We start from the raw sequence: 111,074 nt of genomic DNA, 5'->3' as shown, positions 1-111,074 counted from the left end.
GAGAAGCAGATGGGCACTTCTCCTGTGTGCCCTGGCTGGGAATCGAACCTGGGACTCCCGCACGTCAGGCCGACGCTCTACCACTGAGCCAACCGGCCAGGGCCTCAAAAAAAATTTTTTTAAACTAAGTGGGACAATAAGTTTATGCTTCATTCCCTTCACTCCCCTCTTTTACTCTGCCCTTCCCCTCTCTCTCCCAAATCAATTAAAAAAAGAAAGAAAGAAAGAAAGAAAGAAAGAAAGAAAGAAAGAAAGAAAGAAAGAAAGAAAGAAAGAAAGAAAGAAATCAAGCCTGCCAGGCGGTGGCACAGTGTACAGAGCATCAGCCTGGGACGCAGAGGACCCAGCTTCAAAACCTCAAGGTTACTGGCTTGAGTGCGGGCTCACCAGCTTCAGCATGGAGTTGCTGGCTTGAGCTTGGGATCATGGCTATGACCCCATGGTCGCTGGCTTGAGCAATGGGGTCACTCGGTCTGCTGGAGCCCCCTGGGTCAAGGTACATATGAAAAGCAATCAATGAACAACTAAGGTGCCACAACGAAGAACTGATGTTCCCTTCCTGTCTTTCTGTCCCTGTCTGTCCTTCTCTCTGACTCTGTCTTTGTCTCTCTCACGGAAAAAAAACAAACAGTAGTCTGTTTTCTCCTGCATCTGCAACCTGGGCAGGGCATAGAAGGGAAGGTTTGTGTCTGTTTCACCTAGTGCCCTCTGGGGTGGTTTGACTGACAGCTAGCAAACCCATGTCCAAGAAGGCTCACTCACGTGGGTGGCAGGTTGGTGCCGGCTGTTGGCTGGGAGCTCAGTCGGAGTTGAGGGCCCAGGACCTTGGTTTCTTTCCACATGAGCCCCTCCCTGTAACTGGGTTCCTCACAGTATGGTGGCTCCAAGGGCAAGTGGCCTGAGAGTCACAGGACCAAGAGGAGGTTTTAGCTCCTTTTATGACCTTGCCTTGACAGTCACACAGCATATTACCTCCACACTTTATTTGTTGAGGTGGTCACAAAGGCCTACCAGATTCAAAATGAAGGGACATAGATTCTGTCAGCTCTTGATGGGGCGTGGCAAATCACATTGTGAGAGAGCCCCATGAGATTGGAGACATTGTTAAGTCATCTTTGGAAAATGCAATCAGCTATAGGTGTTTACACAGGTGCAAGTTTTTTAGCTTTCTTATTGAGACTTGTGTCCTTTACTATATGCAAGTTATACTTCAATAGAGAAGTAGATGAAATGTGAAAAACTTGGAAAAGAATATTTAGAGATAAATGTAGAAAGTAGACTGACAATTCTTGCCCTTCTTTCCTGTTATAAGCACTCCACAGGAGTCACCACAATTATGTTTGGTATGAATACTTTTAAACTTTTCCCTGTGTATTTAAGGATATTATGCTGGCCTGTGGTGGTGCAGGGGATAAAGCATCGACCTAGAACACTGAGGTCGCCAGCCCAAAGCCCTGGGCTTGCCCAGTCTAGGCACATGCGAAAAGCAACTATGAGTTGATACTGTTCACTCCTCCCTCTGCTTTTCTCTCTTTCTTCTCTCTAAAACAACAAATAAACATTTAATTTAAAAAGAATATTATCTATCTATCTATCTATCTATCTATCTATCTATACAAATATGCCCCTAAATACAATTTAAAAAATAAAAATGGTATATAGTACACAAATTTTTCTGAAATGTCTCTTTTTTTCTGCTTAATATATTGTGGAAATCCTTCCATGTCAAGCAGTTTGGGAGTGGACTGCCTTCAAGCGTTCAAAGAATACATGCTAAATAAATTATTGAGAGTTTGATGATGAACTTTTAAATTTATATCATGCAGTTGGCTTAATTCTGATAGCAAAACCTAAGACAGTTCACAGAAAGGAAACTATCAGCCAATCAATTACAGGATGCATAAATAAACACCTTTTGAAGAATGCTTATTGATACAAGACAGTATCGGTAACGCTGAGTGAAAGAGCATGATACAGAGAACAAGACGTGTAGCTTACCATTTTGTCCTATGGGCTCAGAATACCCATTTTGTTTCAAATATCTATATTAAATATATAAAAGGCTAAAAGTTTATAACCACTGTTGTTAATCTAGTATATTACAAGGTAATGGGATAGTGAGTGATGCTTCCCACTTTATATTACTTTTCTTATTTGAGGGTAAGAGAAGGGATTGTTGGGCTTTTAAAGTAAAAATGCTGTGAGATTTGACTGTATACAAATTTTGAAATAGCTGTTGGCTCAGCGGTAGAGCGTCGGCCTGGCGTGCGGGGGACCCCAGTTCGATTCCCAGCCAGGGCACATAGGAGAAGTGCCCATTTGCTTCTCCACCCCCCCCCTTCCTCTCTGTCTCTCTCTTCCTCTCCTGCAGCAAGGCTCCATTGGAGCAAAGATGGCCCCGGGTGCTGGGGATGGCTCCTTGGCCTCTGCCCCAGGCGCTAGAGTGGCTCTGGTCATGGCAGAGCGATGCCCCGGAGGGGCAGAGCATCGCCCCCTGGTGGGCAGAACGTAGCCCCTGGTGGGCGAGTCGGGTGGATCCCGGTCGGGCGCATGCGGGAGTCTGCCTGACTGTCTCTCCCCGTTTCCAGCTTCAGAAAAATACCAAAAAAAAAAAAAAATAAATAAATAAATAATAGAAATAGCTAACTGGTGAGCAGTAGCAAGGACACCAGCATGTCTCTACCATAAAATGCAGTTTATTTCTTTGATTTCCGAAACGCTCTTAGGTAACACCTCTCATTTTACTAAATGCAATTGATTTGAGCTGAACACCTTCATCCATACTACATGCAGGGCACTAGGGGTGAGATTACAAAGATGGCTAGAACACATTACTTGACCCAAAGAAATCAATATGGAAGGGGAAACCCATGATGACCTGTGTAGCTAGAAATAAAATTTTGGGGATTAAAAAAAAATGCAGCAGCCACAGCAATCTGCAGTACCCGAGCTCGCTTTTGGGGCCCCCCTTTCTTTGCTTCTTGTTGCTTCTTGGAATTCAGCCTAGGAAAGTCATATATGTCACCATGTATACTAGTTTATGATTAGAACAAATGTGAGGACTTATAAGAAACAGACCTATTGGCAAAAAAAAAAAAAAGAAAGAAAGAAAGAAAAAGTAAGTAAGAAGAGGCAGTTAGGAAAAAGATGGAGGAAGAGCACTACTTTTTAATTAATGCCAAAGGAAGAGAAGACATTTAAAATAGATAGAAGGCAATTATTTTGTCCTTAGGATTTTTATATTTCAGCAGTGCATGGAAATGTAGCTGCTATTGGGTTACCCTCTGTTTGAAAGGATGAGTATTGTAGGTATAAATAGAAGCTAAGGTCAAGAAGCTAAAGGCAGAAAATGACTCACGTGTCCAGCAGAGACGATAAGCATGTGAAATAATACCCTCTCCTTAGATGGCTGCAAATATGCCCGTGATGGGAGGTTGGACAGAAATGAAGTGAAAGTCAGGAGGAACCAAGATTTCCCTTCTTGCAAATCTTAAACCAGTCCAAGCCTGTCACCAAACTCCCCTGCGGTTACACTAACACACAACAGTCTTATCTCTAAGATCTCTGAGCGCAGAGGGTGTTTTTTAATTCTCAAATTTGACCTGTTTCCAACAAAGCATTAACACTCTTCAGAAAGATGTGATTGACCTAAGCCCTAAAAACCAACATCCTCCACCCTCGGTAAGGTCAATAGTGTCTGAGAATCCTTCCCTAGAGGCACGGCTCCAGAAATTAAGTAACAAACAGGGAGAGGGTCACCACTCATCTAAAGAAGTTGGAAAACTGCCGGTAACAGTAATAGTTAAGAGCAGGATTTTGTAATCAGTCTATCTGGTTTTAAATCACAGCTTGGCCATTTACTCTCTTCATGACCTTGGGCAATTTTCTTATCTGTGCTGTGCCCTAGTTTCCTTATTTGGAAAATGGAGATGATAATAGTGACTCAATCTACTTACCTACTTCAAAGGGTTAAATGAAGATTGGGTAAATGCACATAATAACAGTCATTGATCTGGAGTAAATGCTCAAAAAAAATGTGCTCAGTTATTCAAAGAACTGAATCAATTTACATATTCCCTGGCCATTCCGTATGACAATTTTTCTAATGTCTACCCTGCACAGATTTAATAATTTGACTTTGGATTATTTCATAGGTGACATCTCATTTTTCAAATTTACATTTCTGTAATTACTATGGAGGCTAAACAACAGTTTTCTTTTCTTTTCTTTCTTTTTTTTTTTTTTTTTTTTTTTTTAGGAGAGAGGAAGGGAAGATAGTGAGGCAGACTCCCACATGCGCCCTGACTGGATATACCTGGCAACCCGTCTGGGGCCGATGCTTGAATATCAAATTATTTTTAGCACCTGAGCCTGATGCGCTTCAGTGGATCTATCCTCAGTGCCCAGGGCCACACTCAAACCAACGGAGCCACTGTCTGTGGCAGGGGAAAAAGGAAAGAAGTCGGGGGAAGAGCAGATGGTTGCTTCTCCTGTACACCCTGACCAGGAATTGAACCTGGGACATCCACACACTGGGCTGATGTCCTACCCACTGAACCTCTGGCCAGGGCCATAGTTCCAGCTTTTTGTCACAGTTGTGATTTTTCTTTTTTAATCTATTTTAACTATCTAGTTGTACTTTTACTATTGGCCATCTCACTTACTATTTTGATGCAATCGGGCATAAGATAAAGAGCTATAAATAGTCTAGTTTACCTCACATTATCAAGGCAGTTGCCGTGTTCATCACAATCTTACTAGGTTTCCAGGGACATTAAAGAGTGGAATTATCTGTCCCACATGTCCTGAATCTTTGAAATAAGCCATGGAGGCCATCCATGCACAGTTGCTGTGATATAAATATGACCTTCCACGAAAAAGCATGTCATGGCCAGAAATGAAATTCAAAGCAGCAGGTTGGATTTCAGAGTCCCATCACTAGAATATACTGCCACTCTGGTGACAGAGAAGTAAATATAGACCAGGCTGACTACATGAACACATTTCATTTCATTTTGTTGGTCGCTGCTCCATTTCCCAGAAACAGAAACTACACCAACCCAGTTATAAGTCGGTTGGTTTGCTCCTCTCCCACCTCAGAAAATCCCCTCCTTTTCAAGGCTAATTTTTCCACATTTGCTCTTCAGTTCATTCCCTTACGGTTTTACTGGACCCTCTCTCTCTATTTTTCTGATGATTTCAACTTCTCCATTTCCGTTGGTACCTTTCTTGGTGCTCACAAGTATATAATTATTTCACCTAATTGAAAAAAAAAATCCTTGCCTGACTTATGGTGGCGCAGTGGATAGAGTATCGACCTGGAACGCTGAGATCGCCAGTTTGAGACCCTGGGCTTGCCGAGTCAAGGCACATACAAGAAGCAAAAGAAGCAACTACTGTGAGTTGATGCTTCTCACTCCTCCCTCATCCTCATTTCTCTCTCTAAAAATCAATAAAAATTAAAAAAAGAAAAAAATATTCTTGACCCTGTGTCAGCTGGCAAGTGTCCCCCTTTCCTCTTCCATCCTGTCACAGTATCTTCACTCCTCCTCCTTATCTCCTGCCACCCCTCAAGCAGCAGTAGTCTGGCTTTGGCCATCACTCCACTGACACCTTGAAGGCTGCTGGCTAGTGATCTCCTAACTGCCTCTTTCTGTCATTTTATTTGACCGCATTGGACGTGATGGCTGACTGCTCACTCTTTGACGCTCTTTTTGCTTGGGTTTTGTAATGCAGTTTTGTCAGTTTTCATCCTTCTCTGTCCTTTCTTTTTTAGTTTTTTACATGGCATGTCCTTATCTGTCCCCACCTTTCAGCTCTGGTATCCCTCATGGTCCCATTCTCTTTTTTTTTTTTTTTTTTTTTTTGTATTTTTCTGAAGCTGGAAACAGGGAGAAACAGTCAGACAGACTCCCGCATGCGCCGGACCGGGATCCACCCAGCACGCCCACCAAGGGCGAAGCTCTGCCCACCAGGGGGGGATGCTCTGCCCCTCCGGAGCGTTGCTCTGCCGAGACCAGAGCCACTCTAGCGCCTGGGGCAGAGGCCAAGGAGCCATCCCCAGCGCCCGGGCCATCTCTGCTCCAATGGAGCCTTGGCTGCGGGAGGGGAAGAGAGAGAGACAGAGAGGAAGGAGGGAGGGTGGGGGTGGAGAAGCAAACGGGCGCGTCTCCTATGTGCCCTGGCTGGGAATCGAACCCGGGTCCCCCGCACGCCAGGCCGATGCTCTACCGCTGAGCCAACCAGCCAGGGCCATCATGGTCCCATTCTTGGCTTCCTTCTTCCCTGCCCTCAGCCCATTCTCTGCATGAACTCCTCTATTTCACGATTTCAGCAAATGCCAGTGATCCGCAAATCTCTCTCAGCCCTGATCATTCTTCTTAGCGCAATACTTGTTTTGGAGATCCACATGTCTACTTGGAACCCTCCGCAGTCCCACAAATACATCAAACTGAGCTTACCACATCTTCCCTAAAACTTCCTTCAACTCCTTAAGAAACTGCTGCTACCTGGAAAACAAAAACAAAACAAACAAATAAAGAAACCCTGCTGGTGTCTTCCTTGGAAAAAGTGTTGGTTTCAGGTTTAAATTTCCTCTGCCCTTTCTCTGTCACTGCTTTCTATTTTTCTATTGTCCCCTGCTGCATAAAAAGCCACCTAAGACTTTAAAGCCTCAAAAATGTGTCATTTTTCATGATACTGTGGGTTGACCAGTTGTTCCTTTGCTTTTTGTGGTGCTGATGTTGGAATGGCTGGGAGGTCAACTAGCTTTCTGCCATCTTGATGCTGGTTCCTGGCTGGGATATCAACTCAGGCTGTCAGCCAGGGGCCTTGGTTCTTTTCTGAGTTGGCCTCTCCACATGGCTGGTTAAGCCTCCTAACAGCATGCATGGTAGCTGGGGTCACAAAATAAGAGTATCATGAGAAGACCAATTCTAATGTAAAAGCTCTCATAAACCTCTGTTTACATTATACATTTTATTTATTTATTTATTTATTTATTTATGTATTTACTTATTTATTTATTTACTGAGACAGAGAGAGAGGGACAGATAGGAACAGACAGACAGGAAGGGAGAGAGATGAGAAGCATCAATTCTTCGTTGCGGCACCTTGGTTGTTCATTGATTGATTTCTCATATGTGCTTTGACCTGGGCGGGGGACTACAGCAGACCGAGTGACCCCTTGCTCAAGCCAGTGACGTTGGGTTCAAGCTGGTGAGCCTTGCTCAAACCAGATGAGCCCACACTCAAGCTGGTGACCTTGGGGTTTCAAACCTGGGTCCTCCACGTCCCAGTCCAACTCTCTATCCACTGCGCCACCGCCTGGTCAGGCACATTACACATTTTAATGTTCCATTGGCCAAACCAGCCAAGTCTGGAGTTGGTGTGGTAGAAGCCAATGTGGTTCATGGCGCCACCAAAGTAACAGCTACCAGAGCCTGACTTGTGGTGGTACAGTGGGTAGAACGTTGACCTTGAATGCAAAGGTCACCAGTTCGAAACCACGGGGTCACCTGCTTAAACATGTGGTTCCCTGTTTGAGCACAAGATTGCTGGCTTGAGTGTAACATCATGGATACAATTCCAAGGTCATCGGCTTGAGCCCAAAAATCACTGACTTGAAGCCCAAGGTTGCTGAGGTCTGACCCCTTGTCAAGGTACCTATAAGACTACAAGTTGATGCTTCTCACTCCCCCCCCTCAAAAATAAATAAATAAATAAATAAATAAACAAACAAATAAATAAATGAGTAACAGCTGCCAGAGTCTTCTATGTGTCCTTCAAATTCCTGGTCTGGCCTGACCTGTGGTGGCGCAGTGGATAAAGCGTCGACCTGGAAATGCTGAGGTCGCTGGTTCGAAACCCTGGGCTTGCCTGGTCAAGGCACATATGGGAGTTGATGCTTCCAGCTCCTCCCCCACTTCTCTCTCTCTGTCTCTCCCTCTCCTCTTTAAAATGAATTTAAAAAAAATTCCTGGTCTGCCAGGAGTAAGTACTCTTTCATGCTTCAAGCACTATGCTACTTTTTTAAATACATTTTTTCAAGATTTTATTTTATTGATTTTAGAGGGAAAAGAGAGAAAGGTGGTAGAGGAGGAGCGGGAAGCATCAACTCATAGTTGTTGCTTTTTGTATGTGCCTAAATTGGGCAAGCCAGGGGTTTTGAACGTGTGATGTCAGAGTTCCAGGTTGACACTTTATCCACTGCACCACCACCAGTCAAGCTTAAATACATTTTAAAAAATACATATATATATATATATTTCTTGGCCAATTAATTACGCTTTCTTTTTTTTCTTTTGACAGAGACAGACAGAAAGAGAGACAGATAGGGACAGACAGACAGGAAGGGAAAGAAATGAGAAGCATCAATTCTTTGTTGCTGCTCCTTAGTTGTTCATGGATTGCTTTTCATATGTGCCTTGACCTGGGGGGCTCCAGCCCAACCAATGACCTTTGGGCTCAAGCCAGCGACCTTTGGACTCAAACCAGCGACGATGGCGTCACATCTATGATCCCACATTCAAGCCGGATGAGCCCGCGCTCAAGCCAGCTACCTCAGGGTTCGAACCTGGTTCCTCTGCATTCCAGTCAGGCACTCTCTATCCACTGCGCCACAGCCTGGTCAGGCCTATGCTAGCTATTCTTGTGTTAACCCTTGAATCAAAGGTTGAACAGCATCTACAGAGGGGAAGTGTCAAGGAAGCCCCTCAGTCTCCCCTCCAATCAGTTCAGTCTAACCCAAACCCTAACATAAAAGGTTTTTCTGATTAACCTCAGGGGTAGGCTGAACTGCAGCAACCTTGGGTTTGAATATAGTCCTTGTCCCAGTGCTCAGGCTTTTCATGCAAGAATGTCAACTTACCCTCCATTTGTTTTCCTGCCACACCATAATATTCTGTCCTTATCAACATAGAATACCTGTTGGCCACTATAATTTCAAACTTCCTCTTGCCTCATTTGTATTAAAACATTATTATATAAAATGATATTCATTGAGCATTGACTGAAGGATATTGATCAATATGCTCTGATCAGAGCAGGCAGTTAGGTTCCAGCTGGCATGTGAGAAGAAGCCTATTGGCGAGGCCCATGGGGAAGGTCTCTGAGGTGATGTCCAATCTCTACGGGAGATAGTTCAGTGGTCACTGGGGATGTCCGTCCAGGGCTTGGACTGGAAGAAGTGCTGGTGTGCTCACCAGAAGGGTATTTTCCACTCCTGCCCCCAGATATTGTAACTTTTATCTCTGAGCCAAGCTAAAGCTGCAGAAATTCATTGTGAAGATCATTTGTGTGCAATTCTTTTGACTTTGTGAGTGTGCTGAGGGGCTCTGGGCACTAAGCCAGTCCCTTGCATTGAGGTTGTACTGAGACAACTGTTCAGAATCAGGCTCTATATTTATTGCAGGAAACGTTGCTGCATACTATATGACATCGTGTTCCCTTTGAGAGGATCCATGGGAGAGTTCTGAACATCTGATCTGTTTTTATCTTATGGGCACTGTGAACGTGATCACTGATTTTGTTTCCCTTCTTGTTTTGGTTGCTAGGAAACCCAGGACAATGGACAGACCTCATCTAGCAACTGCACAAGACATCTTGGCAAACGTTTTGCATACTAACTTCATCTCTTCCATCATTTTCTTATCACTTTCTTGCAGACTTCCTCCCTCTCCCTCTTTCTACTTCCCTCCGTTCTTTCTACCCTGCTGTCCTTGCTTCCTCTCTTTTTTTTTCTCTTCAGTTAATTGAGCCTGTGCCCTATTCTTGGCATTGTGTTAAATGCTGGGCATGCAGCCATCACCACCCAAAAATATCCATGTTAATAACTGCAGCCCTAGTCAGGGTGCTCATGGTTACAGAAGAGAAACCTAGTGTTTAATGTAACGTAGTGTTTATGGTCCCTTAGTGTTTCTTTGAGAACACTGGTCAGTCTGTGATCCCTTCTCTGGGCAGGATCTTAGTGATCTACCCACCAAGGCACACCATCCTTGCCCTGGTCATTCTCAAGTCATTTGTTCTACAGACTATATAGCCCTCAGATCAATCAGTTTGATTGCCCCTTGCACATTCATCTAGTGTGTGCAGACTTTGATAAGAACACAAGCACAACTTTTGTCAGAAGGATTAAAAAGCAGGACATGAGCGTGTGAAGAGAGGAAGAGAAAGGCCCTGGCTGGTTGACTCAGTGGATAGAGCATCAGCCCAGTGTATGGATGTCCCGAGTTCTATTACGGGTCAGGTCACAAAAGACCATCTTCTTTTCTCCCCCTCTGTCTGCTTCTCTCCTCCTCCCTCTTTCCCTTCTCTTTCTCTTTCCCTCCCACAGCCAGTGGCTCTATTGGTTTGAGCATCGGCCCTGGGCACTGAGGATAGCTCAGTTGATTTGAGAATTAGCCCCAGATTGGGGTTGCCGGGTGGATCCCAGTCAGGGTGCATATGGGAGTCTGTCTGTCTCCCCTCCTCTCACTCAAGAGAGAGAGAGAAGGAGAGAGAGAAGAGGAAAGCCATGGGAAGGGGTGAGGTAGGAGTGGTAATGGTGGTGGAGAAGAACGTTGCTATGTGCTCCTACTCTGCCTGGTGGCTTTCATTCTTTTTGTTGTTGTTGTATTTTTCCGAAGTGAGAAGTGAAAGGGGGCTGGGGGGATGGGGGGATGGGGGACACAGACAGACAGACTCCCACATGCGCCTGATCAGGATCCACCTCGCATGCCCACCAGGGGGCAATGCTTGGCCCCTCTGGGGTGTTGCTCCGCTGCAATTGGAGCCATTCTAGTGCCTGAGGCGGAGGCCATGGAGCCATCCTTAGTGCCTTGGCCAGCTTTGCTCAATGGAGCCTTGGCTGCAGGAATGGAAGAGAGAGATAGAGAGAAAGGAGAGGGAGAAGAGTGGAGAAGCAGATGGGCGCCTCTCCTGTGTGCTCTGGCTGGGAATCGAACCTGGGACTTCCACTCGCTGGGCCAATGCTCTACTGCTGAGCCAACCAGCCAGGGCCAGCTTTCATTCTTAGTTCCTATTTCCTTGTGACAAGTTCCCCGTTCCCCATAGTTCTACTTTCACTTCCTCTCCATGGCAGAAACAGGCATGGCGATGGGCCCTTCTATTTAATTTCTAATAAGTCGATTATTTTTTAATTGACATGACAAAGAACTGTGTCTTTCTCTTCAGGGAATGTGCAGTGTGTGGACCTCCATGTTCCTATTCTTGCTTCCAGAAACCTTGGAGTCAAATTTCACAGCTATAATATTAGCCTTCATGGCTTGAAAGATTGATGCTCTTGGAAAAAAAACAAAAATCAAACAACCACTTTACTGTCTGAGTGTCTTCTATTTTAAATCATATCCAACCCTTTTTCAAACGAGTGGGAACTTAATAAATACTGATCTGCATTGAGAAGAACTCCAAGGAGACTTTAGCCTCCTGGGCAATGAATGAGTCAACTGGCCAAATCTGTAGTGTGTCCATTCACCATTTCTTTCTTTTTTTATTTATTGATTGATTTTAGCGAGAGAGGAAGCGGGGTGAGGTATGAGAGAGAGAGAGAGAGACAGGAACATCAATCTGTTCCTGTATGTGCCCTGACTGGGAATCAAACAACCAGCAACCTCTGCACTTCCAGACAATGCTTTAAACCAGGGGTAGTCAACCTTTTTATACCTACCGCCCACTTCTGTATCTCTGTTAGTAGTAAAATTTTCTAACCGCTCACCGGTTCCACAGTAATGGTGATTTATAAAGTAGGGAAGTAACTTTACTTTATAAAATTATAAAGCAGAGTTACAGCAAGTTAAAGCATATAATAATAATTACTTACCAAGTACTTTATGTCAGATTTTTGCTAAGTTTGGCAGCATAAATCTTTATAAAACAACTTACTATAGTTAAATCTATCTTTTTTTTAAAAAAACCTTAGTCATCCATTCTTTTTTTAAAAATATTTTATTTTTAACTTTATTCAGTTTTGGGGTTTTTTGTTTTTTTTTTTTTTTTAGAGAGAGAGAGAGAGAGAGAGAGAGAGAGAAGGGAGAGGAGCAGAAAGCATCAACTCTCATATGTACCTTGGCCAGGCAAGCCAGGGTTTTGAACCAGTGACCTCAGCATTCCCAGGTCGACACTTTATCCACTGCGCCACCACAGGTCAAGCCTAAATCTATCTTTTTATTTATACTTTGGTTGCTCCGCTACCACCCACCATGAAAGCTGGAACGCCCACTAGTGGGCGGTGGGGACCAGGTTGACTACCACTGCAACCAACGGAGCTATCCACCAGGGCACCATCTACCAATTCTAAGGTGTCCAATGCGGTGCTTTGCTGATGGTTGGCTGTGGCATTAGAGATATAGTGACTTATAGTCAGAAAACCTGAATTCAGATTTACCCTCTCTCTCTTTAGTTATTTTACCTGGGGCAAGTTGTCTTGCCTCTTTGAGCCCAGGTCTTCACCCACACATGTCTCTATATTCTTCAGTGAGCTGCTTGAGGACAAAAGGAGACAATGTTGGTCGAATGACTTTATAATCTAGTGTTGCAGAATGGGATTAGATTCACTGGGTTTGTGACCTCCCCCAGAAACCTGAGCAGTTGAGAGTCTTCCCAACTACAAAGTACTCTGACCACTCATATTTTTAGCATTAAGAGAAACTGTTAACAAAAACCATATAACCCCCGACGTGTATATCACAGCACACCAAAACTTTGCTGTGGCCCTTGGGTCCCTTGCAGACACTGAGGGAGAAGCTTTCAGGGTTGGGATGTTGGATGCTTCTACCATTAGGGTCACATGCCCACGGTGCTCTCAGATAGCATCCCATCCCCATTCTCTTTGATTTTACCCTCTTCCTGAAACATCGAATTAATTTATTTGACTTTAAACCACATCTCTAGGCTGATGATCCTAAAACCTGTATCTTCAGCTCGTGCCTGTCTTGGTGCCATAGACTAGCACCCCCAATTGCCTATGAGACAGCTCCCACTGGGAGCCCTGGGGGAACTAGAAACCCAACAGATTCAAAACCAAACTCACCTTCAGCCACCTCCTCCCAGCTTTCTTCCCTTACAATCCTTCCCCAGATCTTTCACATCTGCCTTCTCCCCTTCCCTCTCATCGCCATCACTTTGGTTTGGGTCCTCATTATCTCTTGCCGGGACAATTGTTGTAGCCTCCTAATTGGTCTTCCCACCTCAGATCTCTCCTCTGGTCCACACCAGCTGATAGGTGGGGCGTTAAAGGCGCTACTCTGATCAAATCAGCCGCTCCTCTGGCTTGGAAGTCTTCAATGCTCTCTGCACACGAGGTTCTTGGAGATGGAGCCCCTGGTCCTCTCTCCATCTTCACTTCTTGCCAGCTCCCAGCATGAATGATATCGCAGCATTTCCAATCAGAGTAAATGACTTGAAGTTTATCAAGTGACATGCTCTCTGACGTGTTTCTGCCTTCAGCAGATGCTGTCTCTGTTGCCTGGAAAGCCCAGCGGATTCCTCCAATAAGCACCGGGATTCAGGATTAGAGAGCTGGCTTTAGAAAGGCTAGGCGACTCTGGAGCACACTGTGAGCCTCTTTTCAGCTCACTCCTCATAGTCTCCTCAGCTCACTGGCAGTTTTAGGGACACGAAGTACACGTGTATCTCCCTCCGTTGTTTGAGCTGTTTGTTCGTATCTGAAACTCATTTCCCTTCCCTTTCCCAGCCAGTGGACCAATCTAGGCTGTCCAAGGGGACTTTCTGAGACCTCCTCCCCCAAAATGGTGGAGCAGCCAGGGGAACACTTGGTTGGCATTCGCTATCTCTACAACCAGTAGGCATCTGTCTGGAAATGTTCTGTGAGCAGAGCCTTGTCTTCGGGTCCTGTACCCTGCAGGGTCTGGTGTGAAGGTTGCCTGGGATAGACATGAATGGTGCTCTAGTCTCTTAATTCATGGTATTCATCTGAGTGTCAGTTTCAATCCAAAAAATGGGAATTGCAGGTGACAGTAGTATATAGTGAGTGGTACCAGGTAAGCACTTTGTGCACACCACCTCAGTGACTCCACAATCACACTGACGTGGGTCATCCTCATTTAATAGCGGCTGGAAAAGACACAGAGACGTTAAACAGCTTGTGAGTGCGCACTCAAGTTTTAAAAAGGGATTCGGACTCCATGAAGGGTATTGTGCTTGGTGCCCGCTGATGGCTTACTCCATCGACAGGTTCCTAGGTTTCTAGTCATCTGTCCCTTTCCAACTCTGGCCAAGGATTCCCCACGTGGATGCTCTCACGGACCTTTCCCGCTCAGACATCCCACCCCCTCACCAGGTCTGGCTCCACCCTCCTCTGGCTCGGCTAGCACCTCAACCAGGATCCTCCCCAGGTCTTCCACGATAAGCTCTGGGCTGTGCTGCCACCTTCCCGCAGAGCTGCCGTGCCGCTGGGGCACCTGTCCCCTGGCAGGGGGCTGTCACCGTCCCTTGGCGTGCCCCGCGCGCGCGCGTCTGAGCCCTGGCGCCCCTGGGCTGGAGGACCGCGAGAGAGCCCCCCACCCGGGTCTGCACAGTGGCCCTGCATACCCCGCGGCTGCGCGCCGGCGGAGGGGGCGCTGTGACCCCGCGGGGGGCGCGCGGGGCGGGGCGCGGGGCGCTCAGCGGGCTCAGTCGAGGGGCACCGGCGCTGCCGGAAGCAGGGGCGGGGCGCCCGCGCGGGATGCGGTGAAGGGCAAGCGGCGCGTCGGCGGCGATGAGTGCCTCTGCGGCCACCGGGGTCTTCGTTCTGTCTCTCTCGGCCATCCCGGTTACCTATGTCTTCAACCACCTGGCGGCCCAGCACCAGTGAGTGGGCGCACGAGGGGTACGGGAGTGGTGGGTGGCGCCAAGGGGCAACAGGATCCCCGGCAACTTTTCAGATGGGGCTGAGCCGCTACCGCAGGGCCGTGGGTCGCTGGCCTCCGGGACTCCGTGGCCGGCAGGAGGGGTGGAGGGCAGGGGAGGGCAGAAGAGGCGCTCGAGGTCGCACCGGCATGGGTCCCCGCTCAGGCGCAATTCTGGGCCAAGTGCTGGGTCCCGATCGGTGCCAGCACTGAGCCAGGCACCCGGGGCGCAGAGGTCAGTAAGGCAATGCCCCTGCCCTTGAGGAGCTCACACCTCTGCTCTGTGCGGAGCCTGTTCGCTGTGCTCGTCGTGCCTTGCTCGGTTCACGTTGACAGGAATGTTTCCATGTATGGGCACATACATAATTATCATTTCCTATTAATTTTAGAAACTGTTCAGAATGACTAGCAGAAATATCCCTGAACCAGGGACAGAGAGCTGGGTTCTAGGCCTGGCTTGGGCACTGATTGTGTGACCTGGCCTCAGTTTTCTGGTCTGTCCAATGGCCTATGCTTGCATCCTTGTATCAGGATCCTCAGAGACTGGGTGGGATGGGGAGCCGAGAAGGAGGCAGAGCTGTGCCGTCCTGCTAAGGAGATGGGTGGGGCTGAAGGTGGCGCACATGGGCTTGGTTCAGAGCCCTGCCCCTCAGTCCCCAGTGAGGGATCCCTGGCTAAGTAACCCTGAACCAGCAGCTGCAGGCCTGTCCTGGCAGTGGGAAAGGTGCCAGGCTTCGTGCCTGCTGATGTTCCCTGCTATCTGCGGGAGAAGGAAGTAACCTGTTATGTTACCCACCGCAGTTGGTGCTAAGGAAATTGCATCAGACTGTAGGCTGCAAACCCTCTCTAGACCTTCAGGCTGCGGAGATGCATCTGCCCACAGGGCGGTGACTTCCTCCTCTCTTGCTGCTGGGGCACCACTTGCTGCCTCCTTATCCAGATGGCACCCATCCATCCTGAGCGACCCCTCAGCATGGGCAGAGACAGCCCTTGGCCTGACCCCAATCTTGGGGCACCTCTCCTGGAAGATGCAACTCTGGGCAGTGAACGTCACACATCTGTGAATATAGTGCATGGGAGACCCTGCACTTCTAAGTGGGCATTTTGGGCAATTCAACGAATAGTTGTTGAGTACCTACTGTATACTTGCCGCTGTCCTAAGTGTTGGGGATATAGCTGTGAACAAGCCAGAAAGGACTGGGGAGGCGTGTGTTGAGACAGACAGACATCAACAAATGGAATGGGACAAACACAAGAGAGTGACTGGGAATTAAAGACTTCTTGGAAGAGGTGACCCTTGAGCTGCAGGATGTGGTCGCAAGGACATCTTCCAGTTAGGGGAACAGGGAGCAGTGCAGGGACTGGGATGTGGCTGGTGGTGAGGATGTTTTGGAGGGAGAGCAGCACAGCTTACTGACGGACTGCATGGGAAGAATAGGGTCTGAGGATGACCCTGAGTTTTCACCTCAGCCACTGGGAGGATGGTGATGGCATTTACCAAGTATGTGTACTGCTGAGCACACTGCTGATCCCTGCAGTTATGGCTAATTGTTCCATCCATTCTTCCCATTCTCCTACAGGTTAGAATCCCAGTGGTCTTGGATCCCTCCCTCTTCTTTCTCCACTTCCTCCTCCTCACTGTCTCCTTCTCCATAAGTCCTGGGGCTGGGCTACTATATGTTCCTCCTTCCAGTTCCCCTGGCACTGGCTCTCTGAACCAGACCAGGGCAGAGCTGCCCCGTGCCCAGCCCCTCATGCTAGTGCTTCAGCCACATCAGACTCTTCTGTGCCCCTTGGACACTCCCTAGCCATCCTGCCTTCTCTCCTCCATGTCCCTGGCTGTTGGAGCCACACCTGGACTTTATGGCCCAGAGTAAAATACCACCTCTTCCTTTTCCAGACCCTCCTCCAAGCAGATGTGATCTCTCCCTCCTCTGAGTCCCCCACCCCCACCGATTGCACTTCTCCCGCGACCGTTACTTTCCTTGGTCAGAACTTTCCTTCTCAGCCATAGCTTACCTTCTTGTTGTCCTGTCTGGCACTCAGTTAGTTGGAAATAGTTGAAGCTAGTTCCTTTCCATCAGACCTTTTACCAAATCCTGAAAACTAGAAAAAGCAGATTAGGTTGAAGAGTCAGGAAAGGGTTGGGATCTCTGTCTCTCTGTTTCTCTCTGTCTCTCTCTCTGACACACACACACACACACACACACACATACACACACACACACACACACACGGCTCATACTCACCCATACCCAACCCCTCTCAGTTGATGTCTGTTCTCAGAAGGGCATCAGTAACCTCTGCTCATCAACCCCCATTCCAAAACCAACAACTCAACCACTGGGTTTGTCCTAACCCTTCACCATGCTCCATGTCCTTGCTGGACCCATTTTTCCCTGTCCTGGGCAGGTCCTGCACATGGTTGTCACCAGGAGACACAGGTGGCCTGCTGCCCCAGCTCTCTCCTGTCTTTGCTCCTCCTCTAAAAGGGAGAGCAGGAGAGGACTCCATGAACCAGTTTCCACTGCTCTTCATGGTGTAATGATGCTGTCAGTGGAGGTCCTCAGTAGGAACAGGTGTAGGGGTTGTCTTCTTGGCCACTGCCTACATCAGGCTGTGATTAATATGCCAGTCAGCTTACATAGCACACCTGACCATTGCCCTCTTCGTGGGATGCTTCAACTCAGCATCATGTTCCGAACCTACACCAGCTTCCTCTTCCATCCTTGCCTCCATTGGCTTATTCCTATGGGAGGAGCCTGAGGCATCCGCTGATGCGTGCCACTAGAAACTTCCTGTTTCAGTCTCTTACCTGGACACTACAGTCATACTCATCATAACATTGTGTCATCCATCCATCCATCCATTCATCCATTCATCCATCCATGCATCCATGCATCCATGTCCTCCATCCATCCATTATCCATCCATTTACCCACCATCCACCATCTATCATCCACCCATTCATGTGACCGTCTATTCAGCCATTCATCCCCCACCCATTCTCCATCATCTATTACTTACCATCCATCATCCATCCACCCATCATCCATTTATCTATCCATCATCTGTCTATCCATATCTCCTTCCTTACTTCCTCCCTCATCAATCCGTCAACTATTTACACCTTAACAGAGGTCCCCACGCGGACTTCCAGCATCACAGTCTCCCAGGTATCTTGAAAAAATTTGTGTATTCCCATGCTCCAAACCCCTGAAGTATTCTGATTCCACAAGGCTAGGGTACATCTGATACCCAGAGCTCACTCCCCTGTCCTTTGTGTGCTGGGGAGACAGCTTTCCTGCTTATGTGGCCAGCCTCCCTGGGGTCCATCTACCTGCAGATTGGATGGATCACTTCCCTTCTGTGACACTGGGGAGAGATTTCTGACTGGTGCCTGGCATATATCCCAGCTGTGGCACATGGAGTGATCATCAGCATGAGTTTGTTCCTCAGTTATTAGTAGATGTTGGTGGGCTGTGGAGCCTGCAACCGAGGAGGGTATTTCCTAGAAGTCCCAGGGCCATGTGGTGAAGGTTATTCAAAAGCCTCACATTGGTGTGGTATAGAAAGGACTCAGCTGAGCCCTGGCCGGTTGGCTCAGTGGTAGAGCGTCGGCCTGGCGTGCATGAGTCCTGGGTTTGATTCCCGGCCAGGACAGACAGGAGAAGTGCCCATCTGCTTCTCCACCCCTCCCCCTCTCCTTCCTCTCTGTCTCTCTCTTCCCCTCCCTCAGCCAAGGCTCCATTGGAGCAAAGTTGGCCCAGGCACTGAGGATGGCTCTGTGGCCTCTGCCTCAGGCGCTAGAGTGGCTCTGGTCGCAACAAAGCGATGCACCGGATGGGCAGAGCATCACCCCCTGGTGGGTGTGCCAGGTGGATCCCGGTCAGGTGCATGCGGGAGTCTGTCTGACTGACTCCCCGTTTCTGGCTTTGGAAAAATACAAAAAAAAAAAAAAAAAGAAAGGACTCAGCTGAGAAGTGGCACTTCCTGCTACTCTCACAGGCCGTTGAGAAGGCCCTGGTGTGGGGGCCCTCGAAGTGGGGCAGGTTGTTCTTTCTTCACAACAGGAGGCCCTGTTGGTCCTGGAGGTGTGAGAGGAAGAGTGCCGCTGTGGGACCAGAGGTGACCCCCAGGGAGGGAGAGTTCAGAGTCCATTAAAATAGGTCCCCCTATATAGACAGGGACCTCTCCTATTAATCCACAATGCTGGGCACATAGGGATGCAGAATATATTTTTTTCCCTCAATGTATTTTTTTTTTTTTCTGAAGCTGGAAACGGGGAGAGACAGTCAGACAGACTCCCGCATGCGCCTGACCAGGATCCACCCAGCACGCCCACCAGGGGCGATGCTCTGCCCATCAGGGGGCGATGCTCTGCCCCTCCGGGGCGTCGCTCTGCCGCGACCAGCACCACTCTAGCGCCTGGGGCAGAGGCCAAGGAGCCATCCCCAGCGCCCGGGCCATCATTGCTCCAATGGAGCCTTGGCTGCGGGAGAGGAAGAAAGAGACAGAGAGGAAGGAGGGGGGGGGGTGGAGAAGCAAATGGGCGCTTCTCCTATGTGCCCTGGCCGGGAATCGAACCCAGGTCCCACGCATGCCAGGCCGATGCTCTACCACTGAGCCAACCAGCCAGGGCCTCAATGTATTTTTAAATTAATGAATACACAGACTAAAATAAATGCTGTGGCATTCCTAAGGTCACATAGGTCGGCAGTGGCAGAGCAGCTCCTAGAATCAGGTCTCTTGACTGCTAAGTCCACCAAGCCTCATGGCCCCTTGCTGCCCACTGCGGAGGGGCTGCTAGTCCGCTTGATGCCCTACCTCTTCCTAGGAGCAGGTTCAGGGACTGTGCCCAGCCTTGCCACCCCTTGGCTTTCTGGGTGTGGGACTGGATGCTGACCTGCTGGCCCTGGGAGTGGGTGACTGGCTTCCTTCTGGCCTCAGATCTGGCCCAGATTCTTCCCCTCCTTGGACTGGCCTTGTCCTCTGGCCCCTTTCACTATACACATGGCCTGTGGCTCTCCTCCCTCATCCCCCTGGAAGGTGTTTGTAACTGTGACTCCGGCGTGTTTCCTGGAGCTCAGGCTGAGGGTTTCCGCCTGACACTGTGGAAGGCCGGTCAACCCATGGGGAACAGGGTTGGAGGCGCAGAAACATCATTTGTGCAGAGGAGCAGGCTGAGAAGAGAGTCAGGACCCAGTGGCTCTGGTCCCCAAAAAGTCACAGGGGTGGGCCAGAGGGGCTGAATGCTGCAAATAAATACCATTAACTCCACAGTGTTTGGGCTGCAGACTGGGGCAGAGCTGGGAGCGACTGTATTCAACAGCCAGGAAATTCCCGGCACCAATGTGTTGATGTTGATAAATGATCACCTCCCTGTTCCGGCCCTTGCAGCTTCTGGACAATTGTTGGGGCTGCTGCCCTCATCCTGCTCCTGGTTGCCCTGTTGGCTCGGATCCTCGTCAAAAGAAAACCACTCCGGGATCCGCTGTTCTTTGGTACGTCCAGCCCGGTGGCGGGGAACTGCTGGGTCCGCTGAATAGCTCAGCAAGGTGGCCCCCGTCCCTTCTTCGTGGTTGTGAATAAAGTGGCAAGAAGTGGACAGGGGTAGAGTGGCAGGAAATGAAGAGTATTTCAGGATGACAGGGCACTCTCCTCCAAGCAAACACCTCGTTCAGGCTGTGGGCCCCACCCCCGCCCAGCTGGAAACTTAGGAAGGAGCTGGTACTGAGTCCAGGTCGGAGATCAGAGTGTGCTGGGGACATGGAGACAGGGAGGGGAGGAGTGGAGGGTGTCCTTCTGCCAGGATCCCAGCCATGTTGTTGCAAATGGCATTTTTTTAAGGCCTTCATTTTTTTATGGCCAAAAACTATTCTGTTTTCTATACAAAGGTGGGCAAAAATAGGTTTACAGTTGTGAGTATGTGAAACAGACTATTTTTGTATTATTATTTATTATTGTTATTTATTTGTATTACAACTATAAATCTACTTTTGCCTACCCCTGTATATAATATAAACAGACACACACACAGGTACACAGTCCATTCCTCCGTTGATAACATTTAGGTTCTTTCCTTTGCTTGGCTATAAATGTTTACTTTCCATGCTTATGTGTCTGCAGACCAGTTGGGGCCGCTCTGCTTCCGGCTGTGGGTAGACTCAGGGCTGTCCCACCTGTCTCCCTGTTCCTGGATTCTCAGCTCCCCCGGGTGCACCTTGACACCACAAATATAGAGCCTGGCTGGGGCTCGCGGACAAAGAGCGACGTACGTCTCTTAAGGCCTTGGCTTAGAGCTGACCTGTCACTTTCACACACATTCCACTGACCCAGGCAGGTTCTGTGGCTGAGCCCATCATCCGTGACATGGGAATATATTCTCCGCTTGGTAAAGGTGGGAACAGAATTGTAACTAATTTCTCCCGATTTGCGTATACAAAGCACTCAGCTGCAGTCACATCTCTCCTGACTCCTGAGGTTGTGAGCACCCTCGCTCCTACACTCTCAGCCCTCTGTCCTTGTCCCCGTCAGAGCATTGAACACATTGCAGTGTCAGGAACAGGCCCCAGGCCAGACTCCTGCGCACCGGAGGGCAGAGGCTGTCCTTGTCCTCTCTGACCTGGCGTCTGACACTCCTGTTGGTAGAAATGTTGACTGATCATGTGCTGACGCTTCTTTTCTGGGAGACACACGACGGCCGATCACCTAGGATGGCTAATTACTGTCAGTGAGACCCGGGCCAGAGGCCTCCAGGCTTCCTGAGGAGGCAGGGTCCACAGGGCAGCCTGCACGGGCCTTTCGCTGCTTCTGGGGAAGTGTCGCCATGCACTGCCTGCCCCACTCTCTTCCCTTCTCTCTCCATTGGCTTTCTCCACTGTCCATGCCCATCACAGTTCATGTCAACTTGAAAAATACAACTTTATTGATAACCTAACATATGCTAAACTTGATCACTTGCTGTTTAAAAAGTATTTTTCCTTAGTCCTTTGCTGTTGGTAGTTTTAAGCCCATTTAGAAGATTCTGACACCCTGACCTGTGGTGGTGCAGTGGATAAAGCATCGACCTGGAATGCTGAGGTCACTGGTTCCAAACACTGGGCCTGCCTGGTCAAGGCACATATGGGAGTTGATGCTTCCTGCTCCTCCTCCTTCTTTGTCTCCTACTTTCTCTCTCTAAAATGAATAAATAAAGTCTTAAAAACTATGTTAAAAATATGCTGACAACCTTAATAAGATGCTCTAAGATGCTGTGTCTTTCCTTCTTTAATATTCAGTTCCATATTATATCTACTTTTTTAGATCCCTCACCATTCTTCTTAAAGCCATTATCCCTGGAATATCATCCACTGTCTGTCTCTAAGATCTCAAGTGTGGTGTAGGGAAGCATATACTCATTGGGTCTATAATCTTCAAACAACATCAGAGTAGTTAACTCTTTCGCAACCGGCACAAAGTTTCTGGCAGACCGACTCCTGTTGGTACAAGGTTAACTGATTATGTGTTGACGCAGACCAGTGGTGGGGCAAACACACTAGACAGAAACTGAGTTGGCCTGTTTGCTGATCATTGAGATGAATCATCTCTTTTGAGTCATTATTTTAAACCTTGTGGTTGCCTCAATGCTTTGGCTACTGGTTACAGGTTTTGTCCCTGTGGGGTGCAGCTGTAGCCCTGAGCAGCCACTTATAGGGTATGGAGGATGGGACAGAGGTCACGGATGAGTTTGTCATCCTTACCCCCCAGCGGGCTTCCCCTTGGTGAGAGCACGTGGGCAGTGACGTCAGACCCATGGCACGGGCGGTATATGTTCCATTAGTTTGTGTTGACAGCATGTACAGGATCCTCTGGGAAACACGGACAGCAATCCGTGATTACTGGTGAGTGCCAGCCCTTTGCCCCTGTCTCCAGCGCTGAGCTGTAACCGCTGCTCTCCGTCCTAGTGTTCGCGGTGTTTGGATTTACCAGCGTGGTGAACCTCATCATAGGACTGGAGCAGGATGGAATCATTGACGGGTTCATGACACACTACCTGAGAGAGGTATGGCACTGCTTCGCGACTATGAGCTTTAAGCCCATGGGCCAGCCACCTGAGCCACTTTGCCCAGAGATGAAATCCTTTCACTTGGTGTAAGTAAGCAGGTATGATACACGGTACGTCATTCACTGCCATAGACAGGAGTCGTTTATTCACATGGAAAGTGGGGATTAGGGCATGGAGCACGATTCTCTTCAATGTGTAGTCTGAACAACTATCTCCCACCTGACCCACTGCCTTTCTTCTTAATTTATATTTAACATAAGTGAGGTACTTTACATGAATTGAGGATTTGTGTAATATTTTTAAACTATTACTACATCCAAAAGCCCACATCCATCTTATGTTTATAAATTAACAAACGCTGAGGCATTTGATGAAGTTCCCTGGCACCTGAGAGAGCTAGTCCTATTTTCTGATTGTATGGTGTGATGAATCCAGCCCCAGAGAGGTTAAGTAACAAACTCAAGGTCACACAGGAAATAAGGAGCAGAGCTGAAAGCAGAGTCTTCATCTGAATCTCAAATAATGGGGAGCTTTGTATGCATGCTCAGGGAGTTTGTATTTTATCCTATATGTGAGGGAAGGTTTTAATTCAGGGAACAATGCAGGCGGCTCTGGGAAGGAAAGGCTTGAAGGGAAGAGTCCGTGCCAAGAGCTGGGTCCCCAGTCAGGAGGCTGTGAGTGCCTGGATGGAGGACTTGGGGATGAGTTGGGGGTGATGGGGAGTGAGGTCCGAGATGATGTCCTGCTTTGGGAAGGTGCCGGTTATTCAGCTCGAGGGGAGCCCAAGGAAGAATCAGCTCTGCAGATGTTGGTTGAAGTGGACTCTGGGGTCCTACTCCCCTTCCTCCCTCCATGTCTGACATGGCAGGGAGATGGTATTGTGCCAGCGCAGTGACAGAACAGAGACCCACCCTCAGCATGAGGTCCACAGAGGGAGGAGCAGTTGGGGGAGGCCTCATTGTGTTGGTGACACTGCTGCAACCTTTTTCAAATGTGACAAAGACAGTGGACAGTAAGCGTTTTCTAGGGAGGTGCAGGGCCTTTCAAGGAGAAGAACAGTTTGGGCAAAAGCTTTGGAAGTGAGGCACAGCCTGTGTGTCCTGCCTGTGTCCCCTGCTGCCCTGGGGTGCAGGTTTGCCAGGGTGATGCTGAGCTCACCAGACAGGAGGGGTTTCAGGTGGTTGAGGAACATCCTGGCAGATGTCCCAGCTGGCAGGGCTTTGCAAGTGTGAGGAACGTTCCCAGCGCAGAGGGGTGGGGGCATCTGAGCACCGTTAGTACCTCAACATCTGGAAGGAAAGGAGCTTGCCCAGCAGATGGTAGGGGGAGAAAATGGCCGAGGGTTTTGGCAGCTCCAGGGTAGTGATATTTCCACGTTCCCACCAGTTCTGTGATTTTACCAGATGATGACACGCATCCTGTTTGATTTTACTTGCCATGCAGGTCTGCTGTTCTACGTCGGTATCTGAGTTGTATGTAAAGTGGACTGACTTCCTTTTACTGCCTCCCTTAGGGTGAACCGTATCTGAACACGGCGCATGGGCACATGGTCTGCTACTGGGATGGCTCTGCTCATTATCTGATGTATCTGGTGATGGTGGCAGCCATAGCATGGGAGTAAGTCACTGCGCCTGGTGTGTGTGCCTTTGCCACCTTACCAACCGATCAGCGGGCATGTAAGGAAAACACACACGCAAATGCACAGACAGGCACGCATGGACGCGGAGAGCTCGCTGGAGATGAGTTAGACATGGTTGTTGTTTTTTTTCCTGAAGCTGGAAACGGGGAGAGACAGTCAGACAGACTCCTGCAAGTGCCCAACCAGGATCCACCCAGCACGCCCACCAGGAGGCCACGCTCTGCCCACCAGGGGGCGATGCTCCGCCCCTCTGGGGCCTCGCTCTGTTGCAACCAGAGCCACTCCAGCGCCTGGGGCAGAGGCCAAGGAGCCATCCCCAGCGCCCGGGCCATCTCTGCTCCAATGGAGCCTCGCTGCGGGAGGGGAAGAGAGAGACAGAGAGGAAGGAGAGGGGGAGGGGTGGAGGAGTAAATGGGTGCTTCTCCTGTGTGCCCTGGCCGGGACCCGGGACTTCTGCATGCCAGGCCGACGCTCTACCACTGAGCAAACCGGCCAGGGCCTAAACATGGTTTTATTCGCTGGACTCCACTGCCTTTAAACGTGTCCCGCTGGGTTAGCCTCCAACCAAAGTGCCACAGTGACAGATCGGGCAGACCCTTCTCTTTCTTTTTTTTCAAAAATTATTTATTGATTTTAGTGAGGAAGGATGGGGGCAGGCGAGAGAGAGGGAGAGAGAGAGATCTGTTCCTGTACGTGCCCTGACCAGGGATTAAAGCCACAACCTTCAGATTTTGGGACCATCCTCTAACCCAGTGGTCCCCAACCTTTTTTGGGCCACGGACCGGTTTAATGTCAGAAAATATTTTCACGGACTGGCCTTTAGGGTGGGGCGGATAAATGCACAAAATAAAATTATGCAACTGGCGTAAAAACTGTGGTGTTTTAAAATATAATTGTCGAACTTACGATATTTATTGGGCTAAGTTAAAGGAGGAACGAGCATGTCCTCATTATTCAGGCTGTATTTAAATTTGTTATTCTGACAACGTTTCATGTTATTTATTCTTTCTGCGCAGACCGGTACCAAATGGCCCATGGACCGTTACTGGTCCGTGGCCCAGGGGTTGGGGACCACTGCTCTAACCAACCAAACTCTCCGGTTACTGCTGATTACAGTCACTTATGAGAACAGTCTTTTTCAGGAATTTCCGCCCAGCACATTCTAATTCAAACCTTTAACCTCATTTCAGCTGAAAGCTCTCCTTCCCCAATCCAGGTGTAGCCTCGCCCCACGCTCTGGGGCTACACCTTCTCAAGTCACTCTGCATTGGCTTCTCTGGGAATGTGTGTACATGGGGGCCTCAAGCGAGAGGCACAGTCTGAGGTGACATTGGTATCTCCTGTGTGTTGGCCCCCTGCATTATGACACTCTAGGTCTGTGTTGTGGGGCACACCTGTGTTCTCTGGAGACCCTGGCCACAGGAAGGAAGCCCTGCATTGTGCCGAGCTGGCCAGCGAGCACCGTTCTCCTGGCTGAATCGAAGATTTCCCTGCCCATGATGGCACACCCACAGCTTCTGCCTGCTGGTGTCCCTGTAGCCCACGACAGCTCAGGTCCAGGCATCTCCTCAGGCCGGCCCCTGGCTCCAGGCTCGAGGTGTTTCTGAGAATGCCTGGGCTCTGCTTGGATGCAGTCAGGAGTAGGCCAGTTTCTGCGTCTCTGTTAGCACTCACCAGAGAAGAAGACTCCTGCCTGTCCTCCTGCTGACAGTCCCTGTGAATGGGTCTCTAGGAATCGATGGGCTTGGCTTGGGGAGTGGGGAAGGGCAGGCAGCCCTTTATGGAGGTGGATGATGGGGATATCAGTTGAAAGATCTTTTGGTCAACATCATCTATTAAGAAGATTAGGGGTACAAGCCCTGGCCGGTTGGCTCAGTGGTAGAGCATCAGCCCAGTGCATGGATGTCCCGGGTTCAATGCCCTGCCTGGGCACACAGGAGAAGTGCCCATCTGCTTCTCTACCCCTCTCCCTCTCCTTTCTCTCTATCTCTTTCTTCCCCTCCCGCAGCCAAGGCTCCATTGGAGCAAAGTTGGTCGGATGCTGAGGATGGCTCCTGGCCTTCACCTCAGGTGCTAGAATGGCTCTGGTTGCAAAGGAGCAACACTCCAGAGGGGCAAAGCATTGCCCTCTAGTAGGCTTGCCAGGTGGATCTTGGTGGTTGGGCGCATGTGGGAGTCTGTCTCTCTGCCTCCCTGCTTCTCACTTCAGAAAAATACAAACAAAAACAAAAAAGATTAGGGGTAGCTCTGGCCAGGTACCTCAGTTGGTTGGAACTTCATCCTGAAGGGTAGAGGTTGCCACTTCGATCCCTGGTCAGGGCATGTACAGAACAGATCTATGTTCCTGTTTCTCTCCCTTCCTCTCTCTAAAACTGATCAATAATTTTAAAAAAATGTATATATAGGCCCTGGCTGGTTGGCTCAGTGGTAGAGCATTGGCCTGGCATGCGGGGGACCTGGGTTCGATTTCCGGCCAGGGCACATAGGAGAAGCGCTCATTTGCTTCTCCACCCCCCTCCTCCTTCCTTTTTGTCTCTCTCTTCCCCTCCCGCAGCCGAGGCTCCATTGGAGCAAAGATGGCCCGGGCGCTGGGGATGGCTCCTTGGCCTCTGCCCCAGGCGCTAGAGTGGCTCTGGTCGTGGCAGAGCATCGCCCCTGGTGGGCGTGCCGGGTGGATCCCAGTCGGGCGCATGCGGGAGTCTGTCTGACTGTCTCTCCCCGTTTCCAGCTTCAGAAAAAATACAAAAAAATAAAAATAAAAAAAACAAAATAAAAAAATATATATTTAAAGAAGATTAGGGGTGCATGACATCTATCTACATCTTTGGAGCTATGGTCAAAATTCTGTGACACCAGGGAAAAGCCCACTTAACACTCTATTATTCATACTTACAATGATTTAAGATATGAATCCAATTTTCTTTCTTTTTTGAGCCTTCTTTTTTGTGTCATACATAAACATGGGAGTCTTTCACAGCTATGAGCACGTTGTAGTTAACAGGTCAAAGAGCAAGCAAAGTTCCTCTTCAAAAGGACACAGAGGGTTCTATAGTATATCACCCCTGGAAGCAAAATTTGATCACCAGGGTTCCCTGTGTTTGACCTATTACTCTCCAGTGAGGTTTGATTCATGTATTTTACTAGTTAGAATAAAGGTAGTATTGTGAGTAATCATTCGCAAATAATATTCTAAGCCAAGATTCTTTTTTTGTTACAGGGAAAGTTATAGAACCATTGGCCTCTATTGGGTCGGATCTATTATGATGAGCATGACTGTGTTTGTGCCAGGAAACATTGTAGGTAAAGAACTTTCCTTTTCTGAGACAATGGGGATTGTTTTTAAGTAGAGAAGCTATTTTGGTTGTACTAGAACCAAGAAATTCCAAGCTTACCAAAAAGCTGTTTTGCTAAATTATTCTTTTCCTCCTTAATCTTACTTTAAGAAATGCTTTTGAGAAATTCTCAGAAGTGTACATTGAATAACTAGGCAATTTAATATCAGTGATTCCTGACTTTTAGAAGGATCTAGACTGGGTAAGTATTGTGTTTGTGGCTACATTTAGTGTTTAAATACTTCTTACAACTTACATACAGGGTGGGGCAAAAGTAGGTTTACAGTTGTGAGTACACAAAACAGTTCATCTTGTTATTGTTTATTAATATTATATTATTTTCCATACAAATAACTGTAAGCTTACTTTTGCCTCACCTTGTATATAACTTTGACACAGTAAGGGAATTCAGTGAATGTATTTGAAAATTAAGACTGTTTAAAGCTAATGCAAATGAGGTTATTTATGAATTCAAGAAATCGGGATATTACAGTAAATATACTTTAAAAATACTATAGATAGTACTAAACACCTAACAGTTTTGGGTTGACCTGTTTTTTGTTGTTGTTATAAACATTGTCTGGTCCATAGCAAAACTTTAGATAACTACAGATGGGGAGGTATCCTAAATGTTACTCAGGTTTATACGTGCTTTTGGTAAACTTTTGATTTTTTCCTTCTCTTTTTTCAATAGGCAAGTTCGGAACACGCATTTGCCCTGCCTTTTTCTTAAGCATACCATACACTTGCCTTCCTGTCTGGGCTGGTCTCAGAATCTATAATCAGCCACCAGAAAATTACCATTATCCCTCAAAGGTGATTTTGATTTAGTTGAATGTAATCTGTCTTCACATTCACAGGATTTACTCTCACCCACTGGCTACTGAGCTCCATGTGTGGACAGGAGCATTTGGGGCATTGATACGTGTGACTGTTGATTCTGCAGTGTTGGTGCGTGCCTTAGTTCTGGTGGGCAAGACTGGGCGTGAATACGTCTGCTTCCTGTGCTGGTCACCGTGGCGCTTCCCCTCAAATTCCGCTTGTGTGCTGAGTGTGCGGTTTGTCTGGGGCTGTCAAAGGCCTGGAGTTTGAGTGTGTGGGTACCTCTTTCAGAGCAACCATGCATTCATCTCCCCAAAGGGAGGCTGGTAAGATACTGTGTTCAAGTAACACACACAGCCATGGGGTCTAATTACTGAGTTCCAGGCACTTGGAAACCAGCTCCAGATGCCTTTGGGGACCGCTCCCTTCCATTCGCAGCCAGTGGTCAAGGTGAAACAGGACTGGCTGGGCAGGATCTGGTTAAGGTCTTCATTTCTAAGCTAGTGACATCTTCCTAAGTCTCTCTTCCTTTTATAGGTATCAGGTCCTTAAGCAAAACTGATATCTGAACATATGCATTACTAGAGATAATCAGAACATGATTGTTCATTTTATAAAAAGACTTACAATAGGATCCATTAAAATAGATTTTAACTTATAAACATTTCATGTAACATTTCCACTCTTGCTACACAAACGGAAGTTGGTACACAAACAACTGGTACCCCTTTACAGTTACATCCTCTTTTTTTTTTTTTTTTTTACAGAGACAGAGAATCAGAGAGAGGGATACACAGGGACAGACAGACAGGAACGGAGATATAAGAAGCATCAATCATTAGTTTTTCATTGCAAGTTGCAACACCTTAATTGTTCATTGATTGCTTTCTTATACATGCCTTGACCGCGGGCCTTCAGCAGACCGAGCCAGCGACCTTGGGCTCAAGCTGGAGCTTTTTGCTCAAACCAGATGAGCCGTCACTCAAGCTGGCGACCTCTGGGTCTCGAACCTGGGTCTTCCGCATCCCAGTCCGACGCTCTATCTCCTGCGCCACCACCCACCCGGTCAGGCAACAGTTACATCCTTTTGAGGACTAGGTGGTTGTTAAAGAGAAAAAGCAAACACCACAGCCTTGTCCTCATTCTACTGTCTTTGAAGGCTCCGTGTCAATGTGTTAACTGTGTTCATATCATAAGATACAGAACTGTTTATGATGATGATTATTTTAGTGAGAGAAAGAGGAGAGACAGAAAGGGAGAGAGATGAGAAGCATCAATTCTTCATTGCGGCACCTTAGTTATTCATTGATTGCTTTCTCATAAGTGCCTTGACCCACGTGCTCCAGCCAAGCCAGTGACCTTTGGGCTTAAGCCAACGACTGGGGGTCATAGCTATGATTGCATGCTCAAGCTGGCAACTCCATGCTCAAGCTGGTGAACCTGCACTCAGCCTCCCAGGTCAACACTCTACCCAGTGAGCCACCACCTGGTCAGGCTATTATTATTTTTTAATAATAATAATAATATTTAATAATGTTAAAACACAGAGATGACCAGGGAGAAATGGTCATTGTCGAGCAGTGCTGACAGGGACGTAAATTCAGAATTGCTCTGCAAAGCAATTTGGCTACACTCTCAACCTTACCAAACTGAACCCTTTAACCAGTAATCCCACTGCTAGGGCCCTACCCTATGAAAAGCATCAGAGAGATGCTGTCAAAGGTGTATCTTTGGCAGGTGTAACTTAAGGCGAAGTTGCTCACCACCTTAAGTATAACTGAAAATGCTTCAATGTCTAACAGAGGGAGAGGAGCTACATACAATGTGCTGCTTCCACATGATATTACCTTTTCAAAGGATTTTACTGATGTGGGACAGTCCTATAATATAGGTAGATGTTGAGTGTCCAAAGAACAAATACAAATCCATTTATACATTAAGTCCTAAATTTGTGAAAAATAAAGCAGCTATTAGTAGTAGGGTGGTGGGTTTATGGTTTATTTTTATTTTATTTTTTAACTTTTTTTTTTTAATTTTATTTATTCATTTTTAGAGAGGAGAGAGAGAGAGGGAGAGAGAGAGAGAGAGAGGGAGAGAGAGAGAAGGGGGGAGGAGCTGGAAGCATCAACTCCCATATGTGCCTTGACCAGGCAAGCCCAGGGTTTCGAACCGGCGACCTCAGCATTTCCAGGTCGATGCTTTATCCACTGCGCCACCACAGGTCAGGCTATGGTTTATTTTTAAAATAAGTATGTCTTACATTTAGAATCACAAAAATGCCATATGAAGAAAAAGTATGGACTCAGAGCCAGAAGGGCCCTTTGAAATCACATGGCCAATCTACCCATTTCACAGATGAGGAAACTCAGACTGAAGAAGAAAATTGTCCTGAAGTCACATGGCTGGTGATTTATGATATGAACTGTGAATCTTCAGGATTCACTCATCATCCATTGCACTTAGATTTCAGTAAATCTCAGATTCTTCTTTGGCACTTTGGGCCTGCTCACTCGTTACTCTTATTTTAGGTCATTCAAGAAGTGCAAGCGAAGGACCTGCTGAGAAGACCATTTGATTTTGTGTTGGTCATATGTCTCCTCTTGGCAACTGGATTTAGCCTGTTCAGAGGCTTGGTAAGCGTAACAGATCAAAGTTACACATATACTAGACTGCCTTGCACACTGACTGATCTCTCTCCCATTAGATCCTGGATGGTGAACCTGCCCCCTACCCCTCTCCTATGGGATCAACCGCAAACCTCCCCTTTTAAGGGCGTGGAACCATTCTGGGCTGCTTCCTGTGGCCCGCTTCAGGTCCTTATATAAAAGCTTTGTCCCAAAGTATTGTCCCTCCTTTATTTTAGGGCAACTGGAAAATGAGCCATTAGACTGTCATTCTTTTAGTCTCTTTGATGTTTCTGATTTAAATATCTTGGGAAAGGGTGATAACTTAAGATCACACTATAACTTTGGTCTAGTAGGGCTTCCACGCGTCCTTAGGAGTAAGGCAGTAGGGGTGAGAAAGGGCTACCAGAGTAAGGGGTTAGAATCCTTGCCACTTAAGTAGCTGTGTGGCCTTTGAAAAATTTCTTCACCTCTTTGACCCTCAGTTTCTTCCTCTATAAAATAATAGAAGCTAGTTTTATAGTGTTTTGAAGATTAAATAATGAACATCAGACACATGCAGATGTTATTTTTATTGATCAATGATCCTTTATAGTGCCCCAGTGTCATGATTTATTTTATTTTTATTTTTTTAGTGAGAGAGACAGTAAGGGAGAGAGAAGCATCAACTCATAGTTGTGGCATCTTATTCATTGATTGCTTTCTCGTATGTGCCTTGACCAGGGGTCTCCAGCTGAGCCAGTGACCCCTTGCTCAAGCCAGTGACCTTGGGCTTCAAGCCACCGAGCTTTGGGCTCAAGCCAGTGACCATGGGGTCATGTTTATGATCCCATGCTCAAGCCAGTGACCCTACACTCAAGCCAGATGAGCCCACACCCAAGCCAGCGACCTCAGGGTTTTGAACCTGGGTCCTCAGCATCCCAGGCTGATGCTCTATCCACTGCACCACCACCTGGTCAGGCTCATGATTTATTCTTGAGACACTAATTTGAACAGGCAGAATTTGATGGTGAATTATATTCAGCTTCAATGGCAACTATTAACTGTCAAAGCCTGCTGGCATCACACAGCAGTTGGGACACAGACTGGCAGGTGTGAGCTGGTATAGGGGATTCACTGTTTTGGGGTCGGTGGGCTGGGTTCAGGCTGAGACGCTGTCATAAGATGTGGGTGGTTGGATACTCCCTGGGGAGAGCTGGCCAATAGAAAGAAGAGGCTCAGAAAGGGAAGTAAATGGGGAAGCCGGGCCACAGGCTTTGCTCAGAGCACAAGCGGTGCTAGTTTGCTGTAGTGCCATTATAAGAACTGCAGCAAAAACGAGCCCCACCAGCAAGGCTATACCCACTCCCCTGTGCACAGGAGAATGTGTGCACATGATGTATGCGCACTTGGTGGGTGGGGCTTTTAGGTTGGGACCCCTTTTCCCAATTCTGTCACCAGCTTGTGTTCATATGTGTCATCTACGTGGGACATCTATGTCCAAGGACAGGAAGGATGATGCCTAAGGGAGGTGATGGAGAGGGGACCCAGTAATGAGCAAACGAGATGCTTTGTCTCTTCTGTGGCCTCGAGTCTCCTGTGTTGGGACTAAACCTGCTCTGCTCTCAAAGTGGACTCAGGAGGTGGCTTCGCACAAGAAGCCCCTGCTTTCAAATCCTGGTCCTTTACTGCCCCCTAAGGCCACACACTCTGAGAGACACTGGACAGAGGATACTGTTTTTCAATCTTGAAAAGCACAGTAAGATGAACTTGGTAAAGAAATGTGCTCCCCTTCTTGCAGAGATCAGCGGGCTAGCTCCTCCAGGGAGAAGTGCAGTGGGTGTGCTTCGCTAGCAAAACCTCAGTGCTTAACCTGAATCCTTGGGGGGCACCCGAGAACAGGGCATTAGTTCCAGTTCCTGCCCCAGTTAATGTCAGCTTCATCTCCTCAGAGTCAATCTGCAGAAGTACTTCTCTCCTGCTTTTACTGAGGAGCTCCCGCAACATACAGTTGTCACACTGCCAAGCCGCTTTGACTAAACCTGACACGTTCAGCCTCATCAGCAAACAGAAGAACCAGATGCGACCGCATCTTGATAATGAATTCATTTCTATTTTTAGATTGCTTTGGATTGCCCAGCTGAGCTCTGCCGATTTTATACACAATTTCAAGAGCCCTACCTAAAGGATCCTGCTGCTTATCCTAAAATCCAGGTCAAGTAGTTACGAAGCCTAAGGTTTTTCTAAAACTCTTCTTCTCTCTTTAAGAACGGGAAAATGTGGTTCCACGTGGGAAATAGGGATTAACAATTTGATCTTTGACAATGTTAATTTCTGGTGCTTTCCTGCAGGCCAGGCTAACTGCTGATGTGCTGATGTTTCTGTTCAACACAGATGCTGGTATATCTGTTCTATTCTGTCCCTTATTTTCTGATGGCGCTGTATGGATTGGTGGTGCCAGGGTGCTCCTGGATGGTGGATGTGACACTGATCCACGCCGGAGGACTGGCTCAGGTACTAAGAACTTGCTCCACAACCAGTGTTCACTGGGGAGCCGGCTATCATGGTTGAGTATCTATAAAACATCCCTGCTCGGTGTTTTAGGGTAGGAAATTGGACATATCTCATTTTGTTTTATAGTTTTTGGTTTTTTTAAGTGAGAGGAGGGGAGATAGTGAGAGACTCCTGCATGCACCTCAACTGGGATCCACCTGGCAACCTCATCTGGTTCTCAGTGCCCGGGGCTGATGCTCAGACCAACCAAGCCACTGGCTGAGGGAAGGGAAGAGGGAGATAAGGGGAACCAGGGGGAGAGAAGCAGCTGGTCACTTCTCCTGTGTGCGCTGACTGGGGATCGAACCTGGGATGTCTGCATGACAGGCATATGGTCTACCACTGAGCCAACCTGCCAGGGCCTGTTTTATAGTTCTTGAGAAGACATTTCCACATACTCATTTTATTGAAATCTCACAGTAACCACCTGGTAGGTGCTCCATCAATGACACAAATGAGGCCCTGCAAGGTGGCGAAGGCCACCTACCCAGCAGGTGGCACCGCTGCTTTTAGACCATTTCTCTCAACTCCACAGCTACTAAGGAGAATTGAGAGCCATTAACTTTAATTTTAATTTTTTTTTCTTTTGTATTTTTTCTGAAGCTGGAAACGGGGAGAGACAGTCAGAGAGATTCCCGCATGCGCCTGACCGGGATCCACCCGGCACGCCCACCAGGGGGCGATGCTCTGCCCCTCCGGGGCGTTGCTCTGTTGCGACCAGAGCCACTCTAGCACCTACCTGGGGCAGAGGCCAAAGAGCCATCCCCAGCTCCCGGGCCATCCTTGCTCCAATGGAGCCTCGCTGCGGGAGGGGAAGAGAGAGATAGAGAGGAAGGAGAGGGGGAGGGGTGGAGAGGCAGATGGGCGCCCCTCCTGTGTGCCCTGGCCGAGAATCAAACCCGGGACTTCTGCACGCCAGGCCGACGCTCTACCACTGAGCCAACCGGCCAGGGCTGAGAGCCGTTAACTTTAAATGTCTATCTAAATCTAAGACCTAGAATTCCACTATCCTGTGCTAGACAGAACCAGGACTCATTTAAAAAATGTTTTCCTGCGTAGTAGAACCTGTCACTCTGCTTGTCTTTGCTCCTCAGGCCCATCCCTGGCCTTAAATAAGTGTTCAGAGAATGCTTCTACCCTGGTCTGGAAATGAAATTAGCTATGGGATTATTTTATCACACAAAGTACATTTTTTACAGAACAAATACCAAAACAAATTGACCTTATGAACAAGGAATAAAATTAATTCATTTTATCTTTGATTTTCTTACTATATAAGTAAAAAAACCAAATGAACTTTTCTTTTAAAATTACTCTCTTCATCTTGCTCTTCTCAAGTAGGCACAAGAATGAGGTCCACATAGACACTGGGCATATCCGTTCATTATAATCATGGCAGAGTAACTACGATGGCAAAAAGACACTACCATTTACAGGTCTGGGAAAGTTAACGATGCTCACGGGCAGTGGTGGTGTTAAAATAATTTAACAACCGGTTCTCTACTCTAATGACCATTTTAAGTATAAAAAATGATATACTGAAGGTAGTTTATTATTTCATGTAATACATAAATAAGAATGAAAGAGGTATACAAAGCTAGATGATGTTACGAATTTTAAAATATTAACCCTTTGAGTTTTTTGTTAACCCTTTGAGCGAGGACGTACGTGAACGTTCGTACTACTCAAAGGGTTAATGAAAAATATTATATAAATCTTGACAAAAAGCAATACATGTCACTCCCTGGTTGTTTGGCACCTTTTCTCTTTACATTGTATGTTTGTTTACTGAAGTAACAAACGTGAAGGAATTAAAATGTATAATTTTATCAAAGGTATAATGAGGGTTTTTTGTGGTTTTTTTTTGTATTTTTTCTGAAGTTGGTAGCAGGGAGGCAGTCAGACAGACTCCTGCATGTGCCCTACTGGATTCACCCGGCATGCCCACCAGGGGGCGATGCTCGGCCTATCTAGGCCGTTGCTCTTTGCAACCAGAGCCATTCTAGTGCCTGAGGCAGAGGCCACAGAGCCATCCCCAGCACCCAGGCCAACTTTGCTCCAATGGAGCCTTAGCTGCAGGAGGTGAAGAGAGAGAGAAAGGAGAGGGGAAAGGATGGAGAAGCAGATGGGTGCTTCTCCTGTGTGCCCTGGCCGGGAATTGAACCCAGGACTTCCACACACTGGGCAGACGCTCTACTGCTGAGCCAGGGCCAAAGGTATAATGAGTTTTATGAAATGAATAAATATTACAAGCATAGTTCCATCAAATTTTTTTCACCTATGGACAGAATGAACATTACTGCGGGTGCTTAGAATACGCTGTTGTGCAGAACTCTAAAAAAAGAGTAAGGAACGTAAATCTGTGATTTCCACACTGGGTGGCTGCCCAGGCGCCCACCTTAGAGAGAACCCTGATTACAAATGCCATTTTAACAGCCGGTTTGCCAAGCTCAACAAAAAATTGTCCGTTCTGCCCAACTGGTGTGAACCAGCTGCCCCCCACTACTGCTCCTGGGTTGTGTTTGGCTGCATCCTTTCTAAGGTACTTTGTGAAAGTTTGAACTCTTGGTATTCTTTACCCTTCCCGTTCCCTTCCTTCACATCTAGCCCATCACTAGGTCTGATTGGCTGTCTCAGAGCAATTCTCAAATCCATCATCTTCCAGCTCTACTGCTGCTACATGAGTCTGAGCTCTCATTATTTCACTTATGAGGCAAACCATGCTGCGTTTGATTTACCTACTTGTGTAGGATAGGCTATGTGCTCCACCAGAGTAGCAAATACCCAGTGGCTTAACACAATCAAATTTTATTTCTTGTTTGTACAAAGACCATATATGATCTTTTAAGAACCAGGCCTGCCACCGACCCCACTGCAAAGAAAGCTGTTGAACAGGTCCTCCTGTGTGATACACTCAAAGCTTTATCTCAGCAAGTTTTTTAAAAGCCTCACTTGGACATAAGAAAGCTGAGGTTAGGGGCAGTTTACTTGCCTCAGGGTACTAACTTACTTAGCAGAAGACTAGGGATGTGAAATCCTGCCTGACCCCAAGGCCTGCGTTCTTCCCCAGTTACCCCTCTCCTCATGTAGCCAGCCAGCCACGGCACAGCCCCTATGGTGCAGTGTCAACACGGTTACAGGGCATGGGGTTCTGAGAACCTCGGGGGTGGGAGGCAGTGACGTCTGAACTGGGCCGAGTGGGCTTCATTAGACTGAGACCCAACTCCAACCAGGTGGCCCTGGGAAGGGCAGTGTGGGCAGTAGAGCAGGTGGCAGCAGCAGCCTCAGGCAGACCCCAGGCTGTGCAGGAATCCTCAGGCTTGTCCGTCACCCAGTTTGACAAGGGCGCCTGAGCCTGCAGACTAGACCATGTGAAGTCAAAAGGCCATTTCTGCTGCCTGGCACACTGGTGTGATCTGAGAATTCTGTAGCTCTTGGTGGGGCTTTGGTATCTGCCTCTTGGGAATGTTTGGCCTAAAGAAAAGTTACAAATCATGCTGCAGCAAAACTGCACACAAGAATGAACTCCAGTCTTGTGACTTTTCTATTTGGGAAACGCATGTGGCATGGGAGGGTAATTGACACATCATGGAAAGCACTCTCTATATGCTCAACTCACACTTTTAGCTCACTAAAACACCGTTCCTGTTCACAATCCCACAAACTATCAAAACCTGCATTTATTGAAAGATCCGGTAAATTCCTGAGAGCAATGTGATTTAATAAGAAAAAATACTTGAAAAAATTCTAGATCCGTACAAGTTGAAGGAAAACATGTTAAAGTTATTGGATCCCTGATTTCAGTCCATGTAGGAGTCGTAACAAATTTGCTGCTTTCAGAAATCAACAGATCATTCAGAAAGTAAATCCAATCCAACCAGGGCACATTTTACACCCAAGTTCCAATGGGGACTTAAATCATACCCCGAGTGTCTTCTCACGTAAAATCTCCACCATAGTATTACTGTTACAAGTATAATCTGAAAAGTATTACAGGCTCTTTAGATCCACTCGTTGGCATTTTCTGTTAATTGAATATTTTTCTGCTAAAACATCACTGCAAATCAAACGAAAAAACCAATATGGATATAGTAAAAATGGCTAAGAGCTTGAGCCCTGAGGCAGACCAGACCCAATCTCAGGGGTCACCAGTGACCTCAGAGACCTGTTACATCAGCACTCGGGTCCTCAGGTGCCCCCTCCATAGTCAGGATAATAACAGTATCTTTCTCATAGCTCTGCTGTGAGGATTAACTAAGGTAGTATCCACAGGGCTTCCAACAGTGCTGCGCACATAATCAGCCATGAATCTCTTGGCTATCATATTTGTTGTTAGAAGATTCCCAGGAAGAATCCTGAAGGGAAACACATTGTATACCTCAGCAGGTTCACGTATCCATATGTAGCTATGTATATTGTGTGTAATTACCTAAGTCAGGGAAACCACGAGAAAGCTTTGGGACAGCTTCACAGTGGGTTTGGCAGGGAACCTGCCATGCTGTCAACACTCCTGGCTGCAAGAGGACCAGGTCATCAGGCGACGCCCTTTCCATCTACGCCCCAGACTCCCATTTGCTAGGATGTGCAGGTGCCATGGACTTTCTCACAAAAGGGTCTGGAGGCTGCTCTGTGGGTAATCTGGTTGTAAAGACCTGACTCTATTGGAGGTGAATTTTATAAGTTTTTTCCTTCAAGGAAACCTTTAAGAAATACCTGCAAGTGAAGGTTTAGGAAGAACATGGGCAATTGGGACATTAATTGCAAATCGTTTTAATCAAGTATTTCGGTGTGATTCATCACAAAACATCTTTCTTATTCAAAGTAGGCTTTGGTTTTTCTTTTTTTTTTTTCTTTTTTCTGAAGCTAGAAACAGGGAGAGACAGTCAGACAGACTCCCGCATGCGCCCGACTGGGATCCACCCGGCATGCCCACCAGGGGCGATGCTCTGCCCCTCCGGGGCGTCGCCATGTTGCGACCAGAACCACTCTAGCGCCTGAGGCAGAGGCCACAGAGCCATCCCCAGCGCCCAGGCCATCTTTGCTCCAATGGAGCCTTGGCTGCGGGAGGGGAAGAGAGAGACAGAGAGGAAAGCGCGGCAGAGGGGTGGAGAAGCAAATGGGCGCTTCTCCTGTGTGCCCTGGCCGGGAATCGAACCCGGGTCCTCCGCACGCTAGGCCGACGCTCTACCGCTGAGCCAACCGGCCAGGGCAGGCTTTGGGTTTTCATGTCTCTACATGCTTATTATTCTTTAGTGGAGTCTGGAAATTGTCAAAAGGTCGGCAAGGGGAACTAAATACATAGAGCCCTGGTTTTCAACAAAGTCCAGTACAGTTCCTGATCAGGTACTCCGGTTGGGTTTTGTGTCTGTTGGCAGAGCCTCAGGTGTTTGACACAGTCCTAAGCTCTTGATCAACTCATGAAGCCCACATGACAAGCCTAGGAGGCTGGCTCCACTCTTATCTTTTACAGACGAGGAAGCCAAAGTGGTGACATACCAGTGGAGCCAAGATTGGATGCACTCAGTCTGCTTCCAGATTCAGTGTTTATTTATAATTTTTAGCAAGTGCGAGACAGGAAGGGCAACAGATGAGAAGCATCAACTTGTAGTTGCGGCACCTTAGCTGCTCACTGATTGCTTTCTTATATGTGCCTTGATGGGGAGGGGGAGACTCCAGGCAAGCCAGTGAACCCATGCTCAAGCCAGCAACCAAGGGATCATGTCGACGATCCCATGATCAAGCTGGCAACCTTGGAGTTTCAAAGCCAGGACCTCAGCATCCCAGGTTGATGTTCTATTCACTGCACCACCAATAGTCAGGCTATTTTATTAGTATTTTAAACAGACAGAGAAAGGTACAGAGAGAGAGAGAGGGAAGCATTCGTATTCCACTTAATTGGGCATTCATCATTGGTCACTTCCTGTATGTCCTGACTGGGGATCACACCCACAACCTTAGTGTTTTGGGACGATGCTCTAACCAACTACGCTATTCTGCCAGGGCCCAGAGTCAGTGTTCTTAACCATTAGCCTATGCTTCTCAGTAAACCCTATGAAATGGATAACATGATTCTGGATTAGCTACTTATACTGTATCACCCAAACAGTATGGATATTGTCCCAATAATCATGTCCCTTTCTGCCTATATTTATGTGGACACAAAACTTTCAGTTCTCTTTTCTGGAACCAGGAATGTGAGATTTTCAGTCACCCCTTCCCGGTTGTCTCTCTCTGTATAAGAAAACATTATAATTGAACTTTTCTTTGCCTCCTTGCGTTGTCTACCCTAATCATCCATTCTAAAAATAAAAATATCTCAATTAAATTTTAGGTAAAAAATAATTTAGAATTAAGTAGAAGACAAATTAATAGGCACTCAACCTCACATCATTCAAGTTTGGAGAAATGCCTGGGGATCCACAACTTGCACCTATAACCCTGGGCCACATGTCGGTTCATAGCACTGAGTTCACCGATATTCCTGACCCCAGCCTAGAGGTCAGGCTGGGCTCTCTAGGCCTCATCACACGGAGGGAGCATCACCCAGGAGACATACACTGTGCAGCCCCTTTTCAGTTCCATGCTTGGGAAGGAAAGCCTCTTCAGGCAAGACTGAGGTTTTCCTGAAACTTCAGAATGTTGTGCACTAGACTCCAGATGCACTGGGAGGAAGCTATGGTTGGGTGCTCAGCTGAGATGTGGTCACCATAAATATACCATCAAAACTGCGCGGTATTGGCCCTGGCCAGTGGCTCAGTAGATCGAGTGTCAGCCCAGCATATGGAAGTTCCAGGTTGATTTCTGGTCAGGGCACAGAGAAGTGACCATCTACTTCTCTCCACCTCCCTCTCCCCTCTCTAAGCCAGGAGCTTGATTGGTTCAAGCATTGGTCTGAGTGCACTTGCCCCAGGCACTAAAAATAGCTCCATACTATAGCATTGGTCCCAGATGGGGTTGCTGGATGGATCCTGGTGAGGGGTCATGCAGAAGTCTGCCTCATTCTCTCCTCTCCTCTCACCTAAAAACAAACAAAAACTGCACAGTACTGGAAACTGCAGAAAACTGGCCTCAGACTTCTCTCACATCCAGACACCTCTTGATTAGAAATATATTTTTGCCCTGGCTGGATAGCTTGGTTAGAGCATCATCCTCGATTCTGGTTCAATTATTGGTCAGCGCACAAACAGGAACAGCTCAATGTTCCTATCTCTGTCTCTCTCCCTCTTTATAAAATGAATGAATAAATATATTTGTCCCTCATTAAATAATTCTGAAAGGCCTACAAAACATGTATGAACATAAATGTTTTGTGGAAAGTTGATGTATTTTTAGTCATGAGACCATGACTGCAGAATATTTATTGAACTCTAACAATGTGAGAGGCGCCGCACAAAACATTAGACACAGTACTTGCCTGGTGGGCTTACAGTCTAATCTAAGGACGAGCTGTTTTTCCGACTGCTCTGAGTGTGCTGTTGGTGAAAAGGAGGGATCATCAGCTGCAGGACTGGAGCAGGACAAGCCCAGGCATCCCTAGCCAGTAGGCATGACTGCTCACATTACCCACGCTCTCCAAGTGTGGCTGGCATCTCCCCCAACCTGGTGATTTCTGTGATGTATACAGTACATGTGCCTATAAAGATAAAGACACCAAACCCGCATTTCTGAAAATCAGGGTTTGTATCTGGTCTCTAGTACAAAGACAAAATTTGGTTATATATCAGGGGAACACTGTTACTCAAAGTAGGCCCTATAGCAAAATGGGGGTGGGGGGCGCTCTAGTCAGTGCTTCCGGAATGCCCTTAGGCACAGCAACTCAGGGTAGCCTCCTAGTGCCCTTTGGCAGGGTCTTTTGTCTTCACAGCCCCCAGCTGCAATGCGTAACGTTTGCTGGGTTCTGTTTGGGGGAGGGCAGGCATGTTTCCGGCAGAACCCCCTCAGGGCCTCATGGGTCAAGTGCAGAGGTGTCTTTAGCAACAACACAGCATACTAATACAATTTCTAGCTCCAGAGAATAGGAAAATTGTATCAGAGGTCCCCAGGACGTATCAGTAATTTGTGAAAACAAACCATTAAAACATCTGTCACTGATACAAATCCACATACATGCTACTTATGGAAGCTCATCATTTCCTTGTAAATAGTCAAATACTCAGTAACACCTTCATCTGTCAACCACTCAGCAGAATAAACTGATTTCATATAGAAGGAAATGTAAGATAACTTATATGTACTTAAAACAAATTAGTAACAGTTTTCATTACTAAATATGTGCCTTCTTTAGATTAACATAGTTTCGTTTTTTTTCTTCTTTTTTGGATCCTGATGAATAATTCACCACTTATTATATTTAGATTCCTAATTCTTTATTCGCGAATATCTTGAATTTCAGCAATATATGAAAAAGCAGACTCCAGGACTGCATTTTGTACATTACAAGGATCCTGAGGTTATCTTCTCACAGAAGCCTTTTCTAATACAGTTTTTCCGTTCTTGTGATAAGTATCAAAAAAGCCCAACCAGCACATGCTGATGGAAGCTCTGAACAGTGTAGATGTACAAATGGGAAGCTCTTGCCTTTCCTCATTATAAGCTGGCCGGCTGTACTTGAATTTATAATTGGATTTGAAAGGGTTGTCTGCATGGACAGCTGACATTTTATAGAGAGCAACCCTAGCACTGCCCCCCACCCACACTGGTAACAACCTTATCTTACAAAATAACCTGTAGCATCTTTTAAATTGCATAAGAAACAAATACAGGAATCAACGAGCAAACAAAAATATATAATCAAGGGCTTTCAGCTTTTGCTTCAGGGAGTAGGTGCAAGACTGAGAAATGACACCGAGGTCCTCAGCGCCATTTGAAATAGTTTTGCTAAAAATATTTTAGCTTTCTCAATTCCGTACTTTCTTCATTTTTGTAGGAACATAATTTGTGAGCCACAATTGGGTCTCTTTATAGGATCTCCGTAGTGCAAATCAGAAAGAAACTAGGATTTTATTGTTATATTGACCTACTGTTTGGTATGGAGCACTGGATTGGTTATAAAATAGCTGCTAGGATAAAGCCCCTCTAAAGGTATATTTTATTTGAACAATTCTATCAAGACTGCCCTAAATTCAAAGAAATACTGAAGACCATGGATTGTTTGAAAGGACTGGTTTTTCAGGGCATAAGAACATGTTCTGAATGACTCATTCAGAACTCATAACACAGAATTCATGCTGACTTTTTCTTTGTTTTTTAAACACACAGGCTCAGTTTTCTCACATCGGAGCCTCTCTTCATGCTAGAACTGCTTACGTCTACAGAGTCCCTGAAGAAGCAAAAATCCTTTTCCTAGCTTTAAACATAGCATATGGAGTTCTTCCTCAGCTCCTGGCCTATCGCTGTCTCTACAAACCAGAGTTCTTCATAAAAGCAAAAGCAGATGAAAAAGTTGAATGAAAACGTGATACCGTGTTGCTCTTCTCTTAGACTCCTCCTGACTTGTTATCCCAGAACTGATGTTTGTCCCATTCCGCTCCCTTCCCACGCAGGACACTTGAGAACATATAAACTAGTGTTCTGCACTGTGTATGTGAGCTACCCACTGGATTATGTGGGTAAATTGTCTTTTTTTTTTCTGAGGGAAAGCTGAAGTTGTTGAGAAACAGTTTGCTTCAAGATATATATTCAGGATGTTTTGTGAATTAACTTGACCATCTAGCTCAATACTGTTTGCACATATTAAATATCAGTGTGAAAAATTACATTTTAGCTACGACAACAGTGAACATCAACACAAAATTATTCAAAAGTGAATATGGTTTATAAGTATTAAAGTTCAAAATAGTAAATAGAGACTGAAGAAATATTTTTTGCATATAAGATGTATATGATTCATTATCAACATCGATATAAAAGGCAAATGATCAGAGCATTTTAAAATGTTATTTGAAAAATGTTTTCCCAAGGAAAGTATATTTACTTCTGTCTTAAAAACAGCTTTTACTAAAATTTTTTTTTTTTTTTTTCCTGAAGCTGGAAACGGGGAGAGACAGTCAGACAGACTCCCGCATGCGCCCGACCGGGATCCACCCGGCACGCCCACCAGGGGGCGTCACTCTGCCGCGACCAGAGCCACTCGAGCGCCTGGGGCAGAGGCCAAGGAGCCATCCCCAGTGCCAGGGCCATCTTTGCTCCAATGGAGCCTCAGCTGCGGGAGGGGAAGAGAGAGACAGAGAGGAAGGAGAGGGGGAGGGGTGGAGAAGCAGATGGGCGCTTCTCCTGTGTGCCCTGGCCCGGAAACGAACCAGGGACTTCTGCATGCCAGGCCGACGCTCTACCACTGAACCAACCGGCCAGGGCCACTAAAATTTTTTTTTGTTTTAATAGCTAAGGAGGGATTGATAACTATCATTATCCTAAATGGAATACTTGTTTTACTGGTGACTAACAGATATTTCTATTGCATTTCTGTGTATATTTTTAATAAAATTATTTTTGACCTTTTATGATGACAAATTTTATTATATTTGAAACATTTCCCCCCAGAAAGTTTGGTAGTTTATTTTAAAATCTGTCATTTGTATGTTCCAATTCAAAATGTCACCTACATTCTCCTTATGTTTTAGTGTCAGCAATGAAGAGGGTTTTGATGAATTAAATTTTATTTAATTTTAAATTAAAATACTCAAAATTAAAGACCCTTAAAGGAAAAAAAAACTGGGTGTCATTCCTACTATCTTTTGTGTGTGTGTGTGACAGAGAGAGAGAGAGAGCACGAGAAAGAGAGAGAGAGAGAGAGAGAGAGAGAAATAGGGACAGACAGGAAGGGAGAGAGATGAGAAGCATCAATTCTTCATTGCGACACCTTAACTGTTCACTGATTGCTTTCTCATATGTGCCTTGATGGGGGGGGGGGCTAGAGCAGAGTGATTGACCCCTTGCTCAAGTCAGTGGTGACCTTTGGGCTCAAGCCAGCAACCTTGGGGTTTTGAACTTGAGTCCTCTGCATCCCAGTCGTATACTCTATCCACTGTGCCACCGCCTGGTTAGGCTCATCCCTAGTTATCTTTTAATGAACTTTTCACATCTAGGATTGTTGAGTGGCAATAGCATAATAAAGAAAAGTCAGTGTTTGCTAGATGAAAGGAACCAGAGACACAGCCACCCCACGAGCCCGGGAGCGGGGGAACTGGTACCCTCATACCAGCGGCTGCCATCACTGTCACTGTCACTAACGGCCCTAGACATTTAGGGCTTCTCACATTTTGTCTTCATTATTCATTAGCTCCTTACCAAAATAAGAAAACTAAAAGAAAATGGGGTCTGGATCAATACACAGGTAACATCAGCATCTGAACTTAGGGCCCACTGCGTGGAAAGTACCTATGACGTATAACCACAGAGCTGTACCTAACCCGCCCCACAGTTTACAAAAAACTCCTAAAACCCAGCAAGTGTTTAAAAAGAAAAAGAAAACCCTCACCTGGACTGGATTCTATTGTTGACTTGCTGTTAACAAATTTTGCTTTAATATATGAATTACATTAATACCTCACATTACATATATGAAGCCAAGTTACACTAACTGAGTTGTTTACAACCTCAAATCTTACTCCCCAGTACACATTCCAATAAATTTATTCTGTAAAAACAATACATTTTTGTTTTTAATTTTTTTTACAGTAAACTTTTCAACTACAAACCTCGAGTACGCGAAATATGTTCCAAGGACAAGCATAACAGGATTGAGAAAACCCAAACTGACTAAATGTGTTCTCACAATATAAGCTGGCATAAAAATAAATAAAATTCTCTAGTATCACAATAGCAACAAGAATGTACACAGAAGAATGGCCTGTGAGTGGACGGTAACTATTCTAATTCTAGTTCGGAAAGAAAACAAGTTTATTTTAAAAGTCTCTACTTAAAAGTTAATGCTCTGTCTGGTTTCCCATAGGGCTACGGCTGACTTCCGGCTGTGAAAGGTAAAGGCCCCGCCCGGAGTGATGTGTTCAGACTGTGTTGGCAGTGGGAAAAATAAACTTGCCTTTATTTTGGAGTTAACACAAAGAGACTCACTGACTTCACATAGAGAAACTGAGTTTGTGTACATAACAACAGGGTTTCGAGAAGTATAAGCTGTCAACGGGCTATCTAATACAGAATAGATCATTTACAATATGATTAAAACTTTACACATGGCCTCAACAGCGAAGAACAGTCTAATTTCGTCTTCAATATGCCAACATTGTATATCTAGGAATTGGTTCCTGGGTTCTGTCACAGAGAAGAAATATGCATCATGGTGAGTGGTCATTTTTTTTAAAAAAATGCAAATTTATATATTAACTGAGTGTTTGGTGGTGTGGAGTCAAGGCAGGAGCAGTGAGAACACGACTGCCTTGATCAAAGGATCCTAGACATGTGTAAGTTTGTGCAAAAGTCTTGATAATCCTTAGTGGTTAAGGGCAACTTCATGCAACCAAATAACAGAAAATGAAATCAATAACCTTAAAAAAGGCTAAAATGTCTTTTTTTTTCCCGTTCTCTAAACACAAACAGAGAGGAATGTGGATAATGTACATACAAACTGGGATTCTGTCAATGACAACAGGGACCATGTTGGTTCATATCAAATCCAAGAGTGTCAGACAACCAAATGCACGACCATTTGTGGTCTCTCTGAATATGCGACGTTTGTTCCGGTGGTTAGGTCTGCAAAAGAAAGAAAACAAACCTTCAGGTGACTGAGATATCAACAACAGAAGCGATCACACCTATAAGCACGCCACTGGGCCTCCTGCGATTTTCACCAGCTGGCAGCCCTGACTGAGGTTCTGCTTTATACCCATCGGTGCAAAATGCCAAAGGATCTATCGTGGGAATTCTAGTGTCCTATTAAAAAAAAAAAGGAAAACCAAACAATGAACTTTGCTTACTGCCTGGCAGCCCTAAGTGCATGGTGCAGCTCTAGGACATGAAGGCAGTGGGGAAACTGAGGCAGTCCATCTCTATGAGGACAGTGATGCCACAAAGAGCAGGAAGCTGTTTAAAACTTGAAAACAATTTGGCATGTATGCACATCGTTCTGTATAATATTTACAACTCAATTACTGTGATATATGGCTTGTAGAAACACTAGGGTTGACAAAATCAAGACGGACAAAAAGGAAGGAAGCCTAGCTGTCTTTCAGAGTTTAGATGGCATCTGTGTGACAAACATAGAATGTTTCCACTTCCTAAAAGAATGTTTCCATGTGGGTCTCACTTTAAGCTACATCTCTCCATAGGAATGCTATTTTTATTTTCTTCATCATTAACCCAAATACATTCAAGCTCCTAGTAATGCTCTCATGGGATGAGTGAAGGAGGGAACTCAGGCCCCAAATGTTTTTCTGAAACAGCCTGCCTCAGCCCTTCCCTCCCCTAAGCAGATGAGTGCATTTATGAGCACATACAGCTCACTCAGCGTGTCCTCACACATAGACCCAGCACCTACACTGACCTGTCTGCACCCGAATGACTCCAGAGCCTCCAGAGAGGAGAAGCTGCTAAACCTACCATCCCCTCAAGTGGCAGACATACACTTCACTTCTCAGCTCTACCAAAATGAGAAAACTAATCTTAAAAAGAAACAAAAAATCACATTTAACATCTCTAAACTTGCAAAATTCAGTGCCTGGTGACCCCGATTAACCAATGAAAGCACTAGATATAAGATTATAATCACAGCCTGACCAGGTGGTGGCGCAGTGGATACAGCATCAAACTGGGATAGCAAGGACTCAAGTTTGAAATCCTGAGGTCACTGGCTTGAGCACAGGTTCACTCAGCTTATGGTATGAGAAGTAAAATGAATGAATGAATGAATGAATAAAAGATTTATAATTTGCTTTTATAAGCACGTATTTGACAGCGCAGGATCACAGACATGACCCCATGGTTGCTGGCTTGAGCAAGGGGTCACTTGCTCTGCTGTAGCCCCCTGGTCAAGGCACATATGAGAAAGCAATCAATGAACAACTAAGGTGTCACAAGGAAGAACTGATCTCATCTCTCTCCCTTCCAGACTCTCCCTTCCAGACTATCCCTCCCTCCCTCCCACCCTCCCTCCCTCCCTCCCTCTTGCTTAAAAATAAAAAAATTATAATCACAGACTTTGAAGAATTCTCCTCCCTTGTGAAGGAAGATGTCCATTTAAATGATAAAAAACTGTTAATTAACCAAAGAAACTTCTTTAATAATGTCTTTTTACTAAAATTAATGTAAAAGGCAATGAATCCTAAGTCAACACTGGTAGAAAATCCATAGTAACAACTGCTTAATCAATATTGAAGAATATTTTTGGAGCAGATGGTCTTCCAGCAGCCTCAGGAAATTGGAAATTATTATTTCCCCAAAGAAAGTGAAGGTGGCACCAGAATGTGACCACAGCCTGGCCTGTGGTGGCGCAATGGATAAACCTTCGGCCTGGAATGCCAAGGTTGCCAGTTCGAAACCCTGGGCTTCCCTGGTCAAGGCACATACAACAAGCAAGCAATGAACAACTAACATGAAGCAACTATGAGTTGATACTTCCCATTCCATGCTCCCCTTTCTCTCCTGTCTCTGTAAAAACCAATAAATAAAGTATTAAAAAAAAAATGTGACCACAGCTTTAAGGATATGCTTTTTGGGGGAAGGGGGGCAGTCTTTAAACAAGGTGCTGTCAACCTGACTAGGCGATGGCGCAGTGGATAGAGTGTCAGACTGGGACGTGGAGGACCCAGGTTCGAAGCTCCGAGGTTGCTGGCTTAAGGCGGGATCACAGACATAACCCCATGGTAGCTGGCTTTAGCAAAGAAACACTCACTCTGCTGTAGTCCCCCAGTCGAGGCACATATGATAAAGCAATCAATGAACAACTAAGGAGACTAAGGAGCCGCAACAAATACAGTGTTTCCGTAAAGTCATAGTGCACTTTTGACTGGTCACAGGAAAGCAACAAAAGGCAATAGAATTGTGAAATCTGCACCAAATAAAAGGAAAACTCTCCCAGTGTCATACCTATTCAGTGTAGTTCAATGTGGGCTCACGCACAGATTTTTTAGGGCTCCTTAGGTAGTTATCCCGTATAGCCTCTACAGACTCGTCACTGATGGCCTACCAGAACGGGGTTTCTCCACCAAACTGCTGGTTTCCTTCAACTGCTTATCCCACCGAGTAATGTTATTCCTTTGTGGTGGCGCTTCGTTATAAACGCGCCAATATTCACATTGCACTTTGGTCACAGATTCGAATTTAGCGAGTCACAGAACACACTGAACTTTTCTCTGTACCGTCCACATCTCGACTGGCATGGCCGTGGGCTGCTCCGCTATATACACGATGTTACGTCATCATCCACACATGCACACATGCTGCCACATCATCCTACAGAAACTGGGAGGGTTTTCCTTTTATTTGGTGCAGATTTCACATTTCTATCGTCTTTTGTTGCTTTCCTGTTACCGGTCAAAAGTGCACCATGACTTTACGGACACACTGTAATTGATGCTTCTCATCTCTCTCCCATCCTGCCTGTCTGACCCTCTCTGTCTCTGTCACCAAAGGAAATAAAAATAAATTAAGGTGCTGTCAAATGCATGCTTATAAAAGCAAATTATAAATCATTTATTTATTTAACTTCTCATACCATAAATTCTGCTTGCATCTGTGCATCAAAAAAATTATGGTATGTTCTGGCCATGGCGTTCTCAGGGTTTGCAAGACAGGAAGTCTCCTCCAACTGAGCAGCCGGAAGTGCTTCCTCCTGCATGGCTCCCTCCCTGTATGGGACAACGACTGGTCACTCCAGTCAGATCCTCCTGAGGCTTCTGTTGGTGGCGGTTAAGTCGAAGCACACCCAGGACACAGGAAGCAGAAGTTATGACACAGTACAAGTCATAGGATCTTTCATGGTTCACCATTTTCACTTGGAAAAAAAAAATGATGTTAAAACTATGGTTATTGGCCCTGGCTGGTTGGCTCAGTGGTAGAGCATTGGCCTGGTGTGTAGAAGTCCCGGGATCGATTCCCAGCCAGGGCACACAGGAGAAGCGCCCATCTGCTTCTCCACCCCTCCCCCTCTCCTTCCTCTCTGTCTCTCTCTTCCCCCTCCTGCAGCCGAGGCTCCATTGGAGCAAAGATGGCCCGGGCGCTGGGGATGGCCCCTTGGCCTCTGCTCCAGGCGCTAGAGTGGCTCTGGTCGTGGCAGAGCAACGCCCCGGAGGGGCAGAGCATCGCCCCCTGGTGGGCAGAGCATCGCCCCCTGGTGGGCGTGCTGGGTGGATCCCGGTTGGGCGCATGCGGGAGTCTGTCTGTTTCTCCCGGTTTCTAGCTTCAGAAAAATACAAAAAAAACCCCAAAAACTATGGTTATTAAGACTCAGGTATCTGACACTTTGTCAGATATAAATGAAATGAGCCTATTACTTCAAGGAAAGCAATTGGCAGTATTTGTTGCCAATGAGAAATTTTTAGTTTCTAAGTGAAAATCAGAACTCTGAAAAACTTAAATCCTCCATGATTAACAATTTCCCAACAGATTTTTCTGACAAGATAGGGAGTGATATAAAAAATGTGGTTAAAATTATTTTATAATAAAATGGGTATATTTATAGTAAAATATTTGGAAGATATGGTTAACTCAGGGAATCAATATTTTCCAAATGGGTAAAGGATATTCAAAGTGCCAGACAGTCCAACAGAATTCCACATTGCAACTTACCCTGGAGAAACTACCACTTATAGAATTGGTGTAACATCAAACTATGTCTCCACAGTTATCTACAGAGACTATTAAAATACTTGCATTTCCCTTTTCCAACTAACATCTACGTGAGGCCAGGTTTTCTTCAAGTAATTCAACCAAAACAACACACTGCAACAGACCAAATACAGAAGCAGACAGGGAAACCCTGATGCTTCCTATTAAACCAGGCATTAAAGAGATTGTCTCAAAAATTCTTTTTGGAAAATGCAGTTACTTTTTATAAACGTGTTATTTATGTTAAGTAATGGGTTTATTATTATTATTTTTTCTTTCTTTCTTTCTTTTTTTTTTTGTATTTTCTGAAGTTGGAAACGGGGAGGCAGACAGACTCTCGCATGCGCCCGACCAGGATCTACCCGGCATGCTCACCAGGGGGTGATGCTCTGCCCATCTGGGGCATCGCTCTGTTGCAACCAGAGCCATTCTAGTACCTGAGGCAGAGGCCATAGAGCCATCCTCAGCGCCCGGGCCAACTCTGCGCCAATGGAGCTTTGGCTGCAGGAGGGGAAGAGAGAGACAGAAAGGAAGGAGAGGGGGAGGGGTGGAGAAGCAGATGGGCGCTTCTCCTGTGTGCCCTGGCCGGGAATCGAACCCAAGACTCCTGCACGCCAGGCCGATGCTCTACCACTGAGCCAACCGGCCAGGGCTTTATTATTATTATTATTATTATTATTTTTTTTTGCATTTTTCTGAAGCTGGAAACAGGGAGAGACAGTCAGACAGACTCCCGCATGCGCCCGACCGGGATCCACCCGGCACGCCCACCATGGGGCGACGCTCTGCCCACCGGGGGGCGATGCTCTGCCCATCCTGGGCGTCGCCATGTTGTGACCAGAGCCACTCTAGCGCCTGAGGCAGAGGCCACAGAGCCATCCCCAGCGCCCGGGCCATCTTTGCTCCAATGGAGCCTCGGCTTCGGGAGGGGAAGAGAGAGACAGAGAGGAAGGCGCGGCGGAGGGGTGGTGAAGCAAATGGGCGCTTCTCCTGTGTGCCCTGGCCGGGAATCGAACCCGGGTCCTCCGCACGCTAGGTCGACGCTCTACCGCTGAGCCAACCGGCCAGGGCCTTTATTATTATTTTTAAATGAATTGATAAATATCTTTAAGATTTCGTTTCTAAATATTTAAGGAAATACTAATAGCTATACCAAAAGCTCTTTGGGGCCCTCAATAACTTTTGAAATTATTACAGGGATCCTGACACCAAAGAGTTTGAATAAGTAACAATGAGAAACCAAGCTGGAGAGAGAAACTGGGGCTGGAGTGTAAAGACTGAAACACGGTGGGGGGTGTACTGTGGACTTGGTCTCGACGGCAATGGGAGACATGAGGATGCTGCGCTGACAGAGAACACCAGGCCCACAGTCAGAAGAAAAAAGGCAGGGCTACTGTTTAGTGGTTACAGCGAACACAGCGCTGTGTCTGTCCTCCCGACAGTGAGTCTATCCTGTCTCTTCCCAAGGCGGGGGACAGCCTTGTGATTTAGGAACTTGACTCCAGCTCCAGGGCTGGGCAGAACCCAACTGGTCCAAGCCAGTTCTAACTGCAAACCAGTGGTTATTTCAGGAGTGGGCAGTTTTCTGACATGGTTCGCCATGACCCCTGCCTCCTGATATCATACCCTGTGTCATCCCTTCCCCTTGAGGGTGGGTGGACCCTGTGACTTGTTTCTAATGAACACAATGAGGCAAACGCAATGAGATGTCGCTTCCGAGGTTAGATTACAGAAGACAAGACAGACCTCTGTCTTGCCAGCACACTCTCGCTGGTACTTTGTGCTGCTCCGATGAAGCCAGATGCCCTGCTGGAGGTGCCCATGGAAGGACTCACATGGCAAGGCACCAAGTGAGGCTTCTGGCCAAAAGTTAGTGAGGAATGGGGCCTCAGTCTGACAACTGTGAGAAACCAAACCCTGCCAAGAACTTGAATGAGCTTGGAAGAGGACTACCCCTGAGCCTCAAAGTGATCTGAGCTCCTGTTGACACTTTAACTGCAGCTTTGGAGACACTCAGAGACAGAAAACTCAATAAGTGACACCTGTCTGGATTCCTGATCCATAGAAAATGCTAGATAATAATAATAATAAAAAGAACAAAATTGAAAAATATATTATTTAAGCTAATGCTAGTCATGGGCTAAAATTTTGAAAATTAAAGAAAATAATAAATGTAACACCAGTGGTCATCAATGGGGAGGAAGAGGATGGGATGAACATGTATGTTAGATATAAATCATTGTTATGTTTTAGTTTTGGTGTTGAGTGGTAGTGTCACTGATATTCTTGGGAATACTATGTTTATTTCTTTATATTATACATATATTTCTGTAACAAATATATTACTAAAAGCAGGTTAAAAATGGACCCTAGGCTCTTACTAGCTGTGTGATCCTGGGCCAATGCTTTCAGCCTCAGTTTCCCCAGCTCCAGAACAGGGACAACCCTGCGCCCACCCCCCGGGGGCGTGAGGACTCATAGCAGTGCTCACCGGAACAGGCAGTGTGGATCCTGGTAAAAACGTGAGCCCGCGCTACTCAGACCACCACTGTTGCTACTTCTAGTAGGACTATTTTCTGAGGTGCTTTCAAGATATTCAAGTACAAATGATTCCATTAACAGTTAGGAAAATGAATCTGCGCAGGAGACAGAGGGGGATGTCATCAGTGACAGCACAGAGGGGATGAGATGGGGACAGGGGAAGCTTTCAGGGTACAAGTGCACCACGACAGGCTGCAGGGAGAGGCTCCGGAAGGAGACAGCAGGACCTGGGAGGTGGAGTAGACTGGCCACCTGGAGGCCAGGTCAGGAGGAGAAAGGGGTCAATGGCGCGGGATGCTGCAGAGGAAATGAGAAGACCCGGGAGACACTGGAGGCGGCACTGAGAGGGTCCCCAGGGACCTGTGTAAAAGCAGTGCCAGTGAAATGGCTGCAGGAGAAGCAGGGGTGTGGTGGGGGGAAGGCATGAACAGGAGGTGAGGAGGTGGACATGAAGAGAGAACTCTTTTAAACCTTTTTTTTTTTAATACAGAGACAGAGAGTCAGAGAGAAGGGATAGGCAGGGACGGAGAGATGAGAAGCATCAATCATTAGTTTTTCGTTGCGCATTGTGACACCTTAGTTGTTCATTGATTGCTCTCATATGTGCCTTGACCGCGGGCCTTTCAGCAGACCGAGTAACCCCTCGTTTGAGCCAGCGACTTTGGTTCCAAGCTAGTGAGCTTTGCTCAAACCAGATGAGCCCGCGCTCAAGCTGGCGACCTCGTGGTCTCAAACCTGGGTCCTCGGCATCCCAGTCCGACACTCTATCCACTGCACCACCGCCTGGTCAGGCAAGAACTCTTAAGACATTCAGAGTCAAAGGGAAAAGTGAGAAGGGGATAAGTAGTGGAAGGGAGGCATCCCTGAGGTTAACAGAGACCTGACACAGTCTGTGGGCCCAGGGGAAGAAGCTTGTGGGAAGAAGGCAAGGGACAACTGGCGGGGCGTGGCCCTGGAGGACGAGGAGGAGATAGTACTGGGGACCCTGACTCAGGTGCCAATCAGTGCTTCTCACACTTCAGCGTGCACACAAATGACCTGGGACATAGTTCCAACACAGCTGCTGCCACGGCAGGTTTGGGGCTGGGCCTCTGATCGTGCCTTTCTAACAGCTCCCGAGTGAGGCTGATGCTGCCTGTCCACAGACCATGCAGGAGCAGTGCGGTGAGCCCTCCACCTCCTACTCCTCCGTCCCGGGAAGTGCAGCTAGAAACAAACTCAGCAGTGCTGGGATGGAGTGGTGGGAGTTCCGGCTGTGTGCGGACTAGAGCTCTCTGGGAGGGAGGCAGTGGGCAGAACCAAAGGAAATCAAATGTGTCAGGTCCCGGAGTCTGCAGTGAGGCTACAGGCAAAGGTAACGGCACAGGACTCTCTAGTGGAGAGGGGTCCAGAAAAAAATGACAGGCAGGGGACAGGGCAGAGCTGGGCTGGATGAGAGGAACACGGACATCTGGACCTACCAACCCGGGAGCACCTTCGAAAACTGATGGAGGACAGAGCTGAGAGGTCAACGGGACTGACAAACACAGGCAAGGAGGCCCTGGTCGGTTGGCTCAGCGGTAGAGCGTCAGCCTACCGTGCGGAGGACCCGGGTTCGATTCCCGGCCAGGGCACATAGGAGAAGCGCCCATTTGCTTCTCCACCCCTCTGCCGCGCTTTCCTCTCTGTCTCTCTCTTCCCCTCCCGCAGCCAAGGCTCCATTGGAGCAAAGATGGCCCGGGCGCTGGGGATGGCTCTGTGGCCTCTGCCTCAGGCGCTAGAGTGGCTCTGGTCGCAACATGGCGACGCCCAGGATGGGCAGAGCATCGCCCCCTGGTGGGCAGAGCATCGCCCCATGGTGGGCGTGCCGGGTGGATCCCGGTTGGGCGCATGCGGGAGTCTGTCTGACTGTCTCTCCCTGTTTCCAGCTTTAGAAAGAAGAAAAAAAAAAAAAACAAAAAAAAAGAAAAAAAAAACAAACAGGCAAGGACTCAGCTGACAGCAGAATTCAACAGATGAGTAATAGTAATACATTTCAAGGGTTATTGTTTTAAATGATTCACTACTGTTCAATCAGACTCATGGAAAATGACCAGGGGCAAAACTTACCATCACTAACACTTTCATAAGAGGGTTCTTGCCTGTGGCTTTGAAGTTAACAGGCTAACAAAAGTTAACAAGACTCCTTCAGAGACTCCAGAAGGAACTGACCTTGGTGACATTCTCATTTTAGACATCTTAATTTCTTGAATTGTGAGTGAATACATTTCTGTTATGTCAGCCCTAGAAAACTAATACAATTGGGAAAACTTAAAAAAAAAAGTTACCAATACTCATTGTGGACAAGTTTTCCTCTTGATCCTTTAAATGTCAACATTCACATACTGTTTGAATATTTCAATATTTCAAGTCCCCATGGGCACATTAAATCACAACTGCTTCCAGGAAAGAAGCAGTACAAAACACTCAACTTCAAACATACTATTTGTTTGTAACGAAAGAAATGCAACTGTCACAGTTTTAAGTGGCATTTCATAATTTCAACATTTCAACCTTACTTTCACAGGCTCTCAGGTTGCTCAAAAGTTAGTTTAAAAAAGAATAAACTATCCACAGAGTTCCACCCTGATAAGCAGGTGCAGCTCCCACCTGGCTCTCTTGTGTGCAGGTCCTAAGCCCCTGATCCCTTGTTTAGGAACTGTCAGTGGATAGCTATTATCGGGCTGGGAACATTCTCCATTTCCTAAGACAGTGTTACTAACGCTGAGGTATGGATCCTGACTGAAGCAAGTATCTTCTGAATGAATATGAGACAAGAAAAGCGCCCGCATCTCCTTACCCCTTCGCTGGTTTTCTGCAAGTCTGAAGTTGTGTTTCTTGTGTCATTGCCGGCATCTCCACCCTCTGAGCTGCTTTTGTTTTCCTCTTCTTTGCAGTCCTTGTCATCTTCATCTCCTGGGGATTTCCGGGATTGTTTAGAGGATTTCTAAATGTTTAGATAAGTTAAAAATTACAGTCAAACACAGAAACCCAAACACACAAGAATAAGAAATGCAGAAAGAGCCGACCTAGCTGTAACATGCAGGGTGCCAGACTGGGTTAGTGACCTTGGACCTGTCATTTCACCTCATAGGGCCTCAGTTTAAGCAGCTGGAAAGGAAGTAGAGGTGGACTAGATGACTGTTTTGAAAGTTCTGTTCCAGCAGTGAGAGGTTAAAAGTAGACAATAGGGAATCATATACCCAGAACACTGTCAATGATTAAATATAATAGGACGGACGCCACCAGAGGAATGCCACAGAGCTGGAAGGCACTTTAAGGTCAGCATGTCCTGCCTCTTCTTTTTACAGCAGAAACTGAGGTCCAGAGAAGCGAGGTGAATTGTCCACCATAACATGTGGATACTCATGCTGGGCACCTTCTGGAGCTGTCTGGGTGACGGTACACATGGAAATATCTCGACAAAACTTTTACATCACCATGTGATATAAAATAGTTAATTTTTAAAATTATGGATAGTCATATAAGAACCCAAGGCCGGCCCTGGCCGGCTGGCTCAGCGGTAGAGCGTCGGCCTGGCGTGCGGGGGACCAGGGTTCGATTCCCGGCCAGGGCACACAGGAGAAGCGCCCATTTGCTTCTCCACCCCCCCCTCCTTCCTCTCTGTCTCTCTCTTCCCCTCCCGCAGCCAAGGCTCTATTGGAGCAAAGATGGCCCGGGCGCTGGGGATGGCTCCTTGGCCTCTGCCCCAGGCGCTAGAGTGGCTCTGGTCGAGGCAGAGCGACGCCCCAGAGGGGCAGAGCGTCGCCCCTGGTGGGCGTGCCGGGTGGATCCCGGTCGGGCGCATGCGGAAGTCTGTCTGACTGTCTCTCCCCGTTTCCAGCTTCAGAAAAATACAAAAAAAAAAAAAAAAAGAACCCAAGGCCATGCTGGTGAACTAGTGCTTCTGTTTCTTATCATCTTGCATTTGAAATCAAGATGGACTCTGGGGAAGAAAAAAATACGGTGACAGTTCACAGCCAGAGCTGCTTTGCTGAACAGCATCAAAACGACTGAAGGCTAGTCTCACTGGACATACCTTCAAGAAAGTAAGCTGTAGCATTTTACTATCATTTCCTCTTTGAGAAATTTTAAATTTTAAGAGTCCTTTTTAAAAATTTTTATTTACTGATTTTTTTTTTAAGGTGAGGAGGAAAGTATAGTGAGATAGACTCCCCCGCATATGCTTGAACCAGGATCCACCTGGCAACCTCGTCTGGGGCTGATGCTCAGCCCGACCAAGCCATTGGCTGCGAGATAGGAAGAGAGAGAAGGGAGGGAGAGTGGGGGAGAGAAGCAGATGGTCACTTCTCCAGTGTGCTATGACCAGGGAATTGAACCTGGGATATCCATATGCCAGGCCGATGCTCTATCCACTGAACCACTGGCCAGGGCTTTTTTATTTATTGATTTTAAAGAGGGAGAAAAACATCAGTTTACTGTTCTATTTATTTATGCATTCATCGGTTGATTCTTGTATTGCTCTAACAAGGAATCAAACCTGCACACTACCTTGGTGTATTGGGTTGACTTCATAATCAACTGAGCTACCCAGCCAGGGCAAATTGTTTTTTTAAAAATTTTATTTAGAGAGGGGAGAGAGAAAGAGAAGGAGTGGAAAACATCAACTCGTAGTAGTTGCTTTCTATATGTGCCTTGACTAGGCAAGCCCACTGTTTCGAACTGGTGACCTCAGTGTTCCAGGTTGATGCTTTATCCACTGCATCACCACAGGCCAAGCCAGACAAGGGCAATTTTAAGAATCTTTAAGCACATGGCAAATAAGGGCTAAGGCAAAAGTGGTTTAGCCAACGCACTTTTGGTCTTCCAGAAATGAATTAGTAAATGGGAGCTTCCTTGGAAAATCAATATTTTAAAATGCAACTTTCAGAGAGAAAACATCTGCTGGCAATGTGATAGAATACATAACTACACTGCTTCTCATCTTTACTCAACTGAAACTACCAACCCAGTCCAAAACGTGTTTAAAGTGAGATCATTTTGGCCTTGGCTGATTGGCTCAGTGGTAGAGCATCGGCCCAGCATGTGAATGTCCTGGGTTTAATTCCCAGTCAGGGCACACAGAAGTGTCCATCTGCTTCTCCACCCTTCCCCCTCTCACTTCTCTCTCTTCTCCGCTCCTGCAGCCATGGCTCGATTGGAGTAAATTGACCCCGGGCACTTAAGAAGGCTCCATAGCCTCTGCCTCAGGTGCTAAAAATGGCTCCAGTTGTAAAGAAAGAAGAGCCCCAGATGGGCAGAGCATCGCCCCCTAGTGGGCTTGCCGGGTGGATCCCAGTTGTGGCACACACAGGAGTCTATCTAAGAGGTCAATTTTACTTTTTACATGAAGGGATTTAATAATCCCAAGGTACTGAGTGTCTAGAGTAAGGGTTAGGATCAAGTATGACAATACAAAAGTGGAATACTTTTTGTTCCCCTAGGAAATAGGGTATGATTACTGAAACATAGCAACTGCTTTATACAGTAATTCTCAAATAATAGTCTTGACCTACAGTTCCTCTAGATCAGTGGTAGTCAACCTGGTCCCTACCGCCCACTAGTGGGCGTTCGAGCTTTCATGGTGGGCGGTAGCGGAGCAACCAAAGTATAAATAAAAAGATAGATTTAACTATAGTAAGCTGTTTTATAAAGATTTATTCTGCCAAATTTAGCGAAAATCTGACATAAAGTACTTGGTAAGTAATTATTATATGCTTTAACTTGCTGTAACTCTGCTTTATAAATTTTATAAAGTAAAGTTACTTCCCTACTTTATAAATCACCATTACTGTGGAACCGGTGGACGGTTAGAAAATTTTACTACTAACAGATACAAAAGTGGGTGGTAAGTATAAAAAGGTTGACTACCCCTGTTCTAGATAATAATGTACAACTCCCTAAAATTCATAGTGTTTACAAAGGCTACTTATGAGTAACCCTATGAGTGATTTACAGGTATTATAACTGGGTAGACACAGATCAGAATCAAGACAGTAAGAAATCTAGCTGTAGGCCCTGGCCGGTTGACTTAGTGGTAAGGCATTGACCTGGCATGTGGATGTTCCGGGTTTGATTTCCAGTCAGGGAACACAGGAGAAGTTACCATCTGCCTCTCTACCGCCCCCCTTTCCTTTCTTTCTCTTTCTCTCTTCCCCTCCCTCAGCCATGGCTAGACTGGTTCAAGTGCATCGGCCCCAGGAGCTGAGAATAGCTTCACGAAACCTCTGCTTCAGGAGTGAAAAATAGCTTGGTTGCCAGCATGGGCCCCAGATGGGCTGAGCATCTATCCTGGATGGGGGTTGCTGGATGGATCCTAGTCAGGTAACATGTGGGAGTATGTCTCTCTGCCTCCCCTCCTCTCACTTGGAAAAGAAAAAAAGAAATCTGGCTGCCATGCTGTTTGGTAACCTTGCCAAGCTCTTACCGGGCATATTCATTACAGTTCTGAAATTTGGGGAAAGGACCCTTCATCTGTTTCATCCGTGTGGTCTTAGCATCATCATAAGTTTAACTTGTTGTGAAGCCCTCTGAACAGCCCTACTGTAAACAGTAACTAATTTACATGCAAATAATTTTGATCTATGACTTTTCAGTCTCTGTTAAGGCTCAAATATGAATCATCAGTATACTTACTGCTAATATATATATATATATATATATATATATATATATATATATATATATATAAAACCTCCCTCAAATCTGCCTGTGCTATTGCTTTTCATTCTGATTACTGACTGAACTTTGTTTTTTTCACAGAAAGATGGAATTAGGTGGGACCTTTATGCTTATCTAGCTGGGATGCAGTAAAAAAGTTTGCCAATCACTGATTTTTAGTGGCAAAGAAAAATTATTCGACTTTAAGAAATAGGTATAAACCGATGTATGAGCCCTAGTACTTCTGATCTTCATAAGAAACAATGAAATAATGAAATTTAAAAGCCATATAAGCACATTACTAAATGCCTAAGCCACCTAGGATAATTTAGGGTGGTACAATATATGACACACACTTAGCAGGTAATCATAAATTCAATAAGATCAATTCTATTGGGTAGTTAAGTGAAGTCCAAAAATCTAAAATAAATTCAGCTTAAAAAATAACTGGAGGCCGTGGCTAGTTGGCTCTGTAGTAATGTCAGCTTGGCATGTGGATATCTCAGGTTTGATTCTGGCCAGGGCACACAGGAGAAGCACCCATCTGCTTCTCTACCCCTCCCCCTCTTGCTTCTTTCTCTCTCTTGTCTTCTCCCCTTCTGCAGTCAAGGCTTGATTAGAGTGAGTTGGCCCCAAGCACTGAGGATGGCTCCATGGCCTCCGCCCCAGGTGCTATAAAATGGCTCTGGTTGCAATAAAGCAAAGGCCCCAGATGGGCAGAGCATCACCCCCTAGTAGGTTTGCTGGATCCCCATCAGGACACATGTGGGAGTCTGTCTCAGCCTCACCTCCTCTCACTAAATAAATAAATAAATAAATAAATAACTGGAATGATGCCCGACCTGTGGTGGCACAGTGGATAAAGCATTGACCTGGAATGCTGAGGTCACTGGTTTGAAACCCTGGGCTTGTCGGGTCAAGGCACATACAGGAAGCAACTACTATGAGTTGATGCTTCTCATTCCATTCCCCTTCTTCTCTCTCTCCTTTCTCTCTAAAATCAATCAATAAATCTTAAGACAAATAAATAAATAACTGGAATGGAAAATACAGTTTGACATGGAAAATTCTAATTATTTTGTTATTTGCAAATTTTATCCCTATCCAAAGCAAATACCATGGTTTTCATTAGATTCATGGGAAGTCATATGTATTTATACAATCTTACCTGTATGCAAGTTGGGTGGATTTTATAGACCATAAAATAAAATGTTTATAGTCTGATAAATTCCTGGCACTTGATTTTAAGCAGTTTCCTAAGTCTATGCAGCCACAAACTACAGGAATCAAAATGGAAGTAACTTATCCAAGCATTCAATCGTGTGACAGACCAACTGAAGTCAAGCTTGGACCAATCTTTGATCTTCAAAGGCCCACCTATCTTGCTTTCAGTTTCTAAAAAATGAAGTTTTCACAATCTCATGGTTTTGTCAATTATATTTCTGAATTACTATATGAAAAGCCTAAGACTTTCAATGTGTAAATCTGGGATCATGTCACTCCTCTGTTTAAAACCTTCAATAAGTTACTATTATATTGGAATAAAATCCAAAGTCATTAGTGTGACATACATCTCTCCATTACTTAGCCCCTCTTGTCTCTCTCCCTTGATCACGATCTTCCAACCATGCTTGCCTTCTTCCAATTCAGAGCCTGCCAACCCCTCCACCTCAGAGCCCTGCCACCTCCTCTCACTCCCCCTGTGTTCTCAGTGTCAACCTCGCCTTTTCAGAAAGGCCTGGCACTTCGTCTAAAGTAAGTACCCTTTAGTACGGGAACAGTTTCTAAGTTACCTTTGAAGTGTAGGACTTTTTCCGCTTTGAGCCAGCCTTTTCATTCTTCCTTTTGCCTTTTCCATCTTCTTCAACTCGATCACCTTCCTCCTCGCTGCTCGCGTCGGCAGTGTTCCCGCCTTCTCCCTCAGTTTCTGATGAGCTCTGTTGCTGAATTGCCTAAGAAATAATAAAGTATTAGCTAATTACATTTCTGAAACAATAGCAAAGAACACAGACTAAGAATAGAATCATTCTATTTTAATTTGAAAGGGTTTAGCTTACAATTAAGATTTTCAAGGCCCTGGCCAGTTGGCTCAGTGGTAGAGTGTCGCCTGGCACGTGGATGTCTTGGGTTCAATTTCCAGTCAGGGCACATAAGAGAAGCAATCATTTCCTTCTCTTTCCCTCCCCCTCCCCTCTCTCTCACAGCCATGGCTCTATTGGTTTGAGCAAGCTGGTCCCAGGCACTAAAGATGGCTCTATGAAGCCTCTGCCGTAGGAGCTAAAAATAGCTTGGTTCCAAGCAATGGCCCCAGGTGGGCAGCATCCCTCACTTAAAAAAAAAAAAAGATTTTCAAAATAAAGGGCTGTCAACCTCAATATTCCTGTGACTATATGACTTGAACCCTCTTGAATAACATAATTACATTTGATCCAAAATGCTACTAAAGTAAAAAAGAACTCTCGCTCCAAAAGGAGGGAGGATAACTTTTAGAACAAAGGACATATAAAAAAGATCCATAAAAGGAGTTAAAACTGCAGAAATGAGCTATAGCAAGTGATAATGAAGTAAACCATCACCTGGTATCCAGTGAACTTTACTCCTGGGTTATTTTCTATTTCCCACAATCCTTCATTAAATCCTTTTCGTTTGTTTGACTTTCCAAACTTGTCTTTGTATTCCTTATATGGAAAAAGGTCTTTAGGACCTAGAAATGCACTGCAGAGATACATTAGAAATAGAATTGATACTGTGACCTTCAAAAATAAGGTATTTTTAATATCAATATCTACTAAGGTGGCAGAACATACTTCAGTAAACAAATTAAAAATATACAGAAATCCTCTGAGTTAGGCACACAACACAAGATGTTTTACACATGTTTCAAGGCAGAAAAAGTGGATAGCTGGGTGTACAACCACCAGCAACCCTGGACTGTGCTACTTCCTAGCAATTTCTTTATGAAAGAAAACAAAAATTGTATAGTCCACAGTGTCTATTAGATAAAAGCAAAACAAAAGAAAATCAAACTTCCTGAAAGAAACACAACTATTTCTCATGTGCAGACAAGAAAGATACATGTCTTTAAGGGCCGTTCCTTGGCGAGCTCTCTTTCCAGACAAGAATGAGGAAGATGTCAGAATGGCAGAGACAGCAAGCTAAGACACAGCTCATGCCTGGCTCTACTAACACTCAAGCGAACATAGGGGATGACCTTGAATTTGAAGACATTGCAGATTTTGTGATAGCTTTCCCCCTATTTGCAATTCCTATTCCATTTGTATGCATGTAATTAACCATATACATTCTTAGTGTGTCCAACTGCCAACGATCCCCTAGCACCCACTATCTTCTTCCTTTTATTGACGGATCACTCCTCCTAACTGTTGCTCCACTACAGCTGATGTGTTCCTGCCCTCCTTACAGCTAGATGTGGCCCAGGACCAAGTTCTTGCCACTGGAATGAATGCAAGGGGAGGTAATCTGTGCAGCCTGTAAGGTATTTCCCTGTAAGAAGTTACTTGTTATTCACTTCTCCTCCCGCCCTTCCCTGGGAGATGCACAGGTGCTGCTTAGCCAATTTGTTTTAGTATTTTTAAATTAAAACATTTTTTTCCTTAGAAATAAGCAGACAAGGACAACACCCCAGAGAAGGGCAGGACAGGGTGACAGAAGAACCCGGGTCCCTAGAATTCTACTCACCTTGTTCTGCCTATCTCTGGATTAAAAAAAAAAAAAAAAAGAAATAACCTTCTATATTATTTGAATTACCTGTCTTTTCAGGTTCCTTTATGCAACGAGTTAACCTGTACGATTAGAAAACTTTCAGAATTTGTGGTGTGTCTGCATCTGAGTCCGACACATTGAGAGAGCCTGAGAGAATGTAATTTTGTACTGTAAGGTATGAATGGAGAAACTTCGCTACAAGGGAAGTATGGAAGAGCTACAAAAGAAATGACCAGGAGTGGACCAGGGGACCACTGGATGGTTGGAAAGTGTCCAAAAGGGGAAGTCTAAGTGATTCCCAACATTTAAGCAGAAACAAAAATGACATTCAAAAGCACAATAAATGAAAATACATATCTTAAGAAAAATATATTAGGAAGTTTGGTAATTTTATATAATTGATTACAACGATTTTCCCAACATGTCAAGTATTATAGGTCGTCTATTAACAATGTCGTTTAGCAGAGTCAAATTAGAGCTTTTGAAACTATAAGTGGTTCACTGACTTACGTTTCGTGGGTGCCGAAAAAGAAGATGGGGTATTTGTTTGCTGGAGGCTTCACTGCTCCCTCGGGGAGTTCATCAATCTATTACAAAGAAATTTAAGTTACTCAGTATGCAGTTAAATTATGTAAAATACCGTAAACGTGATACAAACATTGTTCTAATAATTTATTGCTAATTTCAAAATAAGATGACTCTATTATCAAAATCCCAATAGATTTTCTTTTCCTGAACCTTACAAAATGATTCCAAAGGGCATATTTTATGGCCCAACACACAGAGACTACACTGTAAATTGACTGTAAGCATCATGGTACATCATCAGGAGCCACAACTCCCCATTTTCTTCCACTTGACAGAATTACTCCTGGGAATCTATCCTAGTGAAGTAATTTTAAAAAAGAATAACAACAAAAAACCCCTAAACATTTACTTTTCGGGAATAACAAATTTATACACACACCCCCCTAGAAATGCAAGCACTGCAAGATAGGAGAATTCTGGAAAATTAACTTGATGAAATACTGGATTACACAGTCATTGAAAGATACCATCTCTTGCCACTGCAAATCTCTCTCCCCACCCATCTCAGCTAGAATTACCATTGAAAATGAACATTTAGCCCTGGCCAGTGGTGCAATGGACAGAGTGTTGGCCAGGAACATCAACGTCGCTGGCTTGAGCCCAGGTCAGGGCATATACGAGAAGCAATCAACAGCACAACTAAGTGAAACAAGTTGATGCTTCTCCTACCCCAAAATAAAAATAAAAAATGAAAGAAAATGCACAGTTGATTCAGCCACTTCCTCACTTCCAATCCTTTTGCAGATTAGAATAGATAAATACTATCTTATTAAGATACTGTTTGAATAGTGTTATTGAAATATTTGAAGTACTTGTAGAATTAAAAATGAGGCATTTGAGTTATAATTCATAGAAAAAAGGTAAATATGAAGAGCTAAATAAGTAAAATCCAACAATGCAATATTTCTAGGAGACCAACCTCACAGGAAATAGAAGGCAAAAATTATCCCCAAACTGAACACAGCATTCCTAGCTCTATGTGCATCTAAAACCTGTGGAGCTCTTTTTTTTCTTTTCTTTTTTTTTTTTACAGAGCCAGAGAGAGGGATAGACAGGGACAGACAGACAGGAATAGAGACATGAGAAGCATCAATCATCAGTTTTTCGTTGCGTATTGCGACACCCTAGTTGTTCATTGATTGCTTTCTCATATGTGCCTTGACCGCGGGCCTTCAGCAGACCAAGAGTAACCCCTTGCTTGAGCCAGAGACCTTAGGTCCAAGCTGGTGAGCTTTTTTGCACAAACCAGATGAGCCCGCACTCAAGCTGGCAACCTTGGAGTCTCGAACCTGGGTCCTTCCGCATCCCAGTCCGACGCTCTATCCACTGCGCCACCGCCTGGTCAGGCAGTGTGGAGCTTTTAAAAACTAAAAATACAGTACTTCAGACTTTCACTAGACCTACCAATTCTTATGTATAGCTGAGGCTGAGAGCCTCGCTAGGTTCAAGTTCAAATTCCTTACAATGTTTTATACAGACACACACACACACATATACACACACACACACACTTAGACTGTTTCAAGAAATAGTCCTTCACTTCCTAATCTCCAGCCTTTCTTTTGGTTTCCAGGTGTGAGATCACAAATACCTACAAACCATTTCTATCTACAGGTCCTCCAAGCAGCTTACACTGGAGGAGAGGCTACAATGGGAGAAGAGGCTCACACGTAGTGTGGAGAGTAAGAAGAGAGCCTGCTAGCTAGGCTCCTGGAGAAATCCACAGGCCTGTTAACTAACACATGGCATCAGCCCGGGTTTACTCACCATCACAAGTGTGTCACTGAGCTGAATAAACCATGTGTCAGAGCAGATGCTCTAGTGCACTGAGAAAACACGGACTCCGAGTCCAGAAATGTGCAGTGAAGTCCTGCTTTGGATTTTTTATTGTGATTTCAAAGGTATCACTTCATCTCTGAGACTTTGACTTTCATGTCTGTAAAATGAGATGGCCACACAAGGCAGCCTCCAGGTTTCCTCCAAGTCCTGGAGTGCCATGGGTTGTCTAAAATAGACCTGACTTTCTTTCAGTCTGTTTTTGTTTCCTATCTTAATTATGCGGAGGGATTTCACCGCTTTCCTCCCAAAACTATTTTTAAAAAAGATAACCATGTAAAACTAAATTCAGACATATTTTTAAAATTTTAATTTAAAGGGGTGACATTGATCAATAAGAGTACATAAGTTTCAGGTAATAAATTCACATATCTGTGAAATGAATTTGTAAGATTTGTGCCAATTTGGGCATCTCTCTTAACTTTTGGTATCAATTTCACTGGGTTTTATGTTGCCAACATAAAATGACACGTAGTATCTGCTTTTCCCCCATAAATTCCATTTGTTTGATATAAAGCACTGCCATCTCTCTGTTTGTTGTACTGAAGTGTGATAAAGAAGTATTTCCAGTTTGGGGGTAATTTTTGCCTTCTATTTCCTGTGAGGTTGGTCTCCTAGAAATATTGCATTGTTGGATTTTACTTATTTAGCTCTTCATATTTACCTTTTTTCTATGAATTATAACTCAAATGCCTCATTTTTAATTCTACAAGTACTTCAAATATTTCAATAACACTATTCAAACAGTAGTATCTTAATAAGACAGTATTTATTCTAATCTGAAACAAAAGATATTTGGTGTTATCTCCCCTCATCTTCCCTTTCCTATTCTTTATTAATCCTTCCCCCTTCTTTTCGCTACTGTGTCTTACTGTTTGGTTTAATAAATTAGTAATCACTGTTCCTGCTACAGTGATTATAGACAACTACCCAGGGCAGATGCCCTCACAGGTGCAGGACAACGATATAGAGCTACTCTCAAGTGTCAGCTTCAGCTGAAGATCCCAGACAGAGATGACACATGCCAAAGCAGGTAACCATGTCATGCCAGTCAGAAACCCTTAGGTTCTGGTCGGTTAGCTAAGTCAGTTAAGAGTGTGGTCCCAAAACAAAACGGCTGCAGACTTGATCCCCAATTAGGGCCCACATGGAAGCAACCAATGAATGCACGACTGAGTGGAACAACAAATGAATGCTTCCCATCCCCCCTCCCCTCTCTCTGTCTATAAATTTAAGTCTTTAAGTAAAAAGAAAAAAAAAGAAAGAAAAAGCCCTGCCAGACAGCTCAGTTGGTTGGAGCATCGTCCTAAAGTGAAGAGGTGCTGGTTCAATCCCTGGTCAGGGCACTTACTAGAGCAACTTGATGTTCCTGTCTCTCTCTCCTGCCTTTCTCTCAAAAACAGAAACAAAAACAAAAATCCTGTAAACTTTAGCTTTACTGTAACAAAGAAACAAACAAAGCCAGAGATGACAAGAGAAGAGTCAGAGAGTAGGATTGTTAGAAAAAACACCCCTTCCCCAAGACTATCTGAAGAGCTCTGGAGTTTGACTCAAGTTTGTGAAGTCTTAAGAAGTGCAGGACTTTCTGAGGCAGAGTGAAAGGGGAACGGCTGCCTGGGACTGGCCTGCACTCCCCGAGATTCCATGGTCAAGACACAAGACTTTCACGAGCCATTCCGGCCTTATACAACCCCAGTTCTCGAGTTTGGGCTTGATGTACTTCTAATGAACAGAATATGGCAAAAGTTACAGGATGTCACTTCCATCTTGCTGACTCTTATCCTTTTGCCTGCCTGCTCTGAGGAAGAAAGCTGCCATATATGAGGTGCTTGAACAGAGAAACCAGGTGGCTACGAACCCAAGAAGGGCTCTCTGACCAACAGCCCAAAAACAAATGAGGCCTTTACGCCAATAACCCAGGAGGAACCAAACCCTGCCCACAACGACGAAAGTGACCCTGGAAGCAAGCCCAGCCCCTTAGGATGACCTCAGAAGATACACTAAGGCGAAAGGTGCAGGTAAGCCATACCTGGGTTCTGAACTCACAGAAATTGTAAGATAGTAAATGTGTGACATGTACACCCTAACTTAGCATTTTATTTTCAGAAATTAATTATACTTTTGTATTACCATTTTGGTGACTACCTTTTTCCATCTCTCTCTCTCTCTCTCTCTCTCTCACTCACACACGTTTTCCATATATGGAATCTGTCATGTTTTATCATGAGGATTTTCTTCTTTTTCTGTGTGCGCATATTTATCGAGGGACTGGGTGAGCGGAGCTTATCTCTACAACCTCCCCCAGATTTACTTATCCCCAGGTAATCGTTATTAATAACAAAGTATGCTTCTCTCCATGTTCAAATTCATAATCATATACATACAAATGTTTTTTATACACAGACAAAAGTGTTTTGGAGGGAGGACTACTGTATTTTACAGACACACATACACAAGGAATCATATTTTATCAAATTCTCTGCATTATGAAGAGTCCTTAAAGTCAACTGGTGTAGATCTAAATAATTTATTTTTAATAGATGCATAATAATCCAGTGATTGGATAACCTATAATTTATTTAACTCCTCCCTTGAGGAATGGGTATTTACCTTATTTTTCCTGTTTTTGCCCTTGGAAAAGGCTACGTAAACGTATTCAGATTTTTATGTACTGGAGCTTTTATTTCCGTGAGACAGATTTCCAGGATTGAGACTGTTGGATCACAGATTAGATTTATTTTTCATTTTAACAGATACTGCCAGACTGCTTTCAAAAAAGGCTGTAATAACTTACATTTCCACCAAGGTTTAGAAATGACCTCCCTCCCATTTCTGACAGCAAAAGGTGTTCTTGCACTTTTAGATCTGCATTTTCCTGATTAATGATGAGATTAAACATCTTTTCATAGGTTTATTGGCCATTAGGATTTGTCCATTAGGGAATTGCTTATTCATATCATTTTTTGCATTTCTCTACAAGGTTCTTTTTACTATTCATTTTTATATATTAACTTGATATCTATAATTTCCATTGCAAATATCCGTCTCCGTTATATAATCTGTCCATTTGAAACGCTTTTGCTTGAGTTCCAGGACACTGCACTCTCCTTCCCATCTTCTCCATCCCCTCTCACAGCGTCCCCTCTCACAGGGCCTTCTCTCTCTCCACTGACTCTGTGGGTGGTCTCAAATACAAGGTTTTACTGCCATACATGTACCCCACGGCACATTTCTATTTCTATCCCCCAACTCCAGACCTCCCTTCTGAGCTTCAGCCTCACATCCTTGGGTATCTTCAGGAATTTCACATTTAAGAGTTCTGAAAACAAACTCTTAGTCTTATGACCCAACTCATCTATCATTTGTCATAGTATCGCCTATGTGAGTAATGGCGTCACTGTCCAACCAGATGCTCTTATTAGAATCTGGAAGTTCTTATTGATTTCTCTCCCGTAAAGACCTATCTATCACTAGGTCCTTTCAATTCTACCTCCAAATACCCAACTAACCACCAGCTCTTTCTACACCTACTGCTTTCCCCTCTGGTCTGTTCCACCATCATCTGATGCCTCAACTTCTACAAAAGTCTCCAAACGGGGCCCTTTGCTTCCACCGCCCTGCCCCTTCACCCTACATTCAGTTCTTCAGATCACATTATTCTGCTCAAAACTCTCCAATGACTTTCTATAGTTTTAAAAATCCTAAACTCATTAATGTAACTGTAAGACCCTACATGGTACAAATTTTGTCTACCTCCTGGAACCCATTGCCTCCCCCCTCCCCCAGTCCTAGCTTGTTCTGTATTAGCCTGTGGGAGAGGAAAACACAGCAGAAAGGCAGGAGGGAGGAAATACTCTGCCTACGTTCATATTTAAGGTAGCAGACAAAAGGCAAGCATCACTGAATCAAACCCAGAACGTCTGTGAAAAGAGGGCCCCATGCCCTGGACTACTGGTAGCAGACAAAAGGTAAGCATCACTGAATCAAACTACAAATACGACGGCGCATCGAATGCCTCCAAACTTAACTTATAGCGGCATTAAAACATTCTAAGGACTTAGAACCATCTGCTAAATGCATGCTATTGTACTTTATCCTTTTTAAAGAAAAAAGATGTGAAGATAGCTTTGTCTTTCTGCCAAAAGCAACAATCTGAAAATAAAAAAGCAACGCAAAAACAAATCCAAAGAACTTTGATGAATACGTGTTCCTGACAGGATTGCTAAACAAATATGTAAAAATAGAAAGTAGACAGTAGGAAGAAAACACCAACATGGGCCACAGTTGAGAGTGTAGACAATGGTGATTATTCTGATTAGGGAACTAATGTTAACTTTCACGGTTTCTATGTAATTGTCAATAAAATAAAAAAAACAGCAAAGCACAATGAGCTAGTTGCAACGGTTCCACAAGTAGAGGACAGGCCTTGGTTTCTGCATAATACATGGCATCCAGCACACACAGCGTTTTCTGGAGAAGTTTCTCAGAGACCGCCTCCCTCAGTTTATGTCTCGGGATGAAATTTATCACATGAACATTTGAATAATTCTAGGCATTAAACCAGATTTAGTCTTAAACTATGTTGCTTTTGACAAATAAAGCTGGTAGCTTAGCCAAACCATACTGACTGTCTTAGCTGTGCAAAAACTCATGCACTCACGGTATTTTCTAGGCGCCATCTCATTTTTCATGTTTTCAATTCTACCTAGTTGCCTTGCAGAAGGCCAGGTCTGGGAAAACTCATGAGGTCTGTCCCAGTCTCACCTTTGCATCTTTCGGCAACTTCCTCTCTTGCGCCATTCCAGGTATTTGATAACGTCGCAATGACCCCAGGGCCGCCGATGACATCGCTCTTGCCCTCCCCACATACACTGCACTAGACTTCCATAAAACTGACTCCTGGGCTCTCCAGAGTTTTGGTACTTTGCTCACTTAAATAATTATAAGGAACACAAGAATCAACAGAGCAAAAAGGCAACCCACACAACAGAATAAAGTATTTGCAAATCGTGTACCTGATAATGAGGTAACATCTAGAATACATAAAAAACTCTTACAACTCAATAACAAGAAACCTACAATACAATTTAAAAATAGGCAAAGGACTTGAACAGATATTTCTCCAAAGAAGATATACGGACGGCCAATAAGCACAGAAAAAATGCCCATCACTAATCATTTGGGAAATGCAGACCAAAACTACGAGATACCTCCTCACACCCATGAGGCTACTATCAAAAACACCCCCAGAAAAGAGTAACTGTGGACAACGATATGGAGAAACTGGAACTCCTGTGCACTGAGGGTGGGAATGTAAAACAGTGCAGCCCCAATGACAAACCTGGCGTTTCCTCAGAGAATTAAAAACAGAATCATACGGTCCAGCAATTCTGCTTCTGGGCATACACAGCAGTCCTTCCAGCTTGCAGTTTTGCTTCCTGCAGTTTCAGTTATCTGCACTGAACCTCAGTCCAAATATACTAAATAAAAATTGCATAAACAAACAATTCAGAAGTTTTAAACTGCAAGCCAGTCTGAGTAGCATGCCAATGCTTCTTTACTCCTTGCAGACAATTTTGAAGTTTTGGTTTTTTTGACAGAGACAGACAGAAAGGGAGAGAGATGAGAAGCATCAATTCTTCCTTGCGGCACCTTAGCTGTTCATTGACTGCTTTCTCATATGTGCCTTGATTGGGGGGCTATAGCAGAGCAAGTGACCCCTTGCCCAACCCAGTGACCTTGGGCTTCAAGCCAGCGACCTTTGGGCTGGGCTCAAGTCTATGATCCCATGCTCAAGCCAGTGACACCTTGCTTAATCAGGTGAGGCCATGTTCAAGCCGGATGAGCCTGCTCTCGTCAGTGACCTTGGGGTTTTGAACCTGGGTCCTCCATGTGCCAATCTGACACTCTATCCACTGTACCACTGCCTGCTCAGGCAATTTTGAAGTCTTTAATGAAAAGATAAATGACAGTATACCTCCTTACCTCCTAAGATGTAAGTTTTTTTTTTGTTTGTTTGTTTTTTTTTTTTGTTTTTTTTTTTAGTGTGTGTGAGAGAGAAACAGGAAGGGAGAGAGATGAGATGCATCAACTTGCCCTGGTTGGTTGGCTCAGTGGCAGAGTGCTGGCCTGGCATTTGGAAGTCCCAGGTTAGATTCCCAGTCAGGGCACACAGAAAATGTGAGCATCTGCTTCTCTTCTCCTATTCATATCCCCCTCCACCCCCAGACAAGGCTCGATTGGAGCAAGTTGGCCCCAGGTGCTGAGCTTTAGGCCTTGCCTCAGGCGCTAAAATAGCTTGGTTGTTGAGCAATGAAGCAGTGGCCCCAGATGGACAGAGAATCACCTGGTAGGGGGGCTTGCCAGGTGGATCCCAGTCAGGGCACATGTGAAAGTCTGTCTCTGCCTCCCTGCCTCTCATTTAATTAAAAATAAAAAAGCATGAACTTGTCATTAGAGAAATACAAATTAAAACCACAATGAGATATCACCTCACACCAATCAGAATGACACATTAACAAAACAAACATAATAAGTGCTGGCGAGGATGTGGTGTAAAGGGAACCCTCCTGCACTGCTGGTGGGAATGCAGACTGGTGCAGCCTCTGTGGAAAATGGTATGGAGATTCCTCAAAAAATTAAAAATGGAACTGCCTTTTGACCCAGCCATCCCACTTTTAGGAATATATACTAAGAACACCAAATCACTGATTCAAAAGAAGAAATGCACCCCTATGTTTATGGCAGCATTGTTTACAATAATGAAGATCTGGATACAGCCCAAGTGTCCTTCAGTGGACGAGTGGATTAAAAAGCTGTACTACATATACACATGGAATACTATGGGGCCATGAAAAAGGAAATACTACCTTTTGCAACAACATGGATAGACCTGGAAACTATTTTGTTAAGTGACATAAGCCAGGCAAGAAATAAAAATATCGTATGACCTCATATGAGGAATCCAATGAACAATGTGAACTGAGGAACAGAATAAAAGCAGAGGAGGGATCAAAGGAACCAGAGGAAAAGAGGACAGAGGGAAGGGGATGAGAGGATGAGATCGGAGAAGGGAAAGAGCTTGGTGAAATTATATATACATAACAGCATTACAGAGAGCAGAAGAGCAAATCCTGGAGGAAAGCGGAGAGGGTGTTGGGGGAGGGGGCAAGGAGGATGTTGAGGGGAATTCGGGGGTGTGGGAGGATGTATTCGATGGGACACTTGAATCTATGTAAACACAATAAATTTAAATCAATAAAAAAAAAAGCATGAACTTGTAGTTGTGCCACTTTAGTTGTTCATTGATTGCTTTCTCATATCAATGAGCCAGTGACCCAAGCCAGCAACATTTGGGCTCAAGTTGATGATTCCATGCTCAAGCTGGTGACCTTGGGGTTTCAGACCTGGGACCTCAGTGTCCCAGGCTGATGCTCCATCCACTGCACCACTACCAGTCAGGTTCTTGAGACATAAGGTTTAAGATAAATTCCAGTGTTGTTATTTTGAGCATAAGGATGAGAAAACTTAAGTTCATTTATCATTCTGACCAAGTGACTTGCTCAAAGTTACAGAGCAAATTACAAAAAGCTGCACTAAAATCCACTGCCCTTTTACTCACCTCCACAGGATGAGAGGAAGAGGTGGAAAGGAAACACAGAACTGACAGAGATCGTTTTGACAATTAGATAACACCATGATTTAATTTAGAAAATTTAAAGCGCAGGTAAGAAAAGGGTTTTAACCAGTTTGGGGATGAGCTATTCATGTGTTCACTGTAATTTTTTCCTTTGTTAACGGTGGTAAAATACACACAATATGAAATGTACTGCCTTAGCCATTTTCAGCGGTACAGTTCAGCAGTGTTAAGTACATACACATCATTGTGCAACCATCACGTTCCTCCTGGGTTGGTCAGTTCTATTGTAGTTACTTCTTGTTCGTCCAGTCTAGCTGCCTGGCTGATGGGAGAATCTTGTCATCACTTTCTACATGTACTCACTTTCATTCTTTTCCTCTCGCACCTGCACTCCTGTTCCCTAATCTAGCTCCAGCTCTTTAAAGAGAAGGTCTTCTCATTCCTGTTCACAATGGGGGTGTGGCACCACACAGACACGACTTCCTCTGCTCACTGCATCTTTATTAAGTGAAACACGAAGGTAAATAATTTGTTGAAAATGACGGAAAAGAGGATGAGCAGGAAGAGAGAAGTGAAAGTATTATCATCAGAGGAGGGTGGACAAGGACTGGCCTAGGGCCAAGAGGACTCACACGTGGTATTAAGGACCTACATGACATTAATCCTGGAGTAGCCCTAGGCTGTGGGGCTTCGTGGTTATGTCCAGGTGGTCTCGGGAGACCACTTGCTGAGGCAGAGAAGACCGACTATAAGAATGACCCAGGAGGGGGTTTGTGGGGTGAATGTCCCAAAGTGGAACCAGCAGGGGCTGGTATAAGAGAAAATGAGGAGGCCAAGGGGCTGACTCAGTGTTTACCGTGACAGTAAGTGAGAAACAATTTTAGTGGAGCAAAGCAGGGTTCTTCAATGACTGTCACCTCCACCAACTTCTCCAACAGTCTGCTCGTGTTGAACTGCTCTATTTCTGTAACTTGCTTTTACAGCAATATGAAAACAAGGCACACATTTATTCCTGGTTACCTGATCCCTTGTAGTTAAATACATCTTTGCCCCAAACACAAAGCTTATTAAAAATGAGCAATGAGACATCATATTTCATAACCCTATCAAATCAAAGGCTTTGTCCTGCCACCTGTGTAACACCAGATCGGGCCAGGAAACAGAAGGCTGAGCGGCAGAACAACCAGAGGTCTTGAATACCTGACATTACACTAAAAATAATCTAACATCATCCCTTTTGTTTCCAGATATTTGTTTAGTCTAATGAGGTTATTTTCTAACAGAAGTGTGTTTATTTTGTGTGAGCCAATTGGCCAGATCTGAGATATAAAACTGTGCTAATAATAACTTTTCAGAAATGTATTTTTTCAGAAATTTAAGAATCTCTGATTATCATCAATGTTAGGTTCTCTCTAATTGATACTGCTGTAATAATAGCAAGGAAATCTCTTTTTGGTTGGACAAAAGGTGATTTTAAAAGAAATACAGAATCATTAGAAATGTGTTGGACCCATGACTTGACATCGTACCACAAACCAGCCCCACCTGTTACGTCCTCTGGTTTAAAGCTGCCAGTCATACACAACTTGACACCTCCGCCATCTAGTCTCACAGACCCATGAACATCCCAGAGCCTTGGGGGCTATCAGCCAGGGAGCGCAGCAGTTAGAAAATGGACAGAGTCAATTATCCTTCAGAAGGCATATATATGAAACTACAATTACCTTCAAGAAAGTTGTTGATAGCCTGACACAGTGATAGCCTGATAGATTGTGGCACAGTGGATAGAGCATTGGCCTGGGATGCTGAGTACCCAGGTTTGAAACGCCGAGGTCGCCAGCCTGAGCATAGGATCATAGACATGATCCCATGGTCGCTGGCTTGAGCAAGGGGTTACTGGCTTAGCTGAAGCTCCCAGGTCAAGGCACATATGAGAAAGCAATTAATGAATGACTAAGGCACAACTATGAGTTGATGCTTCTCATCTCTCACGTTCCTGTCTGTCCCTCCCTCTCTCTCTCTTGCAAAAAAAAAAAAAGAAAGAAAAAAGCTGTAGATACATTTGCAGTTCAAAGATAAAAAGGAAGATGAGAGTAGAAAGATTTGCTCTGTATACCTGGCCTTTTGAGATATCAAGGGAGACACTGGTCTGGGTGGTCAAATGACCTAGCACAATACTGTAACTTTCATTTTTTAAGTTCATATAATCTTCATATAAGACTGCAACTACTCCTTTCCCAAATCCAAATACTGTTCTATACAAACAGATATAACTCATACAGTAATTTCCCCTTGGCCTAACAGACCAGTCAGTGCTTTTCAAACCCTAGGTCCGTGATGGCGAACCTATGACACACGTAGTCATTTTCGATGACACACAGCCACATGCGGCCGCATACCAGAGAAGTATGAGGCCGCATGCTGAGAAGGACGTTTCATCCTCGGCTCCTGCACGGCCAGGTGCAATAGCTGAGGATAAAACATTTGCTGTAGTGTAGACACTCTGTGCTGGAGGTCTGTAGGCCAAAACAACACAACTCTGGCACAGAGCGTCTAGTTCTGGGACTTCCGGTTAGGCCGTTAGGGGATCTCTGACCTCACTTCTGGCCGGAGGAGCAGAGAACAGCAGAATGCCATGGAGGACACATCTCTGGGGGCCCTGTGATCGCCGTTACCAGCAACCACATAACCACAGCAACCATCATCCAATCTCCTGTTCTGGGGTGTTGTGGATTTCTAATTGACCATCATTACTGAGATAAGTGAGGGGGAGGCTGGGAGAGGAGAGGGCCTGAGCTATGGATGCCATTTCCCTCCATTAGAAATAGCAGCAGCCATCTTCATTTACATAAGATGCAACTTGCAGAATTTCAAGACAGCATCTGGGCTCAGGTGTTTGCCGACTTGAGGTCAAAGCTTGAGAATCTGGAAAGGTGCCGCTTGGAGAATCAAGAGGAGTGCCACTCCAAACAGGAAATCTGGAGTGCTTGGAACCGATTACCAGACACTTTTAGCACCCCGAAAAATATAGCAGTGGCTTTACTCACAATTTTTCCCTCTATGTACTTTTGTGAGACCTTATTCTCAGCATTAATAATATCAAAACCAACAAAAGAAACAGATCGACAGATGAAATTAGTAGCGCTTGCTTGGGCTTGAAGTGTACAAAATACCAACCTTCAATTGAAGATTTAGCCAATGAAATTCAGAACAAAAAAGTCACTAATAGGCAGGTTAGTTAAAGAATTCCCCCTCCCCCTCACTTATCTTAGTTCCTGGCACCCCACACATTAAATAATATCAGGACCAACAAAAGAAACCGACTGACAGATGAACAAAGTCACTAAGCAGGTAAGTTAAATAATTAGTTTTTGGTTTATTAAATAGTTACATATTACAATATACATTTTAAACTATAAATATCACAAAATTATGGGTTTTTTTTCTCGAAGTGACACACCACCCGAGTTATGGTCAAGTTTTTTGGCGAATTTTGACACACCGTGCTCAAGATTGCCCATCACCGCTCTAGGTATTGAAACCGATGTACTGAGTTGCAACATGACTTTATATAAGATCCTATCACATATGATTTGGTGAAAAGACTTTTCTGGTGTGTATGAAATTAATATATATTTCTTACTGTGGGTTTAATTCAAAAAAGTCTGAAAGCCACTAAACTAGATTGTATCAGAATCCATTAGCAACAATGACTTATTTCCAAGTTCTAAACACTTTTTCAAATTTACTGACTTAATCCTCAAGAAGCAGTCCAGTGAAGGAGAAAATAAAATAGTTGGTTTGATTTTGTGACTCAGAGGTCTAGAGGGTATTAATTTTAAATCCATTCAACATATGCTAACCGTATAAAAATAAACTAAAAATTTATAATATTGTTCCTCCAAAAGTAAAGATGCCATTAATACAAAAGCTCTATTTCAGTGAGAGAGGAAAGAGAACTAAAGCCACAAGTTTCTGATGTTCCTCCCTACAAAAACACTTCCTAATCTTCCGTGAAACTCGTCTATGTATTTGCTGACCTCTACTGAACCTATTAACTTCTAACAACTCATCTTAAACATACAGAGTGGGGCAAAAGTAGGTTTAGGCTGTTCATATGGAAAATGATACAATAATTAATTAATAATACAAGAACAAACTCTAGCCCTGGCCAAGTGGCTCAGTGGATAAAGCATCAACCTGGTGCACCAAAGAGTTGACCCCAGGTCAGGACAAGTACCAGAAGCAATCAATGAGTACATGCCTAAATGGAACAACGAGGTTAAACAAGTTGATGGGAAAGTTGGAAAAACAACAACACCGTTTCACATACTCAAAACTGCAAACCTACTTTTACTAACCCTGTATTCTGCAACAGAAACTGCTAAGTTCCTGCCATGTTATCAAGAATTTTCCAGTCCCCATGGAGGCAGCCCTGCTGTCAGCACCCACACCCACACTTTGCAAGCCGGCTCTCTGCACTTCGGAGAAGTCTAAGACAGTGGTCCCCAACCTTTTTTGGGCCACAGACCGGTTTAATGTCAGAAAATATTTTCACAGACCGGCCTTTAGGGTGGGACAGATAAATGCACAAAATAAAATTATGCGACTGGCGTCAAAACTGTGGTATTTTAAAATATAATTGTCGAACTTACGAGACAAGCATCAAGAGTGAGTCTTAGATGGATGTAACAGAGGGAATCTGGTCATATTTTAAAAATAAAACATCGTTCAGACTTAAATATAAATAAAATGGAAAAAATGTTAAATTATTTATTCTTTCTCTGTAGACTGGTACCAAATGGCCCACGGACCGGTACCGGTCCGCGGCCTGGGGGTTGGGGACCACTGGTCTAAGAGACTATAATCAGACTTAGAGGATCCCCTCAGAGCTTGGTCTCAAACAAGAGGCAGAGTAGTTTATTCATAGATCCTTTTGTATGGTCACATAGTCCTGTTTATTTCACCCCCAAATCCTGAAGCTATGTGGAACCTCTAGAAATGTCCCGTCCTACTCAGGAATCTGTGGGAGGAGGAACGATGGGAAGTCCCCACAACTCTCAGAGTTGAAAGCCAACTCACTATTACAAAGCCCCAAGGAAGCAGCTGAAAGACATACCAGCCAAACCACAAATGCGTTTGCTGAGACTTTACAAGGTTCTTAGTATTTTATAATAAGGAGTGTGGTGTTCCAGGGAGATAATTATTAGTAGTCAATTAGCAAACACATCTTTCATGTACATCTCAGGCAAAAAAGAAAGAATGATCGTGTTTCCTGTTTTGCAGACATTGTAATAAAAAAAATGCCGGAACCTAACATATCAAGTCAGCAGTTGAATAAGGTGCTTGTCTTAATTCCTGGTCTCGCTGACTTTCCCTACAGTGCAGGCAATCTTGCTTGGAAATCTGGAGAATGTCATTCTGAAGTCACACTCACTAGTCATCAAATTACAGTACTACTTCATTGTTTTTACCTCTTTGTGGCTCTCTGTGATCCTATATATGGTTATTTACCTGACCAACAGCAGCAAATCATTACAACAAAAATTCAACCACTATCTCTATTTTAATCAGCTAGAAGATTATATGAACAGCAGTGAAATATAGAAAAATGCTGTTACAGGAACTGAGAATTCAGTGTAGCAAAAAGCCACACAGGCTAGTTAGTAGTAGTTCTTATGATTTAGCTTCTTGGCTCTACTGAACCAGTAAATCTCATAACTACCTACCTGACGTTCAGAGTATGGGCTCTCTTACCATAAGGGTTGTGGAACCTGTACCTAAGTGAACTCCATCCTGTTCACTCAGAATGATCAATGCTTTTTCCATATGCATAACATTCACTTTTATACTGCTTTGTGTCAAAAAGCTTTCAGAGAGAGAGAATAGAGAAATAAAATGTTACAATTAATACGCTAGATAAAATGTGTGTGAGTGTGAGTGTGTAACATTTAATGGGTGGGTGGGAGGAGAGAGAGAGAGAGAGAGAGAGAGAGACAGAGATTACTTCACATCACTGCCAAATGCTTTTTCAACCTTTTCACCTAATCCAATATCCCATTTCCTATGTTCTGTGGCATTCTTAATACTCTGGGATTAAGGCACTTTTTTTTTTTTTTTTTTGTATTTTTCTAAAGCTGGAAACGAGGAGGCAATCAGACAGACTCCCGCATGCGCCCGACCAGGATCCACCCGGCATGCCCACCAGGGGGCGATGCCCTGCCCATCCGGAGCATCACTCTGTTGTGACCAGAGCCACTCTAGCGCCTGAGGCAGAGGCCATGGAGCCATCCTCAGTGCCTGGGCCATCTTTGCTCCAATGGAGCCCTGGCTGCGGGAGGGGAAGAGAGAGACAGAGAGGAAGGAGAGGGGGAGGGGTGGAGAAGCAGATGGGCGCTTCTCCTGTGTGCCCTGGCCAGGAATCGAACCCGGACTTCTGCACGCCAGGCCGACGCTCTACCACTGAGCCAACTGGCCAGGGCCAAGGCACTTATTAAGTGTGACCTTCAGTGAATTTCTTAAGCATATCGAGGTTCTCATATGGGGATATCTACACCTCCCAGGAGTGCTATCCTATACATAGTCATCCTAACATGTAATCAAGACACACGGTAATCTGATTAGATATATATCCTATATGATATACCATATTCCCCCAAGTATAAGATGCAGCTTTCCCCCCAAAATCTAGGGTCTAAAAACTGGGTGCATCTTATACAGTGGTTGTAGAAGTGTGGCATTTCAAATGCCATAGATGGAACTGAGGACAGGCAATATATGAAGACAGTGATTCATCATCAGACACAGATTAGGACAAGCTAATGATTGGGAGTTTTGACAATGAGGAGTTATATGAATTTTATGATGAATAAAACTTAAGTTCAATAACTTTATGTAATACTTTTTTTTTCAAATTTTGGGCCCAAAATTAAGGTGCGTCTTATACATGGGAGCGTCTTATACATGAGGAAATATGGTATATATTTAGCCCAACTTATAAACAGAAATTAATTTAATAACTGTGTCTATTAAAATGACAAAGATTTTAAAATTTTTGAATACCCTACTTTGAACGAATATGTCAGAAAAAAGATAGTCTCTTATTCTGCTAGTGGGTAAAGGTAGTCACAACTTTTCTGCAGGGCACGGTGACAACACAGACTTAAAGCTTCAAAACACATGCATGCCTCCTGACTCAGAAATATAATTCCCAGAGAATTGTCCTAAGAAAATAATTAATGATTTAGCTAAAAGAAACATTTTTCAGAGTATTACTTTACAGTTAAAATTAAAAAAACACCTGGAAATAGGCTCTGGCTGGTTGGCTCAGTGGTAGAGTGTCAACCTGGTATGTGGATGTCCCAGGTTTGATTCCTGGTTAGGGCACACAGGAGAGGTGCACATCTGCTTCTCCACCCCTTCCGCTCTTGCTTCTCTCTCTCTCCTCCTCCTGCAGCCATGGCTCCATTGGAACAAATTGGCCCCAGGCACTGAGGATGGCTCCATGGCCTCCGCCTCAGGCACTAAGAACTCAGTTGCTGAGCAACGGAGCATCATCCCAGAAGGGCAGAGCAGTGGTCCCTAGTGAGCTTGCGGGGTGGATCATAGTCGAGGTGCATGCCAGAGTGTCTCTGTGCCCCCCCACCTCTTACTGAATAAACAAACAAACTGGAAATAACCTTAATGTCTTATAACAAGTGGTTACTATTTATTATAGGCCCATATCACAAATTACCAGATGGCTGTTACACATAATGTTGTAGAAATATATTCATTGCCATTGAAAGTCATCTAAAATAGAGGATTTAATTGGGGGAAGAAAAGATGCAAGATTGTATATATTACAAAAAGTATCTACATATTTAGGTGAAAATACATGATGGTAATAACTTGGTATAGGGATATTAATCTTTTGACAATGAACATATTTGTGTAATAAAATCTTTTACGAAGGTGAAATTAACATTTATAGCAGGAAGGTCATTCCAGTCTCTCTTTTAAATAAAGGTAGTTTAAGCAATTTACACTGTGAGCAAATTGTTTTGGGTGCGAGGACCACCACTGACCTTTAAGGGTCCTTTACAGCCAGCACTTCTCTCTTTGTGGTAAAGGACCAGTGTTTTTTTTTTTTTAATTTTAATTTCTAATTTTTTACAGACATTTAAATAAAATATATTAAAGATGATTAGAAAAATAAATTAAAAGCCATTAATATAAGCCTCATTTTAAAAATTAGATTCACAAACATAAAGTTACTCTCCAAGTTGCTAAAAAATTGTCTAAACTCTTTCAATTTCTGTGTCTCCACTGTCACCATGCTTTCAGTGGCACTGCTTGTAATCACCAGGAAGCTTTTTTGCAGCAACTGGTCACTGTATCAAGTAGACTAGATTCTGATCCAACATCTGAAGACTCTTTCACAATAGAGAACAACTTTTTTCAACCAAGAGTAATATTTGGGTTCTTCCCCTATGACATTTACTAGATTTACTAGATCATAATGTTTTTCTAATGCTTACAGACATTTTCAAAACAGTAATATATACTTTTAAACCATCAGTCATTTTTCCAAAAAAAAAAAAAAAAAAAAAAAAAAACCAAACCAAAAACAAAAACAAAAACTAATCAAACACGATCTCAGGGATCGGGAACCTATGGCTCGCAAGCCAGATGTGGCTCTTTTGATGGCTGCATCTGGCTCGCAGACAAATCTTTAATAAAAAAATAATGTTAAAAATATAAAACATTCTCATGTATTACAATCCATTCATTTCTTACCGCTCATGTTCATGGCTGCGGGTGGCTAGAGCCAATCACAGCTGTCCTCCGGGACAACACCAAATTTTTATTGGCTAATGCATAACGTACACGGGTCGCTGTATGGCTCTCACAGAATTACATTTTAAAATGTGTGGCATTCACGGCTCTCTCAGCCAAAAAAAGGTTCCCAACCCCTGTCATATACTATAGTAGAAATCTGACTTTGGAGAATTAATATTTTCCAAATCATGGGGAAACAGGAATTATTAGATTAGAGCATATCAAAGGGGGTGTGTGCCAGAAAATAAAGATCCATCTAGTTAAAATGGCAGCAAAGGAAAATGTACATATTGGTAGTAAGAGTTTAAACTGCCTGTTTGCTCCCAGGATTAAGCAGAAGAAAATGAGATACTTTGCCAGCTCTTTGGCAACATGAACATAATCCCTGGGGCAAAGGCTGAATGAGCCTCTGTCATTCTTCCTGAGGAATGAACCAATGATGTACTTCTCTGGACTCAGGCCCAAGTAATGAAGATTATAAACATCTTATTTTATGTTAAGATTAAAAATAATTTAAGTCCCTAGTGAATCCCTCAAAATACACTGCCTGATCCCCAGAAATAAAATCTCCTAGTCTAGTAGTTAATTATCAAAGGCAAAAAAATAAAATTGAGGATTCCCAACCAGTATTTATACTAATAAAGGATACAGAAACCCTTTCTTTAATTTTAACCATGATGTAGCAGGTGCTCAATAAAAGTTCAGAAGGGGTCCAGCTGTTCCAGCTGTCACACAATGGTAAGTTAAATGCTTTATTGTTGTTTTATCAAGCGAGAGGATGAAGCTTGATCAAAAATATGATGAGCAGCAACCTGGCAGGACTGAAGCTTTAGAGAAAAAATCTTTCTCACAGCTAAGAATGATGATAATTCAATGCATCAAGAAGCTTGGAGTATGGCCGTGGCTGGTTGGCTCAGTGGTAGAGCACTGGCCTGGTGTGTGGATGTCTTGGGTTCAAGTCCCAGTCAGGGCACATGGGAGAAGTGCCCATTTGCTTCTCCAACCCTACCCCTATTGCTTCTTTCTCTCTTTCTTTCCCTCCTGCAGCCAGTCATGGTTTGATTGGAGTGAGTTGGCACTAGGTGCTGAAGCTGACTCCATGGCCTCCACCTCTGGTGCTAAGAAGAGCTTGGTTGCTGAGCAACAGAGCAATGCCCTAGATGGGCAGAGCATTGCCCGCTAGTGGGCTTGCCGCCTGGATCCCAGTCAGGGCACACGTGGGAGTCTGTCTCTGCCTCCCTTTCTCTCACTGAATTAAAAAAAAAAAAGCTTTGAGTATTAAATTCTTCTTTTCCTCCACCTCAACATAGTGTTTTAAACTGAGGCACTAATTTACAGTCTAGTGGACAAGTCTCAAATATGCAGCTTAATAAATTTTTATATGTGTATACACCCTGATAAGCACAACCTAGTTCAAGATACAAAACATCTCTAGTGCCTCCTCCCAATCAGAACCCACCCCATCTCCGCCTACCAGGACTTGATCATCCCTGGAAAGTTTCACCTATTTTCTTTTTTTAAGTTTTCCATTGAGAGAATGGAAGGGGGAGAGGGAAAGAGGGAGGGAGGGAGGGAAGCATCAACTCCTTGTTGTACTTAGTTGTGCACTCACTGATTGCTTCTCCTTTATGCCCTGACCAGGGATAAAACCTGTGACCTCGGTGTGCTGGAATGACAGTTTGCCCATTGAGCAACCCTGCCAGGGCCAATTTTTCCTGTTCTTTGAATGTCATAGAATATGCAGAATGTACTCTTCTTTCTCTGGCTTTTTTTCATTCAACCTTCTATTTTTGAGACTCAGCCATATTTTTGTGGGCATCACCAGTTTAATCCTTTTCATTACCGACTAATAAGGCATTGAATGAATATACTTCAAATTTGTGTATCCGTTCTCCTATTGACGGACATCTGGGTTGTTTCCAGTCATCTATTCTGGATAAAGCTGCTATGCATGAGCATTCTTTTTTTATTATTATTCATTTTAGAGAGGGGACAGAAAGAGCAAGAGAAAAAGAGAGAAGGGGGGAAGGAGCAGGAAGCGTTAACTCCCATTATATTCTTTGACCAGGTTAACTGGGAGTTAGTTCTAAACCTGTGACCTCAGCATTCCAGGTCAATGCTTTATATTCACTGTGCCACCACAGGTCAGGCTGTATGAGCATTCTTTTTTTTTTTTTGACAGAGACAGAGAAAGTCAGAGAGAGGGACAGATAGGAACAGACAGGAAGGGAGAAGATAAGACGCATCAATTCTTTGTTGCAGCACCTTAGTTATTCAATGATTGCTTTCTCATATGTACCTTGATGGGGAGTGGTTTACAGCAGAGTGAGTGACCCCTTGCTCAAGCCAGCGACCTTTGGGCTCAAGCCAGTGACCTTTGGGCTCAAGCTGGTGAACCAGTGTTCAAGCCCGATGAGTCCGTGCTCAAGCTGGTGACCTCAGGGTTTCGAACCTGGGTCCTCTACTCTATCCACTGCACCACCACCTGGTCAGACTGTATGAACATTCTTGTACAAGTCTTTGAGTGGACATAAACACCCATTTCTGGTGGGGATATATGCCTAGAACAGACTGCTACGTTACCAGATAGATATGGGTTTAACTAAAGTATTCAGGCCAGTTTTCTTTCTTTCTTTTTTAGATTTTATTTATTCATTTTTTTAGAGAATGAGGAGAGAGTGAGAGAGAAAGAGAGAAGGAGGAAGGAGCAGGAAGCATCAACTCTTATATGTGCCTTGACCAGGCAAGCACAGGGTTTTGAACCTGCGACCTCAGAGTTCCAGGTCTATGATTTATCCACTGTACCCCCTCAGGTCAGGCTCAGGCCAGTTTTCTAAAGTGACTGTATCATTTGAGAGTTCTCACAAAGTTTTTTAAAAAGCTCTTCAGTTGAAACATGGGGTTTTGAAACTTTTTGTTTTTCCATCTTTTAAAGCAGAGAATAAAACAGTGCTTACAGCTCAGAGATACACAAGATAGTATGAGAAGAAAATAGTACAGCTTCTATTTTAACTTCTTGTTCTGTTACCTAAAAAGTAAAATTTACTAATATTTAATATATAAATTGACATGGAATCCTTATTCAGGTGGTTATACTTATTTCCTTTGGGCATACTGTGATTTACTGCCATTTGTGTGGCTAGCTGAGCTGAATTACGGAATATCTCCTTCTACTGAACTCTCATCAAATGAACAAGTGGCTAAAGGCGTGCTACAAGTTTAATACTAACAACACAGGCACAAGCAAACAAGGAAATGTCCCTGCTGACAGTGCTACTGCAGAAAATCTCTTTACAAAAGAAAAACTGGCCATGTAGTCAGAGCTCACAAGGAGCAGGCAAAAAACATTCCACAAATTAATACTTTTAAAAATACAGATTAAATCTATTGTACTAATGATATTTTGCCAATAAGAATTTTTAAAAAGCTCTTCAGTTGATATTGTTTGTATCACGTTATCTCTTTTAGTTTCTTTTTGTTTTATAATGTATATAATATTCTCTCAAAAATTAGGGATATATTATCGCTTCATATTCATTTTGAAATATTCCCATTTTTTTTTGTATTTTTCTGAAGTGAAAAGTGGGGAGGCCCAGAGACAGACCCCTGCATGCACCCGACTAGGATCCACCCGGCATGCCCACCAAGGGACGATGCTGTGCCCATCTGGGGCATGCTCTGTTACAACAGGAGCCATTCTAGCATCTGTGGCATAGGCCATGGAGCTGTCCTCAGCACCGGGGCCAACTTGGCTCCACTGGAGCCTTGACTGTGGGAGGGGAAGAGAGAGACAGAGAGAAAGTAGACGGGGAGGGGTGGAGAAGCAAATGGGGCTTCCCGTGTGCCCTGGCTGGGAATCAAACCTGGGACTTCCACACGCCAGATCAATGCTCTACCACTGAGCTAGCCAGCCAGGGCTCAAATATCCCCTAATTTTTTTTGAACGGTACAGTACCAAATACAAGTATATATATTTTAAAGCAGTGGGCCCCAACCTCTGGGCCGGGACTGGTCTGCAGAGAAAGAATAAATAACTTACATTATTTCCGTTTTATTTATATTTAAGTCTGAACGATGTTTTATTTTTTAAAAATGACCAGATTCCCTCTGTTACATCTGTCTAAGACTCATTCTTGCCGCTTGTCTTGGTCATGTGATACATTTATCTGTCCCACCCAAAGGCCGGTCTGTGAAAATATTTTCTGACATTAAACCAGTCCGTGGCCCAAAAAAGGTTGGGGACCACTGTTTTAAAGTAAACTTACATAGTTTGGATACATGCTCAAAAAAAATTGTGTTTTTTTTAACCAATAAGGGACACAATCAAGAAGGCTCAGCCTCTTGTTTTAGAAAAAAACAAGAGTATTTAGGTAAGTAATCCCTATGCATAAATGAACTTCTAATTTTTAAAGGCATATATGATAAAGTATACTTTAGTCAAAATAGCTAGCTGCTACTTAATGTTGCAATAAGAATTTGTAAACAGAGAGGAGCACAGGAATCAACCGGGAAGAGGCCTGAGGGAACTTCCATGGGTATCCACGTTGCTCTGTATCTCAGTAGGGTTTATTATTACTTCAGTGTACACATTTGTCAAGGTTAGGGAATGGTACAGTAAGGTGTGTTTTAGTCTATGTAAATCTTACCTCAAAAGGAAAAAAAAAAGGATCTATAAAAAATATTGACCTCTAGTTAATGATATGCATGCTGAAGTGTCTAGGAGTAAATCACGGTGATGTCTGTGACTTACTTTGAAATGCATTAAAATAAGATGGACTGCTCTACGGGTAGAATAACAAATATGGGATCGAGCAAGTACAGTAAAATAACTACAGAATCTAGGTGGTAGCGATATGGGTGTTCACTGTACAATTCTTTAACTTTTTCTATATGTTTGAAACTTTTCATGATAAAATGTTAGGAAAATAAATCTACTCAAGAGTTGAAAAAATTTTAAAATGTAGCCATACAGGAGAAGTTAGAAACTTGAAAGGAAAAAGGTAGAAACATTAAAGTATCACTGCTTGGTGCTATTACATGCTCTAATAAATCTGTGAGGTAAGAATGATTCCTATTTTAGACAAGTAAACTGAAACGCAGTAAGAGTTTACAGACCATGCCTGAGGTCAGAGCCGAAGCCTGCCTAAAAGCTGAATCCAGCCCAAGTTTACTAAACATCTGAATTCTCGGCACCGTTCCTCACGAGTGACTGCCTAGCACCAACTGTCTTCCCTATGATGGTTACTTTTCCGTTCCAGCTGTCAGAAAGCTGAAATCTGTCTCCCCCATGTCTTCCCTCCTAGGTTTGATTTCTTGGAGTCATATAGAATCCCTACATGACTGGCATTCCTAACAAGTGATAGTATTTGAAATCTGAATAGGATTTTTCTTTCCAGTTAGTATTTTATAACATCATCTACAAAACTATCGCTAGGTTTGAAATAAGGAAATATCCCATAGGATTGGGATGAAAATAAAGTGAGAATATGTATGAAGCACACAGCACTGTAACTAACAAAGATTAAGGACTCCAACAGATTTTTCTCTTTCTAATATTCATCTTTCCTTGGAATCTGCAACATGCTGCTCACTATAAAATAATGCACTGAAAAAAAAACTTGATTGAGTTCATGTTAAATGTGAACATAGATTTTTCTTTTCTGCATCTTACCTAACAACTTTTCAAAGATTTTATTTCTTTTTAGAGGAGAGAGAGAAAGAGAAGGGGGAAGGAACAGAAAGCATCAACTCATAGTAGTTGTTTCCCATATGTGCCATGACCAGGTAAGCCCAGGGTTTTGAACCAGCAACCCCAGTATTCCTGGGTGATGTATCTACTGTGCTACCACAGGTCAGGCCTTATCTAACAACTTGATTTTATTAACTCATTTTCTTTCCCAGTTTGCCTTGGTTTGGAATAACTTCTAGGAATTTTCTTAGATATACCACTAGAAACACTTCCATGGCACCTTTCTGTTTCAAAATTACTATAGGTGGCCAAGTTATGCAAGTAATTGGTTAATGAAAATTTAAAACTATTTTCTTTTTGACTATAAGAATAGTTCTCTAAGAGTTAAAAAAAAAAGCCATTGTATTATAAGGAAATGACCAATTACTTATGATAAACTTTAATTCACTTTTGACTGTATAAACACATGTGCCCTATAGCTGTTTACTTCTTACTTGACAAATATACTCAGGTATTCCCTAAAGAACTCTTAAAGTCACATACCTTGCCCCTTTAAGCAGTAAGGTATGAAAAAAATCAGTTATTCTACCATAAAAATTGTGTCTTATTTAAGGACAACGTACAGTTCAGACGTAGAGAAAAGTTACTTGCACAGCCTAAAGGAACCTGAATAAGAGACTGTTTCTTTCACTTGGAGTCTGAGAGGATCATTTTCTATTTGCAGAAATGAGCCCAGATCAGACACCAGGTCTTCTAATTCCTAGCCCTGTGTCCTCTCCATTTTACAACTAAGCCAAACTAAATACAAAAAAACCGCAATTATGTCCATCCATTACTTCAACTTCACTAAATTGCAGTCTGGTCATCCATGATGTCACTTCCTTTTTTGAATGGGTGTTATTACTAAAAAAAAATTTTTTTTTGGTTTTGCTATCACTTGACTACTTTAGAGTTCACATTAATGCCAATATCCCCCATGTCTAGTTCTATTCCTCAAGGACACCAACATAGTCTCCCAGATGCCCTGTCCCTCCTTTTCACTCTATTTCTTATTTCCAGCAATAAACTGCCAACTATTACAAAATTATTATAAAAAGGATTTAGTTGAAAACACAAAGCACACACGGTAGTGTTGTATCTCCTACTCAAAGAGCCTCCTAAAAAATGTTACTGTCGTATGACAGGCAGATGCTTTCTAGCGAGGGAGCCCGGCGACACCCCTGCCACAGCGGCCGGAAGAGCCGTTGTGGGCCGCAGCCGAGGCCAAGGAGCAGGTCTGGGCGCGACCTAAAACAAACATGGAGGTGACGAGGCGCGAGGGGCGTCCTGGTCCCACCAGCCCGCTCTCGGGCGTCGGCGCACAGGAACGAGGCGAACAGGGAGGCCCAGCCCCGGGGCCCCGGCGGGCAGGCGGGGGCTCCGGGGTCGCGCTCAGGGAGCACTCAACAAGTCCGGATGGCGGAGGATGCTCGGAGCGATGGCTGAACGAGTGCCAGCGGGCTCCTGCTGGCCTCCCGGTGACACCGCCCGGCCTCGCCAGGATGCGCCGCCGCCGCCCGCTGGCTCGCGGACGGCCATTTGCAGCGCACGCCCCGACGCCTCTGCCCGGCCGCCGCCTCCGCCCCAGGCCGCGGGTTCCGCCGGCGCCGGTCCCGGGCGGCGGCGGCCTGCGGGGCCGAAGGGCCGAGGCTAAGGGGGCGGGCGCGCCATCATGAAGGGAAAATGGTGGGCGGGCGGGCCCGCGCGCGGCCGCCGTACTCACCCGGGCCGGCCAGTGCGGGTAGCCCTTCATCTTGGCGAACACCAGGTCGCCCGCCTTGTACTCGCGGGGCCGCGGACGCGCCATCCCGGCCGCTCCCCTTCCCGGTCGTCCTTGGTCGCCGCGAAGACGCTGGCAGGCCGCCCCCCCGCGGGCCAACGGACTGCGCCGCGCTCTCCGCGGCCTCGAGCGGGCGGGCGGCCGCTCCGACGAGGGCAAGCGGCAAACGGCGGGGACGGCGAGGGCGGCGGGTGGGCGGGGGGCGCAGCGGGCCCGCAAATCACGGCCTGGCGGCGGGGAGGGGCGCCCGGCCTCGGCTCGGCCCGCCGCGCGCTCACGGACGCCGTGCCGCCTGCCTCATGCCGCCGCCGGCCTCCTTCCCGGTTCCGGGCGCGGCGGGCCGGGCCTCGCGCCTCCTCCGAGCCCCTCCTCGGGCAGCAGCCGCGAGCCGATTATTGTTCTCGCGCGCTCAGCCCCCGCCCCCTCCCGCGCCGGCCGCTTAATTCCTAGGTGCACGGCCGGCTTCCGCCCAGAAACGGAGCGCGCCGGCCGCTGCGCGGAGGACGGGCGGGCGGTGGGCGCGTCCTCCCAGCACCAAGCCCGCGCCGGGCGGGCGGGAGCGCCGACTCCGGGGCCGCCCGCCGCCGCGCTCTTTTGTTCTCGGCCCCAAGCTGCCCGCGCGGCCCAGCCAATCACCAACCGGCCGTCCCTCCCCGCGTCCGCGCCACGCGGTGCACCCCCAGCCCCATGCCCCCGGCCCGGCTCCCAGCAGGCGGGCACCGAGGCGCCGCGGACCCTGGAATCGTCAGGCCGCTGGAAAGGCCACCGCTCAGCACTCGGCGACCTTGTTGGGTTCTCGCCCCAGGTCTGCCCTTGACAAGGCAGCGTGACTCGCCCAGGGGGGCAAAGTGGGGATTCAAACTTGGATCTTCAGGACTCCAAAACCGTTAGTGGTTGTGTGTCTTTATGGCTGGGGCTTATAGGCCTGTCGTTTTGCGAAAGGGACTCTCAAAGGTCACTCGTTTTCAATCCTGGCAACCTTTTGGACAAGGTGTTTTTGAATCTGCCCAATGAATGAGTGCTGCCTCTTTCATCAGCCTAAAACCCACCTTTAAGAAGTCAGCTGGCGCAGCCCCTGCGTGAAACTAACTGACTTTGGCTTTCGTGTTGTCACAGGGACAGTGCTCCTTGTTTGTGTCTGTCCCCTCTTCTATGCTTCCCTGGCCTCTTTCCCTTTTATAGAAGTTTCTCCCAGCATCTGCCTTCCTTACTTGCCCTGTAGAAGTGTGTGTGTGTGTGTGTGTGTACGTACACATCCCTGCTCCTGTGCCTTGATGCTTGGCTCCCAAAAATGGGACTTTAAAGTACCTAGACTTCCTGTGGGTTGTTTGCTTTGTTAATAGTGCTTGATATTATCCACTGATGCATTTCCTTACTATGTAATCTGGTGATTTTCCTTTGCAGATCTTCACTTTCCTCACCAGTTCTTGTAGGGTTCACTTTTTCCTCTTTTCTCAATACAGAAGACTCATCTAGCTCCTTTTGCCTCAGTTGTAATAGCCCCTGCCTTAGTCCTGTTAGATAATAAAAACTTAACTAAATTTGAAAGGTCTTACTGGCTTTTTTCTATTCATGAATGGGCAGCATCCCTTCTAGCAGAAAGAATGGAACTGTACTCAATGAAAGGCTTTTCTAGGCAGAAGGGGCACAACAAGGAATTTATTTATTAGTGAAGAACGGATTGTTTCCGGTAAGGTCATGTTTCTTTGGGGAACTTGGTGGTCCATCAGGTAGATGACCTCAGTAGTGCTGACCAGGTAATTCCAGATTGACTGATCTAAAATTTCACTCCTGGGAAATGTTGACACTGTAATTAAGTTAGATATTATTAAGTCTCAGTTTGGTGACAGGGCTTAGCACAGTGACTTCATTTGGGGTCTGTTGTCTCTTTTTTAATAGTCCCTTTGGGTTGCTATAATGAAATACCATTTACTAGGTGACTTATAAACAATAGAAAAATGTATTTCTCACAGTTCTGGAGGCTTAGAGGTTTAAGAAGGCATGAGCAATTGTGTCATCTGGTGAGGGCCGGCTTCCTGGTTCATAGATGACTGTGTTATCAGTAATCTTCCCACAAGGAGTGGGAGGGAGTGGAGGGCAGGGAAACTCAGGGTCTCTTATAAGGGCATTAATCCCATTCATGAGCGCCCCACCCTCATGACCTAATCATCCCTCAAAGACCCCATTTCCAAATATAATTGGGCACTAGGATTTAATGTATGAATTTGAGAATACACATTCATTATATAACAGTCTGCTAGTGTGTCTCCCACTTATTAGACCTGTCATGCGTACCTGTCATCATGCCATCATGCCCTGCTCATGAACCTGTGAATGGTCCTATATCCTCTTGTGTCAAACCCAAATGCCTCTGAGTAGCTATTGACCGTTTGCCCCTTGTTGTCTGGCCTGCCAGTTGGAAGCCATGGGAGGACTTTAAGCAGGGGAGGGACGTAATCATGATTTGTTTTAGACATTACTCTGGTGGCCAATGTGGAGGTGGATTTGAGGGTGAGAGGCTGAAGTTCAATTGGAGGGGCTCTCACCAAAAGAAAGAAGACTTTAATGGGGCTTGCTGACTCACTTGGTGGCACATTGGTAGGAAAAAGGGAAGAGTCAAAAGCCATTCCCTGGGCCCTGGCCAGTTGGGTGAGTGGATAGAGCATCAGACTGACATGCGGATGTTCTGGGTTTGATCCCTGGTTAGGGCACACAGGAAAAGCGACCATCTGCTTCTCTTTCCCCTCTCTTTCCCCCTTCTCTCCTTCTTTCCTTCCCGCAGCCAGTAGCTCACGTTGGCCTCAGGCACTGAGGATAGCTCAATTGATTTGAGCGTTGACCCCAGACAGGGGTGGCCGGGTGGATCCCAGTCAGGGTACATATGGCAGTCTTTCTCTCTCTGCTCCTCCCACTTATAAAGCAAAAACAACAACAACTATTCCTTGGTTTCTGGCTGAAGCAACTGGATGATTACTTTAGACCCTCACTAAGGTGAGGAAATCCACAAAGAATGGGCAATTTGGGGATGAGCTCATGAGTGGTTTTGTGTGTTGAAATTTCCATGAGGCACCCAGGGAGAGATGTTCAGCAGACAGTTGAATACACAGCTTAGAGAAAGTAGTCAGGGCAGAACATAGAAACCTGATGGAGGTTCCCAGGAGACTATGTAAAATGAGAAAAGGAGTGGCCAGGACAGAGCCAGGTAACACCAACAGTTAAGGGTCCGGCAGAAAAAAAAAGAGGAGCGTAGTGCTCTTTCTGTAGGAACCAAAAGATTCCAGATAAATGCCACAGAGAGGTCAAGTAAGATAAGAAGATGAATCCATTGAAGCTAGTGACTGGTGTAAAGCCAGTAGCCACGGCCACCATCAGCTGCCTGGCCCATTCAGGTTCGCATTTGATTCCGACAGATGATAATGAAACAAGAACTGGTGGACCATTACCTTTAATCCTAGCTTGCATCTGGTGGGCAAGTAAAAAACACACACTGGGCTCCAAAACCCACTCATTCAGTGCTCACAAAGCTACTGACTTATCCGAGTTTCTTAGAATCAAAGGTTTCTAGCTCACCAGCCTTATTTCACCTCTGTTTCCCGTCTCCTTCTCTCTGCACAAACTGGCTTCTCCCTCAGCACTCCACCATCTTGGCTGCTTCTCCTGGCCTCCTCCACGTGGCCTTGCTCTGCTCTCCTTTCTCTGCTCTCTCCTTTAATGCTAATCTCAAGAACTGAGCGAGATCAAGCTCCCGGTCTGCCCCATTTTATAGTGTAGAAATCAAAACCTTTAATCCAATATACAAATAAGGAAGCCTCTGATCCAAAGTCACTTAGGGTGGGAAAGGCTTAGTCTTAAAACTAAGCCTTAGGGTATAACGACCCTGCCTGCTTACAGCCTGTCCCCCACACCCAATGCAAACTATAATCAAGCAAACCTATATATCATATTTACAAACTTATTTGACCAACAACTGGGAAGCCCCTGGTGACTGCTGGAAACTGGCTGACCATAATGGTGCTGGGAAGAACCAGAGGTATGAATGAGAGATGACAGTGCGGAGGCAGGAACGTTGGATGACTCACTCCCACCAGTGGAGACGGAGCAGCGTGGAAGCGTGAAGGAAGAGTTCTGATTGTTGAGCTGGTTTTTAATGCTTGGAGAACTAATAGTTTGTAATGAGAAGGAACCAGTAGAGTGGTTGAAGACAGAGGCCAAAAGGGGATAATTGCTGGGGTTGGTTATTTTGAGAATATGGATATTTCTCGCAGTCTAGGCTTTGGTGTCTGGTTTTCTGTTCAGCTTGGTCCAGCAGCTCGGTACACATGATTTGCCTCCCTCTCCTGACTTACCAAGTCAGAGTGAAAAACACACACACAGGATCCCCTTATTAGGCTCCCTCGGACTGGTCATCAGGAAACTCCTAATGTGCTTTTAAGCGCATCTGTCTGCAGCCAGCTTGGATGCAGACCACCTTGTCAACACATTTTTGCCAAGGATGAAGCATTGCCCCATGGCCTTCAGTGCAGACAGAGCTCTCAGGCTGGTTCTTCCACTTTTATTCAAAGACCTATTCCTGTGGTTATTCCAGAACAATGCTCTATTCAAATATTTAACAAATAATAAGGAACCCTTTAGAGATACTGTGATAAGGTGCCAAGGAATTGCAAAACTGTTGATACTGGGATTTCAAAAAAAAAAGAGCCAGTCCCCCCTTACCCCTCCTTTCTGAGGAGGAAAAAAACCCCAAAGACCCCTTGCTCAAGCCAGCAACCTCGGGCTCAAGCCAGAGACTTTGGGATCATGTCTATGATCCCACGCTCAAGTTGGCAACCTTTTGCTCAAGTTGGATGAACTGACACTAAGGCTGGTGACCTCGGTTTTGAACCTGGATCCTCAGCTTCCCAGGTTGATGCTCTATCCACTGCTCCACCACCTGGTCAGGCTTGACTGAGTTTCTTAATAACATTCTTAACAGTTTCTTCAAATCTTTTCCTCCCAAATTAATCCATTCCATGATGCTTCAAGAGCCCAAAATCTATTCCTCTACTCAAATTAGGTATGACATATACAAAGCATCTACAACAGTGCCTGGAACATACTAAGTACTCATTCAGAGTCAGTTGATAGTTATTTTTGTTGGTATCATTCAAATGGTGTAATGAAAAGAATTGTGGAAAGGGAGGAAAATGTGGTGTTAATCACATACACACACACAGATATTAGGCACACACACACTCAGCATGTCAGAAGGGAGCTCCCTGGACTTTGCATCAGTTTATTTCCACTACTTTTGCCACTAGAAGAGTGAAGAGTGAAGATCTGATATCAAAAGCTTGAAGAGTTTGGAAATTTGGCTACCATTTTTGCTAGTAGTGTTCCAATGTTAATGTATATGCTGCCAAAGGGAGCACTGAATCAACAGCATGCCTTCATTCATTTTGAACAAAAATTTATTGAGTACTTCTATGTACCTGTCATTGTTTGAGGTCTAGGCCCAATGGAGAACAAGGACGATGGTGCGTGGTCAAATCATGCTAGATGAAATAGGGTTGCCGGAGTCCCAGGAGGCTAGGTTATTTCACTTCAAGCATCTGAAGGATTACTGTGCGGAGTGAAGGATGTGGAACAAATGATGCTTTGCTAGTTCTTAGCCAAGGCATTAAGAGACATACCTGTTTTTGTTTTCACCCTCTTTCAGTCATGACCCACCATGTAAACTAACTATCCTGCTGGTAAGGAGGGGAATTGGCACATGGGGAGAGACAGGCCCTAGAGAATGAAAGAGAGAGAGAGGGAGAGACCCAGCTAATCCCCCATTCTTCTGATCCCTCATGACATGCTAGATATGTGAATGAAGTCATCCTGGGTCCTAGCCAAAGTGGCATGGCACACAGATAAACTGCCCCTACTGAGACTTGCCCAAATAGCAGAATATACATGTGCATGTATATGGTGGCAGCTGTTTTAAGCTACAGAATTTTGGGGTGGGTGGTTATGGAGCAACAGAACTGAAGCAGGGGTTAGCAGTGGATTAGATACAGCTAAAGAGGGCTACTGACCTGGAAGGTAGGTCAAAAGGAACAATGTTCACACTGAAGCCCAGACACAGAATAGAAAGGCACAACCAGAAAGGAACCTAGTATAACCACATCAGCTTTCTATTGGTTAATATCTGTAAGGTGTTTTCCGTCCATGAGGTGTGGTGAACAGGCTAACATGGAATCTCAGGTGATGGTGATGAGTGAAAATGGGGTTGAAGCAGTATTTGAAGCAGTGGTGGCCAAGAGTTTTCTAAAACTGATGAAAGCTCTCAAGCTATTGATTAAAAAGTATTTTGAATACCAATTGTGATAAAAACAAAGAAAAGGAGATTATAGTAAATATGCTGAAACTCATAGGCAAAGAGAAGACAAAGGCAGAAATACATTGTCGTCAAAGGTGCAGCAAAGAGACTGACAGCTGCCTCATTAACAGGAAGAAAATAACAGTGACCTAAAATCCTAAACCAAGCAAACTATCTTCAATTAAAAAAGAAATAGAGGCTCTGGTTGGCTGGCTTAGTGAATAGAGCATTGGCCCAGCATGCAGAAGAAGTTCCAGGTTCAATCCCCGGTCAGGGCACACATGAGAAGTGACCATGTACTTCTCTTCCACTCCCACTCCCACTCCCCCTTTTCTCCCAACCAGTGGCTCAGTTGGTCCGAGTGTTGGCCTCAGGCACTGAGAATGGGTTGGTTGACTCGAGCATTGGCTCCAGATGGGGAGTGCCGAGTGGATCCTAGTCAGGAAGCATCTGAGAATCCGTCTATCTCCCCTCCTCTCACTTAAAAAAAAAGAGAGAAAGAAATATTTTAGATTAAACAGAAACCTACAGAATTCAGCTACCGTAGGCCTGCACTAAATGAGATACCAAAGGAAAACCATCCTAGATGGAAGTAGGGAGATGCAGGAAGAAATGAAGAATGGGGCCTGACCCATGATGGTGCAGTGGATAAAGTGTCAACCTGGAACGCTGAGGTCACCAGTTTGAAAGCCTGGGCTTGCCTGGTCAAGGCCCATATGGGAGTTGCTGCTTCCTGCTCCTTTCCCCCTTCTCTCTCTCTCTCTTTCCCCCTCCTCTCTCTCTAAAAATGAATAAATAAAATCTAAAAGAAAAAAAGAAATGGATAATAGGAACAAATAAATAAGTTGAAAAGCACATTAGCTGTTTAGGTAATGATGGATTACTTGGGTTATACATGGAGAAATAAAAATTCACAAACAGTGTGTTGGCCTGGTGTGCAGGAGTCCCGGGTTCGATTCCCGGCCAGGGCACACAGGAGAAGCGCCCATCTGCTTCTCCACCCCTCCCCCTCTCCTTCCTCTCTGTCTCTCTGTTCCCCTTCCGCAGCCAACACTCCATTGGAGCAAAGTTTGCCCGGGCGCTGAGGATGGCTCTGTGGCCTCTGCCTCAGGTGCTAGAATGGCTCTGGTTGCAACAGAGCAATGCCCCAGATGGGCAGAGCATCGTCCCCTGGTGGGCATGCCGGGTGGATCCCGGTCGGGCGCATGCGGGAGTCTGTCTGACTGCCTCCCCATTTCCAGCTTCAGAAAAATACAAAAAAACCCACAACAAAACAAAACAAAACAAAATTCACAAAAAGTGAGATTGAGGTACATGGAGTTATAAGACCTAAGGTCCTAAAATAATAAAGTGGCAAAAGTGCTAACATATTATATTTTAGTAAGTTAATACACATTGTGATCTCTAGGATAACTAAAAGAATAATAAAAGAATGCTCAACTAATGGGAATAACAAAATAGCAAAATACTACACAACCCAAACAGGTAGGAAAGAAAAGAAAAAAATAGAATAGTAGATTCTGGCTGGTTAGCTCAATTGGTTAAGAGCATTGCCCCGATATGACAAGGTTGTGGGTTCGATCTCTGGTCAGAGCACTCATGGGAAGCAATTAAAAATGCATGACTGAGTGGAAAAACAAATGCTTCCCTTTCCCCTCCCCTCTCTCTCCCTTTCTCTCCCTCTCTCTAAAAGTCAATAAAAATTAAGCACTGGCCAGATAGCTCGGCTGGTTGGAGCATTGTCCCAGAACCTGGAGGTTACTGGTTCAATTCCCCACTCAGGGCACATACAGGAGCAGCTCAATGTTCCTGTCTCTCTTTCTCCCTGCCTCTTTAAAAAAAAAAGAAAAGAAAACACATCACATTATTTTCAAATATATATAGAACGTTACCAAAATTGACCACATGTGGGCTCGTAGCGTTAGTTCCAAAAGATTAAAATTAGGCATTGTACATTTTCTGACCACAGTAGAATTAAGATCTGAAATCAATAATAAACAAAAAATACCTGGGAAGTCCTAAACATTTGGGAATTTTTTATTGCCTAATTTTAAATAACCCATGAATCAAGGAAGAAATCACAATGGAAATCAAAATATACGGTAATGCCTCAGTTTTCGTTGACATTGGTTATTGTTGGTTTCGGTTTCTGTAGATTTTTTCCGCAAAAAATTTGTCTCAGATTTCATAGGCGTGCCCACATGACCTCACTGCTAATTTTGCGAAAACAAAGGGCGACCGACCCATGCGTTCTGCTCAGTGTGGTGTTGCTTCTCGTTGTGAGAGGATCACCCCATGCATCTAGCCCAGTGATGGGCAATTTTTTGAGCTTGGTGTGTCAAAATTCGCCAAAAAGCCAAGCATAACTCAGGTGATGTGTCACTTCTAGAGAAAAACCATAATTTCGCGATATTTATAGTTTAAATAACAAAAATGTATAATTGTAATATATAACTGTATTAATAAACTAAAAACTAATTATTTAACTTACCTGCTTAGTGACTTCTTTGTTCACCTGTCTATCGGTTTCTTTTGTTGGTCTTGATATTATTTAACTTGTGTGGGGTGCTGTGAATAAGATGAGGGGGAGGGGGAATTCTTTAACTAACCTGCCTATTAGTGACTTTTTTGTTCTGAATTTTATTGGCTAAATCTTCAATTGAAGGTTGGTATTTTGTACACTTCAAGCCCAAGCAAGCGCTACTAATTTCACCTGTCAATCTGTTTCTTTTGGCCCTGGCCGGTTGGCTCAGCGGTAGAGCGTCAGCCTGGCGTGCGGGGGACCCAGGTTCGATTCCTGGCCAGGGCACATAGGAGAAGCGCCCATTTGCTTCTCCACCCTCCTCCCCTCCTTCCTCTCTGTCTCTCTCTTTCCCTCCACAGCCAAGGCTCCATTGGAGTAAAGATGGCCCAGGCGCTGGGGATGGCTCCTTGGCCTCTGCCCCAGGCGCTAGAGTGGCTCTGGTCGCAGCAGAGCGACACCCCTTGGTGGGCAGAGCGTCGCCCCTGGTGGGCATGCTGGGTGGATCCCGGTCGGGTGCATGCGGGAGTCTGTCTGACTGTCTCTCCCGTTTCCAGCTTCAGAAAAATACAAAAAAAAAAATCTGTTTCTTTTGTTGATTTTGATATTATTTAACGCTGAGAATAAGGTCTCACAAAAGTACGTAGAGGGAAAAATTGTGAGTAAAGCCATTGCTATATTTTTCAGGGTGCTAAAAGTGTCTGGTAATCGGTTCCAGGCACTCCAGATTTCCTGTTTGTAGTGGCACTCCTCTTGATTCTCCAAGCGGCACCTTTCCAGATTCTCAAGATTTGATCTCAAGTTGACAAACACCTGAGCCCAGATGCTGTCTTGAAACTCTGCAAGTTGCCCTGGCCGGTTGGCTCAGCAGTAGAGCGTCAGCCTAGCATGCGGAGGACCCGGGTTCGATTCCCGGCCAGGGCACATAGGAGAAGCGCCCATTTGCTTCTCCACCCCTCCGCTGCGCTTTCCTCTCTGTCTCTCTCTTCCCCTCCCGCAGCCAAGGCTCCATTGGAGCAAAGATGGCCCGGGCGCTGGGCATGGCTCTGTGGCCTCTGCCTCAGGCGCTAGAGTGGCTCTGGTCGCAATATGGCGACGCCCAGGATGGGCAGAGCATCGCCCCCTGGTGGGCAGAGCACCGCCCCCTGGTGGGCGTGCCGGGCGGTCGGGCGCATGCCGAGTCTGTCTGACTGTCTCTCCCTGTTTCCAGCTTCAGAAAAATGAAAAAAAAAAAAAAAAAAAGAAACTGCAAGTTGCATCTCATGTAAATGAAGATGGCTGCCGCTATTTCTAATGGTGGGAAACAGCATCCATAGCACAGGCCCTTGCCTCTCCCAGCCTCCCCCTCACTTATCTCAGTAATGATGGTCAATTAGAAATCCACGACACTCCAGAATAGTAGATTGGATGATGGTTGCTGTGGTTATGTGGTTGCTGGTAATGGTGATCACAGGGCCCCCAGAGATGTGTCCGCCATGGCATTCTGCTGTTCTCTGCTCCTCCGGCCAGAAGTGAGGTCAAAGATCCCCTAACGGCCTAAGCGGAAGTCCCAGAACTAGACGCTCTGTGCCAGAGTTGTGTTGTTTTGGCCTACAGACCTCCAGCACAGAGTGTCTACACTACAGCAAATGTTTTATCCTCAGCTATTGCACTTGGCCATGCAGGAGCCGAGGATGAAACGTCCTTCTCGGCATGCGGCCCCATACTTCTCTGGTATGCGGCTGCATGCCGCGTATCATCGAAAATGGCTACACGTGTCATAGGTTCGCCATCACGGATCTAGCCAAACAATTTCATTGCTTTTCAGTGTTTTTGTGCTTTTATTATTGATTGCGAGTGCTAATACTACAATTACAAGTAAGTGATTACTGCATACGGTAATTGGATTTACATTGATTCATATGGAAATAATTGCCTTGGTTTTCATTGGTTTTGGATTTCACCAATTGTTTTCGGATGGATTATCTAGGAAAACCAAGGTATCACTGTATTTTGAACTGAATAATATTGGAAGCACAACAGGTCTAAACTTGTGAGATGAAGCTAACTCTGTTTAAAGAGTCCTAAGTATATATGTTAGGGGGAAAAGGGCAGAAAGCCGTGATCTATGCATCCTTCTCAGGAACTTAGAAAAAGAACAGAAAGGTAAGTCAGAAAGGAAGGAAGGAAATAGTGAAGAGTAGAAATTAATAAACGATAAAAATCCATCACAGAGAGGCTCAGCAAAGCCCAAATCTGGTTTTCTGAAAGGACTAATTAAATGGATAAGCCTCTGTCAAGACTGATCAAAAGAAATAGAAAAGACACAGATCTTATGAGGGATGATAAGGAGGAATTTGAAAGAGGCATTTCATGTTCTACAGATACTTAAAGTAATACAAAGGGCACTTTATGCCATTATGTTTGAAAATTTAGATGAAACTGACAATGTATTAGGAAAATACATTTTTCCAAAATTGAGACAAGAAGAACTGTGAATGGTCTTAAATCTATTTAAGAAAAAAAACTTCATCTGTAATTGAAATTTTCCAAAGAAAACTTCAGACCTCGTGGCTTCTCTGGTGTATCAGAACAAATACACTGCTCACAGAAACTAGGGGATATTTTTATCACTTCTTATTCATTTTGAAATATCCCCTAATTTTTGTGAGCAGTGTATTTTAGGGAGAAATCGTGCCTATCTCACATTCTTTCAGGGAATAGGAAAAGAGAGAAGACATTCTGACTTGTTTTAGGAGGCCAGTGCAATCTTCATACCAAAACCTGACTAATACAAACATAAGGAAGGAAAAACACATACCAATCTCTCTATAACATAGATGAAAAAGTCAACTAAGCCTGACCAGGTTGTGATGCAGTGAATAGAACGTCAACCTGGGTCTTCGAGGACCCAGGTTCAAAACCCTGAGGTTGCCAGCTTGCACACAGGCTCATCTGGCTTAAGCATGGGCTCACCAGCTTCAGTGTGGGATCACCGGCTTAAGCGTGGGATCATAGACATAATCCCATGGTCACTGTCTTGAGCCCAAAGATTGCTGGCTTAGGCCTAAGGTTGCTGGCTTGAACAAGGGGTCACTGGCTTGGCTGGAGCCCTCATTCCCCCATCAAGGCATGGCATGCATAAGAATCACTCAGTGAACAACTAAAGTAACGCAAATACGAGTTTATACTTCTCATCTCTCTTCCATCCTGTCTGTCTGTCTGTCTCTCTCTCTAGCTGAAAAAAACCACTGGTATACATAAAAAGAGTAATATATCATAACAAATTAGAATCTAATCCATAGTGCAGGTTGATTAACATTTGAAAATCAATCATTATCATTCACAACATTAATATATTAAAGGGGGAAAAAATGATCCTTTCAAGAGATGCAGGAAAAGTGATATAATTCAGCATACATATCCCCCCCCCCCCCAGCAAACTAGGAATAGGTGTTTTCTTAATAGAATACAGGTATCTACAAAAACATCTACCAACAAACTAAATTAATGGTGAAATATCGAAAATTTTTTCTAGGATTCTGAATTAGGCAAGTATATCTATTCTTACTTCTTCTATTCAAGATTGCACTAGATTTTTAGCCTGGGAAATAAGGTAAGAAAGGAAAAAGCAAAATATAGGACTGGAAATAATTTTGTTAGGTTTGTCCCTTTCTTGTTAGGTTCTGTAATATATTAGAAGCTCTAAGAACCCCCAGAGTCGAGACAGCTTCCCTGGGCCTCCACTTAGCATTTACCCCATATATTTGACTCCGAAATTTTTCTGTTCAACACTTCTTACTGGATCAGTCACAGCTCCAGGCCAGAGGCATCCTGTTCCCCAGCTCTGCGTATCACAAACACTACTAAGGACCTCAGAACCAAAGGCGACTGCATCAAAACACTGCGAAGGTTTGGGGTGGCTCCAGTGGTGGGATTCAGCAGGTTCACACCGGTTTGGCAGAGCTGGTACCTAATTTTTTGTTGAGTTTGGCAAACCAGTTGTTAAAATGGCACTTGTAACCAGAGTTCTCTCTAAGGTGGGTGCCTGGGCAAACGCCCAGTGTGGAAATCACAGATCGACCTTCCTCGCTCTTTTTTAACGTTCATCTGTTCAACAGCATATTCTAAGTGCCCGTAGTCATGTTCATTCCATCGGTAGGTGAAAAAAACTTGACGAAACTATGCTTATAATATTTATTTATTTATTTCATAAAACTCATTATACCTTTGATGTAATACTACATTTTAATTCCCTCGCATTCATTGCCTCAGTAAACAACACATAACATAAAGAGAAAGAGTGCCAAACAACCTGGGCGTGGCAAGCTGTCATTGAAAATATCTTCAATAACAGCTTTACTGTTTTTTGTCAGGTACCATATTATTTAATATTTTTTCATTAATATTTTAAAACTTTTCCTTATAACATAATCTACTTTTGTGTACCTCTTTTATTGTTCTTATTTAAGTATTAAATGCATGAAATAATAAACTACCCTTTGGTATATCTTTATTTATTTATTTATTTATTTATTATTTTTTGTATTTTTCCGAAGCTGGAAACGGGGAGGCAGTCAGACTCCAGCATGTGCCCTACCGGGATCCACCTGGCATGCCCACCAGGGGACGATGCTCTGCCCATCTGGGGCGTCGCTGTATCGCAACCAGAGCCGTTCTAGCGCTTGAGGCAGAGGCCATGGAGCCAACCTCAGCGCCCTGGCCAATTTTACTCCAGTGGAGCCTTGGCTGTGGGAGGGGAAGAGAGAGACAGAGAGGAAGGAGAGGGGGAGGGTGGAGAAGCAGATGGGCGCTTCTTCTGTGTGCCCTGGCCAGGAATCGAACCTGGGACTCTTGTACGCCAGGCGGACACTCTACCACTGAGCAAACTGGCCACGGCCTGGTATATCTTTTTTTAAAACAGTCATGAGGGCAGAGAACTGGTTGTTAAATAATTTGAATTTCACCACTAGATGGCCCTCTCACCAGTATGGGTGCTCAACACAGGCTGGGAGTCTAGAGATCTGAGTGGGAGACATGCTGAGGAAGGAGAAAAGAACAATCACCTTGTCAAGTCCTCCTCTGATAACTTAAACACAACGCATTTTTGCATAACAAAATATCTTTTCCAGGTAGGACTAATCTTCGCATTTTAATTTATCATTTTGGCATGAATGACCAAGGTGTAGGCCAACAGCAGCGCAGGGTGGCTAAAGAACATTTCACACTAACCTTATTGTATCTATGTCTACACCTGTCGAGATGTACCATATAATACCAATTCTTTCCCTTGGCATAAAATGGACATTTAGTGTTTGAATGGCAAATACTTTTTTCATGAACATGTTTTATAAAGGTTAAAGTTAAAACAAAAACACTTGGCCTTGGCTGGTTGGCTCAGCGGTAGAGCGTTGGCCTGGCGTGCGGGGGACCCAGGTTCGATTCCCGGCCAGGGCACATAGGAGAAGCGCCCATTTGCTTCTCCACCCCCACCCCCTCCTTCCTCTCTGTCTCTCTCTCTTCCCCTCCCGCAGCCAAGGCTCCATTGGAGCAAAGATGGCCCGGGCGCTGGGGATGGCTCCTTGGCCTCTGCCCCAGGCGCTAGAGTGGCTCTGGTCGCGGCAGAGCGACGCCCCAGAGGGGCAGAGCATCGCCCCCTGGTGGGCAGAGTGTCGCCCCTGGTGGGCGTGCCGGGTGGATCCCGGTTGGGCGCATGCAGGAGTCTGTCTGACTGTATCTCCCCGTTTCCAGCTTCAGAAAAATACAAAAAAACAAAAACAAAAATACTTTGGCTTTATATAAATAATGTATTATTTAAATAAAGCTCAAAATTGCCAAGGGCTATTTTTCCCCTGAGAAGATAAGCAAATGGTTAATAGGTATATGAGAAGGTGCTCAATATCACTAATTATCAGGGAAATGAACATAAAAACCATTGTGAGATATCATGCCTCCAGGAAGAAGGCTTAAGAACACTCAGGAAACATGTTTGTTTTTTTCCAGCTAGCCTTGGAACTGGAGGACAGAGATGTGTCATGAGGGGAATTTCCATGAATCAAGAGAAATGTACAACACCAATTGCAACAACCAAGATATTCCAGCAGAGGGCACCATTCACCAACAAGCTGAAATGCGAATCTGCAAATAGGTTTTAGAATCAGTGTTCTAAGAAAACAGTCTGGCGGTTCCTGAAAAGAATCAAAGATCAATGAGATGCATATGTCCTTTTATAATTATTAATACTATTATCAACTACAACAAACATCAACATTGGTTAAAACTTATAAGCCTCCAAAAAGTCCAACATTACAGTTACCTGGTTACCCAGCAATTCCATCCCAGGTATATACCCAAGTGAGATGAACACATATCCACACAAAAAACTTGTCCACAAATGTCCATAGCAGCATTATTCATCAAAGCCAAAAAGTGGAAACCATTCAAATGTCTATCAACTGAGGAGTAGAAAATCAGATTAAAATGGATGTGGTATATCCATACAATGGAATATTATTTAGTCATAAGGAGCAATGACATATCTGTTACCGTATGGATGAGCCTGGGAAGCATTATGCTAAGTAAAGGAAGCCAGATGTAAAAAGCCACATATTGTACAATTCATTTATATGACCATTGGCAAATGCATAGCAGCAGAAAGTCGATTAGAGGTTGCTGGGGCTGGTGTGACGGGAGAATGGGGAGAGACTGCTTCATGGGTTTTATTTGGGGGAGATGAAAATGTTTTGGAACTAGATAGAGGTTGTAGAACCTTGTGAATGAACTGAATACTGCTGAATTATACTCTTTAAAATGGTTAAAATAGTAGATGTTATGTGAATTTTATTTCAATAAAGAAAAGAAAAAAACAACCCTATAAACTTTCTAATAGAGGTAGATTTGAAGTAATCAGGGACAATCTGGATGTGAGTAGATTAGCTCACTTAGAAAAAGTACCCTTAGGGAGGCCAGTAGGCTAAATATTTACCCCCATGGTCTGTGTCCCTCTGGGAGGGTAGGAAGTAAAGTTTTTGAGAGCTTGATCAGAGGGGTAGATATAATCAGATCCCTGTGTTTAAGGGTAAAAAGGCCAGTTTTCATCTGCCAACTGAAGGTCTGCTGACTGGAAAGTATGTTATCGGACTCTGGGAGGCTCATGCTTTTCTTAGGTTCAAAGGCTGATGGAGAAAGTAGTTGCTGAGATCAGTTTTCTTTCTTCTGTTTTCTTTCTTTCTTTTTAATGTTTATTTTATTGATTTGAGAGAGAGAGGAAGGGAGGGAGGGAGAGAGAGAGAGAGAGAGAGAGAGAGAGACAGGAATATCAATCTGTCCCTGTATGTGCCCTGACCAGGGATCGAACCCACAACCTCTGCGTTTCTGGACAGTGCTCTAACCCACCGAGTTATCCGGCCAGGGCCTGAGATCAATTTTCTTAAAGTGTTGGGTGGAGGCTCAGGTTAATTTGAATACAAATGGGAGGATGACCCTTCAAGGCTGAAGGTTTAGGAATATGTTGACAATTGACAAGTTACATTTATGTAGCCACACATTTAGGAGGGGAGACGGAGAGTGCCCACCCTTGAGAGGGAGAGGTCATGACCCCAAGCCCTCCTTCTGATGGGCCTAGCCGGGAGAGATACTAGCAAGCTGAAGACAGAGACCTCACTTCTGGAAATTCACCATGTCCAATGTATTTTTGTTATTTGGTTTAATACCTGTCTCCCTGGCCAGCCTCTAAACTCCGTCAGAGCAGGGACCATGTGCACTGAGTTCACCAATGTGTACTCAGCCGTGCTCGGTACACGGTAGGTGGGTTCGCAATCCGTGTCTGGATTGACAGCTGAGGCCGCAAGGAAAGCCCTGGATGAGCAGTGATCGTGGCCACCATATGAGCAGTGGGAGTGGGGTAAGGTGAATCAGTGAGCAAAGCTTGATGACACATGGGTGCCAAGAATGGGCTCACTCCACTCAACGCTGAGAGGGAAGGAGTGTCCTGGAAGTGACCGGACCTGCGCTGTATCTCAGAAGAGGACAAGGGCTCGTGGGTCAGAGGCTAGGGAGGCAGCGCCTGCATAGAAAGCAGCTCGTGCAGGACCACCAGCGCTGACTAGCCCTGCGACTGTGGGGCAAGGGCAGGGGGTCAGCCTGTCCAAGGCACCTTCTGGGGATTCTACCTGAGGGCAGTGGGAAGCACCTGGCGGCAGGGGCGACCTACAGGCGCACCTGGGGCTACTGGGGGCTTGGTTCCAAATGTCACAGTAAAGCAACTATCACAATAAAGCGAGTCACACGAATTTCTCAGTTTCCCAGTGCATATAAAAGCTGTTTACACTATCCTGCAGTCTATTAAGTGTGCAATAATTATGTCTAAAAAGCAATGTACATACCTTAATTAAAAATTACTCTGTTGTGAAAACAAATGCTAATCATCATCTGAGCTTTCAGTGAGTCTCATCTTTCTGCTGGGGGAGGGGCTTGCCTTGATGTTGATGGCAACGTGGTCACTGCGAGAAAAGCGAGGTCTGCCTGGGGGCAGATCTGGTTGTGGCTCAGCTCCTTCTGGCTGCTGTCTGCAAGGTGGGTGTGAAGGAAATACCCCAGGGAGGAGGAGAGGGAGGCAGAGGACCCCCTCACTGCACTGACAGTGCAGTGCATTGAACAAGAGGGAAGGATTTGGAGGGCCTCCCTGGTAGGTACTTTGTTGGGATCTGGTGACCGAGTACTGAGGGGGCAGTGAGATAAAAGAAGTCTAGAATACTAATGACAAGGATGATACTTACCACTAATGTCTGCGTGCCAGGCTTGGTGCTGAGGGCTTCATACACACCATCACAACCCACCGGAGTAGGGACTATTTTTATCCTTACTATATGGATGAAGAAATGGAGACCCTGAGAAGTTGTTATTTGGGGTCAGAGTCACTTGGTTAGTAAGTGGAATAGCCAAGGACAGTTGGACTTGAAGAGCCATGCTCTTGGCCCTAGCTGGTTAGCTCAGTCAGTTAGAGCGTCCTCCCAAAACGAGAAGGCTGTGGGTTCGATCCCTGGTCAGGGCACATACAGGAAGCAACCAATGAAAGCAAAATTAAGAGGAACAACAAATAGATGCTTCTCTTTTTCTTCTTTCTTTTTTTTTTTTAATTTTTATTTACTGATTTTTTTTTTTTTAAGTGAGAGGAGGGAAGATAGAGATAAGACTCCTGCATGCACTCTGACTAGGCAACCCCTGTCTGGAGCTGATGCTCGAATCAACTGAGCTACCCTCAGTGCCCGAGGCTAACACTTGGACCAATTGAGCCACTGGCTGCAAGAGGAGTAGAGGGAGAGGAAGGGGAGTCGGAGGGGGCGAGAAGCAGATGGTTGCTTCTCTTGTGTGCCCTGACCGGAAATTGAACCCATAACGTCCATACACCGGCTGATGCTCTATCCGTTGAGCGAACAGGCCAGGGCCCTTCACTTATTGATTTTAGCTAGAGAGAGGAATGGAGAGAGTGCATGCAAGAGAGAGAGAGAGAGAGAGAGAGAGAGAGAGATAGGAACATCGATCTGTTCCTGTATGTGCCCTGACTGGGGATCGAACCTGCAACCTTTGTGCCTCAGGACAATGCTCTAACCAACTGAGCCATCTGGTCAGGGAAAATGCTTCTCTCTTTCTAAAAAATTAATCAATAAATCAGAAAAGAAAATTAAAAAAAAAAAAGAAAAAGAAAAGCTCTCAACCAGACCTGGGACTACCCCAGGATTTGTGTGAGTTGGCCAGGTGATGGCACCACTACCTCAATCTGAGGAAACAGGAGGAGGAACATGTTTGATTGGCAGGGAAATGACAAACTGAGTCAAGGAAAAGTTAGCTGGATACACTGTGAATTACCCCACAACATGCAGCAGTCAAGATGGCAGCGCTGGGGACCCTGCCAGAGGTGTCGGTCGGGAGGCATCAGCTGACAGTAGTCGAGGACGTGGGAGTGAATGAGACAACCTATAAAGAGCCTGAGCGTGAGAAAGAAAAGGCCCAAGAGGGACCAGTGACCACATGTCATTTGGATATGGCCATCTGGGAGTCACCAGGAACTGCAGCGAGTGGGGTCGTCATTAGCATAAAGGAGGAACAAGAGTGCAGCGATGAGGGCACATCAGGCGAAACCTGAGATTCTGAGCACCAGGCTGCACAAGGAGGAGGAAAGAAGAGTCCCTACAAGGGATCAGGGACCCAGAAAGCTGGTTCTTTGTTGTTGTCCTTTTAATCATTTAGATGAGATACACAAAGAGCATAGGCCAGAGAGATGGAGCAAGGAGAATGAGTTTGATAATAAATTGGAGCGGAGAGAAGTGATGAAATGACCCTTTAGGCAGCTGGAGGGGTGAGGTGAGTTCACCAGCTTTCAGAATGAATAGGTATAGTTTTAGGCCCTCGCTGGTTAACTCAGTCAGTTAAAAGCGTAGTTCTGAGACAACAAAGTTGCAGGTTCTATCCCTGGTCAGGGCACACACGAGAAGCGACCAATGAATGTACAACTGAGTGGAACAACAAATGAATGCTCCCCCCCCTTTCCTTTCCTCTATCTTTCTCTCTAAAAAGAAAAAAAAAAGGTAGACTTTTGAGTCCAGTAAAAAAATAGGTTAAGTCTACCTTGAACAGGACACAGGGCTTTAGAAAGGGAAGATTTGGCCAAGGGCTTTCAGTACTCACTCCAAGTCCACTGCCACATGTGCACAGAGGCCACACTTCCCACGGGCTGCTCGCTGCCAATGCCTGAGCATGGCAGAGCAATGATTCCCAGGGACCCCGCCCCTGAGGTTCGATTCCCGGTCAGGGCACACAGGGCACCCCGCCCTTGCTCAGATGACTGGCCTGGGCCCAAGGACCCCAGCGGCCTTGCTGACCTCCTTAGCCTACAGGACAGTCTGGGATTCTTTTACCCAACCGTAACTTCCTAGCTTTCACTTGGGGTCAAACCTGCATTGCATCTGCTGGCTCCCACAGCTGCCTTCCTATTCTCTCTCAATAAAATACTTCCACATTTGGTGGCCACCTAGCCACCCGCAGGCACAAGGAACAATGTCAGAAAGGCTGAGCCAGGCAAACTCAAACCCCTCAATGAGAGGTTTTGAAACTAAGGAGATCATAATGAGTCTGAGTGTGACAGCAAAAGGCAGCAAGAGGGGTGGTGGGTGGACAGGGGGATCCTGGTCACTTCTCATAGAGGCCTGCAGCTCATGCTGACTGTCCATCTGGCATGAGAGAAATCCTCAGGAGGGCCAGGCAGATGTGACCACATGGCAGTGGGTATGAATACAGACAGACGGATGGGGGTGGGTGGCCCACGGGGGAGAGGCTGAAGGAGTTCCCACCCAATCCTCTGAGGGCAGGAAATGAGGACAGCTCCCGGGAGTATGGGTCGATGCAGTAGCACCTCGCAAAGAGGAGAGATGGGAGAGCTACTGTCAGGAAGGAGAGAAAGCTGACCAAGGTTGTAACAGGGAGAGGGGATGGAGAAGGAGCGGGTCAGAAGATGTTTCAGGGCCTCACAGGCCCTGGCAGGGGTGGCGGGGCTCTGGATTTCATGCTGTTAAGGGAAGCCACTGCACAGTTTGAGATGGAGCAGTATGTGACCTGATTTACTCTAGGAAGGACCATTCTGGCTGCTGTAGGAAGGGAGGAGGATGCAACAGATCGGTCAGGAGGCCACCGCAGGCCTCCAGGTGAGAGATGACAGGGCCTAGAGTAGGGTCAGCAGTACAAGTGCTGTGAGATGAGAAAGTTTCCCCAATGACTTTTCTTTCAGTGAGACAAGCACACACATGATCATCACCTCAGAGGGGACCTGGCTGGGTAGATGTGGCCATGCTTTTATCTATACAGTGGAAGGGTAGAAAATAAGGGTAGTGAGGTTAAAAAAAGTTCAAAAACTTACTTTTAAAAAACTGTAAGGGCCCTGGCCAGTTTGCTCAGTGGTAGAGTGTCTTCTTTTTTTTTTTTTCATTTTTCTGAAGCTGGAAACAGGGAGAGACAGTCAGACAGACTCCCGCATGCGCCCGACCGGGATCCACCCGGCACGCCCACCAGGGGCGACGCTCTGCCCACCAGGGGGCGATGCTCTGCCCATCCTGGGCATTGCCATATTGCGACCAGAGCCACTCTAGCGCCTGAGGCAGAGGCCACAGAGCCATCCCCAGCGCCCAGGCCATCTTTGCTCCAATGGAGCCTTGGCTGCGGGAGGGGAAGAGAGAGACAGAGAGGAAAGCGTAGCGGAGGGGTGGAGAAGCAAATGGGTGCTTCTCCTGTG

At 45.1% G+C, this 111,074-nt stretch overlaps 2 protein-coding genes and 1 non-coding gene across 3 annotated transcripts; 2 read left to right on the top strand and 1 right to left on the bottom strand.

Annotated features, from left to right (window-relative positions):
- The first annotated feature begins 14,391 nt into the window (after positions 1–14,391).
- On the top strand, positions 14,392–44,093 carry TM6SF1 (transmembrane 6 superfamily member 1). Its single transcript, XM_066240319.1, has 10 exons — positions 14,392–14,805; positions 20,244–20,347; positions 22,790–22,887; positions 24,404–24,507; positions 27,747–27,829; positions 28,556–28,677; positions 31,212–31,316; positions 33,408–33,500; positions 33,681–33,800; positions 43,098–44,093. Exons 1-10 carry the CDS (start codon positions 14,714–14,716, stop codon positions 43,287–43,289), a joined length of 1,113 nt encoding a protein of 370 aa, XP_066096416.1. The 5' UTR covers positions 14,392–14,713; the 3' UTR covers positions 43,290–44,093.
- Positions 44,094–44,230: 137 nt separating this feature from the next.
- HDGFL3 (HDGF like 3) lies at positions 44,231–90,547 on the bottom strand. Its single transcript, XM_066240321.1, has 6 exons — positions 89,895–90,547; positions 64,071–64,147; positions 62,414–62,552; positions 61,631–61,789; positions 55,978–56,124; positions 44,231–46,547 (listed from the first exon to the last, which is right to left on the bottom strand). The coding sequence occupies exons 1-6, from the start codon at positions 89,976–89,978 to the stop codon at positions 46,542–46,544; spliced, it is 612 nt and encodes a 203-aa protein (XP_066096418.1). The 5' UTR covers positions 89,979–90,547; the 3' UTR covers positions 44,231–46,541.
- Positions 54,697–54,772, top strand: TRNAG-ACC (transfer RNA glycine (anticodon ACC)). The gene has a single exon. It is a non-coding gene; the product is annotated as a tRNA-Gly (tRNA).
- Positions 90,548–111,074: the final 20,527 nt, after the last annotated feature.

The sequence above is a fragment of the Saccopteryx bilineata genome, chromosome 7, assembly GCF_036850765.1.
Source record: "Saccopteryx bilineata isolate mSacBil1 chromosome 7, mSacBil1_pri_phased_curated, whole genome shotgun sequence".
Lineage (NCBI taxonomy): Eukaryota > Metazoa > Chordata > Mammalia > Chiroptera > Emballonuridae > Saccopteryx > Saccopteryx bilineata.
The sequence above is the reverse complement of the archived record's forward strand: the minus strand, read 5'-3'. Positions and strand labels throughout refer to the sequence as shown.

What these genes read in the sequence shown, in the direction of transcription:
- TM6SF1 (XM_066240319.1), top strand. Translation starts at nt 14,714, where the DNA reads ATGAGTGCCTCTGCGGCCACCGGGGTCTTCGTTCTGTCTCTCTCGGCC. An exon ending in CACCTGGCGGCCCAGCACCA is followed by an intron (nt 14,806 to 20,243) that starts GTGAGTGGGCGC and finishes CGGCCCTTGCAG; the next exon opens with CTTCTGGACAATTGTTGGGG. An exon ending in TTAGCCTGTTCAGAGGCTTG is followed by an intron (nt 31,317 to 33,407) that starts GTAAGCGTAACA and finishes TTCTATTTTTAG; the next exon opens with ATTGCTTTGGATTGCCCAGC.
- HDGFL3 (XM_066240321.1), bottom strand. Translation starts at nt 89,978, where the DNA reads ATGGCGCGTCCGCGGCCCCGCGAGTACAAGGCGGGCGACCTGGTGTTC. An exon ending in ACCCGCACTGGCCGGCCCGG is followed by an intron (nt 64,148 to 89,894) that starts GTGAGTACGGCG and finishes TCTTTGTAATAG; the next exon opens with ATTGATGAACTCCCCGAGGG. An exon ending in AAAAGTCCTACACTTCAAAG is followed by an intron (nt 56,125 to 61,630) that starts GTAACTTAGAAA and finishes CTAAACATTTAG; the next exon opens with AAATCCTCTAAACAATCCCG.